General features: G+C 42.0%; 3 protein-coding genes across 6 annotated transcripts; 2 read left to right on the top strand and 1 right to left on the bottom strand.

The window, feature by feature from the left end:
• The first annotated feature begins 35,133 nt into the window (after positions 1-35,133).
• DCP1A (decapping mRNA 1A) lies at positions 35,134-70,949 on the top strand. Of its 2 annotated transcripts, none has more exons than XM_081898339.1 (10): positions 35,134-35,349; positions 39,234-39,274; positions 44,604-44,731; positions 48,626-48,692; positions 53,450-53,573; positions 57,169-57,279; positions 59,961-60,710; positions 61,692-61,748; positions 62,562-62,780; positions 66,302-70,949. In XM_081898339.1, exons 1-10 carry the CDS (start codon positions 35,215-35,217, stop codon positions 66,380-66,382), a joined length of 1,713 nt encoding a protein of 570 aa, XP_081754465.1. In that variant the 5' UTR covers positions 35,134-35,214; the 3' UTR covers positions 66,383-70,949. The 2 variants fall into 2 exon arrangements, with proteins under 2 accessions (XP_081754465.1, XP_081754464.1); XM_081898338.1 differs by having other exon boundaries at positions 35,136-35,349; positions 61,692-61,757.
• A 3,996-nt stretch (positions 70,950-74,945) lies between these two features.
• On the top strand, positions 74,946-110,477 carry TKT (transketolase). The gene is made up of 14 exons (XM_081898327.1): positions 74,946-75,155; positions 87,828-87,945; positions 89,019-89,132; positions 90,689-90,786; positions 95,842-96,033; positions 97,501-97,619; positions 100,816-101,009; positions 102,386-102,550; positions 103,742-103,898; positions 106,533-106,663; positions 107,310-107,393; positions 107,527-107,620; positions 108,917-109,039; positions 110,138-110,477. The coding sequence occupies exons 1-14, from the start codon at positions 75,049-75,051 to the stop codon at positions 110,323-110,325; spliced, it is 1,884 nt and encodes a 627-aa protein (XP_081754453.1). The 5' UTR covers positions 74,946-75,048; the 3' UTR covers positions 110,326-110,477.
• Positions 110,478-112,408: 1,931 nt separating this feature from the next.
• Positions 112,409-130,764, bottom strand: TMEM40 (transmembrane protein 40). 3 transcript variants are annotated; one of them, XM_081898365.1, is made up of 12 exons: positions 130,513-130,764; positions 128,536-128,599; positions 124,254-124,339; positions 120,521-120,577; positions 119,501-119,596; positions 118,861-118,896; positions 117,032-117,064; positions 116,006-116,074; positions 114,875-114,946; positions 114,717-114,791; positions 114,465-114,527; positions 112,409-114,021 (listed from the first exon to the last, which is right to left on the bottom strand). In XM_081898365.1, exons 4-12 carry the CDS (start codon positions 120,567-120,569, stop codon positions 114,002-114,004), a joined length of 513 nt encoding a protein of 170 aa, XP_081754491.1. In that variant the 5' UTR covers positions 120,570-120,577; positions 124,254-124,339; positions 128,536-128,599; positions 130,513-130,764; the 3' UTR covers positions 112,409-114,001. The 3 variants fall into 3 exon arrangements, with proteins under 3 accessions (XP_081754491.1, XP_081754490.1, XP_081754492.1); XM_081898364.1 differs by lacking the exon at positions 130,513-130,764 and having other exon boundaries at positions 128,536-128,694; XM_081898366.1 differs by lacking the exons at positions 124,254-124,339; positions 130,513-130,764 and having other exon boundaries at positions 128,536-128,683.
• Between the last annotated feature and the right edge of the window lie 654 nt (positions 130,765-131,418).

Genomic DNA, 131,418 nt, shown 5'->3' with positions numbered 1-131,418 from the left:
TTTTAGTTAAGACCACTGGAAAACAGAGATATTAATGATATACTGCTGTCAGCAGCAATATTTCTGCAAAATCCTTGACTTATGCATTCATATTTTCTTCTCTGACTTATGAAATGCACACCTACCTGAGACAGGTTCAAAATATGTCAAAAATTCTGCTTGATCATTGTTGATAACAGGTGTGCAGAATGTACAGCTTTCTATATTCCTAAGCTCTCTGTCCTCCCCCAAAATCGCCTGGTTAAAATGGTTTCCGCTTTAGAAAACATCACTTTAGAAATCTGATAGCTGGTACCATGGCTTAACTGAAGGGCAAATAATAAAGGCATCTGCCTATGTATATATGGGTAGGATATGCTCACACTTAAGTGTCTTTGCACTGGCACTATGTCACTAGATGTCATCTTGCTCGACCACAGCTCCAACCCCACAGCCTAAAACCTGCAGTGGAACAGTACTAGGCTGTACAGTTCAAGGCCTTGCATGCCCCCTAAGCAGATAGAGAGGAGTATGTGGAGAGAACTAAAAAATACCCCTGGCTGAGACCCTGGGCATCCGTTAGAAGAGACCTTATGCTGTCCAGAACATTTTTTTTGGTCTAAGGTCACTTCATATGCATATATATGTTCAGAGATGCACATTAGCTACAATAATTGGAAACCCAACTTGAATACCAATATAGTCTGCCTTGATTAGCACCTTATATCTGTGAAAGTTAGTAAACAGATAATAGCTTTCCCATAATTTGTGGACAAGCATGTGCCAGTATTTCTCAGCCAGGCCATTTTCTCTGCTGGAACTCACCAGGAAGTTGTTACAGTAAGTCGTTGGGCAACTCAAGGCAGCCCTGAACAGATGCCGGTTTGACAACAGCTGCATTCACACCACCCGCACAGGTGCTAAAATCTACAACAAACTGTCTCCCTAGCTCAGGGGTTGGCAAGGTTTACCTTGCCTGCGCCGGTTCACTCCCGTGGAGATCACTCTGTGGGCCAGATCGCGTCTGCGCATGTGCAGACACGACTTCTGGCGCCGCAGAAGCAAGTCTCTGCTCCGCACTGTGACACTTTAGTGCAGCGCGCGGGGACTCGCCTAGCGGGCAGCTCGGTTTGGGGGTAGCTCATGGGTCGTTTAAATGATTCCGTGGGCCACAGGTTGCTGACCCTTGCCCCAGCTGGTCGCCCCTGGTTCTGGTGCAAGTCAAATGTGCCTCCACCTCCCTTGTTCTCTTACATTCTGGCAGATGACTAGAGCAGCTTGGAAGGGCCTTCACACACACATGTGCAACGGTAGAGGTACGCAGCTAGGAGTGTAGTGACTAGGAGCTAGGTGGAGTTACAGATCTAAAAAACAGGCCACATGCTGGCCAGGTTCTGTTTTGATTTTAAATGTTCGTTTTGGGCTTCTCAGAAGTACGTGAAGACACAAAGTGGGCAGGTGGAGTGCTGGCCTGCAATGGAGTCCACCTGAGAGGTGCTGGAACTGCACTCTGGCACACTCTGGCTGAAAAAAAGGACTTTAAACGAAGTTTAAACAAAGCTGATATAAGCTTCCCTTGCTAAAATAATCTGTTTATAGTCCTGCTCCCCAAAATATAAACACTGATCCTGTAAAGTTGCCCTGAATTTTGCAGTTGACTAAGGGAATGGAAGCAAAAGTATCGATCGAACAATTACAACCTCCAGAACACAATAACAGGGACTCTACTTATGTGGAAGGAAATTCAAGCCTTGGGGCTGAATATTAGATATTGCACAGTAATTCATAACAACAATGTAGGAAAGAGCTGTGTTGGATTTCGTAAGCTAACAGAGAGTGCTCAATGACCTCTTCTCTATCACGAGAACATCTCTGATGTCCTGGAGTAGTGATAGATGAGATATTATAAAATGCTTGAAACTTATCCAGCGCAGTATCAAATTAACGCTTCTGAAATAACAAACAAATCATGGGCTATATGCCGACTTTCTACAAGTTGCCCTTGAACATAATGGAAACCCGTTGAAAACAACCACCTCTCAATATTCCAAGGCACTGAGCTGATAGATGAGCCAAATCATTACCATGAAATTATGGTTTGGAAGCAAGAGTGTAACATTATTTCCCAGAGACTAGGAAATTTACATCTCAATATAAGTTTCTAGTTTCCAGTAATTAAATAAGAATTATATATCCAAATGAATGGATGCTGGCAGGTACATCAACACAGTACAATAAGGTTTTTTTATTATTCATGCAAAGTAAAACAGGCTCAAGTGGACCATATCTTGGGACCCTTCCAGTTTGCTATTGTATATTGGTTCTTTAAAAGTACCTCTCGGAACAGAGACCTAGCTATGAAGAGTGCTAGGCATTAATATCGTCAGTCATTTAATCTGCACACTGTAGTTCTTTGCCCTGAGGTCATTTATTCCCATCAATTAAATGCATGGTTCTCCAGCAATGCTTCTTAGTCAACCTGGCAAGTATTGCTTGAAAAACCATTTCAACCTGAGAAAGGTTTGCATATTGGATAAGAGATCCAATGAAATTCCTGTTAAAATTGGCTACTAGCAAGAAAGATATGCTGGTGACAATTATTAGGGAGGAACAGTTTGAGTTTACTGTCCCATAGATAGATGATAGATAGATAGATAGATAGATAGATAGATAGATAGATAGATAGATAGATAGATAGATAGATGATAGATAGATAGATGATAGATAGATAGAGATAGATATTGTGGGATGATGAATACAAATTTATTTAATGTAGAATTGTGGTGATTTATTTGAATGGGTCTCTTCTATGTTTTCCCTCCTTAACTGAAAATGTACTTTGGCACTGGGGTCTGCTTTCCAGGTAATGTATTGTAAAGCTCGCTTACAGCAATCTTGTAATATTTATTCATAAGTAAGTCTCACTGTGTTCAATGGGGGTTACTCCTAAAATGCACTGGGATTACAGCCTTATGTAACAATTTATCTTGGAATAACAACACTTTGTTTATGGATAGGAAAAGTTGTGGGACACAGGACGTTGAGGTGCAAAGAGCAATGAACACTTTACATGCCACCTTTTCTAGGTAGCTTAAAGCATTTGGCTATGGAGCTGAGTTGAGAGCAGGAGGAAGATTTTCAGAAGCAGCCATAAGAAACTAGAATAAGAAGTGATTAAGTGGAATATAGTTGATAAAAGCTTATGCCATAACAAATTTGTTAGGTAAAAGGTGGTGACACCCATGATGTGGAACAACCTCCCTTTATAAATCCAGCACATTGTTCTCTCCTTGATGCTTTCAGCAAATGCTGAAAACCTTCCTGCCACACAAGCACCACCTGATTATTGATACTGATTGGTGCATTTGCTTGGTCGCTGTGGAAACTGAAAGCTATATTATAGTTTACTATTTTATTTTATTCTGTCTGTATTTATTTGTTTGTTAACTACTCATTGTATACTGAAATATTTTGTACATCATTCTCAAGTACAGTGGGACCTTGGGTTACAGACGCTTCAGGTTACAGACTCTTCAAGTTACAGATTCTGCTAACCCAGAAATAGTACCTCAGGTTAAGAACTTTGCTTCAGGATGAGAACAGAAATCGCACGGCGGTGGCGTGGCAGCAGCAAGAGGCCCCGTTAGCTAAAGTGGTACCCCAGGTTAAGAACAGTTTCAGGTTAAGAACGGACCTCCAGAACGAATTAAGTTCTTAACCTGAGGTACCACTGTATATTAAATAAAAATAAAACTTGTTTTTCTGCAACAAACTAACATGGCTACTACTACCCCTCTGGAAATTGGGAAGGAGGGAGTTAATATTTCACCCAGGGTCCATGTACTTCCGTCTCTGGCTAGATATGGACACCTAGAGTCCATATACTTCCCTCTCTAGCTTCCTTTCTTGAGTCTTGAGAGGGAAATCACGGGTGGCACTTCTATGTCAGAGAAACCAGCAGCTTTCTCAGCTGGAGCCATATAAATTCTCCATTTGCCTTGACTGTTAAAGTACGGCTTTTTCACCATCATCATAGGGTGCTTAACATCATAGCATGTATAACAGCAGGAGAATGAAGTGGGTGTAGTGAGAGTGAGTGACAAGTGGAAGTGAGTGACGGGTGAAATGAGAAGAGCAGATAGGAAAGTCAAGAAAGCAACCGGGTAAAAAGGCTAGTAGTTAAGACACCAGTTCAAAGGGGGTGTCAGCTTGGAAAGTCTATTAGGTAGAAACAATTATTCGTTATTCCTTACTGAATGACAGCACAGCTTCTAGCTGTGTTTCTAAAATACTGTAGCTGGCTGACATGGCATGCAGCAGTGGCTGGTGGGGGTGCAGGGTTGGGCAGCAGCATACACCTTGCCTCCCAGCACCAGTGTCACTGCAGCTTACTGGGAGGGAGAGGCAGTGGTGAGGTCAGCACAGTATGGATGGACTGGCAGAGTCAAAGCAGAATGCTGGTGCATTTGCAGAGTGCTGGCTTCCCTGCCACCTCACCCCTCTCTCTCCCAGCAAACCTCAGTGCTGAGCCACTAGACACCTAGCTGCTCTGGATTAGGAGAAGGGCTGAACTAGAGGTGTGGGCAGAGCACATGCTTTCGTGGGAAAGGTTCTAGGTTTAGTCCCCGGCATCTGCAGGCAGGGCTGGGAAAGGCTGTGTCTGAAACTCTGGGGAGCCGCTGTCAGGCTGTGTAGATAATACTGAACTAGATGAACTAATGGTCCAACTCAGTGTAGGGCAGCTTATTGCATTCCTTACACAGAGACTCCTGAACAGCATGCAACCACTTTTTCTGGTTATTTTAGCTCACTGAATGAACATCTGTTCAGTTGTTTCTGCACCGAGCTCACCTTGTTACCTCTTTTAAGATTTCATTCCAGTTTTCCCAATGGTCCAACATTTCTCTCTGGTTTTCTGATTATTGAAGACAAGCACTCATTTTAAAAATACGATGTGTTGTTTGGGTGAAGCTGAGGCAGAGAAAGTACAGGACTTAAGAGTCCTGTTCACCTAAAAACTCAGCAAAATAGCCCCTGTACCTGGCTATTTCAGAGAACAGGCCATTGCAACTGACTCTAGAGTATACATGTGTAGTTGGGCTTGTTTAACAAGTTCAAAGAAATCAAAGAGCAAAAAGTGAAGTGTATTTCAATGTATTTGTAAGGAGTTTGATATCTTTTATGTATGCCTTAAGAATTCATACAAGGAGGAGGAAATGCTTCACTACCCAAAAACAATCAGGAGGGTTTGGAGACCTACAACACTCCAGCCCTCTGACAGCAGGAAAGCATTCAGTGATGATAAAAGGTAAATGTACCCCTGACCGTTAGGTCCAGTCGCGGACGACTCTGGGGTTGCGGCGCTCATCTCGCTCTACAAGCCAAGGAGCTGGCGTTTGTCCACAGACAGCTTCTGGGTCATGTGGCCAGCATGACTAAGCCGCTTCTGGTTAACCAGAGCAGTGCACAGAAACACCGTTTACCTTCCCACTGGAGTGGTACCTATTTATCTACTTGCACTTGACATGCTTTCGAACTGCTAGGTGGGCAGGAGCTGGGTCACTGGGATTCGAACTGCCGACCTTCTGATCAGCAAGCCCTAGGCTCAGTGGTTTAGACCACAGCGCCACCTGCGTCCCCTCTCTGATGATATCTCTCTGGTGATTAAGGCTGGTATTTTCTACTAGCAATCTGAAGTGCCAAAGCAAAAGTTCAGAGTGAAATGTAAAAAGCACAGGCAACAGCAGCTGTTGATGTAAATTGTAAAACTTCTGATTTGCACATTAGGGCAATGCCATTATTAGGAAAAGCAAAATGTCACAAAATAGTGTGCGGGCAAGGGGAAAGGAGGGTGTTGCGGAAGGGAGAAGGGTTGGACTGGCAAAAGTAACATCTGGGAGAAAAGAATAAGAGCTGGAACACTTTTCCAGGAAGCCTTTGGATCACCCTTCTAGTCCCTGTAGCTTATTGAAACTAAACCAAAGTGTGTGTCATTTAAATAATAATGAATTTCCCTGCTTAGCCATACCTACATATCCAACCTTTGCAAAGCTCTTTGGGATAGGGACCACTCAGACCTGTTCTTTTTAAAAGCATCACTTACATAGATGGCTATATAGGGACCCTCCAGACATCCTTTTTAGCGAGCATTCATGACGATGCTCATGCTGGTATCCGGGTGGTTATACACAATCCCACTCAGTTATACACATTTCTACTCAGTGCATGTCCTATAACTTCTTGCTGAAACTCTGTAACTTTGTATACCACAAAATGTTTAATGGGGGTTGAGTTGCCCCATGTTTTTTGGGCTATAGTGCAAAGAGGGCCCAGTCAGAAGTAGGGTGCTGACAGTAGGGAAGCATCAAAAAACAAGTGTGGAATGATGTATGAATGATCCATTATCGCCCTATTATTGCATCAGTGGAATGCTGAAGAATCCGCCAACCAAAAAGTCTGGAGCAGCTCATAGCCAAAGTCCACCAAGTTGAAAAGACCACATGTTCTCCTACCTAAGCCATGCCTACATCCCCCACTTTATCTATTGTATCCCTATATCTAATTTAAGTTGAAAAGCCTTTTGACCAGTTACAGCTGCTCTTTGTAGAGCACCATGGACATAGATGGTGATGGTAGATGTATAGATATATAGTGATATAAAAGCTATGGATGTCTCTGTAAGGAAGGCTCCAGTATTTGACAACAACCTCAAAACAGACATTCATAAGAAGAACAGTGGAAGCTCCAGGTCTCCATCTCTCCTACCTCATCATCTCCACCCCTTCCCATCTCCTTGAAGAAGTCCTTTCTCCCTTCTGCACTCCTTTAAAATACATTTATCTATCTGCCTTTGAACCACTAATTGAAGCTAGTTTTGCTACAGCACATTCAGGCTTCAGCTTTAAGTGCAATGCACATTTCCGTACTGGAAAGCCACTCCCTGGATGCTTCTCAAGCAACATTCCACTCCAATCTTATAAAATGTCATCAGTGATGCTTGTAAATTGGGTTCTGAAAGCAAGATAACTGGTGGAGGATATAAACTCATTGGCATGCTGGGCTGTATTTGGCTGGCTTCAGTAGCAGTACAGAGAAGGAAGAAGTAGGCTGGAAGATTGTCCACTCATGTATTGCCAGCCATGGCCACCTGCTAGTGCCAGCAGCAATGCTCTGCAATGCTTATCCCCCCCAAAAAGTGCCATCCATGGCTGATTCTGATTAGGGCTGTCTCGTGTAGATATTGGCTATGCTTGCTTTCAGTTCAGCATCAATGCAAATGAACAGCAGACCATTCTCCTCCCTGTCTCAGAAGAGTGGCAGTCTTTCAGGGCCTGAAGAAGTGTCTGAGACAACAAATGTGATTATATATTTTTGTGATGCATAGCAGCCGAGGTTTTTTTAAATATATAAAATCAGTCCCAATGGCTGTGCAGCTGGTTTGTCAACATGTGCTTCAAAGGGGCGGCAAAAGACAGGGGTGTTTTGTTTCTCCCTTCCTCTCGTTTTATCTTTTGGGGATTCTAGCCTAAAACTACTGGTGCTGCTGGAGGTGCACTCTCGTTTCCGAGATCTCTCCCTCCTTGCATCATTGCTCAGACTATTGTTTTCTTTCCTAAGCATCAAAATCCCCCTCTCTTTGTTTGTGCCAGTAGCACCAGTGGTGCCCAAGTTCCACTATTGAAAGGAGCCAGCAGTGATGTGATGGCTTAAAGGCAAAGGCTGACTCAGAAGCACTGAAGCTAATCATTTATGCTTCCTCCACACAGAAAAGCAGCTCGCTATTATGGAGCGCAGTGCCCGCCTGTGTAGTACTTCTTGCAGCAGAGCCATAACAGATAAAGGAGAATAAATATGAAACCATGAGGCCAGGGGACAAGACAAAGGGGACATTGCATGAGAAAGGAAGATGCAAGTTAAAGGAGTGAAAGAAATTGGGAGCTATGTAAATCAAAAAGGAGAGGGGAGAGCTCCAAGGATGAGCTAAGGATGGCCTACTACAGGATTTCGAGGTTATAAGAGGCTGTGCAAATTTGCTCACATATGTTTATACAAAATCTCTGCTGCAGAGGTTGTATTCACGGCTTGAACTTTGGACCCCATTTACGCAATTCTGTCTGGCTGTGTACCAATCAAAGCATAAGCAATAAGAACAAAAATATTATTTAATAAGAGCACCACATACAGAGAAATCAAAAGAGTGTGAGGTAAAACTGAACGGGGACCACTATAGCATATTATTGCCTCCTTACGGCCCTTGAATTGCTCTGTTGTAGACGTATACTGTAATGGGCAGATTTAACCTTGGAAGGCATGTTTGTGGGTGAAGAGGGAATTGTAGTCCATTTCAGGGAACAGAAGTGTGTTAGAATGTGCACCTGGCAAGATAATGTTTGTGACACACATTGATTTATGGAAAACCACTTCTTGATGCTTGGGCATGTCTGCTTAAATCCAAGAGGGAGCAAAAGGCATGTGACATGGACCACATCATGTCTGGCCAATCCTGGGGACAAGTGGGCATTTAAAAATTGAGTTTGCTCTTGAAACCTGTTCTAATTGTCAGCATAGCAAATGTTGTTTTTCCCTTTAGAAATGCACTTCTACAAACCTGGGAATTCCTTCTCATGCATAGATTTTCCCATTTTCACTACATAACAGTCCACGCTCAAATAGTTGAGTTTGCCCTATCTAGCCATCCATCCTCAGTACTGCCCCCTCCTCAAATACACAATTGTTCCATGCATATCTATTTACACAAGCAGTCTGGGAATTAGGTAGAAAATCTGTTTGTACCTTATTTCACAAAACAAAACAACCTGCTGTACTAAATTAAAAATTATCCATTCCTATGTTGTCTTGGCTTTTGGACAGTGTGTTTATGCAAATAGGTTTGCATATTTATAACTTTAAAAAATTCACTAATTGATTTAAACATTTTTGCTTTATTTATTCATTTTCTATCCTACCTGTTTCAAAGCAGCTATCAAACAGTAATAAAAACAGAATAAAAGATTCCCCTAGAAAAACACATTATACATTCAAATTAATATGTCAACAGTCTCCATATAACAATTTACAGAATGAATAAAAGGTCTTTTGGAAAAGGCAGATTTCTTCCAACCACCTGCAGCAGTACACAGATGAGGCTTGATGGACTTTCCTCAGCAAGACATTCCATAGGAGAGGTGCTACAACAGAAAAGGCCCTACCCACTGCTGGCATCAGCTGAGGGATTTTGAACAGACCCAGATGACAATGAGGGAGTGGGGGGAAGAATAGACAGGAATAGGTGTTTCCTAGGGTACCCAGGTCCCAACTGAGCCTGGACATTAATTGCCAGTGTAAATGATCATAATAATAAATATTATTATTATTATTATTATTATTATTATTATTATTATTATTATTATTATTATTATTTTCATTTATACCCCACCCTCCCCAGTTCAGAAAACTGGGCTCAGGGCGGCTAACAGATTTAAAACACTTTATTGTAAAAGCAGCATAAAATACAGTATAAAAACATGAAAAACAATAAAATTCAAAGTTCAGAAATCAACTTGGGAAAAATCCATCTAATAAGCATTAGATTGTCACCAGGGCTAGCTGGCTGAATTAGTCCTACTTGGGCCAGCGAGGAGGCCAGGGAAGAATTAGCTGTGAGGTCTCAGAGCGGGTAATCTTCATAAAAGTGGAGTGGGAGGGAAGAGAAGGGAAATAAAAGATCAGGCTGAATTCAAATTAAAGACCAGGCGGAATAGCTCTGTCTTACATGCCTGACGGAAGGAGGTTAAATCCTGAAGGGACAGAGCATTCCACCAGGTTGGAGCCATCACTGAAAAGGCCCTGGTCCTGGTGGAGGATAGTCTGATTTCCTTAGGGCCTGGGACCTCTAAACTATGGTTATTCATGGGCCTTAAGGTCCTCTGTGGGGCATCCCAGGAGAGGTGGTCCCGTAAATACGAGGACCCGTAAATATAGAACTGAATTGCCTGGCTGTCATCAGCGTTCTGGCTGCAAGCATTTTGCACTAATTAAAACATGCACATGCCATATCATTTTACCAAACATCAAACTAAATACAAGCTGAAGTTACCGCAATGGTTTAGAGAGGCCATAAGGAAGCTGATGGCAAACATGCCCGATCTAACTAATTCTTATCATCGCTTGCAGTAACACCACATAAAAGCTACCTGGATAACGGTATCTCTTTGATCATTCCAAAGGTTCTCTTCTGCATCTATATTTTATACCCCAGTGCAACATCATCCATAAAGTCCCCTGCCACTTCCAAGTGATCTAAAACAAAGCTTGATCTCAAAAATGTCAAACACAGTGAAAAACAGAGAGCCAGTTACAGCTACCTCTGTAGTCCCCACCCTCAAAGGCTCTGCGGTTTTCTTTCAACTCTGTTAATTACAGCTGACTTGGAGGAACCAGCTACTGTTACCGCTGCTGCTGTTCCCAACCTGGTTGCTGGCGCGTGTTCCCTCAGAAGAATATGTCTCAGAGAATAAGTTTCCGCATAAGCTGCCAGTGTCCCAGTTTACCTTTATGAGTACAATGTAATTAGCACATGTTGTGACAGGCATTGGAAGGTGCAGGAAACTTGTGATTTTTCTTGGTATTGCAGTCAGAATTCTCCAAGAAGAGAGGCTCAAGCCTGACTCCAATTAAGTCTACGAGCTGGTTAGCTGACACCACAAAAATGTGCATGCATTCTTTTGAAAGGAGACTTACCTAGTGCGGGAGTTTGGCAACACAGGAGTGTTCCTCAGGGACATCTGGTGCCCATTGAGGACTGTTAAGGCAGGAAGACCAACAGTAGGTGGAACAAGAGTAAATGAATTGCAGGAGCCAATTCTATATTTCTCTCCTTCTCCCCATCTGAGTGGTACAAGGGCAACACAAGAGACTGAGGAGGAAGAAGAAGAGTGTCTCCTCCAAACTAGTTTTAAGTAAGAAGGTAGGCCCAGTGGGACTAGCTGAGGGCAGAATGAGGTTGGTGGGGCAAGGACACGTTCTCCTTAATGAACCAGCCTGCACTGTGAGTTGTTACTAGAAGTGAAAACAACATTTAGAGACTTTGGAATGCAGACAAAGGAAAGCATCAAACCATGAATTCTAGCAGGTGGGAGGCCACCAAAATTGTATAATTTGGCATCTCAGTGATTGGTATTATTAATTGTATTATAATTTGGAGTGTTATAATGAGGCTGTTATTGGATTGGATTGTGGTAATTGGAAACTAATAAAAAATATTATATAAAAAAAGAAAACAACATTTAGAAAGGATTAGTCCACAGATCCACCACAGAGAAAGAAATCTCTCCCCTGCCTGCGCCTGACCTGTCTTATCTACCTGCATTCTGATACTCTAAGGTATTTTCCCCAGCCAAGCTCCAAAACCTGAAATGGATCCTGCAGCTCTGGATAAGATGAGCATGTAAAATTAAAGGAAAAGCAAGACAGAATGGTTAAAAATAATGTGGGGAAGGAGGTGGGAGTTGCCTCACTGCTGTTTGCCTTCTGCCATCTTTCCCAGGGAATTGAAATGTGTTGGGGAGGGGGGCATTATTGGGGTTTTTTTGTTTTAGTTTTATATTGTGGTTTTATGTTGTAACCTCCCTGAGACCTGCTGGTATGGGGCAATATACAAAGAAAGGGTGAGGTGATGGAAATGCTTTGGAAATAAATTAAAAAATTGTCCAGCAGCACCTTAGAGACCAACTAAGTTTGTTCTGGGTATAAGCTTTCGTGTGCATGCTGAGTATAAGGTTTCGTGTGGTATCTGAAGACGTGTGCATGCACACGAAAGCTTATACCCAGAACAAACCTAGTTGGTCTCTAGGGTGCAACTGGACAATTTTTAATTTTTTCTATTTATTTTGACTGTGTCAGACCTACCTGAATCTAGTGCTTTGGAAAGTTAGTGAACAGGCAGTTAAAAACAAGTAAATTCTTCAGCATGTATGGAAAATGGTGCTGGGCTTGAGAAAGGAAAAGAATGCTGTTAGTCATTAGGTAAGCATGATAGTCACACAACTACATGTTTCATGCAGCACTCATAATACAATCCTTTGCATTTTCTAGTTATGGGCTGAAGTGCAATTTCCCAGCAACTTGATTGAGCAGTGTGATTTCTGCAGAATGGAAGTGCTTGCTAGAGGGGTATTGTGGGGAAATGAACAAGAAACAGCTGCCCAAGCCCTGTGCAGAATTCGTGTTGTCCACATCAGTTTCTGAGTTTCTTTTAGAAGTCCTCCTTAGGGAAAATTTCTCCAAATATACATATTTTGTATGCAACTTTGCCTAAAATACTCATTTTTGCAAACCACATTTCCCTAATATTTATCCCCCCAATATAATACATTTCTCTGTGTTATTTTCACTAATGTGTGCATTTTATGCACTCTTTATCCTAGTAGATGTATTTTTGTACATATTACTTGGCTGCAGAACTGCATTGCAAAATTCAGATTTCAAAACATAGCTGTGTTTCAGTCTATGTGTTGTTCTGGAAGGTATGGATTGGGTAAGTCTGCCTTTAAATGTGAGCAGAACTGAATTCCACCCAATTCCTACTCCAGACTGTATTTTGCAAGAACAATTGAGTTACATACTGAAAGTTTCAGTTTGCACTGGATTAAAGCAGTCCCCCCTTAGCTCAACACATCCACTTAAAAACATTAACAGGCTTTGGGAGGGCAGGGTTAGGAATGAGACAGCGAAACACATTGAAAAGTGTGGAATGAACGAAAGATTAACAACAAGGCATATAAACACCTTGCAAGCAAATCAGGATAAATGCTCTTTATCATATAAGCACGCCACAAAGAAATTGGAACACATGCCCAATAAAGACTGGATATCATCTAACTTCTGCATAAGCTTTCTGCAAGCAAATCAGGATGGATCTCAATAAATAGGTCATCCGAGGAAGCGGCATGATTTTGTTCATTGGTTTGAGAAAGCAAAGCCTGTGTAGCATTCGTGTTCACCTTGCCACGAGATGCTGGGTAATGAGGCAGAAGAGAAGCACCCTCCTTCGCTAAGACCAATGAAAATGTCAAGGCCAAAAGTGCAGGAAAGATGGCTGAACTGCCATACCCAGGAAAGGGATATGAGTAGGTGAGTGGGAGAATAATGAGCCCGGTTTCTGGACTCTTAACGCTGGGATTCTAGAGCAACACCTCCCACACTACCACCTCCAACTTCAGTTTATTATTTTCTAACAAAATAACTGCAGTTGTTCGTTGATTTTCTGTCTCTGCCATCTGGGAATGAAACTGCACTTAATTCTGCCAGGTGAAGGTTAAGTGCAACTGAGATCACCTCCTGTATTCCAGTTGCTGGGAAATTATATGCTCTTTGCTGAAGGTATGGATCAAATATACCGGACTACTTTACAGGCACTCTTGTCTGTTCCTTTCATACAAAATTATGATATTTGGGAGATGCAGTGATTTTAGTGCACCACTGCTGCTAATGTAACAGATGGCAAACGGCTGCATAATGGGGGGGGGGGGGGAGAAGCATAAGAGATTCTGGTTTTGCTGTGTCAGTATATGAGCTTTTAAGAGGTCAATTTTAAAATTACTGTGTGTGTGGTATTTTTTTGATAAATGTGCATAGTTGAACTATGGGCCGATCCACACTTGCCAGCAAAATCATGACTTTCATTGTTCAGTGTGTCCATACTTGTGTGCTTTCTCTTTTTGCCCTCTCCAGAAAACCCATGTTTCTTATTCGATTTTTTCTAAGTGTATCTGCCTTGTTCTGACCTCAGTGCTTGTCAGGCCTTAGAGTAGCAGAACACTCTAGGCTTCCAGGATTTGTTGCTCCTCCCTCCCTCCCTGTTGTGAAGAGGAGTTCCTAAGAGTGTTTTGGGCTTCTAAACTCATTGCTCCTTCTTTCCCTCTTGCTTCTCTGAAGGAGATGCTGGGTCATTTTGTGTTTTAGAGGACAGGTTTGGCAATTATGCAGAGATGTGGCACAATCAGAACAGAGGTATGAGGTTTTTGTTTTGTTTTTTTGCATAGCAGGGTCATTTGGAAAATGTGGAGGGAAATCTTGTGTCCCAGCAAGGCAGTAACTGGAAGTGAGCAGTTCAACAGGGAAACTGAAATGAAAACTTGACCATTAGGAGGCGAGTGTGGGGGAAAATGGAGAAGGTGAGAGTTAGTTTGGAGTACTGGGATGTATGGACCAATGGTAAAAGGCAATCCAATTTGGTATAAGGTAAGTTTGCAAATACAGTGGTACCTCGGGTTACATACGCTTCAGGTTACAGACTCCGCTAACCCAGAAATATTACCTCGGGTTAAGAACTTTGCTTCAGGTTGAGAACAGAAATCGCCCCATTTGCTAAAGTGGTGCTTCAGGTTAATAACAGTTTCAGGTTAAGAACGGACCTCCGGAACGAATTAAGTTCTTAACCCGAGGTACCCCTATATAGAGAGAGTCTACTTTTATCTATGGATTGCTATGATGACTCTACCCAAGAAAAAGAGAGGATGTGTCCTGGAAAAAGAGGGCACATGGCAAACCCAATATATATACCTTCTAATAGGGTATATTGTATTTCTATTTAAATTATAGCATTCATTTCTAAGTAGCCACCCTTGTTCATGTTCTTCTGAATTATCCCATGTGTCTCTGTTTTCCTGCACATGCTCTAGAGACCATTTGGTGCCCACCAAAGGAATGGTAAGAATATTCAGGCCTTTCAAGGCACTCTACCCTTTTGATATAAAGCACACAAGCAAATGCCCGGTGCATGTCCCTCTCTCTGCCAAGCAGTGGCCAGAGCTCATGGGGCCACAGGCACACACAGAGGGTTTGTGTCCCTTTGGAGAATGGAAGAAACGGCGGAGGCTGTCGTGCTTTAAGAAATAGGGTTTAATTGCCTATTTACACCTTCAGTCTGCATGAAGGGAGTCCAGATCTTACAGCATGGCCCACAGCATTGCAGGTAACCTTCCTTCTCTCCCACAAAGATAGACCTCAGCCTTACTTCCTCCTCCTTCTTCCACGGAATCCTTGCTTCAAAATTCCTTTTTCCTGCCCCCTTAAACACACAGGCAAGGATGTGGGTGGCGCTATCGTCTATACCACTGAGCCTTGGGCTTGCCGATCAGAAGGTTAGCAGTTCAAATCCCCTGTGATGGGCTGAGCTCCCGTTGCTCGATCCCTGCTCTTGCCAACCTAGCAGTTCGAAAGCACAAAGTGCAAGTAGATAAATAGGTACCGCTCCGGCGGGAAGGTAAATGGCATTTCAGTGCACTGCTCTGGTTTGCCAGAAGTGGCTTAGCCATGCTGGCTACATGACCCAGAAGCTGTACGCTGGCTCCTTTGGCCAATAAAGTGAGATGAGCACTGCAACCCCAGAGTCGTCTGCGACTGGACCTAATGGTTGGGGGTCCCTTTACCTTTAACTGACCAATTGCATCACAGATAACTCAGTTCTGTCCGCCCAACATAAATCATGCCCTCCTAAAATAAATCCTGGCCACGCCCATGCTAGCAATACAGACAAGAACCAAAAACCCAGTTCCTTGTTTCTCTTCCTGTGCATCTCAACCAACCTACTTTCTCCCCACACCCTAGCTTGAAGGAGGATGACCTCCCCACTTCTCTGTAAAGCTTCCCTGTTCGGAACATTCCCCAAATGCTCCTGAATCATCAAGAAGCAGTTGTCTATTTAATTCCCATGGCAACATATCAATTGTAGTTTGCCTAACAAAAGGATGCATCTGGCCACCTTAGAGCAGTCCTTCTGGTCCATTAACCCACAATCTTGCAACAATACTATGTGGTAAATATGTTTTTCACCCTAATGTACATTTTCACCAATTATGTAACTAGGCAGAGGCTGCTGCTAATTCTTGTTTGTTTATCCTGTGTTGCTTCCCTTCAATACACCTCCTGTTATTCCCTTATCCATATAGTAAATGTTGCTGCGTGTGTTTGGGCTGCAGCTAGTCAATCTAACCATATCCATCGTGAGGGAAAACATTATGTTAAAACAGTAAGGTTTAAAAAAATTAACAAAACAAAAGAAAACACTCAAACTGTTATGATCAATATACACTAACACACCTGTTTCAGAAGCCTGGGTGGGACAGGCTATTTCAGAGTAAATGAATCCAACACAGAGCAGATGGTGAAGAGTTGCCAGCAATGTGGAACAGTACTAGTGGGTGGTGAAATGTTACAAGAGTGTCCTTGTTTTCCCCTCTATGAAATGTTGGAGGGTTTGCACAAATTATTGTTGTTCCTTAAAGGATCAGGAATCAAATTTAGTTAAAAGGATCCGCGAAGATAGAGACAAGTGACAATCTAGCACATGGAAACCATGGAAACCAGCTTTTGTGTGTGTGTGTGTGCACGCACGGTGGGGTAGCTGTGTTTAAGTTTAGCTGAAGCACATCAAAGCGTGCATCAAGCTAACCAAAAGAAATTGAGATGAAAAAGCACTCCAATCAGCAATATAGAAAGCAATGGTTGCAGCGACAGCTCTTACTCAAACAGATTGCAACAGCAGCTGCTCTAAGAACTAACCGGAGACTATTTGGGCCATATCAAAAGCCAAGAGCAACTACATGACAGGAGGTCCCTTTATCTGTTTGGGAAGATATTAATTTCAGCATTCTACTATAGGGCAAAGAACAATAACCACAACCTTTAGCAAAGCAATAATAATGATTGCTGGTATTGCTTGCAAAATGCCTTGGTATACAGCTTGATTTTAGGGGAGGGATCAATGTTGTGACACTAAGAGCTATGCGATTCTTGGCCAATATGCACTTCAAAAGAGGGTCTTGTGCACCCAATCACAGAATTACCACATTAAACAAACAAATAATAATAATTGCTGCTAAGTTACCTGTTCCATCTGCACCCTAGTAAATCACTAATGGCATTTGTGTTTGAACAGATTTTTACAACCTTCTTATTTCTAAACCTATAGGTGATCCTCAAACAATTGGGTGTAATATCCCCATTTTAACACGTTGAGGCTCTTCTAGGAAAACTAGCAGCAGATCATAATTCCAGAATAGCTGCTGGCTGCATTCTGGCATAATGCTAAACCATGGATTGGTGTTTCAAAAATGAGCCCACCCATCCATGGGGTCAAACATTCTCCCTTCCCTCCAATTTGGCTGTGAGGAGGAGAATGGATGCTTCCAGTTCAGTTTTAGATTAAAAGCAGTTAAGGATGCCATCCAAAACTTAAATAGTAATGTCAACTATGGTTATTAAAAGGAGGCAGGTTCATAAGCGATGGTTTGAAGTTGGCTTGTTTCCACTGACCACGGTTTAAGCACAGTTCACCTGAGTTCAGAAAATATGGCAAGTGGTCACTATAAAACAGAAACAAAAGCTTCTCAACTCCTCCCTGATGAGAGGTAGGAAGCACATAATCACATATAATATGAATGGTCAGGGCTCTAGATTATGGAAAAGCATTTACAGTACAACTTTATGTACTAAGACCCTTCAAACATAAATGAGCAGAAAGAGTCAAGAGTGGGAACAGTAGGCGTGGTCCTCAGCCCACCTCCATGTGTTCACTGAACATCTGAAAAAGATTCATCTTTCTGATAAATTCCAATTACAAAAAAGCATTTTATTACACACATCCCTTAGACCAGTGTTTCCCAACCCTGGGTCTCCAGCTGTTTTCAGACTACAATTCCCATCATCCCTGACCACTGGTCCTGCTAGCTAGGGATGATGGGAGTTGTAGTCCAAAAACAGCTGGAGAACTAAGGTTGGGAAACACTGCCTTAGACTGCTATTTGGTTAAGCATTTTATAAATCTTTCTAAATAAAATAAATAAACTCCAAGGTTTAGCTTTTCCATTGTCTTATTCAGTTCTAGCTTGCCAAGCAGTGATTAGTTCCTGGTTACAAATGACAATGAATTATTTCTCACTGCATACTGAAATGCATTGCAAGAGGAATCACAGTGCAATTACAGTCCAGCACTTACTAAGACGATATTTTATCCATGACAAATTGTTGATGATGTTGAATCAGTGAGCGATCAGTATAAAGAAATTTGGGGCTGAGACCAATCACCACACACAGAGATATGCTTGAAAAGGGGGGTGGGGAGGATGAACTGAAAAGTTACTCATAGAGACAGAACAATTAATGTGCTGGAAGGGAATAAAACCACAGAGCTATTTCTTCCTACCCTCTAGAGGCAAAAAGAAAAATAGAGCTCTTCTCTCTCAAATTAACAATTGCTTTTGCTATGGGAAAAAGGGAGGGTGGGCGCTGGGCATTCTTTTTTGTCCCCAAGGTGTTTTCCGAAAAATGGCAGATGAGAATTTGCCATTTGACCCTACACCGCTATGGACTGCTGGCACACCTCAACTCTGGTACTCTGCAAAACATGTGGTAAATTTTATTAACGCAGCTAAACTGTGAGAACAAAGCATGGAGGAGTGTGGGGAGGGCCTCATTAGCATCTTGATGTAATCCCTAGCTCTGTTGTCGGTATGAGGTGCTGAATATATTATAGGAGGAATCGATTATATAATAGCTACAAGTTCTTCTCACTTACACCCACACAGTTCCAGTGACGTCAGCATCTCTGAGTGGAAAGCTAAGCCTTCCTTATTCACAATATGCACTGAAATACATCTATCTAGTTAGCTATCTGGGCTTTACTCTCTACCTAGCTACATGTGTGCGAGTAATGTGAAATAAGTGAAGGACCGGACAGAGGTTTCAGATTGTTTATGTTCTACTGTTCCACCCTTCACCAAAAATGGTCACAGGGTGGCCTACAAAAAAAGAAGACCATATAAAACATGATAAGAAGAACATAAAAATAATTTCTAAACATTCTGTAAGAACATAATTAGCAACATTACTCAGCCTCTGAAAGCCTGACCAAAAAAAGATGAGTCCTCTCCTGGTGTCTGAAAAAAATATAAAGTGGTGCTAAGGGGCACCTGTGTGGGGAGGACCCCACCCCCTCACACACACACACTGATCTTCAAACATGGGCTGGTGGATACAGAAGGAGGTGTCTTTAAATGTTTTGGCTTCAGTCTTTTTCAAAGGAACTCTGGGAGGTAAGATGACATCATCTCCTATGGCATTTTGCCTGTTGTGGCTCTTCCTGCACAGGCAGCCCCCCATTTATGCATGTTCAAGATGTGCACGGCCGTGTATATGCACATCACGCCAAACCCAGGAGTGACCTGGAAATGTCATAAAGATGTCATGGAAACATCACTAAAAGGGAAGAACAGGAACAGAACAGGGTGTTTGCAGGCTTTTCTAAAGGGTTTCCTTTATATTCAATTTCAGAACGTAACTCCCGCATAAACAGGAGGCTGCCTGTAGTCCCATCACTGCGTGTAGCTTGAGGCTTGGGACTGGTGATTGCAGAAGGCCCCTCCTCCAGAGACATTGGTGGTGCCAACATAACTTAGCTTCCAATGCCTCCTGAAAGCCTACCACTTCCTTTGGTGAGGGATTTGAGGGATGGGAGTTGATACATTGGGCCACCTGGCTCGAGCAGGTTTTTAGGGTATTTTACATGGCTTTAATTTTCAATGGGTTGATTTTATTGTGTGTATTTGTTTCATTACTATAAAAATCTGTTCTAAGATCACTTGCAACGAAGACCAGGATAAAGAACCCCAAAGATCAATTAAAAAGTTTTCACAAGAGTTTTATAAAAAGAACAAAGCAAAAACAAAAATGCTGGATAGAAAAATTAGGTGTTGTCATGAAGGTTGTGCAATATTTAGTGTGTTAAGCCTTTCATTTGAGTTTTCTTCCTTCTAGTATCCTAGGACTCGAGGGTTTCTCTGTAGGAAATACTTCCAAATCAAAGAGATTGTAGTCGTCAGAATTAAAATATTTTAAAAGCAGGCCACGTGACCTTTTTATGATTGCTGATTTTTGGTTTCTAAATTGCGTATGAAGGGCATAATGTTCCCTTTTGGCCAGACATTTTGTGTCCTGGGTCTGCGGGAGTGAACACTCTAATCAAATTTGGCCCAGGAGTTGGGGTACAGGAAATGATCCAGTTCCCCACCTCTGCTCTAATGCATGCAGAAGAATGGTAATGGATCATGGCAGCACAGCGGATGTGACAGAGGATCAGTGCAGAAACGGTAATTGTCTGCTTTCACAAGGCATGCTGAAAGCCTTTCGTGTTCCAGCCAACAACAGTAATAATTTGTCTCCTCACTAAGTACACTTTGTACAAATACTACCCACTACGAGAACATCAGGCCTCAGATCCTTCCAGCTGCAAAACATTTTGGGATTTATTTTGCCGTATAAATATGTATTCTATTTAGTTACCTTTCACAATATTAAGTTCTCCAGAAGCTTTGCAATACTTTTGGCAATAGGCACACTGTACATCCTTTGCCTTTGGGGCGACAGAGAGACTGTGGTGCTCATGGTATGATCTGACTAAGACAAGTTGAAGATGTAATAAAGGAGTGACAGTAAGAGAGCATCTTAGTCAATGCATACAGAATAAGTGGCATGAAGACAGCCATGAACTTTCTGGTCCACCTCAGGAATACAGGAAGCTGCCTTATACAGTGGTACCTTGGGTTAAGTACTTAATTCGGTCTGGAGGTCCGTTCTTAACCTGAAACTGTTCTTAACCTGAGGTACCACTTTAGCTAATGGGGCCTCCCGCTGCCGCCATGCGGCTGGAGCACGATTTCTGTTCTCATCCTGAAGCAAAGTTCTTAACCCGAGGTACTATTTCTGGGTTAGCGGAGTCTGTAACCTGAAGTGTCTGTAACCTGAAGTGTATGTAACCTGAAGTACCACTGTACCTGGGTTGAAGTAGCTTCAAGTTATATATTTTCGAGTTGCACTCTGCGGCGATCCGGAAGTAACGGAGCACGTTACTTCCGGGTTTTACCGCTCACGCATGCACAGATGCCCAAAATGACATCACGCGCATGCGCAGAAGTAGCGAAACACGACCCGTGCACACGCAGATGCGCAGTCATGTCTTACGTTTACTTCAGGATGTGAACAGGGCTCCGGAACGGATCCCGTTCGTATCCAGAGGTACCACTGTATATGCTATAAAGGTAAAAGTAAAGGATGGATAAGTCCAGTCAAAGGCGACTGTGGGATGCGGTGCTCATCTTGCTTTCAGGCCAAGGGAGGCGGTGTTTGTCCACAGACAGCTTTCTGGGTCATGTGGCCAGCATGACTTAACCGCTTCTGGAGCAACATAACACCATGATGGAAACCAGACTGCACAGAAACACCGTTTACCTTCCTGCCACAGCAGTACCTAATTATCTACTCGCACTGGTGTGCTTTCAAACTGCTAGGTTAGCAGGAGCTGGGACAGAGCAACGGGAGCTCACTCCATTGCAGGGATTTGAACCGCCGATGTTCTGATCGGCAAGCCCAAGAGACTCAGTGGTTTAGACCACAGTGCCACAAATCATAGAGGGGGAATAGGAAAGTGGAGAGAAAGTGGAGATTAAAAATAAATTTTGGTACTTTTTTGAGAAGACAAATGTATTGCAAAATTTGAGGAAGTGAAAAAGCAGTAAGGATAGCCAATGTGTATTAGTCTAGACTCTAGGACATGCCAGTCAGCTTGGTTTGCTTGAAAATGCAGGCCAAATGAAATCCTCAAGTATCCCTACCTTGTGGGCAGTAGTACAAGAGTTCAGTGCTAAAGGCTCTGTGGATGGTTACATAATAAATATAATAATAATAAATAATAAATATTTAGACCACAGGGCAGGCAGTGTGCTCAGAAGGCAACAGGAGGAGATTAAACCATGGCTTCCCATTACAGAGATACTTTTGTAAACAGGTAAACTACACCTGTTCCTTAGCCAGAAAACCCCAATCAATATGTATCACAGCATTCTTTTTGTGTAGGGCTTAGTGATACGCCTTTGATTCATTCTTTAAAATAGTGCCATGACATTGCCCTTCAATCATCTCCATGGCTGGCCAGTAGCCAGTGATCCACGCAGAGCATGTTGCATCAGTGTGACGATTAAGCAGAAGCTGATAAGTAATTTGAGATTCAAGTGACGGTGGATCCAAAAATTAAATTCAGAAAGAGGAAGACAAATCAAATCACCACTCAGATTATTGTAAGGAAGCATCCTAAATTGTTAGTTTAAAAGAAAAGTCAATTTAATCCTTCACAACATTGTTAGCAACTCGGCGCCCAGTGTGGGGGAACTGGGTGCCCTATACCTGGCTCTGCCTCATGCCTCCCAGTGTTTTCCAGAGGGTTGGGGTAATTCCTATAATAGATCTGGGGGGTTGGAGGGAAAGGTGGGGGGAGTTCTGTTGCAGAAGCAAAAATCCATGTACTAATGGAACTACTTACTTAGCACTAAGTTGAATCCAACCCATCTCAGCTGGAATTTTTTGACTGAATGCATTTTTTAAAAAAGGAAAGGGAAAATGGGGTATTTATAACCAGGGGTGGGTGGGTTCCAGCTTACAGGCAGGAACTAGATCAGACAACATGCTCTGAATTGTTTCTAAAGACCATTGGAAATTAGGCAGCATTTTTCTCATTAGTTTAAAGCTGAGTGCTCTGGTCTCTTTCTTTCGTGAAGGCAATGGCACAGCAAAAGGCTAAAGTAAACAAAAGAAAGCCAGGGCTTCAGCTTGATAGTGAAAGAATAAAACTCAACTATGTGTTAGCTGGGGCCAAAATAGTTGAACTCAACAGCCCTGTCTGACCTTGACGTTAATATTATGCAGGCTTCTATTTTCTCCTTGAAGTTAAAGAATCCGAAATATCTATCAGCAAAAGTAGATGTGGGGATAAGCAATACAGTGGTACCTCAGGTTACATATGCTTCAGGTTACATATGCTTCAGGTTACAGACTCCGCTAATCCAGAAATAGTACCTCGGGTTAAGAACTTTGCTTCAGGATGAGAACAGAAATTGTGCTCCGACGGCGTGGCGGCAGCAGGAGGCCCCATTAGCTAAAATGGTGCTTCTGGTTAAGAACAGTTTCAGGTTAAGAACAGACCTCCAGAACGAATTAAGTACTTAACCTAAGGTACCATTGTATCCGATGTATGGAAGTGAGAGCTGGACCATAAAAAGGCTGGTCGCCAAATAATTGATTCTTTTGAATTATGGTGCTGGAGGAGACTCTTGAGAGTCCCATGGACTGCAAGAAGGTCAAACCTATCCATTCTGAAGGAAATCAGCCCTGAGTGCTCACTGGAAGGACAGATTGTGAAGCTGAGGCTCCAATACTTTGGCCACCTCATGAGAAGAGAAGACTCCCTGGAAAAGACCATGATGTTGGGAAAGATGGAGAGCACAAAGAGAAGGGGACGACAGAGGACGAGATGGTTGGATAGTGTTCTCAAAGCTACCAGAATGAGTTTGACCAAACTGCAGGAGGCAGTGGAAGACAGAGCCTGACGTGCTGTGGTCCATTTGGACATAACTAAATGACTAAACAACAACAACAACACCACTGTATCCTGTTTTGACCCCTATGTACATGTGAAAAGGATCTAGGAGTCTTGGTTGACCACAAACATGACATGAGCCAACAGTGTGACGCGGCAGCTAAAAAAGCCAATGCAATTCTGGGCTGCATCAATAGGCGTATAGCATCTAGATCAAGGGAAGTAATAGTGCCACTGTATTCTGCTCTGGTCAGACCTCACCTGGAGTACTGTGTCCACTTCTGGGCACCACAGTTTGAGAAGGACACTGACAAACTGGAACGTGTCCAGAGGAGGGCAACCAAAATGGTCAAAGGCCTGGAAACGATGCCTTATGAGGAACGGCTAAGGGAGCTGGGCATGTTTAGCCTGGAGAAGAGGAGGTTAAGGGGTGATATGATGGCCATGTTCAAATATATAAAAGGATGTCACATAGAGGAGGGAGAAAGGTTGTTTTCTGCTGCTCCAGAGAAGCGGACACGGAGCAATGGATCCAAACTACAAGAAAGAAGATTCCATCTAAACATTAAGAAGAACTTCCTGACACTAAGAGCTGTTCGACAGTGGAATTTGCTGCCAAGGAGTGTGGTGGAGTCTCCTTCTTTGGAGGTCTTTAAGCAGAGGCTTGGCAACCATATGTCAGGAGTGCTCTGATGGGGTTTCCTGCTTGGCAGGGGGTTGGACTCGATGGCCCTTGTGGTCTCTTCCAATTCTATGATTCTATGATTCTATATCAGAAGAGGAGCTTGGATAAGATGTTGCTTATGAAAGTACAGTGGTGCCCCGCAAGACGAATGCCTCGCAAGACGAAAAACCCGCAAGACGAAAGGGTTTTTCGGTTTTTGCGACGCTTCGCTAGACGATTTTCCCTATGGGCTTGCTTCGCAAGACGAAAGCCCATAGGGAAATCTCCGGGGACCGCTTTTAAATGCTGGCGGTGGGGAGCAAAGCCTTTCCCCCCCCTCCGGACTTCAGAAGAGGTCCAGGAAGGCCGGCGGGGGCGAAAGGCTTTGCTCCCCACCGCCAGCATTTTAAAAGTGGTCCGGGATAGCAGGGAAGCGCTTCCCGCTATCCCGGACGGCTTTTGAAGGCAGGCGGGGGGGAGCAAAGACTTTTGCCCCCCGCCAGCCTTCAGAAGAGGTCCAGGACCTCTTCTGAAGGCAGGCGGGGGGGCAAAAGTCTTTGTCCCCCCTGCCTGCCTAACCGGGGGCTTTTAAATCGCCCCGGGACTGTCCGGGGCGATTTAAAAGCCCCCGGACGGCTTTTGAAGGCAGGCGGGGGGGGGAGCAAAGACTTTTGCCCCCCGCCAGCCTTCAGAAGAGGTCCAGGACCTCTTCCGAAGGCGGGCGGGGGGCAAAAGTCTTTGTCCCCCCTGCCTGCCTTTCCGGGAGAGCGGGAAGGCAGCGCTGCGTTTTCCGCTCTCCCGGGAAGGCAGGCAGGGGGGAGCAAAGACTTTTGCCCCCCTGCCGGCCTTCAGAAGAGGTCGGGGGACAGACTGTCCCCGGACCTGGTCTGAAGGCGGTTTCCATAGGAACGCATTAATTGATTTTTAATGCATTCCTATGGGAAACCGTGCTTCGCAAGACGAAAAACTCGCAAGACGAAAAGACTTGCGGAACGAATTAATTTCGTCTTGCGAGGCACCACTGTATGTGAGGTCCTTCTTAGGAATTACAGTTATATATCTAACTACAGCAGATGGGGAGGATTGCGGGGTCTAATTTCAGAAGCCTTTTGAAAATGATCACTTCAGAACTCTGGTGACAGCGATCTGTACCTTCTCCAGCAATGTGCTGGGCAAGGAGAAAGTGAGGAGAGAGAAGTGGGTGGCAGACAGAAAGACAGACAGAGAGGTGGCCTGCTTACTTTTGGACTGGCCTCACTCATTACTGACTTTAAACAAACCCACAGCTGCCATGCAGCCCCTGACAGACCTCTGACAGATTAATCCTGAATAAATGTGGCCCACTCCCAGCCTATAGAAATGGATAGTACATACAACTGTAATAAATATCCAGTACAAAATTTAAGCAAAAAGCTTACTAAAGCAATTTACATAACAGCAACAAATTGTGAACCTAACATGATGTGCACCATTTGGCAATATGTGCAATATTAATGCAACACATAATTAAAAAACAAATGCCATTACTTTATGCAAAGTCAGTATGGTTTCGTCAGGGGAAACATTCCTAATAATGAGTAACATTTGTATTTAAACCAATACAGAAAACAATACATTTGTATCATTCACTCTGAATAAGCAGAATGTGTCATACAAACATCATTTTTAAAACTGTACATGTTTAGACTCCTGAATTATAGTGGCACATGTTTCAGAATACTGAACAGGGAAGACCTAGAGGACTGAACCACCTCCTGGTCCATAGAGATACTGTAAATGACATTGTATTGTAATGCTCTTCTGGTTTTGATACCTAGGACTTGAAAAACCACAATATGTCGAATTCACTGGTCACAGAATATTACACCTTACTGATCCAGAGTGTATGTGTCTCTTAGTTCTTCCCTGGAGTCTAGCTGTTTGTCTCAAAATTGAAATATTATGTGCTTCAGATCGCTCTGGTGCATTTCAGAATATATATATTTTCCCCTTGTAAAGCTGAAGGAACAAAAGCCACATTCTTCTCTAACAAATGTATGCATAAATATCCCCCACCCCACACACTTTGTAGCCCAGTTGCCACAAAGGAAGAGTGTTCTTCAGAACAGTAAGACTGGCATTATCAACAGTCACTATGGCGTTTGCTGAGGCCTACATACCAGTAAAGGGCCAATTATTAATCAGAGCCTCATAAACCACTGCTGGATGCTGCCATCTTGCTGCAGCACTGCATGTGTGCTCTGACATGTTAAAGGATGCACCTCAATGGTATTAGCAGAGCGCTTTTAGAAGACATCTGAAGGCAGCCCTGTATAGGGAAGTTTTTAATGATTGATGTTATAAACACAGAGTTGCTGGAGAAACCCAGGCAGGTGGGCAGGGTACAAATAATAAGTTTTTGTTGTTGTTAGATGGATCAATGGTCCGATTCAGTATAAGGCAGCTTCGTTTGTTACTATCTTCCCTCTATGAGGGCTGATATGTTTTTGCTATTTTTAAGTATTCTTTTTGTGGAATACTTCTGCACCCAGAGAAAAGGCTTTCTTGGAGGTGGGGCTTTATTTATGCCTTTTCACCATTTCAATCCAATTTACAGGGGTCTCCCAGCTCTGGCTCCCAGCAGCACTAGTGGGAAATAGCTGACATGCAAATAAAGCCTTAATTTCTCTTCGGAGCTTATGTACCTCTGCAAAGCTACTCTTAAAATGGTACTTACTTCCAAAGACATATTCAGACAGAAAAAAATAGGATGTAGATTTGTATGCTGGCATAGCATAGCGGCTAAGAATCTGAATTTAGCTGCTTAGAAGCATCTTTTGACATGATGGAGCATATACTATTACAAAAAATAATCAGTTTTAATTTTGGCTCTGCTGTGTACAGTAAGCCTGCAGCTTGCTTAGGGGATGGCACCTAAAACCAAAACCACATATAGTCAAAACACAATGGGTTCAATGGTGGGTGGCATTGCCAAAGTCTTTTTCCCCAGATGCCTGCCCACTCTTCGCCCCCTTAAAATATTTCTTTTTGCCAAGCACGTAAAGCTGAATGCACACAAGTTAGATGTTAGTTTACTGTACTCATTTAGGCCAGCTGCTCTCCCTCAACTTCTCTTTTTCCATCCACAATATGGGAAATAATAATACTGACTTGCCTTACAGGGTTGTTGTAAGGACTTGGGCAGCTGAATACTAACTGTAGCCTTCATTTCTGTTGGGCACAGTGCCAGAGAGGCAGCCAAGCCTCTGCAGGCTTCCCCAGCATCTGCATATTATTTATATAGCCACTCTCAAAAATATGAAAGCATTGTGACATTATCTCTCCAAGATTATAAGATGTACAATTAAGCATAGATTGCAGTATATTAATTAAATGTGAAAATAAGCATTGGAAATCTATCATAAAGGTTTTGAGGGATCTATTCCAGCCTGTCATGCAAATTGGTACTGAGTCTTTAAATAGTTTATTCTATTATTATGACAGGCTCTCGGGCAAAGTCTAATAAGGCCACTGACCAGTGACCTAACAATAATATGTCAGGCCTGCAGAAGTTTCCTGGTTTTATTCTAACAGTGCATTAAGACATAGGAGCCAACTCCTGGGGGCCGAGGGGTCTTCACCCCCTGCAATAAAATATCTGAGGCTAGCCCGCCCCCAAGTAGATGGGCATTGCCATTCAAATGGTGTGTGTGCACTGTGTCATATGATCAGTTATGCAGCGTGGGGCTTACCTGCCCCCCCATATTTTATTCAAGTTGGCACCTCTGCGTTAAGATCATGTAGTGGTGGTCATACTGCTGAGATACGTTTACAATGCAGTTGGAAGACACCTTCCTCGTCACCATGGTTGCTGGTTCTCTTTTCTTTTCTACCACTCCAATTAACATTAGGCTATTAATAGGATTTACCATCTTCCCACTTTTAAGATGAAAGTAGGTGTGTGTATGCATTCTGATTCTGAACTTCGGAAGGAAAGTGCCCACCATTCTGTAGCCAGAACAGCAGCTCCATGCACAAGCCAGCCAGCTTGGCAGCATCATAAAATCTTTCAGGGGACGTGGGGGATCCTAAGGCAGAGAAAACTCTTCAACCAGCCTAATGGGGAGTGGAAGCTGGTCCATTAGAGTGAATGCAGTACTGCCTCAACAACGTTAATCTGCTCTCAGCCAGACCCACTTGCCTGCTTTCTTACAACCAGCCCTGTCAGCTTCCTTCCTCATTATGCCCTTGTAGAATGCAGCAGAGAGCAGGACAGTGACAAAACTAGAATGAGTAGGCTCCGCCTGCCTCTGGCTCTGCCTGTCATTGGCTCTGGCTCTGCCTGTTATTGGCCTCCCTGCCTTCCACCCCACCCAACCCCCAATGGGCATCAGCCCCCACTGCCAGTGAGGACTCAAGTATGTTAAGAGACTAAAGCCCCATTTGGTTGTTAGCTCCTGGGTAAATCAATGTGGGAGCAAGGAGCAGGGCTGCACTTGAGTACCAATCATGTTTGGCCTAATAAAGATACAGTGGTACCTCGGGTTACATACGCTTCAGGTTACAGACTCCGCTAACCCAGAAATAGTACCTCAGGTTAAGAACTTTGCTTCAGGATGAGAACAGAAATCGTGCTCCAGCGGTGTGGCGGCAGCAGGAGGCCCCATTAGCTAAAGTGGTGCTTCAGGTTAAGAACAGTTTCAGGTTAAGAACAGACCTCCGGAACGAATTAAGTACTTAACCCAAGGTACCACTGTACTAGTTTTCAAATTCTTATGTGCCAACATGGCTACTTTGACTTTTTGTTTGAGTTAAGGACTACTCCAACAGACATTCACCTCACCACTTTCCTTGCCCAAACAAACACTTTGGGAGGCCATGTTTTTTATCATCACCATCCCTACCACCAGGAGTCCTTGCATGCCTGTGTGTGTGTGTGTTGGTGGTGGTGTCTGGCTAGAGTATAAAATAATCTATGTGAATAGGAAATGAATTGTCTTAAAGGCAATGGCTGGCATCCAGAATTCTAAGGCAGTGGCTGGTATCTATAATCTTATGTATACAGTTTTGTACTGTATGACAAGGGAATAACTGATACTGGTTCCAGGGAATATCTCTCAAGTTTCAGTTCTCATCATAACTGAATGTAAGAGGCGTTAGCCAGATAGCATCACTTGCTACTTTCTAAACACCCAGATCCATCAGTTCAGGTTAAAATAATTAAGAGGGGCTGTTATGAAACACTAAAGCGTTTTTGCGTGACAAAGAATCAACAACACCGACTTAAAATCTGCGTAATTAAAATACTTAGCAAACAAGAACACCAGAATTATTCCACAAGGGGTACAACTTGATAAGTCTCTGTTTGCAAAGCAACTTATGTGAGTATACAACTCATTGCTAATTTTGAGACGTTGTACTCAGTGGAATCCTATTCAGCCTCATCTGAAGAATCTGCCTGTTTTCTAAACCGCGGAAGAAAGTTGATGCAATGACAGACAGAGAGCTTTGAATGCTGGAGCTTGATTTGCCACACCAAATTTAGAAAAAAGTTGCCTTTTTAAAGTGTAATCATATTTACAAGTATCTTTCAATTGCAGAAGTCTGTTACACAAGGGATTCCCAAATCTTAGGTTAGAATTCGTAGGTGTTTGTTGGAGACTTTGTGGGCAGAAGCATGATGATGGCAGTAGTGCAGTGCCATGCAACCATAGACTGTGTAAGCAAGGATAGGGAATCTGTGGCCCTCCCAATGTTTTCAGATTCCAACTCCCCTCTGCCCCAGCCAGCAGGGACAAAGGTCAGGAATGTTGGGAGATTGTAGCCCAGCAATATCTGCAGGTTTCCCATCCTTTTCGTTGAGCTTATGGCTTCAGTCAGGGAGTTGAGGGCTAAAGTGCACATTATGTTAATCACACCTTTTCAAATGTCTACTTAATGCTGCCACTTAAGATTTGTAGGCAAAGCAACTGCAGGATCTCAAGGTATACTGTGCTACCATTCAGGACCCAGACTCTTCTCTCTCTCTCTCTCTCTCTCTCTCACACACACACCCACCCACCCACCCACACCCACACACCCACACCCCTGTTGCTATATACCACTGCAGGCATAGTTTTCATTAAAAAGTTTGGACCTAATCAAAGACAGACAGTCCAAGACTACTGATGAGATTGTCTCAGAAGTGCTTGCGATTGATTTCAGTGAGACTTGCTTTTAGGTAAGAATGCATAAGATTGCCTTTCTCTTTTTTTGCATGGTGGGGAGGCAGGTGAGTCCTACTCCAAGGGGTTCAGGAGCTGTTTCCCCCATTAGTCAACCACAGTTGTTTTCTATGGCATTTGCTCACCTTCTAATGACAAAAATGGCTGACCTTCCACTATTTTACAAAGGAATGACATTCGCTGTTTATGTTTGTTACAGCTGCAGATTTAAGCTGTTTACTGCAGATCTACAGTAGTCCTGTTGAAATTATATTACCTGTGACTGAATATTGCTCAAAATGTTAACATTTAGGAAAAGAGAAGAACAAATATTTGTATACTGTAAGGGAACAAGAGAGTTCCCATTGCATTGGTAGAGACTTTCATCACTTTGCAAAGTGCATGCAAGTTTGCTAAATGTGCCAAAGAAATCAGCAGCTTTCTTGACTCTTACACAAAAAGAAGCAGAACAGAAATGCAAATTGCATCTGTGGTGGGCTAGCAGCGTTAATGACAAGGGAGGATGACTTATTTTACCACAAGCTGCCTTAAGAAAACAGATCCTCTTAAGAATAATAATAAAAAACGGGTTGCAAGTTGTGAGCGGCACATTTACAGCTCCAGCTTTACCTGTGTCATTAGAACCACTTACCGCCCTCAGACGGAAGATGTCATATTCATGAAGCAAATTCCTGCAATTTGTATGTCTCCAGCTGGCAGGCCGATGCTGCCTTTCCAGAAAAGTTGCCGCCTTTGCACAATCCCCTGATGAAATGGCATCCCATGTCAGAAGGATGCAGGAGATTGGATTACCTGTCTGCACCAGATCATTGTTTCTAGGAGATAATCCATAAATTATTAATCCTTCTAATGTTCTTGAGCAATGTAAGGAGGGCTGCCTGTGACCTATTTCAACCTTTCCTACTGCTGTGGTGAGAACAGCCTTGGTATAGAAATGAAACTGGCTGCTCATCGGCAGCTGTTCTTATTGGATCATCAGGGTGGTTTATAGCCCTTTTTCTTCAGCAATGGCCATTTCACATCTGTTAGCTGGAACAGCCACTAGTTATGGTTAGTTAATTCCACAACCATAGGGGAGCACACAGAAGCATAAATTGTTCTTCTATGCTGTTATACTTGTACTCTATTAAATTACATGGTTTCAATTATTCACCATTTCTTTAATGTTTCCTACTCTACATTTATTTCCTAAAGGATTTCACTGGCTTCACAGGAAAGAGCAAGCAGTGTGTATTGATTCACATTAGCCTCCCCACACTTTATCCTTTCCTGGAGGCCTGGGGGTGTGTAAACTTAAGGATCAAATGCAAAAATCAGAAGGCTCCTAAAACAAGTCTACATAAATAAAAATAATTATTCTATGTTGCAAACACTTGGGGGCAATTGTACATTACAGTTTATTTACTGTGATTGATTGAGATTAGCCCTGAGCAAAACAAACAAATAAAAGCTTCTACAAATATCAGGATGGAAATTTCAACCGAAAGGCGGGGGATTTTGGTGCATATATTATTATTTTATCAATGCTCTTTATGATACTTTATGAAGGCAGTAATGTAGCATGGTTTTGGTGCTTTATTTATCGCATTTTCTCTAAGGTGTGTACAGAGTTCTGCCTCCTTTATTTTATCATTACAACAATCCTGTGAACGTGTAATGGATGTCATGGTCAGATTCCAAGGAGGAGCTATGGGAGTTGGGATTGAAGACCCTGGAAAAGGTGCTAGCAGGATGGGCCAGGTTAAATCAATAAGTACCAGAGGCCAGGAAGGAGGCCAGTTGTTCAGGGGACAGAGCGCTGGATCCTGAGGAGGTTGAAAGAGGAGTGTTCCACCCCTGTGAAAACTGATACACCCCTAGTCAGACACCTCCTGCTGTTGAGCTGGCATCTCCTCTTTTCAGTGATGAGCCTCCTCCTTTGGGAGATATGACTGAGAGTCAATCAGATGCTGAGCTGGTGCCAACCCTGTCTCTGCCTCCAAGGTCATGGAGACACCAGGGCACACAAACCTCACAAACCCAAAGGAACACATGCATGCACTTCCAGAATGCAACCTCGCACTTCTATCAGCAGGCATGGAAGGAGCCAATACACTGGTTAATGGGAACAGAGGGAATTGGCAGGTAGCATTGCTATTGAAGCTTAGGCACACTGTCTTTTCCTTATGAGCTTGGTGGCTGGCAATGCACAGAAAACATTACGGCAGCCCAATATGACATGTTGGCACCAATGTATTACTTTGCCAAGGGGCCAAACTCCCAGCTTCTATAGTCCATTTTGAAACACCATGGTTGCTATTTGTGTCTTTTAATGCATCTATTAAAAAGTGACTAATGTAAAACCAAATAGAAGTTTATAAATTATGCACGGCATGGAGAAAGTGGATGAATGTCTCTCATACTCTGTCATGATGCTCAAACTCATGAACAGTCAATGAAACTGAACGTTGGAAGATTCAGGACACATAAAAGAGAGCACTTCTTCACGCAGTGCATGGTTGCACAGGAACTTGCACAGGAGGCAGTGATGTTCACAAACCTAGATGACATTAGATAAAGTCATGGGGGATGGGGCTATCAATGGCTTCTAGCCATGATAGGTACATTCTAACTCCCCTGTCAGAGGCATTATGCCTCTGTATACCAGACGTTGAGAATTGTAGGTGGGCAGAGTGCTGTTGTGCCCATGTCCTGCTTGCAGGCTTCCCACAAGCGTCTGGTTGGTCACTGTGAGAACAGGATGCTGGACTAGATGGGCCATTGGCCTGATCCTGCGGGCTCCTATTATTTTCTCACATTCTTATGTTAATGAAAATAGCATCTAAGAAGAAATCCACCAGAAGTGGTGTTAGAGAACTAAGAAAATAATCTATTATCAGAAGCTGTTATGTATCAGCCTGCTTCATATTGCACTTTCACAGGGACTTAAGCACTTGAGAAGTTGAAAGCTGCCTTCACTGAGAATTTCTCTTTACATTTGCTACAGCCCCTTTATACTCTGGGAGGGCGAATTTAATTCTGAGTTTCTACTGAAGCTCAGTTAACTAACAGCAAAGGTGTGAACCCAGGGTCATAAGATGAGCCAGGTTGAATCAGACCAAAGGTCCATGTAGTCTAGTATCTGCCTCCCACAGTGGCCAATCAGATTCCTATGAAAAGTCCACAAGCAGACTTGAATAGCCCTTTCCTGCTGTTGCTCCTGCAATAGGCAAAATGAGTACATTCATTTGGAATATGTGAGGATTTTTTTGAAGCTCTCCCTGTACCTCTGGAGAGGTCAAGTTGGTGAATCGTGCCCTCCTATACTGCTCCTTTTACTGAGGTCTTTGAAAAATTTTCATCAAACCCAGGACAATCAGATGCATTTTACATTCTTTTACGCACCTCAGATCAAAACACATCACTCTCAGTGGCCAAATACTCAGCTGCAGCAAGCAAACCCCATCAGGAACTTGTTAAGTTGTGGGAGAACATATCAGAAGACATAGCGATTCTTCAGACAGCTCTTGTTTATTCACTGAACTGAACTGAACTGAATGGAAGGGTTCAGCCAACCTGCTTATATAGAGCTCAACTACAAAGCAACAGTAACAACTTTCTGTAACTATCCAATCACTGAATGTCACTTTCAATTCCTTATTTGCATATGCGGACCTGAGTGAAAACTATCTACAGTATCCCCCTGCTGGCCCAGGGTGAGAACTTCAGTACATAACAGAACTGACTCCAGACATCTTGAAATTTTCTTCTTTGGAGATCATTACGTGACCATAACTTTATTTTTTTATGTTCATTTTATTTTATTCTCTTTTACTTTTATTTATTATATCCAACTATGCACATCTGGACAAACATCTATGTTCTTCTTAATTTGATTGTTTAATGGTAGTCATTGACCATAACAATAAAGATTTGATTTGAAAGCTCCTCCCATGCTTTACTGTAGCCTTTGCCAACCTGGTGTCCTCCAGCTGTTTCGGCCTACAACCCTTATCAGTCCCAGCCAGCACAGCCATGCATGTTGGGCCAGATGGTAACAAAACAACTGGAAAAGTCTGCTTTATTTCATGTATATGCCACTTTTCCTCCACAGAGCTCAGAGCCACATTCCATCCTCACAAACATTCCAGGAGGTAAGTCAGGTTGAGAAATAGCAACTTAAGGTAGATCTGCATACTTGTAAAATTACATTTGCATAATCTAAAATTACCCTTGCCGTACATTGAGCATGGCTATCAGTTTTGGAAGTAAAACAAAAACTAATAGTTATGTTCCTGTTTGAACCTAAGGTTATAACATGGCTATACTTGGTAGATTATTCATTGTTATCATATGTGTTTTTATAAATGAAGCGTTCTTCACGTTCTTCATTTGGCAGAGTGGAATGCAGAACAAAGCAAAACAAAAATATCCTAACTTCCAATGATCCCAGAATGCTAAGAGATTTAGAAAGCAGTGCTGCTTTTCACAAAGCTATTTACATGAAGTCAATGTTTTCTTTATATAAAAAAAATTAGGTGCCTGTACCCAAATCTGGATAAACCGTAAAACCCCTCCCTTCCCCTCTTGCTACACACCTTCTGATGTGTTCCTGAGCTCCTGGCATTTCTGCAGGAGCTGGTTTGGTTATATAGCCGGGTTTTATTACTGGGTGAGTGGGGGGGGGGCGACGCATTTCGATTGTGAAACTGGCCAAGCCTGGGCGTGTGGAGAAACGAGGACAAGACAGAGCGACCAGAGGCTAAGCATCCTCAGGAACCCTTGTAGGACTCCCGGGACCCGACGCGCTGCAGCGACGGAACCGAAGGCGCAGGGTAGCGGTTTCCGGCCGGCGGATGAGGAAGCGCTGCGCACAGGGCTCCTCCGCGCGGCTGGCTGGCTGGGCTGGCTGTTTCCTTCCTTCCTTCCTCCCCCTTCGCCGCGGCTGAGATCCCGGGTCCAAGATGGAGTCTCTGAGCAAAGCGGGGCAGGACATGAGCCTGGCGGCCTTAAAGCAGAACGACCCCTACATCACCAGCATCGCCGACGTGACCGGCCAGGTGGCCCTTTACCGCTTCAGCCCCAAGGCCAACGAGTGGGTGAGTGGGGCGCTGAGCGGGGGACCGGGGGGGCCAGGCGGCCGGGGGCGCCCCCCTCGCAGCCCCGGCTGTTAACCCTTTTCTCTCTGCCTCTCCACCCCACCCGCCCTCGTCCAAAGTCTCCTCGCGGGGTCCAAAGACTCACAGAGAAGGAAGGTCCTGATGGAAGAGGCGCACAAAAGCGCCTTCGCTTGGCGCCTGCCCCCCGCAAGGAAAGAGGGTGGGTTGGGGGCGGGCGCGCACGTGCGGCTTTCCCTCCCCACCCCTCCTATATATCCGCTACTGTCCGCAGAGGAATGTTTTTTGTGGGGGAGAAGAGAGGAGGCTGCCCGGTCCGGTTGGCGCAGCTCTTGGGGAACACGCCCACCTCCCTTGGTTTTCCGTGGTTCACCTCCTCCTCGTGCTCTTCTCCTCCTCCTGCCACTAACTCGCTGGGCTCAAAATTCAGGGCGGATTAGTTAGCGCCTAACACACCATTTCAAATTAGCCGGCCTCAGTTGTGGGTGGTTTAAAAACTGCTGGTAGGAACTAGTACTATAGTGAACTTTTCTTTCCGTCGGTGCTTTTTCTGAGTCCTAGGAGGCCCTTGTGGCTGGCTGCTGGTCCACAGATTCTGAAGACTGAATATGCCTGAAATGCTGCTTTTAGCCATGCCCACATCCTAGAATGGCTCTTACTGGATCTTGCTGTCCTCTCCTCTCCAAAATATGAAATAGCATCCCTGGCCAGCCTTCAGATTTGCATTAGTTGTTGAAATTATGGATCCAGAGAATGATGGCTTATGTACTGTTGGTGTGTGTATACTGTCAGGGCTCATATCTGTTGGTGTGAGTGTATATTTGTGAGAGAGCAAGGTTTTAGTGACAGGTTCTAATTATATAGTGCAGGATTATGAAAGCTGGAACTGAACTTCATCTGAACCAAGTAGGATTCCAGCTTGACTTGTGTACATTTCTCCTCCTTTCCTTCATAGGTCAGAGCCAGCCCAAGTTCAAGGCTTTCTTTTAGATTATCTGATTATCACTATGATTCAGACTAGGATGAGGGAAACGCAGGTTCAAATCCCCACTCAGCCACAAAGCTTGAGGATTGTTTGAAGGTGGATTTCAACCCATCACCATTTTGCAGTCTAACCTACATGATAGGGCTGATGTTAGGAAAAAAACATGTGGTTGTGGAAAGACCTCTGAGTTACTTGGGGGAAGGTAGGCTAAATAAATAACAGAGCTCCCACCTACACTGTTTCCTACTTAACCATATATTTTAGAGCAGGTGTGTGGAACCTGTGCACCTCCAGATGCTATTAGACTCCCAACTTCCATCAGTCCCAGCTGGCATGTTCAGTAGTCAGGGCTGATGGGAGTTGTAACCCACCCAACTGCTGGAAAGTCACAAGGTCCCCATCTTTGTTTTAAAGAGGGCATTACTGAACTGGTGAATACTCTGCAGTTGCACTTCTTACTTAGACATGAAAGAGACCACAAGGTGGAAAGTACTCGTCCTTTCTAGGGACTGTTTATAAATTTTTGATTGCACACAACTGTACCCAAACAGGATTTTAGGTCATTGTCATCCAGAATTCATGACTTTTTCCATGCGGATTGACAAGGCTTGGACCCTTCTTAGGACCAAATCAGAAGTTGATGTACATCTTTTTTCAGTGAGCAATGTGGCATATGCCATCTCTGTTCTTACTGTATAGGAAGCTGCTTTATAATGAGTCAGATACAGGTCAGTATAGTTTACACTGACTGGCAGTGGCTCTCCAGGATCTCAGACAGGAGTCTTTCCTAGCCCTGCCTGGAGATGATATTGAACCCCTGGGCCTTCTGTATTCAACACATATATTCTACAACTGAGCTATGGTATAGCTTGCAATAATTTTACTGCTCCCCATCTGCCCTTGCAGGACATTTCTGCATGGTGGTTAGTGGTGCAAACATATGGGTTGCAATAACAAACAAACAGCTGTTACCCTCTCCCCTATTTCAACAAGTCACGCAAACTTAGGAATAACATGTATATGTGGGGAAAAAAATAGTGTATGAAATATTCCTTTGCATTCACTGAACTATCTGCACAGTAAGTCTTGGGATTCATTAGAAGCACTGCATTATATTTACCAAGAGAGCCTCGCTGACAGAGGTAGCAGAAACTTCTTTTCCTAAATGGGTTGGTATCAGCCATTTAAAGGCCACCTCCTCTCATCTGAACTTGCCCACTCCTCCTGCCTTCAGATATTAGGATGGAGAATATGTGGGTAAGAGCCTTTTCTGCTGTTGTGCGCAGTCTTTAAAGCAATCTTTTCCACACACTCTTGATCTTTTTTGCTCTTTAGTGAGCCTACGTTACCAGTTACGTTGCAAAGGAATGGTAACATAGTGGTAACATGTTACCAAGGAATGGGTTACCGCTCTTTCCTTTGATCTTCTACTGCAGAACTTCCCAAATGTTGGTGAGACACTTTTAGACATCATTTCACAACACAGTAATTCAGTTTTACTAGCAAACTGGAGGTTAAACTAACCCCTTTCCAGCCCTGGAAGGTGCGCAGGGAGTGTTCGCAATACACACCTACACATTGCAGCCAACACTAACATGTGGCAGCACACAGTTTGCAAAGCTCTGTTCTACTGAGTTGTTCTGATTTGCCTCCAGTGATCTCATATTTTGATTTGATTTTGTTTGTACTTTTTCTTATTGCAAGCATATTTTGAAACTTGCATGCCACTTCATCTCTCCCATGCAAGTTGTCTCTGCAATGAGTAATGCTTGAGAGACTACTGTGGTCAGTCATCCATTAACTTAAAAAACCTTAGTTTTGCAAACATATACACCATTTTAATATTCAGTATATATTACAGTTTATAGCTTTTAATAGAGGTCACCAGCCTTTTTGGGTCCATGGGCACATTTGCTCACCAGATAAATTGTTGTGGGCACAACACACATACATACACACATAGCACAACCTAGTCTATTGGCTACAATTATTCTTTCAAGACTAATTTCATCAGAGGCTGGGGACCCTATATATGTCTGTGGGCATCATACTGGCAACCCCTGACTCAGAAACAGAATAGTAATGTGGAAAACTTCATGTGCTTAAAAAAAAATTGCAGACTGCAATTCTGCAGTGACTTTGACTGTCTTATTTATCTTATTTGCCCATTGTGTGGCGTAGTTGATGCTATTTAATAGCTTACTTTATCTCTCCCTAGTTGCCCACAGAATTAATGGAAAAACAAATAATTAAACTTCAGTTTTTTAATACGAATTTAGCATGACTATTACAGATCAAATGTAGAAGTACATGCAATTTAACACCTTATTTATTTATCATTACCTTTTGAACCATGCCAATGAATCAACCATAGATTTTTTTTTAAAGTTCTAAATATTGAATGGAGTGCTGTGCCTTCCTGCTTGCAGTCACCTTACGTCATATATAGCAATATTAAATGCCACCATGTATAAACAGTTGTATTGATGTATTTTTCTAGACCTCTAGCATAATTTCAGGGTTTGTTTTCATTAGGTTGGAGCAGATGTTAGTATGTACAACTCAACCACCTTCTTGACAGCACAGCAAGTCTTAGAATTCAGCCATAACAGTTGTATTATTAACCATGAAAATAAATAGCACCCATTAAGTGCTATAGTTATAATTTTATGTTAAATGTAAAGCTCAGGGGATGAGCTGAAGGCATTTGAGCTGAAAACAAGCAGTTCTGGTCAGTGATTGTTTAGAAACCACAAATTCACCACCTTGGGTTCCATGATGGAAAAAAGATGAGATAAATGTAAGAAAATAAATAAAGCAGGGGCTGTAATGCTCAAATTAATTTATTGCTACAATAAATTATTCTTATTGTTTGTTATAGGAGAAGACTGACATTGAAGGTACTTTATTTGTATATAAAAGGTAAGTGTATATCAATCTTATTCTAGAGTCAGTTTTGCTTTCAACACTATGAATTGCAAAACTATTTGCTGTTCAAATAGAGCATGCCTATTTATCCCTACCTGCAGTTCTAAGAAAACAAATTTGGGCTTTCTTTTGAGAAACAAGGTTTTCAGGAAAGCTTGCATGCTACTGTGTTGTGCTGGTGTTAGCAACCCTGTATATGATATTATTTAAAAATTTGCCATATCTTTTAGGTAAACAAATATGCTTCAAATTCTGGTGTTTGTAAGGAAGAACCTCCCTGTTCCTTGGTCACATTAAATGGTATTTCTGTACCTGTCCCAATTCTTGGATATCCTTCTTAAGAAGGGGTAACTAGTACTGTACACATTTGAAATGGCTATAGTATGCTTAAATAAAGAAAGAAAATACTTCCCTAGTAACTGTTTTCACACTCAATTTTCCTCTTTCAAGTTTCACTGATTTCTGCCCCTGTGAACCAGATAAATCTTTCCTGGATAATCACAGCCAGTTTAGCCAAATTCTCACAGGACATGGCTTGTGGCATATGCCTTCAGTGTGGAAACCTTTATAACTCAATAAAGCTTTCCATTGGCTTCATTTCAGCATCTGCCACAAAATTCTTGCTATTTTTTACTCTTTGTGGAACATCCTTTCTTTTTACCCTTGTTTTCCATTATATACATGCCTGTGACTTTTTGTTCTTCAAAAGTTATCCCTTCAGCCCTCCCACAAGTTTCATTCTATATATTCCTTGCTGGTGCCCAGAGCACTGTCTCCCTTCAAATCCTTCATCATGATGCGCCTTTCCTGTGAAGTCTTTGGCTTAACTTGTTTAGTCCTTATCCCTAAGTAAAAGGCAACCTTAATATGTACTTGGTTTTTTGAGCCCCTACGTTTCTTGCTTCTGCTTTCCCTCTCTACCATTTGTTTCCCCCACAGTCAAAATTCTTCTTATTTATTAATCTTGTTAGTTACATAATACAGGCGCTCCTGTAGAATGTACAATAATAATTAGATTGTAAGTTCCACGAGGAAGGACATAATCTGGATATGATGTGTATTGTGCACTGTAAATTACAGGCATGCAGGAGGTAGATTGGGATCTTCTGGTACAGTCATATCTCATGTTGTGTCCTCTTCAGGTTGCATGTTTTTGTCTTGCATCCCGCAGCAACCTGGAAGTACCGGAATGGGTTGCTTCCGGGTTTTGCCACTCACGCATGCGCAGAAGTGCTAAATTGCGCGCCTGCATCAGTTCCGTGTTATGGATGGGCCTCCGGAACGGATCCCGTCCGTTACACGAGGTTCCACTGTACACCTCTTGACAATTTGAAGTAGATTGGCAAGGATTTCTGACTCCCCAGCTGATTAACAGTGACAGCAACAAAACAGCTCTCCCACTAACTTATACTGTCAAGATGAACAAAAGTGAGAATACTCAGGAGAGGGATTTTGTGTGGAAGCCTTATGAGTTCAGCTCATAGAATTGTAGAGTTTGAGGGGATTCCTGAGGGTCATCTTGTCCAGTCCAGTTCTGCTACTCATAACAAATTCCTGGACTCAGAATGTTAACTGTATGCCTTTTGCACTAGGCTCCTAGTTAAAAAAATGAAATGGCTCCCTCAAGTCTGCGCACTCCTTCTGTAAATAGTGGCAAAACAGACAATAACATAAGTTTTTGTTATTGTGGTTGTTGTAAGACAACGATTTAGTGATATGTGGTTAAGATTTGGTCTTCATATTTAATAGGGTGGGGTAGGATTTTAATGTTGCTGCAAGATGAGCATTTCTGGTTTATTAAGATTCTCTTTTATGTATTTTGTATTATATATGCTTTTATAACTGCTAGCTGCTTAGAGACATGTTTGTAGTTAGTAACAAATAAATATAAATAATAATGATTTAATATTTTTAATTACATCAAAAATGCTCAGCTACTCTTTCCATGGATATTAGTGGTTGAGCCCTAGTGGTTCCCGTGCAGAATTGGGCCCAAGGGGAGGTAACCTAGTTTATTTCAGGTTCTGCTTTTGCACTTCTCATATAGGCATCTGGTTGGCCACTGTAAAAACAGGATGCTGGACTAGATGGGCCATTTTATGTTCTTAGCTGCCTCTTCAGGTGGCAGTCTCTGCCAGTGGTAATGTACCTTTCCCCCTGACTTTTTCAGTAAGCATTGAATTTGCAATGAAGAGGGGAAGTGTATAACTGTGAGAGTTTCCCATAGTATCTTCAGATCTATGGTAGAGGGGATGTAGAGGATTGGTATTAACAGTAAGTAACAGGTGACACTTATGTAATATTCTCCCCTTCCTTCCTTCCTTTCTATTTTGACTTACTTAACTAAAGTGGCTTGAAAGAGTGGCCATAGAAATGCTGTTAAGCAAAAGAATAGTAGTTGCAGTGTATCATCATTATACGAAATAATTTAATGTGACACTAGAGTTTGAGGTTAAAGGGAGTATGTTAAATATATGGTAAATAGAGGGTATAATCTTGAAATAGAGCTGTAGGAGTTTTTTGTGGGAGGAGGCCAACTTTAACTGTTGGAAATATTTAGAGGATGAGTTGGTGCTTGAAGGTGGCACGGAGAATCCCTTTACAAGGTAGTGGACACTTGTGGTCAGCAGAGTGTTGTAATCTGTGGGTGTTGAGATTAGGAAATGTCTTCATCACCAAAGCAATTTAATCTTTGGGCTTACTTAGGCCTGTAACATAGATATGCTGTGTGCTTCATTCTAATGGTTGAGTGTTGCAGATGGAGTATAAGGTTACAACTGAATATGCATGCTTTTTAACTACTCTGTCTGTTGGCTGAGGGTCTTTAACTCTCTGCTTCCATTCTTGGAACTTGCCACTCTCATCCCTCTTATCATGCATACTGGACATCTCTAAGGACCCTAGTTGGGATTGTCCTTACATATAACTTGGAGGGTGCAGAACATGAGAGTCCTTTTCTGACCTGCTCAGTTATCTGTAGAAGATGAGATGGGTGCTTTGTGGTCTGTACAGTTTAATGTAGGCTTCCGGGCCTATTTCCTGGTACTTAAGGCAGCAGTCCTAACCCTACTAACCTGGAAGTAATCCACATTAAATTCAAAAGGACTTACTTCTGAGGAGACATGGTTAGTATTGTGCTGTTCTGATTTCCTTCTGCTTGTGTACATGTATGCAGTTAAGGATTCAGAAATAACTCTTTAATAACAGTCTTCTCAGTAATGCTTTAATGCTAGCAGTGCTTTTAAAACTGTTCTTGTGAACCATTTATTTTATTTTGGACAGCAAGAAATATATCAATATGATCAGTTTTCTCCCAAAACCTTTTTAGAGATCTAGAGAAAATAAGTCAAAACCAAAAATGTCACTCTTCTTGTTTATACTGTTGTAATGCCTTTGGGCTTTCTACACATGCTATTTCCAGACCTTTACTGCTGTAATCATGACTTCAGTTGAATTTTAATTATTTTTGACATGCTAACTCAGGCTGTTAGTCCATCTGTTATAATAGATGTAGAAAATAAAGAAGAAAGCATGTATTAAAGTGACCTCTTATGATTCTCAGACACAGCCCAATGACACTTTAGGCCTGTTAACTTTATGGGATAACATGCTTAGCAGTGTGCTAGAATGCAGTCTGTGTCGTTTTTCTCTTGCATTCCCAAGAAATACCTTGAGTGTTATTTAATTTGGTGTCTATAACACAGCTGTTTTTAATACACAGATATACTTTTTAAGTACACAATAAAGGGTATGTTTGCAATAACGTGTTCGGTTCCTAGGAAATAGCTCATCATTAAAAATACATACTTTATAGCTATTTTTGGTATGTTTGATACTTTTGATCCTGAAGTGTTTTCTGAAGTGTATTTCGGGGGGGGGGGGACTGTAAAGCTGCACTGTTCTGTTTTTTGCATGAATTAGCATTTATGAGAAGTTTGAGAATTGGATTTAAGTGTGCCTCTACAAGTTATGTTTCCCACTCCCTCTCTCTGAATTGCTATTGATAACCTGAAATGTTTGTTTACTATTCTGCTCTAAAAGTTTTGCATACAAGGTTGTAAGTATACCAAAATATCCTTCGGTGTTTTTTCATGGCATGTGAAACTTGCTATATAATTTTAAATGAAGGAGAAGAATGAATTTATTCCTCTTGAATGAATTTATTCCTCTTGAAAATCAGTTTTCTTTTCTTTGTTTCTTTTTTAAAAAAGATTGTGCATCTCTTCCTCCCCTCCACTGGGAGCCAGTGTGGTGTAGTGGTTAAGAGCGGTAGACTCATAATCTGGTGAACTGGGTTCACTTCCCTGCTCCTCCACATGCAGCTGCTGGGTGACCTTGGGCCAGTCACACTTCTCTGAAGTCTCTCAGCCCCACTCACCTCACAGAGTGTTTGTTGTGGGGGAGGAAGGGAAAGGAGAATGTTAGCCGCTTTGAGACTCCTTAAAGGGAGTGAAAGGCGGGATATCAAATCCAAACTCCTCCTCCTCCTCCTCCTCTTCTTCTTCTTCTTCGTCGTTTTAGTTACAATATTACTAAGTAGACTAATCATTGCTATGTTTTTGATATTCAGATAAAGAACAACAATTCATCTGGTTAGATCCAAAGGTGCCAATCTGTGAGCTTGGCCTCTTCCACAAGCACATGTGTGCTGTCTGATTTAGGAGGAGTGTTATTCTTCTTGCATGAACTTTTGTCTTATATCTTGAATAATATATTCCATTAGCCATTGGAACAATAGTTCACAGAACAGTACCACTCCCAGAATTCCTTATGCTTGTGAAACACCTTGTGTTTCAAATAGCAAGCTTGCATGGCTTTTTGATTTTACTAAAGTCATTTGGGTATTCCCAAAGGAGTAATTGCTGATGGAAAAGCTTCTGTCAACAGAACCAGGAGGGAAGCAATTTGGTGATTCTACCTGCCCACTGGAGCCCCCTTTCTGCAAAAATTTTTTCTTGTAAATTAAAAAAAAAAGTTCTCCAAAGAGCTGACCCCCCCATTCTGCTTCACCATCATTTGAGTGATAGTGTTGGATACATTTCATCACCATCATTGCTATTGATTATTTTCCTGAAAGCAGGTTGTTTATTCATATAATGCATTTGTTTAATAGTTTTTCCCTCTGGATATCCATGTTATGCATTTACACCAGTGGTGTCCAAAATTGGCCCTCCAGCTGTTTTTGGACTACAACTCCCATCATCCCTAGCTAACGGGAGCAGTGGTCAGGGATGATGGGAATTGTAGTCCCAAAACAGCTGGAGGCCCAAGGTTGGCCACCACTGATTTACACAGTTGTTTTGTTATTTTCTTGAAATAACAGGTCTGCATCACCTTACCATGGCTTCACAATTGTGAATCGACTGAATATGCACAACTTGGTTGAGCCTGTAAACAAAGACTTGGAGTTTCAACTACACGAGCCCTTTCTTCTGTACAGAAATGCTAACTGTGAGTATAAACTTGGAATAATGTTGTGATTTAGGAGACCCCACTTTTTGAACTGCCCTGGACCACTTCTGCCATTAAAGTAATATACGTGTGACATGGCAGTAGCTAGTTAGACACTAAACACCAGTTCAGTTTCTGGGGTGCCACTCTTCCAGCTGTGTTCCATCCATAAACAGTCTTAATTCAGTGTGTTATATAGTCTTCTGTCTTTCTGTTTCGACACCTCTCTGGTCTTTTTGTGTCCTCGAACACCTGTCTCCATAATTCCAATTGATTGACTAGTAGCAAATAATGGTTCTTAACTGATGTGTTGAGGTAGGGAATATCAAAGGCTAGCAGAGATGGGCAGATGCTTGGTTAGGGGAGAGGCAGGGGGTCTTAGGAAGCAGCATGCAGTGGGTAGGCCATGCTAGATTTGAGGATGCATTGTGGCCCTTCTCCAAGTCATCACTGCTCAGAGCTAATTAGGGCTGGCACCCCAGCCAGCTGGAGTCAAATTGTGTCAAACATGATGGGCCTTATTCAGCACAGCATGTATTTGCTATTTTCAGCATTTCTGTCCTACCTTTCATTAAAACTATATTCCAGATAGGAAATGGGCACAAGCAAATTATCCCCAAAGATCATAATTTAATTAGTTTAGTTTGGCACAACCCTATTTCCTCTCATTCAAGGCTTTGCTATGAGATCAAACACATGTCACATAACCATTCTCTTGCCACCAGAGGTAATGTTTGCAAGGACCTGAGAAATTCAAAAAGCAGGATATTGTGAATCAGTTTGGCAAGTCTGCTGTATCACTGTCCTCTCTTGACCACAGTATCTTTAGCTGAGGGAGCAAGGCATGCAGATCTCCAGCTGTTTGTTTTAGGAAAAATTGTGTTTTTCCTGATAACAGTAACAGCTGGATTATTCTTTAAATCTTTTTTAAAAGCTAGCATCACATATGCTAATTATTCAGTATGTCACCAAAGACCTATTTTAATCTGTATTGAGAAAGTCACTAAGTTAACTTCAGAAGCTCTAGAGAAGACCGTTATGGAATTCCCATCTTTTATTCATAATATATTAAATATGTTTGTAACATCAGTGATATGCTGTAGTTACCAAACTGCATAACGGGAAGCAATATAAAGCACTCAGTGACAAAAAGAATATGACTGCAAGTAAAAACATTTCTAGTATCCTACAGGGTTGGTGATTGTACCTTTCTCCATAAAAGGCTTAAAATCTAAGCATTAACCACTTAATAAATTCATAGATACAAATGTGATCAAAAATTTCAGAACCTTGGGTTTGTTTGGTTTTTAAATCAACAATTTTGAACTTACCTCTAAAGGTCTTAAAGAAGTATGCTTCCAAATCAGTTTCACTCACAATTCTTCCTTTGTATCTAATGTCACTGTCTTGATGTAGAGAACGAAATTCCATGCTAATATTAAAAGATAGGTGGTGGTATACAACTCTGAATTCTCAAATGAAGATATTGCCTGCACTTGTTCCTTTTCTTCTTTTTTGAGCTCTGTATGTCCTTTTTCCAGTTGAAATGCAGCAGCAGAGATATAATTCCAGAAGGATGTACTTGAAACTCTGTTACCTTGGTGGTAACAACAGATTGCTCCCTAAATATACTTTTGTAGCCAGGCAGTCTTATTTCGTTGCTGTGAAAATATCAAAGTGGGTCCAGAAAGTTGAAGACCAGCCACATGTGGATATCAGCAGTGTTGTCAGAGTGACATGTGCTTGATCAGGGAAGGGGAATGGATCTTTAGTAACTGCTTTAACTCTGCCTTCTCAAGAAAGATAAGGAGTGGGACTGCTGTTGCTATTTCTGTAGAGAGAAATGGTAAAATTGCATTTAGGGTGTTTATAATGGAGTTTAAGTTGAGGGCAGCCAAACATGTAGAATAGTGTGGCGCAATGAGCTAATGTGTTAAACAGCAGTCACTTTCTTGTTCTGTGTTCTGTTGCAAAGCAGTTATCTCTTTTCTGTCTTCGATAGCTAGCTTTGTTCAAGACAAATCCATTAGTACTTGGCTTTGATATCCTCTTAGACATATGTTTTGTTTCACCGTGCTAATAACTCCAGATTAAATCAAAGACTCTTCTCTCCTTTCCTCTCCTTTCCCTTTCCCTTTCCCAGTTGGACCAGGATCAGTGTAATATGCTCAAACTGTCTTGCCCCAGTGAGCAACCTGGCCATTGAACTCTGCAGCAGCTGAACTTTCCAAACTGTCTTGAAAGACAGACTTACATATATAATTGTGTTGCAGTAATCTAACCTAGAGGTTACCAGAGCCTAGATGACATAAGTTGGGCATATCCAGATAGGGGTGCAGATAGGTCTACCAGCCAAAGCTGATAGAAGGCACTCTGTCCCAATGAGGCCTCCTGAACCTAAAGCGACAGCAGTGGGTTCAGAAGTACTTTCTAACTGAGTATTATTATTTTTTGTTGTTTAGGACATAGCTATGAACCAGTTTTCTTAAAAGATCGTTTTGCATTGCAATAGTCACCTGCTTTCAAAGATTTAATATTTCAGAATGCTTAATGGAATCACATCTCCCCATTTTTATTTAAGAATCTGTTTGTTACTGAATCCCAGTTTTTGTTAACTATGGTTTAGTGTTTTGTGTGAATACAAGGCCACAAGTTTCCTGTTCCCTGGAATTATGGGCCTGCTAGCTTGATCCAGTTCCCTGAACCTGTTCTATTATATAAATTATCTGTAGTATATTATATCTTTTTTAGAGTCCACAGTTATTTCAAATCAGATTACTAAACTGGGCATCACTCATCCTGCATCTTCATTTTGTCTCTACCCAAGTAGCAGAGCTACTCTTCTTCCGTTCCCATGCGATGGTTTTCTTAAGAGTGCCTTTGTTTATTCTGCTTCATATCCTTTGCTTCCTTTACCCATCCTCTCTTGGGACTCTGTTATTTAGCCCGTTACTCACTTTGTCTCTCTTCCTCTGGCTGCCTTGCCTCCTGACCTTGAGTTTCCTTCTTGCTAGATCCTTTTTACTACTTTGCAAGAATAGAATGAAGGTTTATAGCCAGGAAGGTGACACAGAAAGGACTCTGTATATGTGTGTCAGATGAAAGACTAGAAGTACAGAGTGAAGGAAAAGGAAAGACTCATGCAGTCTGACAGATTTCTGGTTCCTTCAGTTTAGACCTTTTCTTTTTCACTCCCAGGGCAGAAAGTGAAATAAACATTTTTAAATGTATTTAACGCTTACACAGAATTGTCTTTTGAGTTAATGTTGTTAACTTCATATCATTCTAATGGTACAAGCGCACACGTACCTACTCAGAAGTAAGTCCCACTGAACTAAATGGGACTTACTGGTACATCCAGTTAACTGTATAACATTAAATCCAAAGTCTAATTTAAGCTGCTACTGACTTCTAAGTGAATGGTTCATAATTATCAAACACATATAACTGGACTGAATGTTATGTTGATTTGCACTGCACTTTGGGTTCTGCACTAGTCTTAAATGCTCATTTTATCTGACCTGCCTGTAATTTAACCTGTCAGATCAGGAGCTTTTTACATGTAACCTTTTTTTGGCCTAAGATTAAAGCTTTTGCCTGGGAACAAGATGTTTGTTTTCAATATGGTTGTACATATTAAATTGTTCACTAGCAAGTGTAATACCATAACCTAACATCTGTTTTATTATTTGCTGCCCCTGTTTCCATGAATATTTGAAATTACCCAGTAGTACTGCTTATATGTGCATAAATCATTTTAAGTACAGAATTTGTAATCTATGCATCCTGCTGTTTTCTATTTGAAGATGCTCTGTAATCAAAATGATATAATAATAATAATAATGATTAATAATATAATATACTAACTGTCTTTTTTTAAATACCTTCCTCAAGTGTCAATTTACAGTATCTGGTTCTATGACAAGAATGACTGTCACCGAATAGCAAAACTCATGGCAAAGTAAGTATCTCATTTTTTAAAACAACTTTGTGTTATTTCTAGTTTGCATTTTATAGCATTTCCTATAAAACCATGTATCTTTGCCAATATTTGTGCCGTCAGTAAAAATTCATGTTAACTTAGTTTGTAATGTACTGCTTAATTTTGTGCTTAGAATAAAGGCCATTTACCTTCCCTGTTTGCATGCAATTCTAAGCCAAACTATGTCTTAGCACCCAGGCAATGTGATATGAGCTCTCTTATAGTGCATGCAAAGTTTATACATGAGTGGAACAGAAGTCAAAATATCTCAAGGATAATGCTATATCAGATAGCCTTGGTACCTCCAGTATCAGACACTACATGCCTCTGAATACTAGCTTATTTGATGGGTGGATTAATTTGTTTAATTAACTTCCCCTCCCCCATTTCTTCCGAAAGAAGCCCAGTATGGCAAACAGCAAGTGAATAAAACAATTCAATACAGATTCAGACTAGACAAATCATATTGCTGGGGATCACAGACAAGAGAGCACTGTTGCCCCTGTGTCCTGCTTGTGGGCTTTCTGTAGACACCTGGTTAGCCACTGTGAAAACAGAATACTGAACTTGATAGGCCCTGGGCCAGGTCCAGCAGGACAATTCTTTGGTCAAGAATTTATCATAAACTGGCTCATTTTTATAATTGTAAAGTAACAGAATTATTGAATGGGTGCGATCAAAATGACGTAACACTACTGATTCTGCAACCCAATGCTGGGTTCGATTTCTGGTCAAACCAATGGATAAGAGTGGGGATTAGATTTGTGCTGGAGAGAGAGGGATTTATACCAAGTAGCACACGATCCCATGGCTACCACTTTTTTAACCGTGGTTACAATGTTAGGAGCATTACATTTGCATTCATCCAGTGATACAGAATCCAAATTCTCAGATCTGAATCATGCAAATTAAGATCGTCTGTGCCAATTAGCGAAGGTTTGCCTCTCTTCTTGTTGTGTAATTTGGTGGCTTTATCGCAGCCTGTGCCCAGCATGCCCTCTATATTACCTATAGTAATGTCATGTCTTGGAGGACAAACCACACTTATTTGGCATCAAATAGCTGCATCAGCAAATACTTTAGAGCTCAGAGAACTGACCACTCTCAACCTTCTCCAGGGAATTTAATGGTATTTATGATCTTCTGTTTCTGTGAGTTTTTCATTCTAGACTGGGGAAACATTAATGTAATGATGGAGTAAGCTATTGGGAGTTAACTTGCCCTAGCATCCTTTCATGAAGAAAAGATATGACGTGATTGACATATTCTGTGATTGTTGTGATATCACCTTTTGGCTTTCCCATCAGCTGCCTGTAATATAGCCTGATGCTTTTGACATGGCATTTCCTGTTCTTAATAATCAAATCTACTCTCACTGCAGGAGACTAGATTAAAAAAAAATAAATCACAACTCCATCTCATTGAAGGTTACTGTGTGTTAATTCAGGCGGCTTTGATCTTACCTGTTTCAGGAAAGTGGACCATTAAGTTTTTAGCAGGCTACCAAGTAGGGACCAAGCACTGGCTATTCTGTGCCAGAGCCTAGATCTCCTGCCCCTTTCCCTCCCATTTTAAAAGCTTTGTTGAAGGAAGCTTTTTTTATAGGGTGACTGGATGCCCTCTGAAGCAGAGTGGTGTTGATACCCAGCCACCCATCATCTTAAGCCACATCTGCGTTATACATTTTTAAAGCATTATCATACCAATTTAAATAGCCATGAGTTCCCTCAAGAATCCTGAGGACTGTAGTTAAGGGTGTAGAGATTTGTTAGGTAAAGGTAAAGGTACCCCTGCCTGTAAGGGCCAGTCTTGACAGACTCTAGGGTTGTGCGCCCATCTCACTCAAGAGGCCGGGGGCCAGCGCTGTCCGGAGACACTTCCGGGTCACGTGGCCAGCGTGACATCGCTGCTCTGGCGAGCCAGAGCCGCACACGGAACGCTGTTTACCTTCCCGCCAGTAAGCGGTCCCTATTTATCTACTTGCACCCGGAGGTGCTTTCGAACTGCTAGGTTGGCAGGCGCTGGGACCAAACAACGGGAGCGCACCCCGCCGCGGGGATTCGAACCGCCGACCTTTCGATCGGCAAGCCCTAGGCGCGGAGGCTTTTACCCACAGCGCCACCCGTGTCCCTAGAGATTTGTTAGAAGACCTCTATTTTCCATTACTCAGCTACAATTCCCAAAGTTCCCTGGAAAGTGGGAGTGATTGCTACACTGCTATGGTTCCCAGGATCCTTTGGGGGGAAGCCATGGCTATGTGGTATGATACTATATTAAATGTATAGTGCAGTTTTGGGCTCAACTTCTGAGAGGCATCTACGTTTGTAAATTAGCAACTCCAAATATTATGCATCAGGGGTGTCATCTCGTCCTTGGGATTGAGGGTGCCTGCCGCTGCAACACGGGCGTGCGGCGTCACACACACTACATGCAGGCATGTGTGTGTGACATCACATGTCCATGTTGCGGTGGCGGTGGCTTCTCTTATTCCTCCTCTCTGCAGCTAGCGGTGCACTGTTTTCTGTGGGGAGAGGCTCAGACTCGGAGGCAGAGATACTCTGCCTCCACGTCCGAGCCCCATGCCCTGGAAAAGGATGCCTCGCTCCCTGACTGCAAGGACGGAGCTGAACTGCTTCTCTCCCTCCGAGGCAGCACCACTGCTGCCTGCTGGCTTTTCTCATTGACTTTGAGGTGGCTCAGCCTCCACAAGTCGTTACTGTGGGAGCCCACCGCCCCCTGGAGATGGCTCCTATGTAATGCATATTTGGGTCATGGGCTTGTGCCCTGATCCTTTAAATTTCTAGCAATGTTCCTGCTCTGGACCAGTGAGAGAGGTTATGGTAAAATAATAGTCTCCTTTTAAAAAAAACCACACACACAAAATTGATATCCCATCTTTCTATGCATATGTAGACTGAAAGTTACATTTAAAACAATATAAATATGACAATATAATCCACTTGCACAGTATATTGCAAAACAGAAGCAAAACAAACCTTTAAAAGGCTCTGACTAAAAATGCAAGTTGAAATAAAATAGTCTGTAAGTGTGCACTTAAAAATAGGCCATGAAGGGATCAGACATACCTCTCAGTGACTAGACTATATCATTTGTATTTCTTTCCCTCTAATCTTATTCTTTCTTATACAGAATTTTGCACACAAACACGCCATCCAGCTGATGAGAATCAGGCTATTCCCATAATGCACTTAGAGCTTCCTGTGATAATTTGTGCCAAAAAATGTCATTATAAACTGGGCTCTATTGTTTGGCAATAAAACATTTTTGGAGTAGTGGCTAATAAAGGATTTTATAGAGGAATCTCCTGGTGTTGTTTTTTTTGATGGGCTGCTTCTGTATTTTGCACTGTATATATTGTACGTGTCTACAAAAGTGGGAAATGTTCACATGAAAAGTGAACTGGGGAGTCTTGGTGACTGAGCACATTTACAAGTAGCCCAAATTCAAAATTCCTTCAAGTGCGCGAAAGCTTTCTGTTTGTGTAAGTGATCTGCTTTTTTTTTAGAAAGTACATTTACTCCTTCTACTACCTTGAAAATGGCCTAACTTGGTCATAATCAGTGGAATCATAGGTGTTGGTTTACAGTACAGTGGTGCCTCGCAAGACGAAATTAATTCGTTCCGCAAGTCTTTTCGTCTTGCGAGTTTTTCGTCTTGCGAAGCACGGTTTCCCATAGGAATGCATTAAAAATCAATTAATGCGTTCCTATAGAAACCGCCTTCAGACCAGGTCCGGGGACAGTCTGTCCCCCGACCTCTTCTGAAGGCTGGCGGGGGCGAAAGTCTTTGCTTCCCCCCGCCTGCCTTCCCGGGACAGCGGAGACTTCTCCGCTGTCCCGGGGCGATCTTAAAATGCTGGCGGGCGGCAGCGAATGCTTCGCTGCCGTCCCCCAGCATTTTAAAAGCCCCCAGGACAGCGGAGACTTCTCCGCTGTCCCGGGGCGATTTTAGAATGCTGGCGGGCGGCAGCGAAGCGTTTCTCTGCTCTCCCGGGAAGGCAGGCAGGGGGGAGCAAAGACTTTTGCCCCCCGCCAGCCTTCAGAAGAGGTCCAGGACCTCTTCTGAAGGTGGGCGGGGGGCAAAAGTCTTTGCTCCCCCCCCGCCTGCCTTCAAAAGCCCTCCGGGATAGTGAGAAGCGCTTCCCTGCTATCCCGGACTGCTTTTAAAATGCTGGCGGTGGGGAGCAAAGCCTTTCGCCCCCCGCCGGCCTTCCTGGACCTCTTCTGAAGGCCGGAGGGGGGGGAAAGGCTTTGCTCCCCACCGCTAGCATTTAAAAGAGGTCCCTGGAGATTTCCCTATGGGCTTTCTTCTTGCGAAGCAAGCCCATAGGGAAATTCGTTTTGCGAAGCGCCTCCAAAACGGAAAACCCTTTCATCTAGCGGGTTTTTCGTCTTGCGAGGCGTTCGTCTTGCGGGGCACCACTGTATTACTTGCTCCCATTTACATGGCTTTACTGTTAGGTTATCTAAATGCTATACATAACCACTGTACAAAACCCTGCCAGTTTTGGGAAGTAGAAACCAGCAATGAATTGAAATTCTAAAATTCAGGTTTAGAGCGTATAGCTCTGTTGGGGTTAAGATGTGCACAGAATTCATGCAGCATGTATCCAGTTCAAAATATGAAACAAACTGCTTCTATAGTGAATGGTGTGTTTTGCTGTACATTTTTAATAAAATCTAATCATATGCTGTTTTCCCCCTCCTCTATCATAGAGTAGTGCAAGAAGAAGCTCAGAGGTCCCAGCTGCTGTTCCAGGACAGAAGAAGTGTCAGCAGGATTAATGGATGCACCGATATCCTAGAGATGCTTAGCAAAGCTAAGGTTGAATATGAACAGGTAAGGGAAGTATCTGTATTAGAAATCAGAGGTCAGGCTTGCATTACATATTTTAGTGGGAGCCAAAATAAACTTGGTGTACCTTTGCTGTTGGATGATTATCCCTCAAGGATTTCCATTCATTCATTCTCTTTTCTTTTTCTAATAGTAAGCACTGGCAAAATGGGGCTGTCCTGCCTTGTTTTTCTGGATTTCCATTGATGTAATTTTTGTGTGTCACTGTAAATAATTAGGCTTTTGAAATTTAATTTCAGTCTCAAATGGCTGCTTTTCTGGAAGCTGAGATAAATGTCAATGGAGGTATTGCATACTTTTACTCAAGGTTCATGTTCCTTCTGTGCAAACTTGATTATATTTCTAAAAGTCCTGGAAAACTGGGCAACAACAAAGTTGCCTGTATTTTAGTATCCCCCTAGCACAACTTCACACTCTAGAAACTTTCCTTACAGTTTTCAGTACTATAATACAGTCTGTTTTCTTTCTCCTTACCCAAACTTGCTGAAGGAGAAAGAGTGAGCAGTGAATCATCATAGGCAGTGCATGGCAATATTACAATGCCTCAGGGCATGTTGAATCATGAAGCAAATGGCTAAGGGCTTTCATCTATCCTGGAATACCAATTTTAGACACATTGGTGTTTATCCAAGCTAGAATAAGTTGCTGTACCTTTTAAAAACGAAAACAGTAGCCTGTCATGGTTTATAAAATAATGGTGACATAATCTGTCTTGGCTCTGACAGTATTGACTGAAAACTTATAAGGAGAAACAATGAGAGAGAGAGAAAGATTTTTTCCTCAAGCTTCTATTTTATTTGGGAGAAGGGGCATAGTTATGTGAGTTAAACATGCAAATATGGTTTTGCCTTAGTATTTTACATCTGATCAGTTTAAATTTCTTCGTTCTAAGTTTAATGCCTTCCCAAACTTCACCTTCGGTAGTAATCTATCTATATAATGTAGAGTTGTCTAGCTCACCCTGTGCCTTCTTAATTGCATTGCAACCACACATCCATTACTGCCTAGGTTCTATTAACTATGGCAGTCTCCCCACCATCCCTCCAACTCGCCTGTGGTGGGGTGCCCAGTCCTTCAGAATGTGTGCACCGTGTACGTCTTATCTACTTCCAGTCCCCACCCATCTTGTTCCCTCCCTACTCAAGGAGAGATGTTAAATGAATAGGGTAGGACTAGAGGTAATAAGAGACGAGAGAATTAGCAAGTACTCATTGATTTTTTTAAGGTGGTGGAGTAGAATAAATTAAGAAAAGGAGCAGTTTCAATGAGTTGGGTCCAGAGTATCTCCTTCCATTTTTTGAAAGAGGCTTGGATCCACCAGGAGTTCCCATTCATGGATGAGAAGATGACTTATGGCAATTTTCCCATGAAGCCTTATTCACCACCTGCCACACTTTTCTGAAGGGTCCCCTAGTGCTAGAGTACACTTTTCAGGGAGTGACGGGAGGAAGGAGAGGTCATTGAAAATACTCCCGCCTCCCCCTCTTCATGTGTGGAATGTTTTGTGGCCACAACGCTGTTCATGGGATTTCTCAACACAATTCAACAACATTGAGACATTAACATTGTTATTACTGTATCAACATAATGGAATAAAGAAAACCTTCACCTCCTAATTTTCTGCTTTCCATGCTGTTAAAGACAAAGGAGAAGCCCAGAAATAATTTGGCAATCTTAATCATGTGAACCATTCTGGAAAATATGTCTACTTGTCTGTCTTGTAAATGTCATTGTAAGCTAACTTTCTGTCTAAATCTGCATGCCCTCTTTTCTCTTGGGGTCTAATATGAATAGCTTGGACAGCCTGAATTGAATCACTTGATTAAATGTATACACCATTCTGTACACCCAGGGCAGGTTGAATTCATTATAACGCTGCCTCTTCCATCTGTAGGAGGCAGGGACTCTGACTCCACATTCTTGCACATACTTTGCATAACTCCTCCAGCTATTGAAATGTGCCCTAAACCACAGCTATCCAATTTGGTTTTCAGAGGTGATGCTTCTAAATATGCAGATCTGTAAAGTACCTGTTTAATGAAAGAAATGAGAGGGAAGCTTTATAAATAAACTCCTGGTATAAATTGAATTAGTGTTTTGTGTTGTTTAGTTGTGGGTTCTTTCTGTTGCTGTGTCATGTGTCTTACACATTATTGCTCCTGATTCTTTTAATTGCATGCTTTTTCAAGCATGTGTATGTTTTTATGTCATTCCTCTTACTAATTCCTTGCCAATTATCTTGAGTCTATAATAATTATAGATGAATTTGCATTTTATAGAAAAATCTGCCTAGTACAGTCCAGATGGATCATAAAATAATCCTGCTGTGCAGCCCACATGTGATGGGCAGAGAGTCGGCATGAGAATGGGTAGCCAGGAGTGAGAAAAGAGCTTTGTAACTGCCTGATTTAATACAGGATTCTAAACCAGCTTAATCTTTCATGTACTCTCTGCATCCAGTCCGTATGTGAAAATGAATGAGTTTGGTTAGTGGGTGGATTCTTTTTTTTAAATAGCTAACTTTCCCCCTCCCTCTTCAGAAAGATTATAACACTTTTTGTAACCTGGCCTTAAACAAGCAACAATACTTTGGGATCGCGTTTATAAACAATGAAATTGGGCTTAAATTCCTTACCAAAATGTTAGCCACACTAAAAGTGCAGGAAATTGGGGGGGGGGAGGCAGAGACACGGCAGACGGGGTATTGTCAATCTATTTTATGAATTTTAAATCTGTAAGATAAAGTAAATCTTCACATATTTATGCAAAGTTGTAGTGATGTGGCAGGTTTCCATTGCTGGCCATGTTTGCAGCTTGCTACAGTCGGCTTAACTTCCTTGTGTTGATGGTCAGCTCATGAAGCTTGAAGCTTATACTTGGGGAAAAACTTTGCGTAAGGTAATATATCGACTGAATTTTTTCTCCAACAGCAGCAAAGACTGTCAACTTCAGCTCTGTTGACTGCATCATAAATGGCACACTCAAAAGATTTAAACTGGCAGGTCTCTTGAACCATGAAGCTGAATCATCACTTTATTTTAGTGCTGTTAGTACATTTGCCTAATGCCTGGAAACATGCTGGACTCATGACTGTTCTAGCTAATTTTATAATTGTTCTGTGTACACCTTGGTGTGTATTTTCACAAGTGTAAGCACATCTACCCTTTTAGAGGACGTGCACCCGGTTGTAAAGCTGTAAGAGATGTTTAAAAACTCTGTTGCGTAGACATTCTGTATCTTCTCCATTCATTTGGGTGACCCAAATGGCCTGAGTCATGCATTCGTGTCTAGCTGACAACAGCTGGGAGAACTGTTTGAGTTGAAGCTGGGTGATGCTGGCCATGATGTTTAATCAGCTTCTGATCAAGTTGTGCCTTTAGCATGACACTGGCAGAACTATCACAGGATTGTGCAATGCGATAACCACAATATTGAATAGATAGTATGTTGTGAAAAGCATAAAGTTCAGAGAGAAAAAGAGCAGGCGAGGAAAAGATCTTCCTGGGAGGTTTATAGAGGGGTGCGGAAAATGAACACGTCTGAGTGGGAATTAAAAACAATAATTCATTTTATTTTCTAGAATCAGAAGAGTGACCTCATTAGTTGGACACAACCAAGTGTAAATCCCACAAAGACGGAAAATACAGAGATTTCAGAGCATGGATCATCAATGTTACAAATGCAAGACCATGTATGTTCATTTTAAAGCACTGTGACACTACTGTACTGTTTTGTTACCTTTATAATAAATGGATCATGGGGCTGCATCCAGTGCTTTTTTCCTGGGGGGGCGCATACCGCTAAACATTTTGTGAATCTTTGCCCTTTTATCCATTTACTATATTTATTCTTCCGAATTTTAACTATAAAATGGTGTTTTTCTTGAGTCAAAATGAGAGTACTCCTTAACATTTTTAAAGGAAAAAAGCACTGGTTGTATCCAATGGTAGTATTGAGAGCCAAGGCACCCCATTTTCACCAATTCCCCCCAACAATTGATGCCCTCTGTGCTATATCCCATAGTGTTTCAGAGGGTCCTCTTTTGAGGGGCATAGGGGACTTGTCCTGGGTAGGAGGGATCAGTAAAATTGGGAGCCATGTTTTGTGCAAGCGGAAGTGCTTAACGGCAGTGCACAGCCACCAGTTAGAAACAACCATTATGAGTTTATAGGTCCTTCTAACCAGAACATGGTGTTGTGTAGATTGCATTCAGTGCTGTTCATAGGCAGCTGTTTGGATCCAGCAGAGGCTTCTATAAACAGAAGGGGGTGGGAAATAATTTTCACTGATTTCCCCCTTCCCTCTGGAGACCCTCCAGAACAACATGGAAAATCACTTGCCAAAAACAAAACAAACAGAAACCCCCAACCCCCTCCCTCTTCTGCTGGATCAAAGAGCCTTTTGTGTACAGAAGGGGCAGCATTGGAAACAACCCCTGGGTCTTCATTTTAAAGGTATAGATGACCTCTGTGTTGAAGTACACCTGCTGAATAATCACATATTATATTTGTTGGGGCCGCCTCAGGTGGCGTGATCTCAAGCTTCCCCTGCTGCTTTAAAAACAACAAGAGTTCCTAACACAAGAGAAACAGGCTAGACTAGAACTTTTCTTTTCCATGGTGCTTTAAGCTTAGAAAGAAGAATGTGAGAACCGTGAGTGCAGCATTCATGACTCTGTTGTATGTCTAAACATGGGGCAGCGCCCATTGGATTCTGCCCCTTCTGTAGGTTGCTTTGACAGCAACAGTAGGGAAGTCTGACCACCCAGGCCAGCTTTTGGCCCTCATCGGACATCGTAAGGCTTATTAGTCAACTAAACAGGAGCTTTGGCTAAGAAGTGAGACAGATAGCCAAGAAAGATACTGTATACTAATACAGAAAATTGGTTGCAAGAAATAAGATGAGCAGATCTTGTAGGTCTTGTGCCTGCTAATAGTGCCATCTAATGGAGGAAAAGGAGTGGTGCACAATTTAATCTTGGAGAGTCTCCTCCTAGAAATGGGGTTTTAGGGCCATTTTGTCTTACTGAAGCCACTGAGGGTTTTTCACAGATCTACAAGGAGGATGTTGGATGTTTCGATTTTTAAATTGATGCAGTTGATCAGAAGTAGTCTTATCTGCCTTTTTGGCTCTTAATGGGGTTTGGGGTGCATAGTCCCAATTATTAGTATGGAATTGAAGATTAAAGTGAACCAGTACTGTAAGATTCTAAAATGTTACTCTTCTAGATCACAGGAGTTTTTCCCATCCTTTTTATTTCTCTTTCTCCACCACCTTTTTTCCGTTTATTATTCTCTTCTCTCCCTCCCTCCCTTCCTTTTTGGTGTCTTCTATTCTGGGCCATTATTGGGATTATACAAACATGGAAGGTAATGGGTGGCTGGTGAAGGACCCTGTGTGAGAGGCAGGGAAGAAAAGAAAGGGAATCTCTCAGGAGATAACTGGAAGGGTCAACCCCATTCTCTGTGAGACAAGGGCTAAGATCTATTTGAGAGAGGACGTTGCTATTTCTTTTTCTTTTCATTTAGATTCGTTTGTCTTCTATTATATTGTATTATGAAACGGCTTCCCAAAAAATTATGATATAAATGAGTTATCAGTTCTGAAAGTGGCAGGGAGCTAATTTTCTCACCATGAATATTTGCTTCTGTGCAAAGGGAGCAAATAAATCCTTGCAGTAATAACACACAACCCCATTTCTCCTCCATGCTGGAGCCCTGCCTTGTGTACAGTAACACACCATGCCATGCAAAGTAACCCAATACCCTTTTGTTGGCCTTCTAGCAGCTCATTCCTTCCTATGCCCATGTGCAGAGCTTACTTCTACTTTAAACTCCTTTTTTGCACTTATCTATTATAGTTTGCAATGTTTACAAATAAGAACTACCAGTACTTATTTGTGAGGCGAAACTGATAATTCTTTGAAGTATCATTTGGACTGCCGTGAGATAGGATGGCAATATCTGTGCAGAATGGGTGAAGGAGTATGAAAATAAGTAGCTTCTTGGGGCAAGTCTGCTTACGGCTCCATCATTTTTTTAAGTCTCCTGATAAATATTCTCTCCTTAAAGGTATTTGCAGATTAAAATGCTTTGCAATTTTAAAGACAATGAAAAGCAGTAGGAAAACAAACTCTTACAATTGGGATTCCAAGAATTGGTTGTTAGCGTATATTGTTTCATCGTGATATTCAAGCATATTGTGCCACATAAGTATAAAAATATTGTTGATAAAACCTATGGCCCGTAATGTGTTTTTTGCATGGCTTTACAACTTAGCAAGCTGTTCTCTTTTAAATTCTACACACTACCACTAATTTACTGGAGACTTTTAAGCTGAGCTTCTGGTTGTTCTTTTTCTCTCTATTTCTAGCCGTGCTCATCCATACCAAAACACCTAACAGTGGAAGAGTTATTTGGAACGTCATTTCCAAAGGAACACAGTACAGTTTCCTACTCTAATCCAGAGAGAACCAAGAAGCCTGACTCCTCATGCAGAGAGCACAATTTGCTCCTTCCTTTTTCATTTGAGCAGTCGACAGTGATCCATCAGCCTCTGGGGAAACTGGACGGCTCCAGCTTCAAAAGTAATTCTTGTACCTTATTGCCACAGGAGTGTATGCCGCCCTTACTGATTGCCTCACCTTCTGCCCCACAACCTGAAGTGAATAAAGCTTCAAACTATGCCGTACAGCTAAGCCCTAACCTTAATTCCACTCTGGCCACAGAAGCTCCCTGTGTGCAAATGCTTCAGAGCGGCAGCACAAACAATAACATGCTGCAAGTTATGCAGCAGGCTGCCAAGCAAATGTCTCCGCTTGTGAATCAGCAGCCGTCTGATATGAACCACGGTCCGCAGAACATCACTCCCAGTCAGAACCAATTCTTAACATCTTTGGCTGCAACCAGTACAGAAAGCGCTTCGAACATGCCGCTTGCAAATACGGATCTCCTTCAAAAACTCAGGTTGACCCCACAACATGATGTTATGCAGCAGTCGGCAAATAAAGCACCAGTAGCGTCTAACTCTTCTTCTGCCGCTAGCCAGCTGGCGACCCCAGATCGTTTCAAAGAATCCCACACCAAACAAGCCCTGACTGGTAAAGCAATTCCACCTGTTCAGGTCAGTTCTCCTAGTGTATAATAAAATGGTTAGAATGTTATCACACTGCTGTTCACAATGGAGAAGCAGGCCCAGGTATGGAGGCAAGTGGGTGGAGGGAGTGCAGCCCAGGTGAGCTGCAGAAGACCAGCTTCCCATCAGCTGTCCTGCTCTGCTGCCACTGCACGCCTCTCATGGCTTTTGCTATTCCAGCCTCATCAGCATGGAAGGCCACGGAGGGAAGTGGCAGCAGAGCGGGACAGCTGATGGGAAGCTGCCCCAGCTTGTCCTGCCTGTTCCTCTGTGGCTTGCTGGGGAGATGCCTTGGGGAGCTGTGAGGGGGGGGGGGACAGAGGTGCATGGCTTGGGCGAGCAAAATGAGCAGGGGGTGCTGCTCCTAGTAAATTAATATATGTAGATTTCTTTAGCAATAAGGTTGATTGTAAAAACATTGGTAGGTTAGTGCTGTTAGCAGCGGTTCTCATGTTATTAGCCAATGTTATTTGAGTCTGAAAGTGCCAACACAATTTCTTTCTTGCCAATGGGTGAATTGGACGTTTGTATTGGATACTAGTCTTGTAAGGGGTGCTTTATAACGTTGTTCTGGCTAGGCTGTTAGTTATTTTTTAACAAGGTTGGGTTTTCAGTGCTTTTCTTTAAAAGTGATGTATTGATCAGAACACTTTGGTCCAATACAGATGAAATTCTGTATCCGGCCAAAACAGTATTTGTTGATTATGTCAGTAGAGACTAGATGGTCAGAGAACTGTGCTTGAATCTGGAAGACCAAGTCTCACCTTTCCAAGCAACCATGCGGTGAGGAGTAGTACAGCATGTAACTGACAATTTTGGTTCTGAACTCTTATAATAGGTTACCTTAGGTATCTTATTTAACAAATGTAGCAATAGCATGTCTATGTGTATGCATTTTTTTAAAGGGGGAAATGTAAGAAGAATGCTGGATTGTTCAGATACTACGTATTTCTTTCTTTAAAATTGTAGGTTGCACAGCAAAGCAAGGAGCTTGAAACATTTTCACACCCCAAAGCTTTGTCAAAGGCAAGCCAAGTATGTATTTAAATCCTTGCATCACCAGAGTGTCTTTCCCTGTCTGGATTTGTGCAAAGGCCAATTCTCAACAAAACCTGGTTCCATCCAGGCTGACAACCCAATGTGTCTTGAATCCTGATCCCTATCCATTAATTAGGATGACCTAGTTCTCCTTTACTACTATACTCCTTCTGGAGACCTCCAGGTCTTGCAAGAATTGAAATATGCCTAGTCAACAATCCTTTCTCTTGTAGCTCATAAAACAATAATGCAATTGGCTGCTCTCTATAAAAGTGCCCAATTTTTCCAGAGCACATTTTAGTAATCTCTCATTTCTTTGTAAGATCGAGTTTATATGCTGGTACAAAGAGTCCAAGAAGGCATCAACAATTGTACTGCTATCCATATTATTGTAAATTGCTACAGAGATCTCTTTGAGCTACCACATCAGTATGCCAGAATAAAAATTTGGGTTTATAAATTGTTTCCTGAACGGCGTTGTGATCCAGGTTGGTCACACTGGTTACTGTTAGCATCCATAGCTTTTGTGAGGCCCTTTCAACTTAAGCTGCTTCATTTCTGCATGCAAGTCCCTGCAGCTTGTATAATGTTGGAAGCGCCCAGGTCACATAAGAGCCAGTGAAGCAGCCGCTTCTTTTGCTGGTGTGCCAAGGAGCTACATCACTGGTTCCCGCTATTTTAACTGGGACTTCAAACAGTACCAGAAAGGTAATATCAGAAGAGTCTTTAATATATTTAGATAGTTCTTTAAAAATGAGGGGGGAAATCATCCCCATCTCATTTGATTTCTTGTTTTTGCAGGTTGCTTCCCCACAGTTTGCTGCAGCTACAACCACAATGGCACCTTCAGTCCTCTTGTCACCTAGTGTGTTCCAACAGTCAGCTATGAAGTCCTCCGACATCGAAAACAAAGTTGGTTCCTCTTCTCCTCTCACTCTTGGAGCAGTAGATGTTCCAACATTACCTCCGACAGTTCTTACTAGATCTCAGCTTCAAGAAACCTTAATATATCTAATAAAGGTACAGTCAGTGACTCATTTGGACTCTTGATTCAGAATAAAGTGCTGATTATAAGTGGGTACCATAAAGAAGGTTAGGAGGAATAACACTGATAGGTGTATTAGATCATTTAGCAATAAAAGCAGCAACTAGAGAACTGTTAGCAGTACTTTAAGCGGTAATGATATTGATAACCTTAAAAACATGAGAATTGTTAATTCAGTTAAATGACACAATTTATTATTAAATATGCTAACGTAAGTGTCATCTACCAAGGACAACTCTCCAAGTACACTCGTTCTGAGTCCTCCCCGTTTAGGGTCCATTTCGTCGAACATCCATGGCAAACCCAGAAGTACCAGAACGGGTTGCTTCCGGGTTTGCTGCTCACACACGTGCAGAAGCACTAAATCACACTTCTGCACATGCGCAGAGTGGCACTTTGTCGAGGGTCTCTTTCGTTGAACAGATCCAGGACGCAAAAGGAGGTATGACTGTATCTCTCTATGTAAGGATTTTGAGGCAAGAGGTATGCACTTCAGGACTGATTCAGAAATATTTGGAGTTCATATTTCTAAGCCAAATGATAACAGCTGAAGGGGGAAAGTGGATAATCAGGACCTCCCAAGTGGCAAATTTTGTTTTAAAAGTCTGCTCTGGCCATGGCACCTGAAATGTGTTGGGCACGTAGAGGGTTCTGATTTTTGAACTGTCCAAATTGTTCACAATCAGAGGAAGAAATACGTGCTGTCTGCATTTTAAAGAACTGCTCAACCTTCCCTTAGTTCACTTCTTTTGAGTGAATCTAATCTGTAAGTTCAGAAGGATGGGAAGAATAAAGATGGAAGATGTTTGACTTTATACATGAAAACCTTTAGCAAAATAGGTCACAAAGGTGTAGTTGGAGATCACAAATCAACCTGCTTTACCACAGGGGTTTGTTCATTAGAAGTTCCAAGTGGCTTGGCCATTCTCAGTTTATTCTGTTATGAAATATTTGATAATTCATTGACGCTCGTATTTAGTCAGCAAAAGCACACTGGCTGACTTGAAAAATTGTTTCTTTAGTTACGTATTGGCTTCAGCTGCAAGGCTGCTTTGCAAATGTGCCAATAAATCCAGTGAATCACAAAGAGAGATCTTGCACCTAGGACAGGCTTACATTAAGAGGATTGTTTTGCCCTTTTTGTCATCACCAGGGTCACAAACCTTTGTGCTACATCAGGGCTCTCTAGTTCTTTCTATACTGATATCAGTAAGTCTTGCATACAGAGTACAGATCTAAAAATAACAGGACACAGAAATTAGTGTTTTGGTAATAGAATTGTTAGGAATAAAATGGGCCTGTACTCGGGTCACATAATCAGCTTTGTGGCCTCTGTTTTGTTTCTTTGTAGTTTTTTTTCTGCACAACCTGCTGTTTCTTTTCCCCTGTCAGAACCGCAAGTGAAACAAAGAGACTTGCTGACTGTGAATGGAGGGGAGAAGAGCCCCTTTGAACAGAGGTCAACTGTCAGCAATTTTACTTTGTAATTAAAATCATGCCGCACTTTCAGTGATCTTGAGAATGTGCTTTGTGTTGTCTTAAACCTTCACAAATGCTGTTTCTGACCTTTAGTCAGCTCTCTGCTTTGTGTATGTCCGACCTGGTTGATAATACTATTATTAAACTCTGCTTCCCTTCAGTGGAGGAGTATTAAAAAATAGTGCTACAATGTTCCATAAGCTATGTGTAGATCCAAAATGCATAGCTCATCTGATTGTTACATTTATTATAACTAGAGTTCTTTAAGTGATGAATGAATAAAACAATTTAAAACACCAGTTCAAATAAAACACCAGTCAAATGACAGCACAGAACCCCTGTAAAACAAAACAGCTGGAGCAGAGGCTAAAAGTCAAGTAATAAAACAGTAATGGAGAGCCACTACACATCCTCACTAAAACCACGTTCCAAGTTACCATTAAATGTAGATATAAATGAATTAATACTGTATTTTTGGTTTTTATGGAAGCCGCCTAGAGTGGCTGGGGAGGCCCAGCCAGATGGGCGGGGTATAAATAAATTATTATTATTATTATTATTATTATTATTATTATTATTATTATTATTATTAATATAGCTGATTCTTAAGAGAATAAGAGAGGATTTTTTTTTACTATGGAAAGATATTAAAATAGGTGAGAGGCGAGCCTTTTCTGGGAGGTGATTCCTCTATTGGGGCATTACAAGAAGGCCCTCACCCTTCTAAATGGCACTTTAGGTTCACATTCTCATTAGTATAAGGCCATAAAATACCAAATGGTCACATCTTTTATGTTTGGCTAATTTTTATGAATTTATTGGCTTAGAATTGCCCACCTAGTACACAAAGGTATCTTTTTTCAATGAAGAACCAGAAATATGAATAACTGGCAGGATGTTTGTTGTTGATGATGTTTAGTTTGAGATGCAAATTCACCTGATGGGAACACTGAAAGTCCCAGGCCATGCGTATAGGTAGATTTGTAGAGGCATGGGCAATGATGATGATGATACCAGCTCAGCTGGTCCATGGAGGTCAGATAGTGAAAATGCCCTGCCTAACTCACCCCAGGCTATACCCAAAATGCAGAAAGAGACTAAATGGAAATGTATAGTGATCCAAACCTCAAGACAGGTAAAATCCTACATATGCAGATGCTGACTTTTTATTTCATTCCTGTCTGGTTCTTAGTTATCATCCAAAACAAATGAGCCTTCTTGTCTTTAAGAGTGTGCTTGCTGTACTAATTCAGATTCTTCTTGTACAGTTGCATTCACTTATGCAGGTTTCCCTCATTAGCTTTCACTTTGAGACTTAACATGGATTTTTTAGTTCATAATACTCCCCTGTCACTAGTTTTCATCACTTCTCTTTGTTTCTCTGTACTTCTGCATTCACTTTACCTTTTCTTATCTTAGTTGCTTTGCAAGCACCCTTCTAAAAGGTTTCAAGTAGTGTACCCTTGTAAATAAGATTGATTCGGCTTTAATGTAGAAAGAATTCATTTTTAAATCCATACTGCTTCCTCAGGTTGAAAACAATCTAAACAGCCCAAATGAATTTTGATAGTGTTACCAAGTTACACTGGAATAGCCTTGAGCACTGAATTGGGCAGTTACATTTATCCCATAAGGTCAGGACAGAGATACCACTGTATATGCTCAGTGATATTTCTGAACTATATATCATTGATAGTACAGTGGTACCTTGGGTTAAGTACTTAATTTGTTCCGGAGGTCTATTCTTAACCTGAAACTGTTCTTAACCTGAAGCACCACTTTAGCTAATGGGGCCGCCGCACCGCCGGAGCATGATTTCTGTTCTCATCCTGAAGCAAAGTTCTTAACCCGAGGTACCACTGTATAGCTTTATTAAACTTCCTCCTTCATGCCTCCTACCCAACTCCTAAACTTACAGGTTTTGTTAATAGGTGTAGAATAATGAATTGGGTAGGAAAAAGTAATGAATTATTTCTGTCGTTGGTTTAATTATGGTTTCCCCCTCTCTTTCCTTCAGAACGATGCGAATTTTCTTAGTACGCTTCATGAAGTTTATTTACAAGTCTTGACCAAGAATACGGACAGCATCAAACTATAACTGAAGTAAATACAGTTCAACTTACCACCTAATTGTTTCAGAAACAATTATGCCTCTTCTGTGAAACTGTTAATATTTTTAAAGGTTGTTTTTAGTTGAAGTTTTAAGTTTTGTTAAAGTAAGGAGACCTTGTCCCTTAAAAATGCATAACTAATGTTCTCAGAAGTGATCTAGGTTTCACTGTGACCAATCACCAGCAGGCTTTTATTTATGTATGCGGAAAATGGTCTTCATGTTTAACAGCACATTATTTTTGAGTGGGTTTAGAGTAATATGAAAAACTGTTTTGATTTTTCTTCATCTGGTACATACATCTAAATAATTAGGGTGAATGTGGCCTAAGCCATCTTTGGCAGTTGAGTAAAGATAACAAGTTGTGAAGCTAACTTCTGATTTAAAGAGCCATGGATGGAATGCAGAATGTAATTTTAGGGTTTGGAAGGAAACAGTGGAAAGCACTGTAAAAATGCTGGGGGGTTTTTAGCCTTAGAGCTGGATGGACTCAGCATGGTATTGACCATCCCTTAATATGCAGCGCTGGCTTATGCATCCCTAAGTTTTACTAAGGCAAAATGAAGGTGGATTATGAAATACCCCTTTAACATTACTTGCAGTGTTCTTATATTTTGTTAATGATACTATTTTCAAGCAAATAATTTTTAAACAGAAATGGATGGAACATCATTGTGGTCCCCTTATTGTCCTTTCCAGGCTTAATGCAAATTTTGGAGGTTTGCCTGTAGCACAGATGGGAAGAAACCCAGAGAAGTGTGTATAATTTCGTTTTTGGTGTTTAAAAATGGGCACATAAACAACAAATGCAGTCTGCTCTTCTCCCCATATTTCCCCTCCATTTGCAGGTTTTTGTGAGTTCTCATAGAAGGTTAAGATTTCATTACCACTGTAAAGATCAAACTTCTTCCCAAAGGAAGTTGCTCTGATCTCCTTGTTGTTTTATATGCTGCTATCGGTCTGTCCTTGACTTGTATTTATTTCATTATGGCATGTGATAGTACCTAGCAATACTCTAGTGTAACATAAATCTCAATATGTTCAAGCAATACTAATATTAAAGGATGGGGTGGTTTTTGTTTTTTAGTAGAAGGTCTTTGTTTTATATTGTGAAAGGTAATTTTGTAATCCTTTTAACCGATCAACACACACTGCTTATTTGTCAAAGCATTGCTGGAATGGAGGATCCATGTGTTACAATCAGTTTCCTGTGCAAGCCATTGAAATGAGTAGGGCTTCATAAAAAGCACAGCCAGGATCTTATAAAGGCCCCCTTCTTTTGGTAGAGTTTGCAATGGAAAAGGTCCTGAATTAGAATGTACCTGTTGCTCTTAAAATTTAAATGTAAGGATGATTCCTTCAAGGTGCAGATACTATCTGTAATTCATCTACCAAGCTTTAATTATGATTCCACCACAAATCAGTGTTTTGATATATAGCGTGTTGGATTTTTAAAAAATCAAAATATGTACTTCATTTTGAGTGATTTTAAGTAGGTGTTTTTATGTTTAGCAAAATCTGCCTTTTGAGAGAACCTCTTCGGCCTTTGAACTCAGTGTTTCTAGTTGCAAACATAGTATTTTATATCAGATATATGTGCAGAATTCAGGGAAATATGTTAGTAGTGATATGCATATTTGACTAATGTTTTGGCTTTAATGGTAAAACTCAAATGCTCCTTTTCAGGCTTTCTAGACCTTTTTTTTTTTTTTTAAGGAAACATGAGAGCTCTACTTAAATGCTGGACCTTTGATAGCACACCCATGTATGTGCACCAAGAAAAACATGCTTGCTTATTTAAACAGAATTATTCTGTATGAAGCTTTTTCCGGGGGGCGGGGCAGAAATCAAGCCACTGCAGTACTCTTCAGTTTATTTTAAGTGGCTGTATTAACCATACCCCCTGAACCAAATTTATATAATGCTGTGCTTGTAGATAATAAAGACTCAAGAACAGTCCTTAATTATTGTGTATGGAAAGAAGAAAACCTTCTTAGCCATAAGCATAATATTGGAGGAATAACGATATTGAGCTGAACTTAGTCACAATGGTCAAAGTAAGCATTGTATCCAAATATCTGCGGAAATGAAACAGAAGTAGCCAGTGTGGTTCTCTCCAGATGTTGAGCTGCAACTCCCTGACCACTGACCATACTGGGTAGGGCTGAGGGGAATAGTAATCCAACATCTGGGGGACACGTTGGCTACCCCTGCTATAAAGGGTTCCCTTATATTGAATGTACCATTACGGTTTTGTGACTTCAAGGGGTTAGTGAGAAAGAGTTTTGCTTCAGACAGCATCACTGTATTTGTCCCAGTACACTTCGTCCTCCTGTTTACTATTTTGCATTATAATTCCCTAGAAACCTCATCTGGTAGCTTGGCAGGTCAGAGTTCTCAACTGATAGAAGTATGTGCAGCATCAATAAATAGTTCTCTGCTTCCAAGAGAATTCCCTTAGCTAGAAGAAAGTTGAATATTTTTTTTTGTCAGTAGATTTGCATTAACCTAGGATCTTACACACGTCGTTAACATTTGTGTATGTAGCAGGCTGAAGCTGGGAGGTCACAGGCAAGCTAGGCAATGCAAAGCAGCATTCTGCTTTTATTGCTTATTGCAGCGTGAGAAGTTAACAAACGAAACAAAACCAAACATTTTAAGAATTGCTTTGAAAAACAAAACTCTGCTGCAAGGTAAAAATCACAGATGCTTACAAAATGCAGAAATCACTGGACAGCTTTAGCCTGATTACATACGATCATATCCAACAGTAATCATACTCAGAGTAAACCTATTGAAATTAATGGAATTAAGTTCCTTAAGTTGAATGATTACAATAGTTCTGTTCTCAGTGCGATTTGGTCTTTTAATCTCTTGTAGAAGTTTAGAGCTATAATGAAACATTTTATTCTTACCTGCATGTAACAGTAACAAGTACATAGCTAACCGACTTGGGCCATTCTTTTCAAGCTTATATTTTAGCAAGGTATTATTTCCCACAAGCAAATGTATGATTTTAGACTGTCCTAAAATCAATATTCAGTATCTTAAGCATGTATTTTTTTCGTTGCCTATATGCAGCATTTTATTAAAAATTGCTTAATATTTGTCCATCCAAAAGTGACTTTAAAACAAGCAGCTTACTCAATAAGAACTCAGTGCTGTTTTGTTCTGTTGCATTAACAATGTTTTGTTAAAAATGTGCCTAGCAATTCTATATTTGTGACACACCCAGCAAAATGTAAACAGTCTGCTAAGAGCTAAGGCACAATATGACAGTATGACAAGTAAAAGCATGTCTTATTCTGACATGGGGTTGGATTCAACATTTCTTCTATGAACAGAAAAGCTCATTCTGTGGAAGAGACAAATGTTGCTGAAGGAAAGGGGGAAGGTGATCTTGCAGATCCCCACTTCCTCCTTGCCTCCCCCCATGCCGCTTCAGTTTTCTGGAAGGTTCCTCAGCCCTCCAGAGTAGTTTTGGTAGAAAGGAAGAGTTTCCATCTTCTGAGAGTGACATTTCACTCCCTGGAACTTTGGATCTAAGCCAGAGAGTATAATCATGTTTCAGGCATACTAAATGGTATCTCCCCACCCCACCCCCCGTAGTTCTCTTTTGCTTGAATTTAGGACATTCCACCAACGCCATGTTTAGGCACGGGTATAATTAGTGTGGAACTATCCAGGAAATATATTTAATGTGGAGTGGTCTGACACAAAAACCCAGCCACCTCTTGTTGGCTTACATGAGTTGCTTCTTAAGCATATCTTTAAAAAGAGGAATGTGTGCAATATATATTTCACCTCAGTTTTGGACATCTTTCGTGAACATGTTAAAGGTGCAATATCTTCACTTTAAGTGGGAAACATTTGCAATAATATTCCCCCTGTGGTTTGTTTTTGTACCAATTTAACATTGTGGGCACATGGTGATTCTCTGTTAAAAATGCACACTACACTCAGTGTTTGGGTTTAGCGCTTTAATTTGCACTCGCATGCATATCAAGAGTTTGAGGTGCTTCCGATCTTTTGGATTTTAAGTGATTACTTTAGGAAAACAAAGGGCATGGTCCTGTTCCACAGGCACAGCATTCACACCTGAATGATTCCCAGAGGATCAATAGAGCCCTGTTTCCCCCATTTTTTGTGGGCACATAGGAAGTACAAGAGACCGATAGGAAGAGGAATGGAACTTTTGTACGCGCGTCTCATTCATATTCGTAGTCCTTGACTGCTTGGTTGAAGTTATTCATCCTTCTACGCACATATATAGGTGGGGGTATTGGGAGCTGATATATATTGAACTTGTTGGAATCCTCTACATATTGGCGCTGCACCTGTGGTGGCCTGGATTGTGCCCACTAGCATTTGAGCAACTTTTAAAACTGTCACCATAATGCTTCATTAACATTTCAGTATATGGGTATGTAATTTGTGCCATCTTATTATACTGGCAAATATTAAGTTATTGCATAAATGTTTAAGAATAAGCATTTTTCATTGAAAATTTTGTATGTTTGCAGATATATTTTTGTAATAAAACTTCAAAGACAAATGTTCTGGTCTGTCCTGATATCTTCTTGGTGGCAGTTCACCTTTTGAAAAGGGAGTCCAGCTTAGGAGAGCTGTTGAAAGCTTTTATGAAGGTTTGATAATTGGGTACCGTCTTCAAAAACCAGACGTATCTGTACTTTAACACAAAAATGTGACTCTTGGGATTGTAGCCAACTAACATTGAGTAGACCCATTTAAATTAATGGATCTGAGTTAGTCGTGCCCATTAACTTCAATGGGGAGGTACTGTATGTGGACTAACATTGAATGCAACCCTAGATTCTTGCATCTGTGTTCCTTTTCGTTTGCTTTAACACTTTAATATAAACCTTTAACATATGCTATACGAACATCTGATGCCACACTTACCCAGGGAATATACAATTATGAAATTGGGGGAAGAAGCTAAGGAGAACACATCATTGGAGATGGTGTAAGACATTCACCTGACAGGCTCAGCATCTTTAAAAAGCCAGGATGTCTTCTGAAATTAACTGTTTCATTCAAGTTGATAATAATAATAATAATAATAATAATTTATTATTTGTACCCCGCCCATCTGGCTGGGTTTCCCCAGCCACTCTGGGCGGCTTCCATAAAAACCAGAAATACACTAAAATATCACAGATTAAAAACTTCCCTGAACAGGGCTGCCTTAAGATGTCTTCTGAATGTAAGGTAGTTATTTATCACTTTGACATCTGATTGGAGGGCGTTCCACAAGGCGGGTGCCACTACCGAGAAGGCCCTCTGCCTGGTTCCCTGTAGCTTTGCTTCTCGTAATGAGGGAACCGCCAGAAGGCCCTCGGCGCTGGACCTCAGCGTCCGGGCAGAACGATGGGGGTGGAGACGCTCCTTCAGGTATACTGGGCCGAGGCCGTTTAGGGCTTTAAAGGTCAACACCAGCACTTTGAATTGTGCTCGGAAACGTACTGGGAGCCAATGTAGGTCTTTCAAGACCGGTGTTATGTGGTCTCGGCGGCTGCCCCCAGTCACCAGTCTAGCTGCCGCATTCTGGATTAGTTGTAGTTTCCGAGTCACCTTCAAAGGTAGCCCCACGTAGAGCGCATTGCAGTAGTCCAAGCGGGAGATAACTAGAGCATGCACCACTCTGGCGAGACAGTCCGCGGGCAGGTAGGGTCTCAGCCTGCGTACCAGGTGGAGTTGGTAGACAGCTGCCCTGGATACAGAATTGACCTGCGCCTCCATGGACAGCTGTGAGTCCAAAATGACTCCCAGGCTGCACACCTGGTCCTTCAGGGGCACAGTTACCCCATTCAGGACCAGGGAGTCCCCCACACCAGCCCGCCCCCTGTCCCCCAAAAACAGTACTTCTGTCTTGTCAGGATTCAACCTCAATCCATTAGCCGCCATCCATCCTCCAACCGCCTCCAGGCACTCACACAGGACCTTCACCGCCTTCACTGGTTCTGATTTGAAAGAGAGGTAGAGCTGGGTATCATCTGCATATTGATGGACACCCAGTCCAAACCCCCTGATGATCTCTCCCAGTGGCTTCATATAGATGTTAAAAAGCATGGGGGAGAGGACGGAACCCTGAGGCACCCCACAAGTGAGGGCCCAGGGGTCTGAACACTCATCCCCCACCACCACTTTCTGAACACGGCCCAGGAGGAAGGAGCGAAACCACTGTATAACAGTGCCCCCAGCTCCCAGCCCCCCTAGACGGTCCAGAAGGATGTTATGGTCGATTGTATCAAAGGCCGCTGAGAGATCCAGCAGAACTAGGAAACAACTCTCACCTTTGTCCCTAGCTCGCCGGAGATCATCAACCAGCGCGACCAAGGCAGTTTCAGTCCCATGATGAGGCCTGAATCCCGATTGGAAGGGATCCAAATGATGAAAATGTAACCTGAATACAAGCATCCCCCTACTTACATGTGTTATACTTGTACATGACCGCACATATGCACAGTGCTGAGAAATAGCATATTGGCCTGAATATAAAGCCACACCTTTAAAATTGGAGGGGGGGGAGGAAAAATACCCGAACATAAGCTGCTCCATTCCTCGCTGCTCCTGGGTGCATGCTGGGGGGGGGTGGGAGCCATGTTGTGTTGCCGGTGGCCCTTCCCCTTCCTCACTCTCTCCCTTCCTGACCTTGGGGGAGAGGACGGGGGACTACGCACGGGGCGGGCGCTGTTTTGCCACGCTCCTGGTGCTGTTTGCCCCACGCTCCTGGCTGCATACCATAAGGTCACGGATATAAGCCACACTTTAACTTTTCATGGTCAGAATTTGGGGGGAAAGAGGGTTATATTCAGGCCAATATGGTAAGTAAATGGAACTATACCATCTCTGGAGCCTAAAGAGGATGTCAGTGAGGGCAGAAGAAGTCCCAAAGTGGCTTAGTGTGGCTTTGTTTAAGCCGCTCAGGATCTCCACCGAACAGCTGATGCACGGGGTAGCACAGCAGCAGCAGCTGCCGCTTTTCCACGGGGCCTCCAGGCAGCCCCAGAGCTTCAACTCCAAACTCTTAATTTGGTCTGGAGTGGAGAGAGAGCGTGAGATAGAACTGAAGAGCAGGGGGAAATAGGCATATAGAGGGTGCTCTCCACTTTATGCGATTCCACTTATGTGCACGGGGTCCCGGAACAATCCCTACGTAATGCTCCTGGACTCAGCCCTGAGCATGGATGCCCATGTCTCTACGGTGGCTAGGAGTGCATTTGCACAGTTAAGGCTAGTGCACCAGCTGCATTCGTTCCTTGAGATGTATTTGGCCAGTGTGACACACGCAGCTTAGCTACATCCCATTTGGATCACTATAACATGCTCTACATGGGGCTGCCTTTGAAAAGTGCTCAGAAACTTCAACTGGTCCAAAGACCTGCAGCCAGATTGTTGACCGGGTCTGGTTATAGGGAGCATTAACAGCTCCACTGGACTGTTTCAGGGCATAAGTCAAAGTGCTAGTTATAATGCTCTGTGGCTCCAAGCTATCTGAAAGACCATATTCCTTCTATTTTTTTTTCTTTTTCTTTTTTCTTTTTTTTTAAGCCCCGCCCTTCCCCCCCCCCACCATATTCCTTCTATGTTCTGAGATCTTCAGAGGAGGCCCTTTTCTCAGTCCTGCCACCCTCACAGGCACGCTTGGTAGGGACACAAGAATGGGCATTCTCAGCGACTTCTCCCAACTTTGGAACCCCCAAGCAGGATTCCAGGGGTTTCCAGGGGCTCACCCAGTGTTTCCATTGGGAAAACTGAGGCACAGTGGAGGCTAATGTATTTAAGAAATATGGTTCATTTTACACCTAAAGTCTTCAGTGGAGGAGGTGCAGAACATTCTTCCCAGCGCCTTTTCACTCGGAAAAGTGGATCTCATTGCCATTCTAAGAGAACTTGGGAGGCGTTCCTGGTGACTTCCAGCGCCTCTTTTTCAAGAAAAATAGCACAGTGTCTCTCAATTTTTGAGCGTCCCCCCCCCCCAAACCGACTAGTTTGCTCCGCTTTAAAGCCAAGAAACACCGCAAGCACAGAATGCCATTACAAGGCGGGGCTGGGGGAAACCTGCGGGGCCGCCAGGTGTTCTTGGACTCCAATTCCCAGCATCCCTCACCATTGGCCGTGCTGGCTGAGGGTGATGGGAGCCGGAGTCCAACAGCACCTGGAGGGCCAGTTAGAAAGGAAGCCCTGCGCCCTACGCGGGCTGAGTTGCACCCTGGGCTTTTCCCCTTCCCTTCGCCGCTGCGCAAATGGCGCTGAGCCGCGCCCTGCTCCCGTTACGCGCGGAGCGAGAGGGAAGAGGACGCGGCTGTTTTCTGCGCCTCAGCCGCGCCTCTCTTCCTCAGGAGGGGAGCGGCTGACCTTCGCAGGCGGGCGGGAGAGCTCAGACCGCAGGCAGCGCGCTGCTGGGGAGGCGGGGGCTTTTCGCCCAGGCAGGCAGGCAGGCAGGACTCCGCCCGCGCGCCGCTGGCAGAGGTGGCCCCGGCGCCTGGCCCCTCCTCGCCCGGCCGAGCAGCTCCGCCTCTCCTGCCTCAGTCGCCGAGCCCGGGCCTGTCCAGCGCCACACGCTCCAGCTCCTGCCGCCGCCGCCGCCTGCAACCCGAGCCCGCCGCCGGCCACGTTCCTGCTTCGCCATGGAGGATTATCACAAGCCCGACCAGCAGACGCTGCAGGCCCTGAAGGACACGGCCAATCGGCTGCGCATCAACTCCATCAAGGCCACCACCGCGGCTGGCTCCGGGTGAGCCAAGGGGGAGAGGGAGGGAGGGAGGGAGCCGGGCTCGACTCAGGCAGAAGTGCCGGGGCTCACACGCCTGCCGGCCAGTCACGCCTTCTCTCTTGGAAGGCCCCGGATCTCGCAGATGAGGGATCAAGGCAGCCTAGCACGACGAAGGAAAACTGCCTCACGCCGTCCGACCTTTGGTCCTAGCTTAGTGTTGCGCGACTCGGACTGGCAGTCGCACTCGGGGTTTCCAGGCAGAGAGGTTCTCCCAGCCCTACAGTGGAGATGCTAAAGGTTGAACCGAGCACCGTTTGCATGCCTTTCCCCTGTAATACACGCCGCTTCCGGAGTGCAGACCTGTTTCTCCAGAGCTGAGCGTTGGCTGAAATGAACTCACGGAGGGATGGCGGCAGTCTGCCTGACATATTCAGCACTGTCTGCCCGCCTTTGATCTTGCCCCAGGTTTCCCACCCACAGTGTGGGGTGGGGGCAGAAAGTTGCTCTATTGGTGCCTTCCATAAATGTCTCATGCCACCTTTATCCCAGGGTAGATCTTACTTGGGTACTGGCTATCCTCCTGAGAACAGACCCTTACCATTTTCTGAGCAAGGTGGGGTCAACTCTCTTAGCATTTATTTTTTGCTCCCACCTACAACATATCAAAGCATTATCCAACTGCCTGAAGGTAGGAAAATGCACTTGCTATCTCCTTAAGCAGATGGTACCTTTAGCGGCATTTCACCCCCATAAGATGGATAAGTTCTCGTCTCCTCCCTTCACTCTTAATAATCCTAGTTAGCAGAAGGTAGCCCCTACTTAAGTGTCTCTTTAGTACTGTGTAGCCCAAGAAGATAGTTGTGCTTTCCTTCCCTGGTCCTGCTACAAATGATTCTAGAGCCAAGGCTACTAATGTGTCAAACAACCTTGACACTACCAGCTGTTTGTGTGGACTTCTGTGCCTCTGGATGAAATCTGGTCCAAATCTTGCTTCTTACTGTTGCATGTGTGTACAGTTCAGGGGATTTCTGCAGAGATCTGACTGTTGAAATCCATTGAGTTATCCATTGGTCATCAAGCCACAATGTGCGTACACTGTTAACCTAAACACTGTATTTGAGTTCAGTAGGGTGTTTCTCTTGGAGCAATAATTTATTTCACAGCTTTGCCCAAATGGGCTAGTGATATCTTAAACATTATTTGCATACCACCTGTTTTTCCCCTCTTTTCTTAAAAAGCAGTAATGATAAATAAAATATAGAGCTGAAGATCTTTGTTCTTACTGGGAAACCTTGAATTTTGAGTTGCAAAATGGGTTCAGAGCTTCCATTAGGTTTTGAAATGCAGGTTTAAAGCAATCTTTAGGTGTCAGTTATGTTTCACAACTCATGTAATAAGCAAACCTGGTTTGGCAACCTAAAGCTTTCAACAGCCATACAATTTAATGGAGGATTTTCTTTGGATAGAAAATGTAGCCATTACAAATCACTTTAGAAGGTTGCAGAAATAGCAAAGGTGCAAATAGAATTAGATAGCTGATTTGCTTCATCTGTAGCTGGATTGAATTTGGGATTTGTGTAAGTTCCAAGGAGCTGAACAAACCCATTTTCAGCCAGTGCCTGCAGCCCTATACACATTTATCTGGGAGTAAGTCCCATTAAACTCAATGGGGCAAGTTTTGAATAGACCAATGTTAGAATTGTGCTGAATGTAATAATTGTCCCTGGACGATACAGATCAGAATTATATACATATCCAGCAGTTATCTGCAAATATACTTGGGTGTGAAAATTACTACCTCACCTGTGGCTATGGAAAATTAATAAGGATGATAAAACATTGAACACTGGATGTTTGTGTTGATGAAATATTTTGTCTTTTATATGTTTTGATAAAGGGCTCATTGCATAACAACCCTTTTTACATCATATGAATTGGTTCAAAAGCTTATTTTTTTAGAAAGAGAACAGAGTTAATTGCTCTTAAATACTGTATAGGGGCTTTTCTGATTATACTCCTACACAGTTTGTTTATGCATGTAGTGTGTGTGTGTCCAAATGTTTGGCTCAGTGTGGATAGCGTGCAGAATGAGTTGCCCTTCTACCATAATGCTGTCTGCTTTAATCATGTGCAGCTAAAATGGGCAGCTAAAATGAGAGCCTCCAGAAAGCGTGAGAGTATAATATTGACAGTGTATTTTTGACACAGATGAATTGGGATATAAGGTTCTTCATGCATATGATATGACAGAAAGGGAACTCAGGAATGCTCTCTTGACACACAGTTGGAAGAAAAACAATTTATGCTTTCAGCCAAATTATTTCTTTTGTACCCAACAGTCATAACTAATTATCGGCAAAAATTTCAAGTTCGCCAAAGTGGGATTATTTTTCAAATGCCTGAAGTCTCATATGGGCAGTTTATTCAGGCTTTAGAATAGAGGTTATTTTAGGCTCTGTCTGCAGATTCCAGAGTTAGTCTAGTTTTGCTTGTACTCTGCGATGGGAAAAATCCATTGTCTTTTGATGTGAAAATCAAGCTATTTCCCCACATTAAACAGGTTTATTTAATGTTCCTTTGACAAACATTGATTTTCTAAAATCTCTTTACAATATATTTACTTTGTTTCAGCTAAGGGTTGTATTTTTTTCATTTTCTGTTGATTGTGTGTGCTATATTATTTAAGGTTCACATTGTCACATTTTAAAATTTAATTTTTAGAAGCAAAAGTTTTCTGTAAGGTTGAAACATCTGCCCACGTTTTAAATTCCTTTTGTCTGTAGTGATCTCACTGAATTTTGTAAGGTGCATGAAAATGCCATCGTTGGAGGCATTCCTGCACTGAATCTCATTTAAATGGAATGCTAAATTCTGACAACCACACATTCTGTTCTGAGGTCCATCTGAAGGACTAGGGATCATAATACATATATATATAAATGTAAACCCTTCCACCTTGTGTTGGGCAACAAAGTTACAACAAAAGAAAAGTGATGGACCCATTTTGAATTTGAATTAATTCAAACCATCGCACCATAGTTCAACCTTAACGTTGGTTCAATGTTACATCAGACCTGAGAAACCATGATTTGTAATGGAACTGAAAATTACAACCAGGAACATGATATGAAGTGACTTTGCTTGTACTAGCTGTAATTCCATGATTGTCTGAATTGACACACCATAGGTATGGCTGATGCCTTGGTGCACCATTAAGGCAGAAAAGCTGGGGGAAATGAAAGTGCACATGTGACTTCAGTTGTAGCATCTTCATGGGTGCTCCATTCTGCTCATAGGATAGATCTCCTTTTTCATAGCCTAACTCTTACTAGACGCTTCCTCTGTAGCTGTGTTCAGGGCAGCTCACAGTATTAGAGGAGTTCGGAACAAACAGTGAATAGCCTTATAACGAGTCCCTTTGTAAGAGAAGTAACAACAGCAAAAATTTAAATGCAAGTGTATTTTAAAACTGATATTAGTTCTAATCACTGTTCCTGATTTGCCTTGAATGGAGCATGTTCTGCTTGATCCTAAAGTTCACCATGTCATGTAGAAGGTGGCAAAAACCTTATTCTCCCAGATGGAGCTCAAAATGACTTTATATTGGCTGTGGGTGATGTTAGTGACTCGGCGTGTGGCTTCACCATCCTCCTGCAGCCACGCTGTTCCGTGGGCAGTTGCTCCACCCTCCTGGCTGCCGCAGCGCCAGATGGGTTCCCGCCAAACCCAGATTCAAATTCCGGCCTATCCGCGACGGCATGGGGGTGGGGCAAGAGCAGCGGTTCGAGTTGGAGCATGCTTCAGTCTCGTCCACTCCAGAATCATAAAAAGGGGCCAGAGCTGACGTTGGCAGCGCAGTCGGCCCCAGAGCATCACCCACCTTTAATCTTGTTTGTTCTTACAGGCTAACCTTTCTCCTTTCTAGGTTCTCTGGCGTTGATATGGTCGTACAATGGTTGCTGTTTTCTCACAGCTGGGAAGGAATTTCCCCTACTCTACAGGTTTTGCCTACCCCATAGCAGTTGTCACAACTTTTGCGATTTTAGGCATTGGGCAGAATCCTTTAGTCTTAACAACTGAAAAAGGGGTAAAGTGGTGACTTACCCCTTCTGCGGCAGTGACACCAGGGTACCCCGTTAGAGAGGTCTTGAGGGGAATCTCTGTCCACAAGGGCACAACAAGTGGGCCATAGAACTCCCCCCCCCAGCGATGTGGGAGAGAGCCAGTTGCGTAAACACACATTTTGCAGTGGCCCCATATTCCCATACAACCGTGACTTGCTTCATATCCCCAGCAGGGGGGCTGAGAGGGATACACACCCAGTGCCTATGCCAAAGTTTCCAACATGTGAAATACAAAAAAGTTGTGGCCATTTTTTAAAAAATAATTTTTATTCATTTTCCAAACAATTTTATACAGTCAACACATTATTTAACACTCATTCTTCAGTTTTCGACCTCCCTCAGTTTCTCTGTCACTCTTTCGTAAAATTTCTATTTGTTAACACATTTCTAAACATAATATTGCCTTTTAGAACTCCTTTTCCTCTTACTCTCTTTTTTGCAATATTTCTTACTATCTCACAGAGTCTCTTCAAAACCAACAAGCGTTGTCTGTACATCACTTTTGTTTTTTAGATATTCTGTAAATCTCCCCCAGTCCTCGATAAACTTTTGGTCTTTGTGATATCGAATCTTCCCAGTCAATTTATCCAATTCTGCATATTCAGTCAATTTCCTTCTCCATTCTTCCATTGTTGGAATTTCTTCCTGCTTCCATCTTTGGGCCAGAAGTGTCCTTGCAGCAGTCACTGCGTATTGAAACAGTTTACAGTCTCTCTTATTAATTTCGTTTCCTACCATTCCTAATAGGAAGGCCTCTGGTTTTTTCACAAACGTATATTTTAACATCTTTTTCAATTCATTGTATATCATTTCCCAGAAGCCTTTCACCCTTTTACACTCCCACCACATATGATAGAAAGTACCTTCTTTTTCATTACATTTCCAACACTTATTGCATGTTTTGTACATTTTAGCCAGTTTAACTGGCGTTATATACCATCTGTAAACCATTTTCATTATATTTTCTTTCAACTCAGTATATGCCGTAAATTTTAACCTTTCATTCCATAATTTCATCCAGTCGTCATATTGTATATTATAACCAAAATCTCTTGCCCAATGTATCATTACTGATTTTACCTCTTCATCTTTTGTATGCCACTCCAGCAACATTTTATACATTTTGGACAGATTTTTATACTCATTATTCAATACCTCCGCTTGAAATTTTGATTCTTTGCCTTCATACCCACACATTTTACAATCTTTTTTAAACATTTCATTAATCTGATAGTAATGTAACCAGTCATAAACAGATTATTTCACCTCTTCATAAGTTTTCATTTTCCATTCCCCCCCCTCTCTTATTACCAATTCTCCATATGTTATCCACCTCCCCCTCATATTGATTTTTTTCACACTCATCACTTCTAATGGCGAAATCCAGTGGGGGAGTCTAGGTTCCAAGTTGTGGCCATTTTAATCCCTAAAGATGTTGTCGTGTCTCCTGCTTGATCCTGAGGTCTGGCTCCCGGTGGGATGGGGACTTTGCCTGGGCATGCAAAAATCATCTATAACTAGCTACCATTGCCAGCTGAGCTTCAAGCAGCAAATCTGGATCCAGAGCAGCAAATTGATTCTGTCAATGCCATGACTCTCCAGAGCAGGCAATGCAGCCTCATTCTGCAATCTCTATTTCTTTTTAATTCAGCTTCATACTTCCCAAATATATATCATGCATTCTTTAGCAATCAACTTAAGAGCTTGCAAATGGATAGAGAGGCAGTTTGGATTCACCAGACTTTGAGGGTGTCTCTAGTTGAGGGCAAATAGCATTCCTCAGCCTTGGTCACAGTTCTTCTGTACTTTAAAGGCTATGCTAATTTTTATGCGCATTAAAATGTGACTCTGTCACAAATTGCTACATCTCTTGTAATAAAGTAATTTGTTAAGGCGAAACCATTTCTGAGGAAGGATATGGAATGAGTGGGGGGGAAACGAAGCAGGTTCTGGGGGCAGGGGAAGAAAGTACCTAACCATAAAGCAGAACCCTTAGAAGGAAGTTGCCTTTCTTATTCTCGGTGTGGTGTTGCAATAGCTATATTTACCGTTTTACAACATCAAGGTGGTTCCTGTTTTATTTTTTGAGGTCAGTTGGAGTTCTGTCTGAAGGAGACTGTGGGGATGCAAAGCCTAGTGACTGGGAAATTAAGAGATCGGAACAATGTGATTGTACAGTACATTCAAATACAGGATCAATATTTATTTGAACAGTCTCTTTAGTAAATAGCAGGGAGCAGAGACTCAGTACTGAGTTCGGCAAGATCTAATTCCTCCTTTGTTATCCCTGGGGCCTGATACTAGAATGAATAGATGTAGAATGAATAGATGGATATCTGTTCTTGCCACTCCTTGGGAGCAGAAAATGGACAGAAGTAAATGCATGAGCATGCCTATGATGAATCATGTTATGGGGCTCTGCAAGTCTCCATTTGATATGCCCTACCCACTTCTTTGTTTGCACTAACAGAAAAGTGCCTGAGGACGCTTGGGTAGTCTTTTAGTCCTCTTTCCCTATTGTGTCCAGACTGAGCCATCTAGTAGAGTCTTAAAAGGGTCTCATGGCCACCAGGGGGCGGGTAACATGCCAGTTGTGGGAGGAGCCAGAGGTAGAGGTAGGTGATGGTGACAAACAATCCAGAGCTAGAAGAAGGAGTCAGCCTTTGTCCATGAAGACACTTATCTTCCTTGAGTGGCAATGATGGATGAGTGCATGCTCAGACTATGTAACTGCCTTTTCAAGGGGACTGTGACTGCACCCAGAACAGGCTGTCTACCTAATTCCAGAGAAAGCAATCTACTAATCTACAGGACCTCCCTCTTGTCTGGATTCAGTATCTACTTACTGGTCCTCATAGAATTATAGAGTTAGAAGTGATCCCAAGGGTCTTCTAGTCCTACCCCCTGCAATGCAGAAATCCCAACTATATATACATGACAGATGGCCACCCAACCTCCAACGAAGGAGAGCCCACAACCTCCCAAGGGAAACCATTCCACTGTCAAACAGCTCTTACTGAGTCTCTCATTCTTTGTTTTTTGTAACTTCGATTCATTGGTTCAAGTCCTATTCTCCAGAGCAGGAGAAAACAAGCTTGCTCCATCTTCTATGTCACAGCTCTTTAGATATTTGAAGATGGCTATCATATCTCCTCTCAGTTTCCTTTTCTCCAGGTTAAACATACCCAGCTCCTTAATCCGTTCCTCATAACACTTGGTTTCCAGACCCTTGATTATCTTGGTTGCCTTCCTCTGCACATGTTCCAGCTTGTCAACATCCTTCTTAAAATGTGGTGCCCAGAACTGGACACGAGTCCAGGTGTGGTTTGACCAAGATAGAATAGAGTGGGACTATTACTTCCCTTGATCGGAACACTGTACTTAAATTGATGCAGCCTAGAATAGTATTAGCTTTTTTTGCTGCTGCATCACACGGTTAACTCCTGACCTTATTTTTAACTTCTCTTGCAAGTCTGAGTTCATTCTGAGATTTGGCCCACCTGACCTTTTCCCTGAAACTGCTGGTTACTCATGTATATTCTTCCTTTGGGATTTCCCATTTCTTCCATTTCTTATTCATTCCCTTCTTACATCTCAGCTCATCTGTAAGTTCCTTATGTTGCCACACTGGTTTCATTAGATGCCTCCCATTTTTCAATCTTGATGGAAATGTCTGCCTTTGTGCCTTAAATATTTCACCTTTAAGAAACTCACATTCATCTTGGATGCCCTTCTCTTTGATTGTTTTGGACCATGGGACCATCCAACCCATCCCTGCATCTGGGCACTGGTCAAGGATTCAGATGACAAGGAGAAATAGAGCTAGATGGCGTCTGCGCCATGTTGCATAGTGATAGCAACTTCCTGAAGCATCCCTGCCTTTAGCACAAGCCCTGAGTTCACAGATCTGGTAACTGGTGGCTGTAGGCTGCTGGCTGTCCTACCCAGCTGGCACTGCATGCTCAACCTGAGCAATCACATTGGTTTTTGCAGGTCCTTTTCAGTGCAGCAAGTCAAGGGAGTCTCTTGACTACTGCCTCCTTTGCCAACATCTGGAATAAGTGACTTTCTTAAGATGGGTTCACAGCCTCCATCAAGATTGTGGTGTGTGTTTCCAAATGTCTCTTCTTGGTAAAAGCTGAAATTGGTTGTTTTATGCTTTCATGTTGTTACGCCTTTCTACTCCTTTTGGTCATATTTGCCTTTGCATAATTCCACCCCGCCCGCTGGCACTTGGTGCGTTTTTGCTTAATCAACTGTCCATGCTGAGTAGGCATCTTTTGTATTGCAGCTCTGTTTGTTTTGTGTTAATCCAAGCAGTTTGACCAGAACTAATAGAATTTGACGATTGAAAGAAGAGAGGTTTGATTTTCTTTTTCTTTTTTTCAAAGGGGGAAAGAACAAATAGTTATTGTAGTTTCAGAGGAATATTTTATTTTTTAAGAAATTGCAAGAAGGAAGTTACGTATGAATGAATTTCCATAGAATTCACTGTGTTTGCATTCCTTTTCCAAAACATGTTGTCCGTATTGGGAGTGCTGTTTGCAGATGTATAGGGAACAAGTTATTTTGCACATTGGCCAATAGTTGAAAATCTCTAGTTTCAACAGCAATTGTTTTTTACATGGAATGTGTTGAATTTCAGATATTGGAGCGTAGCTCGGCTTGTAAACTGAATTCCAGTTACTGATGGAAGCTGAAAGGTAGAGGGTGTGCTCTACTACGTCTTCTGCAACACCTTAGTTCATTTTGAAATCTGCTTGAAGCCTTTTGCAGAAGTCTTATGAAAATTAGTGGTACTTGCAGAACACTATTGCTTAGTGTGTGCTTTTTTGCAATATCAGTATTTTGCAATCTAATCCTAAAGCTGCTGTCATACTCCCACATACCTGTAAGTAAGCCCTGTTGAATTCAGTAAGACTTACCGGTACTTTTGAGTAAATGTGGCTAGAACTGTGTTGTCCATCTTGCCAAGTTTAATCGGACTTGCTTCCTGGTAACCAAGGTTGCAATCCTAAGGACATTTAACATCTCCCCCTCCAGTGGATAGGTAGCTCAATTTTCAGTTTTTATATTTTATTAATATAATTTTAAATCTGCTTTAAAATGTTTTTAAAATGCTAACAATTATTGAAGTCCCCTACCATAAATATATCTATATTTCTATATCTATATATTTATATCTGTATCTATATCTGAGTGCCCAGAGGGGTAGTTGTGTTAGTCTGCTGCAGCAAAACAGCAAGAGGTCTTGTCTAATGAAATGGACTCTTGTCCACTGCAACATATGCTGTAATAAATTAGCTGGCATTTAAGGTGCCTCAAGATTCTTTGTTGGAATTAGAATTGTTGTGGTAAAATGTTTTTAATTGGTTGCTTTAATTTTTTAAAAATGTTTGTTTTCATTCCCCGTTTAATTTTTCTTCTTCTACATGTTCACCAATAGGTTTATTTAAAAACTTTACCCCCAGAGCAGCAGTTCTTTAGAGAGATGGTTAAGTATAACATTTATAAGATTTAAGGAATGAAAGCCTTTTAAGTAAGCATGTAAGGTTTACTGATTAACAGCCATGTGTAAATATTTACTAATACATGTTTTTGAGTCGTGACTTAAATCTAATTATTTTAATTCCTAGCGTGCAAGTACTTAACAAGGGATGAGCACTAACCTTTACTCCTGTTTTTTTAAAAAAGCATTTGCATGTGTTTCAAGAAATTGTTAACGAGAGTGCTGTTCCCAAAGGGGTTTGGATTAGGAAGCAATATTTAATTGGCAGCTTGATAATTAGCACATTATATAGCCTTAAATCCTGTGGATGTCATACAACTGTTGTATCATGTGTTTGGATTTATGATTTTAAAATGCTAACATGCATGGATAATGTAGTCAAAGGGAAAATGCCTTGTGACAGCCAAACTAGTAGATCATTACTCTATGATCAGGATTTCTGGCTGTTAACTATTATAGCTGCCCTATAGCATGTCAGCTAGTACAACTGGCAATTCATTCCACTGGATCATTACAAGCTACTGATGCTTTTAGACTAGTAATGTTTAAAATTGAGCGTGATCCTGGGTCACAGATTTCAGCCATAAATTTATGAACAGTTTTACTCCAATTCTGCAGTCCATAATACACTTATACTAGGGAGTAAGCCTCATTGGGATGCGGGTGGCACTGTGGGTTAAACCACTGAGTCTTGGGCTTGCCGATCAGAAGGTCGGCGGTTCGAATCCCTGTGGCAGGTTGAGCTCCCATTGCTCGGTCCCTCCTCCTGCCAGCCTAGCAGTTCGAAAGCACGTCAAAGTGCAAGTAGATAAATAGTTGGGAAGGTAAACGGCGTTTCTGTGCGCTGCTCTGGTTCGCCAGAAGCGGCTTAGTTATGCTGGCCACATGACCTGGAAGCTGTATGCCGGCTCCCTCAGCCAGTAAAGCTGGATGAGCGCCACAACCCCAGAGTCATCCACAACTGGACCAAACTGTCAGGGGTCCCTTTACCTTTAACTTTTAAGCCTCATTGAACCCAATAGGACAGGAGTGAGGAACCTCCAGCCCAGGGGGCCAATTTTGGCCTGCCAACCTTCCCCATTTGGACTAAAGCCATTTTGGGAAAGCCATGCTCACCTGTCCTATACCTGAGGGTCATACAGATAAGGGTGGGGGGCCCTTGAAATGCTGCACAAAACTGGTACCCAGCACTAAGCAGGATTGCCCTCCTGGTACATTGGCTGATGCAAAGAAAGGGTGATCCTACAGGAAACTCCCTCACACACCCAAATCTGCTCAGTTTGGCTGCACTTTCAGAGCACTCAGCAGGTAGCAAAGCACTGCTAAAAGAAAGCTTTTTCTTCATTTCAGCAGCTGTTTCACTGTAAACCCCTTCACTGTAAGCCCCTAACAGATGTTAGCAGTGACTTCCTGCTTGCTACAAACTTTGAAGTCCTGACTTTGGGATTTCAAAGGGCAAAAAACCTTGTTTGTGACATTCTGTTTGTGACAGAATGTGGGTTTTGACAGGTAGGCATCCTCACTCACTTGTTAAATTTGGCCCATGGATCTGGCCTGTGGAGCCAAAAGGTTTCTCCGCACTTGAAGCAGGGCTAAGTAATCATACATAGGGTTGAGCTGTAAAATTCTGTTAAATATATTAAAATAAATGATATATTATTGATAAGTCCAAATTCTGAAATCCAGATGCCTTGCTTATGGAATGCTGTTATACTATCTATAATTAACTGTATGCATTCTTATAAATTCTGTCTTTTAGAGACAAAACAAATCACCTCAGGGTAGTGCTTGCTTTCTCAGTTTCTCCAATCCCTAGAAATGTTAATTTTTAGTTTCCCTGTGATAATTGTTCAGGGTAGGCAATATCTTAAAAGGGTATGACAAATGTTCACAAATGAAAAATGAAGTGGGGGGAAGAATTCCTATTCCATCATTCAAAAGCCAGATCTATTGAGGTTTTTCTTTTTCTTTTCGAGGCAAGTCGGGGCTTTTAGAAACCTCTTAAAGAAATTAGTTTAACAACTGTGGAGAATCTCTCTTGCTGCCTGAACATGATGCTCAGGTGTGGTACTACAAGAATTGTTTGCTGTTGATCCTTAAGATCACATTGGGATATATAGGAGGAGGAAGCAAGCCACTTCAAGTTTATACTAGGTTAAACAGAATTGTACTTGTTTCTTGTCCTGAAAAAGCCTAATAATCTGCAGTGCTAGAAAGTGCATCTCTCCTGTTCATCTTCCTTTTAGTAATGTACTGACATGATTATTTGGCAAACCAACTGAAACCCTTCCCTGAAGCTCAGGAGAAAATCATAGATGACATGCTCCTTCACAAGGTCATTGAAATCCCTGCTGCAAATCTCCTTCAACTTGTGCTCTCGAAAGGGAGAAAACATATCCAATGTCATAATGCACCAATTTGTTTTCTGAAGCTTAACTTTCCTTTATAAGTGCTCATTAAAACTTAACATCTAGTCAGATAAGTGCTCTTTCAAAGTGGCTAACTTGTGTCCTTTCAGATATTGCTGGACTACACTCCCATCATCCTGGCTGGGGCTGGTGAGAAGTAGAGTCCAGCAGCATCTAGGCGGCAAATACCCTTTAGCCACGTATAATAAACCATAGGTGAGGTGCCATTTTTCCAAAATACCTAAGTATTGTCAGGGCTTCCTTCAGGTCAAGGAGATCTCCTTGGGCCTTTCACAGGAAATGAAGCTTTTCTCTAAAAGTAGGTGAATGTGTAACTTCATGAACACAATAGCTGCTGATTCTGATTCTTTTTCTTGATCTTAGTGGAGAGAAAGTAGCTCAAGGTGTCCTGTCACTGAAGCTTACATTTCGGCATCCATTTTGGGGAAGATAACACGACATCCTCTTCTCTTAACTGATCAGAGCTAATGGACACTAGGATGATAGTAGATGGAAGGAGTTCTCACAGGCACTTCTAATGGCACATTTCTCTGTGGAAGCCTGGAAGGATGAGCATGTTGGTGTTTCAGTGACAGGAATGCGACCTGACAAGAGGCTGCAGTTGTAACGCTCCGTGTGCTTTGATTTGCAGCCACCCAACGTCATGTTGCAGTGCTGCAGAAATCATGTCTGTGCTGTTTTTCCATACCATGAGGTACAAGCCGCAGGATCCCAGAAATCCTAACAATGACCGGTTTGTTCTTTCCAAGGTAAGAGCTAGATCTTTTTCATTACTCTCCTGAAGGCTAGCTCTGATTGAATACTCTGTTTCCTAATGGCTCTTTGCAACAGGGGGAAAAACATCCTCAACAGTGTTCTTATACAACAATGCAAAAAATCCAAGAATTTCTTTGCCATCCTTCACAATTTCTACGCTGACCCTTGGATTCATGCACTTGTTTCAAACTCCTTGGGGTTTTGAGACATTGGCTCAAATGCCAATCAAGTTAGTTACACCTAAGTCCTATTGGAATCAGTAGGACAAGTAACCAACAGGACATTAATTTCGGTGGAATTTGAAATTCAGCCAGCTGTCTTTTGCTTTGGGCTGTTACTCCTTCTCTACCTCTTTGTACACCCTGAGATGGGGAGTGGGGCTCAAACTCACTTATGAAGAGAAGCAAACCATTAACCAGGAGGCCCCATATATTGCAGGATCCTTGGGATTTTGGTTTCTCACCTCTCACTTTGGGCATTTGCTTCTCTCTACAATGACCAGAACAGAGTAGAGACTGGGAGAAAGTATTTGCAGCCTTCTGGTCTTTGACTTCAATTTTCCCCCCTTTGCACATGTAGACATACTTATTTTTAAAAAGTTTCCCTTATTCCTGTTCTAACTGCTTGTCTGCTCCCACTCTTTTCCATTACTTCCTACTCCTGTTTTTGCCATGTTTGCCATGCTGTTTCCTGTTCTAGAACAGCCGTCCCCATTTTCTGTTGAGCCCCTTTCCCCCTTCTACTAGTTCACTGTCCCTTTTTGCCTCATTTAAACTCTCGGATTTGAATAAGACCCTTCAGCAGGGACCATGTCACTAGTATGATATCTAATGGTTTTTCTCCTCAATAGTTAATTTAAAAAACAAACAAACACAAGAGCTTTGCTGCATCAAGCAACAATCCCATCTACTCTAGCGTCCTGTTCTTGCAGTAGACAACTAGATGCCTGCAAGCAGAATATGAGGGCAACATGTTGACACGAGCATTTCCATATCCTTGCATGCTATTTTCCTCTCTTCTTAAGATAGTCTGCAATTGTTGATTTTGTTTCTTCCCCTTCGTCTAGGGTCATGCAGCCCCAATCTTGTATGCTGCCTGGGCTGAAGCAGGCTTCCTCCATGAATCAGAGTTATTAAACCTGAGGAAAATTGATTCCATTTTGGAAGGCCACCCTGTGCCAGTGAGTATTTCGGGAAAACGCAGAGAGATTGCCTTAGGAATCAAAATGTTTGTGTATCTTTTACACTACTGTCGACATCTGGTTCATAGTGATAGTTTAGCAATGGTTTAGGTAACAGAAATAAACCCATGGGTTGACAACAAATGTAGTATAGTTAAAGCCCCCCCCCCCGAGAAAGCAACCAAAGATGATTACTTTTACATTTTAGAACAGCACTCAATGCCTTTACTTTCATGCATGTCAATATTAGCTATGGTATTAAAACAGGCTCTTGCCCACCTAGCAGTTCAAAAGCACAAAGTGCAAGTAGATAAATAGGTGCCGCTCCAGCAGGAAGGTAAATTGCATTTCCGTGCGCTGCTCTGGTTCACCAGAAGCAGCTTAGTCATGCTGGCCACAGTTGTACGCTGGCTCCCTCGGCCAGTAAAGCAAGATGAGTGCCGCAACCCCAGAGTCATCTGCAACTGGACCTAATGGTCAGGGGTCCCTTTACCTTTACCTTTATTAAAACAGGCTACTTTTTATGATGCTCTGACACATCTCTCATACCTCTGAGAATGGATGGATGCTTCACCACAAATCCCCTCCACACACTGCCACTGCCTGCCCTAGATGCAGAAGCCCATGGAAGTGGCTGTAGAGTTTGATCTCTCACCCTCTGCTCTTGAACATGGTAGAATGGCAGATCCACGGACAGTTGCCTAGTCTCATTCTGCTTTGTCTCTGGACTGATGTTAAGAGGGAGCGTTGCCAGGCACAGGTTCACCTAATGAGCAGCTGTTTTTGAAATGTACAGCTGATCAAGATGATTAGTTCAGCATGCTTTCTTTGTTTTTTAGAATCTATTTAACATGACCATTGCAACAGCTGCCAGCTAAGAGCAGAAAATGGGGCTTTAAATATTTGGGGCAGGTGCAGCTTTTGCATCTCAGACCTTCAGAGATAGGTTATGACTGCAGAGTAATACTTAACTCCTGACACACCTGTATTGCATTAATTTACTCATGTAGGGTTGCATCCGGGGCTGCTGATCTGCTCACACAACATACTACCTCTTGCACATGGGAATGTCTGCTTCCTCTTCCCCGCAGCCCCTTGTGCACCAGAGCACCCAAAAGTCACACAGAAGACGTAGTCTTGTTGCATGAATGGAACTCCAGTTGAATTGGATGCAGCCCATAGGCTCTTCTCGTGACTTCCTGAAGTGCTCAGAGGGAGTGCTTGATCTGGCAGCTAAGGCTGACTAAGGGCCAGATTTCAAGGGCAGGGTGGGGTATGGTACTTAGATAATCTAGAGGGCTAAAAAGATGAGTATTGGTGGTGAAAAGGTGAGCTTCACAAAGTAGTCTTCAGAGAGTTACGGTGGTATCTTTCCCTGCTTCACTAGATGTACCTGTGGGAACTTTGGGTCAGGGTTGAACATGCAGCCTGATCTGTGAATGCTTACTTGGAAGTAACCCCAACTGGGCTCAATGCTGGTGTGCCTAGGATTGAAAGCTTTAGGGTTTATGAAGCAGGTATTCTTTTGATTACATGCTATTGCTTCTTCTTTTTAGAAACAAGCATTCACTGATGTCGCTACTGGATCACTCGGTCAAGGATTGGGTGCTGCATGCGGTATGGCCTACACCGGGAAGTACTTTGACAAAGCCAGGTATCTTGAAAATATTTCACCCTCTTTGCTTGCATGGAGGTATATGGATGGATAAGGAAATGAAGCAAAACTGCCCATGATGCTGTTACACAATCAAGTTTCCAGTCTCAAGTTTGAGAATGCAGACCCTGTTAAATTAACAAGATTCATCTGTTGTTAAATTGGGCACAGAGCAAAAAAATCCCAAATCTGGTCCACAACCTTTTGAAATGCAATTATAGCTTGTTTGGTGTCCATGTATGTATGAGAGAAAGAGCAAGAATCTCCATACCTCTGTAGAAATAATGCTAGTGACAATGGAATAGAAAGGTGACTTTATATGAAAGTAGTATTTAGCTTGAGCGAAAGCGAATTTTGTTCAAAGATTGTTATGGCAACACAGCATTGTCCAACAAAGGTGTTAGAGGATATTATGCAGAAGAACCCTGTTGTGCAACTCGTAGTGAGTTCAAGGGCAATAGTCCTGTTAGAACTGGTATGAAAATCTTCATGTGGTGTTAAAGAAAGAAAAGTAGATATCCAAAGGCATTTGTCTGTGTGTGTGTTGGGGAAGTTGATGTATTTTATGTGACAGTATTAGAGCATGAAAATCTGGGTTGCTGAGTAAATGCAATTTTACATTGCACACTTCACTTGCTTGAAAGCATTTCTGTGTACACTGATGTGCTGATCTTAATGCAGCCTGGCAGGTGGTATTCATAGAAAGACTTTATCTCTGCCTACGGTTGGTGCTCACTGGCTCTTTGCACGTCATGCTGGGGCATAGCCAGGGTTTTGTAAAATCGTAATTTAGCTAGGTGACTAATAAGGTTTGCAGATACGTGCTCTAACACAAATGATATTTACTGTAGATGATAGCATGAACTGCTCTCATCAGTATTTATTCATTTTTATTCCTGCCTTGCTGTATTATTGCCAGCTTGCTATATTCACACACCCCACCTCACCTCTCACACAAATACATTTAATTTGCACACTGATGTTTCGGCAAACAGACAAATCAGCCCAGAAATTATACAGTCATCTATGAAGTATTTGAGGAAGTAGGAAATGCAGAAAAGCTAAACTGGGAGGGGGGGGGGACCCTGTCACTTGGAGTTGAGTTTGATTCACAAAATCTTAAGGCTGAGAGAGGGATGTTACGTCCATCTAGGATTGTCAACTTAGTTCCATCAGCCTCCTGGGACTTTTAACAGCTGCATATTAGGTTTAAATGCTGCCGCCGGTGCATTCCCCATCATGAGATACTGGGATGGGTAGCAAATCACCCCATTAAATGTCAACCTGTCTGCCAGAAAAAAATGGCATCAAATTGCACAATGCAGCAGTTACTTCACAGTGGCTCTTTCTATCCCTTGCTGTCCCTACCAGGATGCACCACAATCCATATTGGCCTTTGCTCATTTGAAAAAATCCTAAAGTAGAACTGTCACCTGATTAAAGAAATGCTAGTTTCTTGATCATATGGGTTTTAGTTGACTATAACTATGTAAATTTGCATCAGAATAAACAACAATGCAAGACAACACCTGCCATCTGCAACTTTTTCTAAGAACGTTTTTAAAATCAGTTCTTTTGCTGTGCTTTTTAAAACTCACAGACCTTGTAAATAAGCCCATAGAAGTTATTAGCCTGCAGAAATGTTTACAAGCTTGCTGGCGGCTAGCAAAGGATGGATGGAGAGCTCTGTTCCTTTTGCAACAAGCTGTGGCATTTGTGTGCTGGAAGTAAATGGGAAAGGGTTTCCATCCTCCGGCAACTCCCTTAGTCTCTCTGATGGTTGCTTAGCAGGGACAGACTCCTCTATCCCTCTGTTAACACCACTCGCCTGCTTAGAATATCATCATGCACTCAACCTGCAAGCAGTTCCTAATCACTTGTGACTACCAGGCTAGTGCTTAAATGCAAGGCTGAGTCTTGGGCACCTTTTTAATAAATGAAAAGATTTCTAATCTATATTAATATAATCAGCCATACCAAGAAGGAACATTGCTGTGCAAGACTGTTGCTCCCAGTGCTTTTACTTGTGGCAGATGCTAATGACACGAAAGAAGTGGGGATAAACCCAGTATAATGGAAGTGGAGCTGAACCTTTTATTTAACTGCAGTAGGCCACAACTGAGGGCCAGATTAAACATGACTCTAAATGCTTTTGGAAGTAGCATTTGTATGTTTGGTTGGTTTTTTTTACAGCTAATAGTGATATGTGGGTGGGAAATTCTATCCTCTGCTAAATATGCCTCATGCTGTCACTTCAACCCAGAAAGGGAGTTTCCATTGGTGCTGGTTGGAGCTATGAACTGTAAAACAAGCAAACAAAACTTCAAGCATTTTAGTGTCCCAACTTGTTTTCCCTTGAGGTATAGCAGTTCTTACAGGTTAAGAATTTAGACTCAAATATACATATTGAATAATGTGCAAATCCTTGCCTCTGGCTGGATAGATTATAAACAGCACATGTAAAGTAATAGCTGAGCTTTCCCAAGGATTTTGCTGAGTCACAGTGATGGTGTGTTTAGCAGGCACGCATTCATTCCAGCTTTACAGTAAGAGTCATTGTTAGAGCACCTTTCCCCCCTCAAGGTTACATTCTCGTTCTACAATAATTGGCACTAATGACTCACAGCTTCCCTCTGGTTACTCATTTTGATTACCTTTAGGTGAGGTTTTGACTTAGGCAGAAAAACCAAAAGTAGAGAATAATGTGTGTTTCAGATTATTCTTGCTGCTCATTACGAGCTTCTTAAATACTTTCTAGGGCACACGGGCACACATTATTAGGCCTCTTAACAACCGCAGCAGCCTACAGGAACAAAGGAAGTTAGTTCAGTGAACTACACTAGGAGGGCTTGAATTTTGGTCTTAAAAACCTGCATTAAGGAGCTGAATAATGCTTGTCTGCAGCCCTGTTTCTCATGGTGTGCGACTATGAACAAAAGCTGTCCTCTCAGGGCACGTTTATGTTAGAATCCTAAAACCAATATTAATCTGTAGTGCTTAAGGTTCCAGTAATGTCAGACATAGCTTCTAAATGACTGTAATTTTGCATGGGTGCTGATAAAACTATTACAGAGGCCTGTTGTCATCAGGACAGAATCCTGCTGCATCAGAGCAAAGACCTATCTAGTCTAGCCGGTTAGATGCCCCATGGCAGCCCTCAAGCAGAATATGAAGACATTTCTCACTAATAATAATAATGATAATAATAATAATAAATTTTATTTATATCCCGCCCTCCCTAGCCGAAGCCGGGCTCAGGGCGGCTAACAACAATAAAATAGTACAACTATTGTTTCCAGCAACCGTATTTCAGTGGCATCTTGTCTAAATCTGGAGGTAGCATATAGCCATCATAACTAGTGGAAGCTAATAGCCTTTTATATTCTATGAATTTGTCTAATCTGCTTTTAAAGCCATCTAGGCTAGTGGCTGCTACCATATCCTGCATCAGCTCATTCCATAGGCTCATTCCACAAAGGGAGGGAGAGGGCTTTCTAATAAGATCAATACTTCCCATGATTCTTGGGGAAGGGGAGAAGCTATGACATTTAAGGCAGGCTTATGTCTATAGTGCAAGCCTGATCATAGAACAGGACATCGGAGAGCATCCACAAGCCTTGTGTGACCTGTCAAACCAAATCCCCAAATGCAGGCATAAATCTTGTGTCCATACCCCTGCAGATGGCAGCCATAAGAAATATAGCATAGCTAGCATAAAGCTTTAATCTGCACATGTGTAAGTTTTCTGTGATTACTTTGACACAGCCCTAAAAAATTGTGTTTTCTTCTTCCTGTCTTCAAAACTGACTTGTTATTTTAAATTCGGTTCTAAAATTATGTTTTGGTGCCTATTTTCCGGAACACATTTGCTGGATTGCTGGTGGAAACAGAAAGCTGGACTAGATGAGCCTTTGTCTGATTAACCTTTTAGGCTCATAAACTTTATTTTATGCCGCATCCAGTACCATAAATCACTTAAGCTTTTTCAGTATAAATGAGTCACAAACCAACACAAACAAGACATTTGGATCGACCCATCTAATGAGGATTGTATACTTTCTCTCTGATTAAAGGAATAAATCAAAATAAACTGGCCGCCAGAACAGAAATAACCCAAAACATCTTAATGCCTTTAGTATCCAGAGAGCATGCTTTGGAAACATTATAGCAACCTTTTGCAAACTTGGGTCCCCGGATGTTGTTGGACTACAACTCCCATCATTCCTAGCTACCAGGACCAGTGGTCAAGGATGATGGAAGTTGTGGTCCAACAACATCTGGGGACCCAAGTTTGAGAAGGCCGTGTAATAGTATGCCAAGCGCACTCATTCTGGTTGTAGCAAAGTCAGCGGTGGGAAACTTAAGACCGTTCAGATGTTGCTGGACTAGAAATTTCTGTCCAGGGTGGCCATTGCTCAGAGATAGTGGGCACTATAGTCCAAGGGCATATGGGCAGTCACAGGTTTCCTGCCCCTGTCCTAATGGTGAAACCGAATGTAACGGCAGCAGGATTTCTGTGTTGAAATCCAGTTCTTCCCCAGCCACACAGGAAGCTGGTGATGGTGGCAGGGTCTGAATTTCAGAATAAAAGGAAGTGATATAAAGGACTTTCCATGGCTGTCACTTGAAGTTGTTTTGATACCAAAAGTCTGTCAAGCTAGGAAGCATGTGCCTGGCATGATGGGCTTTAGAGATGTAAGTCACGGAGGTGTCCTGTGCCCCTGCCTGCCTTTTGCTCCTAAGACCCAGGCCTATTTTCTCCAGATACACAGATATGCTGCTGTAACACCTAACTAGGTTATGTAATAATGATGCAACAAAAAATGGTAAAAAGAAAGGAAAGTATTCAGAAGCAAAATTCCTCAGAGAGCTGAAGCATGTTATAGGCTTTGAAGAAGGGCAACAAAATCTATTTAGGAAGAGTGTCATTTAAAGGCAAAATGTTTCATTGGGGCTACCGTTGTATTGTCCATACTGTGTAGGCTTATCTGAAAAAAGTGCTTTTCCTTCTTTGTCAGCTTACGATACTGAATATTTTTGTTGTTCAATACGCAGCTACCGTGTTTATTGTGTCCTTGGTGATGGAGAATTGTCTGAAGGTTCAGTTTGGGAGGCGATGGCCTTTGCTGGGTTCTACAAGCTGGATAATTTGGTTGCTATTCTTGACATTAACCGACTTGGACAAAGTGACCCTGCGCCTCTGCAGCATCATGTTGAAATCTACCAAAAACGTTGTGAAGCCTTTGGGTATGTATGTATGTATGTATGTATGTATGTATGTATGTATGTATTTGAGAAATATATGATGTCTTCAACTTCGGTTGCTCTGTGCTCTTTTCAATTTGTGGATTGAGTTCGGAGTAACATTAAATGCAGAATCAAAATCTCTAGGGGCAGCAGTCTTTCCACAGGGCTCTCCCGCTGAAGGAAGAGGGCATTTCCCCCCTGATTCCTCCCCCAAAATTCCTGTGTTCTCTGAAAAGCTGCTCCAGAGTGTCAGGATACAGAGCACATGGGGCTACACGGAGAAGACAGATTTGGTGAAAATCACCTTGCCTTCTTCATGCACTGGGAGCCTCTACTGAATCTCAATCCCTTCCACAAACAGAGACGTCTGCATCCAACTTGGAGCCATGATAGTCAATATAGAGGGATCATAAATACAGAAAAGTAAAGGCCGATACAGGTTGTTAACTTTTGTCCAGGAGTCAGTCTGTTCTTTCATTTGAAGAGCACAAAATGGCAAGGAAGCTTTTTTTAAATTTGTCTAGCCGTTGACAGTCATGCTTTCATAGTGTTTATTTCTGGCTCTGTTGAAATTTGTCACATTTGAGGAAACTGGCTATTTCCTCACTCCTTAAAACGCTTAAAGGCCCCATTGAACTATTTGAGTCTTTAGGTGTTGTCTCTATTTCAGAAAGGGTTTATTGTTATAGATTCTTGTGTCCTTAACAAGTATTCTAGACCTTGCTTTAGTTTATAGTTATTTTAATAAAGTGGTTAAACAGGCTGAAGGTAGCTTATAGCCTTTGAGCCCACAAAGAGAATGCGATAGTAAGTGGAAAAAGTAAAAACTTATTATTCAGAGAGATAATTCTTGGTTTTTGCAAAGGTCCTTTATGCTTATGAATACTTGGAAGATATTTATCTTTTAGTCCATGATACATTCTTGCCTAATATTCTTAGCTACTGGTTCTTTTATTATTCATTTATAAAGGGTAGGGTGAATATGCTAGGACTAAAATTTGCTACTGTTCAGTGTGCCATAAGTCAGAGACAAAAATGAATAAGCTAAGGCTACAAGCCCAAGTGCAACATTTTCTGATTTTGACATGTTGCTGGGATCCAGAGAACCATTCCTAAGCATCCAGGAGAGCCTGGTCTTAATTTCTTTCAAACTGCAGCTCCCCAGGCCACATGGTAAACTACTGAGGAGTTTGATAAAGCGAACTGTGATACAGCTTGGGCTTGGCTGTTCAAAAAACAAAGCAAAACTTCTCATTGGGCGTGCCAAGCCCTTTGGTACACTTAAGCTATTCTTTGGATCATAGCTGCATCTTGCAACAAAAAAATGCCATAGTGTAGCTTATTAATAATATATAACTATATGTACCGGTTTAGTGCTTGCTTTTGCTTATTCGGCACGGAGCTCTTATAAAAAGCGTTGCCTCTGCAAATCCTTTTAAAAGCTAATCTGTTTGTTTGCATTCCTAGCTGGCATGCTATCGTCGTCGATGGGCACAGTGTGGAGGAACTGTGCAAAGCCTTTGGCCAGGCCAAACATCAGCCAACTGCAATTATTGCCAAGACTTATAAAGGCAAAGGAATAACAGGTGATGCCAGGCGGCAGACTTTTCAGCTGAGCAGCAGCTACCACTATAATTTGCTTGTTAATAGTATTTCTAGCCACTTTTTTTTTATTAAGGATAAGGAGGATGATAAGGAATTACATAGTGCTTTCATAACACTTATATTGTTATGTAATACTTACAGCAACCCTGCATTAACATGAACGCTGTTTTGCTGAAAGGGGTCTGAGACTGAAAGAGTGGTTTGCCTATGGCCACCTAGTAAGTTCAAGGCAGATGTGAGATTCAAAAGCAGGGGTTTCCTGACTACAAGTTCAGTCTTTTCACCACTATGCTACACCAACTACTGTATCACATTTATTTCTCATACACACACACACACACACACACACACACTCACACACACTCATATATACGAATGAGAGAGAAATAAATGTGATAGTTGGTATAGCATAGTGGTGAAAAGACTGAGCTACAAGTCAATATATATACTGCTTGATTTCAGAAAACCTCAGATTATATGACAGTGTCATTAATGATCTCATTAGAAAATGTTTATGCCACATCACTAAGTGTGAAAGGCTTGATTTCCCCCAGTAAGACTTCAGTATGAACCAGTTATTTGAAATCAGTTCCTCACTCAAGCCGAAACACCTGCTAAACATTTCTGCATTTGCAGGTGACTAAAATGGCAAGATGGCTGACACCTTATTACAGGGTGGCATGTCACCTTCCAGACATAGCAGGAGTACAGCTCCCTCTATCCCTGAGCGTTGGTCAGTGGCATAGCTAACTGCTTGAGTGCCTGGGGCAGCGCAAATGCCCTGCACTCAGGGACGCTGCAAGCTGCTGCTGCGCGGAACCTCCACAGAATCCGCAAGCCCCACATTGCTGTTTCAGGCAGCGTGGAGTCTGCAGGTGTCCAATCCACCACATCACTCCCCAGGAGAGATGTGTGGCTCGGGCGTGCTGCAGGTCAGGCCCCGCGATCACTCCCTCAGTGATGAAACCTGGGGTGGCCTGCATTCACCACACCCCCTTCCTACATCACCGGCGTTGGTCATGTTGGCTGGGGTTAAAGGACATCATGTTGTCTATCCCTGCCTATAAGGTAACACAGTATGTGCCATAGTGGGAAACACTAGATCTGAACTCTAAGCCTTTTCTTTTCACACCAAGCTTCAGCTGTAAATTATTCTGTATATAATCATAACCCTTTGCTATATCTGATATTTAGCCAGATTTATATACACCACGAAATCAAAAGCAAATCAAAGCACTAAACAAACCTGATTAGCATACCTAAAGACTTGAATAATAGTCTTCCACACAAATTACATAAAATGTGATCAATCTGGGATATTAAGCAGAAATATTTTTTAAAGCCCTGTTCTTAAGGGAGCATAATTCATTGATTATTGTAAAGGAAAAGCTTTTTGTGCAGTAAACATGCTACAAAAGTGTCAAGCATGGTGCTGAGATGTAAAGCTAAATAAAATAGAAGTTTAGGCTCAATTCAAGGGGGATGAGGGAAGAAGAGTGGACTAGCTTAAAGGAGAATGCCTGTATATGTACTTCCATATTCCTGAGAATGGTTATAGTCCAAAAATTAAGCAATCAGGAAAAGTGGAGTGTGCAGTATTCAAACCATAAATCAAGAGAATCACATGGACATTTTTTAAAAAATTCAGTAGTTGTTAAATATGAATGAGATGCTCACTCATATCATATATTTATATCAAATGAAGTTTGAGTTAGCCTTAAAAATATCTCTTGTGCTTTTCCTCCTGCTTCACGTTAAGTAATCTGCCACTTTTTGGTAAATAGTAGGCAGGAATCGTCTTCTGCTTGGCTCTCCAGTATGAATTGTGAGCTGTCACAAGTGGCAGGACACATCAAATGTTTCATTAGCCGTGCAGCAGAGATCTTTGTGCTCCTCCTGCCTGCTTGGCAGTCTGTGCCCATTAAAAATTAAATAAAGCCCAGGCACATCTGCTGAATTTGGATACGTGCAAGGATGTGAATTCCATTCTGCTCTGGTAGAGAACCAGCTGAAATCACAATGAATAATGAATCTCTTTGCGCTAGGCAACTGGGGGTTTGTGCCACTATGCATTTATCATGTATTCCCCCCTCCTCCCCATTATGTTACATTTTTAATCTTGTGCATCCATCAGCTGGCTTAAGCCATTTCAAAAATAGCTAAATAAACTTAGGATATTTGTCATTTTTCAGGAACAAATGCTGCCATTCTGTGAGACTTCTGTATGGCGAAAAGAATCCAGTATTTAGCTCCTGTTACTGTGAGAGCTCAGTCTGTCTGATGCTCTTTCCCGAAGCAAAGAGACGTTTCGTGCTTGCACAGAGTGCCTGCTTATTCAGGTCCTTAATTACAGAATACCTAGCATGTCATTATTGCAGTCAAGGTTATTGATTTGCTGGCTTGATTTTATTCATTTACTTGAACACATAGTGCAACCTGCTCCAAGTATTTAGCTAGCAGGATTGCAGAAGCAAAATTGTGATGATACGTGTTGCAGAGGCTCTTGATCTAAAGAGGACTAAGAGAGGCCAAAAAGGGATAATAGCAATATGCATTTATGTTGTAATTGAACTGATGCAGATGTGTGTGTTATATGGTCATTCTAGTGGGCCCAAGCACCAAAGGAGATTACTCTAGAAAGGAGGTGACAAGAAGATGAAGGGAGGAATTACTAGGACTATATTTTTATTAACTGATTGCTAGGTCCTTGGAGAAGCTCAGGAATCTCCTTCCCCTGCTTCTCAATTTTAAACTCAAAGCAGTTCTGTGAAGTAAGTCAGGCTGAATGATAGTGACATTGGATGAGTGGGGGGAGGGTGAGTGGGGATTTTAACCCAGGTCTTTCCAGTCTTAGTATGACACTCTCAGCATCAGCATCTTTGAATAATGGAACCGGGAGTATAATGGGGAGGGAGAAGGAATTCAGCTGTAGGAACACCAGGGAAGAGTGTGTCAGGAGACTTTCTGCAGGATCAAAGGAATACAGTACTGTAACAGGAATGAGGCAGGCTAAGGCATTGCTAGCTTAAACCTCATGGGAAGATGTTTGCATTTGCAAATAACCTTATTAGCTTACTTGGGCCTAACTCAGAAGAAGCTGCTGATCTTGGCACTTTGAGAAAGTGTATTGTATTTAACTTAATTCCTTTTTTTAATTATGTGTATGGTAATCCGCAGGTGTTGAGGATAAGGAAAACTGGCATGGCAAACCTCTTCCCAGAAACATGGCCGAGCAAGTCATTTCAGAGATTGATGATAGAATCCAGAACAAGAAAAAGCTTTCGCCAGCCCTTCCGCAAGAAGACGCACCAGTTGTCAGCATCAGAAATGTCAAGATGCCTTCACCACCAAATTACAAGTTAGGAGAGAAGGTATGATGGCCTTTCTCTGTTTTCCTCAAGCAATTCTAGCTTAGGTTTATATTTGCGATTGGAAAGGTGCTTTTGCTCACTATTCTGGGAACTGAGTTTTTTATGAAGTTGATTAATAAGAATAAACAACTTTCAGTCCAGAATTCTGTAAAATATTCCAGATGACATTCAGCCGCCTACTCAGTGGAGTTCCAATTGTAACTAATTCATCATAGTAGCAAAATGCCCATTCAAAATGTCACACCTTTTGGGAGAAGAGTAAATGCTATGTCAAACTATTGAAGATGAGCCAAACTTGATCTTGTACATGTGAGTCTCAAAGCAAATGTTTTACTTCATGCCTGTTTAAAAGGCTAGGCCATAATTCTAGTGAGTCACTTCTAAGGTAACTGCTAAGAATGGGACTTGTGGAGCCATCACACATGAGATGTCTTGCACATTCAGGATAGCTGCAAGTGAAGGCTGCAGGTCCCTACTTCAGACTGGAAGGGATACATCCTGATCAAATTTGGTTGACATTTCTAGACCCAGGTAGACTTTTTGTTTCTTTAAGAATGAACCAGGTAGAGAGTTTGCCTGTCCCTCTTGTCTAGTAGTGGCAAAGTCACATGACTGGCCAGTTGTCTCCTTCACCTGCTGTGATGCAGAGCAAGTTATAGCTGTCAGGCAGCTGAACTGATGCAGCAAATGGGAAAAGAAAAGGAAGACTTACCAGTCTCTCTCCCTGTCCTCAGATTTGAAGAGCATGGAAATCTTACCTGAGCCTGCAGAGAAAAACCTTATGGAAACTCTTAGATGCCAAAGTAAACAGAGACAGAAGGAGAAACTCATGCAAGGGTGGTTTGGGGTTTCCACTTCTCTAGGGAAGCGCTGGTTGTGTTCCCATGGCTAGCTTTTAGTCAAGTAAAGGACAACACTGCACTTGGTGTGACCGTATGAGGACAACCTGGCTTCTCTCAGCACAGTTTCCCCTGAGGCCTTTTCCTAGGTCTTTCTACTTCAGCTGTGATGTGTTTGATGACTAGAGGCATAAAGACCCTTGTACTACTAGCACAACACCAGAAAGCTTGAAGTTAACCAGGATTGCAAGGACATATTATAGATGCTTCAGTTAGCTATGACAATCTTTATGCTTAGGATCAGAATGGTAAACATTGAAAATGTTGGCTGTAAGTATAAGGTATTGATGTGACATACTATAACATACAGGGGAGCATTAGAGATTCTTTGAAACTCTTCAGTGTAATATTGGTCATGCAGAGTTTTGTCTTGGACTCATTTTCGAAGGTTTTTATTTATGAGATTTGCAGTTGCAGCATAACAGAATAATTGAACATAATGAAAACGGGGCATCTATGTCCTTTTCCTCTCCGCAGTTTGCTACTCGCAAAGCTTATGGCTTGGCCCTTGCCAAACTGGGCCATGCCTGTGACCGTGTGGTTGCTTTGGATGGGGATACCAAAAATTCCACTTTCTCTGAGCTTTTCAAAAAAGAGCACCCCAGCCGTTTCATTGAATGCTACATCGCTGAACAAAACATGGTAAGGTGGTTTCTTTGGGTGTTTCTTCGTTTGTTTCTTCCTTCAAACTAAGCAGGGGTTTTTTGGATAAATTCTCACTCTCATAATTATACCATTGCCATTACCCTACCTTTATAAATAAGGTTTCGTATTCAACTAAGTCATCCTTGAAGCAGACCCTTTGAAATCAATAGACTCAAGTTAGTGCTGTCCTTTGATTTGGGTGCTCTGAAGATGACTTGGTTAGATACAATGTCCTAAAGAGCTTTGAGCAGTGGTTCCCAACCTTTGGGGGGGGGCATGACCCACCTAAACATCTCTAAAATCCTGATCCTCCCCAGTGACATATAATTCTTATTACTGTATTCAAAAATGGAACTCCTGTTCACATGGAGGAAGCTAAAAGGTCATGAACTTGGTCTAACTCATTCTCGAATTACCCCCCCCTTAAAAATCAAATTGCCCCCTGTGGGGCATGTGCCCCATGTTGGGAACCAGGGGCTTAGGGTTTCTAGGTGCACTGCAACATGCAACGGCCAGGTTGATTCAAGGGCACATTTCATAGTGCACCAGCCCCATAGTTCTCCTCCTCTTTCAGCCCCATAGTTAACCACCTTTCCCTCCCACCTCTTTCAGAGCATCTCCTGCCCTGTTTCTCCTTTCCCTCAGGCCTTGGACAGCTTGCTGCTGCTCTCCCTATATCCAGCCTACCATTGTCAGAGAGCTTCTGCTTCAGAGCTCTGCAGATCAGGCTGCTGCAACCAGAGCCATTACTTCCAGTTTCTTGAGGAGCTTAAGCACATTTCGTGCACCACAAACATGTGCACGAGAGCAGGTTGCACTGCTATGATCATTCTGTCGGCACATGTAACTCTTATTTCCTTTCCCACTCCTCTATGCACTCCAGCTCTATTAGTCAAGTAGTGACGTAGCAATTGGACCAAGAGCATGGAGACCAAGTTCATTCATCCACTAAACTTACCAGCTGATCTTGAGTCACTCCCATCTTTCTCTACCTTGTTGTAAGGATAACAAAGGGAGAATGGAAGAGCTTTGTATACTGCCCTGAATTTCTCCCCGGAGGAAGAATATAAATATATAAAACGTATATCGTTTATATAGGCATAAAACATTTAGCTAACTCAGCATGTAGCACTCAAATTTTGCTGGAACTGGTTAATCTGCTCTTCCCCTCCCCCCCCCCCATTACAGGTGAGCGTTGGCGTTGGTTGTGCAACCCGGGACAGAAACATTGTGTTTGCCAGCACCTTTGCCACATTTTACACCAGGGCATATGATCAGATCCGTATGGCAGCAATTTCCGAGAGCAACATCAACCTCTGTGGATCTCACTGTGGTGTATCCATTGGTAAGCATCTTTAAATTTATTCAGCAGATTGCCTTAGTCTCCCAGATGCAGGCACACAGACAGCTCATAAAACTAAGGGGCATGGTTAAAGTTTGAACTCCATATGAGTTTGAAACAAATATTCAAATCTAAACTTTGCTTTACCGGTGAAGTGGAAGTAATTTCAAAATACTGTTTTGAATCTCTCCACCCTACCTTATTATCGTAGTCTACAAATTTTATTCTCTGCTTTTTATATGATATCACTTGTTGCATCATAGAGGAAATGAGGCTTGTAAAACTGATGGTCTGCTAAGTCCTTTGACCAAGTGTACTTTTCAAACCTCACATAGTTGATCTGCCTACAATAGACATTCCATGTATACATTAGAGACAAATAAAGTGAGTTTTGGATGTATCAGAGATTGTTCCAACATATGCTAGAAAATGCTGTGTATTCTCATTTAGTTCCAAATGACCATTACACTTTACCATTGTGTCAACGTGCAGGACGCTCTGGCTATACCCAACAAAATTAAAACAGCAAAGCAAGCTTTTCCCCCAAGCTTTTATTCTATTATTGCTATATGGATAATGACCTTGTTTGTACATAATACTAAACCAGACTATGACTTAGCAAGAATAAGCAAGCATGTGGGTGCCCAGCATGAAAACTGATGCACTTTGTTGTTCCCCTGGTTCTGCTGCCCTGCCATGAGCCAAATACAGGATTTAATTTAGCATTTTTTGTAAACATATGCTTGTGGTTAGTCTCCCTCCCAAGAAACCAGAGTTTATACCAAGCAAAAACCTTGGTTATTTGGGGGAGACAAGCCTCAAGTCTGTCTTCAAATGTAACCCCAAGCCAAACCCTGGTTTAGCTACAAACAGTGAAATAGCATGACCAGAGATAAGCAAAGTAGCCATAATTTTCACTCTGGGTACCTGCATGCTTGCTCATTCTGGCCAAGAAATAATTTGCCTTAGGGGTGTGTGCAAATTGGGTTATTATGAACAGCATTTTGTCTGATAGATGTGAGTATAAATCACCTTTGCCAGCAGCTGCCAGATCTTTGGGAGCAATATTGTTCCTTCATAGCTCATTGACAAAGTGTATGGTTCAGTAATGATACCATACTAAAAGCTGATTAGAACTGCAAGTGGCTTATCACAAATTTCTTCTTAAATCTGAGCTTTGGAAAGCACAGTGGAAGTTTCCTTATTGGCTTTAAGTATTGCTCATGCTGCACTCAGAGTTTGCACTGGAAATGTAAGCAGTGAAGCCTGAACAGCTTGGCAGTGGTTCAGGAATTTTCAGCTTGGGCTTTGCTATACTTGTCTCTCAGTGCTGTCGCATGTTCAGGTTGCTCGCTTTAGCCATTAATTAGCCTCAGATTCTTTCTAACACCACTTGCCACTTGTGCTTCTCTTCAAAGAATTTCCAGTTGCTTCTTCGACAGTACAGTGAAGCCCTCTTTTAAGTACAGGTGCCGGTGTATATTTCAGTGCACACATTCTATTACTGTTTGTAGGGTGGGACATGTGCTTTTGTTTTTTGCACATGCCAAGATCTTATTTCAGTAGAACTCTCACAGCCATCAGGATAAAAGCTTCGCCTACTTCTGAAGTGTGTGTTTGTATGTAGGAGGCTGCAGGTTCAATCCTTGCCCTTATCAGGAATGGGATCTTAAGTTCCAATGATGAGAGAAACCTCTATCCCCTCAAGTTTATTAAAATGCAGAGATGCACAACCGACTGGGGCTTTTTGGGGTCCTTGACTAAATAGGTATATATATAAAGGATGTGGTAGTGCCATTTCCGTAACTCTTACTGCATCCTGCAAACACTATTCCACATTTTTAAAAAATGACTTTGGAGTGGCCCTCTGGCTGCTTTTTAAGGCAGACAGTGTTCACAAGTCAGTTCAACCAAGTAGAAGTTGGAAAAAATGCACTCAGTTCTTCTAACTGGTTTCCTGTAAATACTTTTCTACCAGAAGGGCACAAGTGCATCCACAGCTTTTCCTACTGCTGGCCCTGGAGGAATTAGAACTGTGCCATTCACTGCTCTACACACCCACACCCACATATATCCCTAATTATAATGCATCTCTCTGTGGGTTTCATTAAGCCAATCTTCGCTGAAAAGTAAGCTTCTTATGAGCTTCAAGTGCCCCCTCCCAGGATGGGACATTCTGATAGAACCATGAATTCTTCTGTGTTCCACCAATAATTGAGACATGCCTGCTGTCACCTTGTACATTTTTCTTTTGCCAGTTGGCTAAAATCGTGTATTTATTTCCTTTCATTTCTGTACTCATGTACGTAGCCCTATATCCCTTTTCCTTCTCCTTTTGCCTCTGTGGGTTGTGGTGATTTAGTTTCTGCTTTATTGTTTTAGTTACCATTTACGTCTGCATTTTTCCATGATTTTTCTTTATAACCCTAGTTTTCTTTCTTTTTAGTTTCCTTCTATCTTCTTTCTTTGCTATTTCCAAGTTTAAGCAGAAGAGGGTAGGTACCCTTCCAGGTCCTGTGAGTGCCTTATATTTATTTTGGATGCCTTTTGTTTTAAGAAGTATGCAGAGAAGTTTGTTCGCTTTTCGACACTGATATTTTTCTTTCACCCCCCGCCCCTAAACCATCTCTTTTCTAGGTGAAGATGGACCTTCACAGATGGGGCTGGAAGATCTGTGCATGTTCCGTGCCATTCCTAATTCAACTGTATTTTACCCTAGTGATGCTGTGTCCACTGAAAAGGCAGTGGAATTGGCTGCAAATACAAAGGTCTGCAACTCTTCCGCAGGGTGCTTGCTTGGGAGTTTTAGATCAAGGGTGGGGAACCTGCTGGCCCTCCCCATTTGGCCTGCAAGTTCATTTCAGGCAAGCCTTACACCTGACATCATATATGACATCAGATGGAGGATAGGTAGCATTGGGACTCCTCATTGTGCAGCTCTTCCCAAGTGCAGTGGGCATTAGGAAGGAAATGTGCAAGAGACTTTTGGCAGGTGTCAATCGCCTGGCATCCTCATGACCTCAGATGATTGACAGTTGCTGCATAGGGATGGGGGAAAGATAAGGATCTGGCCCATTACTGCCTCCAAATCTGAAGTTTGCTCACTTCTGTTGCAGAGGCATATAGGGAAGGGTGCCCATTGCTGTGAATTTGTTAGAGTTTCATTGTTGGTTGGCTGTTTATTTCATTCCATTTATACCTCGCTTTTCTTCTGTCATGGAACCCAAGGTGTCATGCTTATAATACCTGGGTGGTCACCCATCCAGAACTAGACACACTTTAAAAAGAACTAGACACACTTTAAAAAGACTAATTTTGGTGTTTGGACTTTTAAATGCTTTTTTCCGTTTTGAAGTTTAATTCCATGGGATATTGTGGGTGTTACAATCTCTCCTGTGTTCATTTTGAAAACAGGGCATCTGTTTCATACGAACCAGTCGTCCAGAAAATGCCGTGATCTACGGCAGCAATGAGGATTTCCATGTTGGACAAGCCAAGGTGAGCGCCATTTTGAAAGTTGCTAAAAGACTTGAACTACAAGAACGTAGTCATTGAACATTGTGATTTTTACTAGCTTTTTTCCAGTAAATCTAGAACTTTCTCTAATTCTTTGTTTTACTGTTGTTATCAGGTGGTATTCAAGAGCAAAGATGACCAGGTCACGGTTATTGGAGCAGGAGTAACTCTGCATGAGGCACTGGCTGCAGCTGAGCAACTGAAGAGAGGTGATTACACCAAACTCTTTTGAGAAATGCACACCAGCCATCTTGTAGGGAAGAACATGAGGGCTATAAAGGGGGGGGGGATAGGAAATTCTTTAGAAGTGTAATCTAATTACTATACCTTTCCTTGGAGCCTTAAGTCTATTTTAAAAAAACGCAAGAAAAAAGTTAGTTTAATATATAAAATCAAACCCAAACATGTACCTTATCTGTAGCAACGTAGCCCTGGTACGAACAATAGAGACTGGAAATGTGATGTGGATTTGCATGGCCTCTCTTCCTTGTGAATTTCCATGGTTTGTTTAACAATGGTGTAACATTACACCACTAACATCACTGTTAAGAATAGCTAACTAGATTCCCTTTTGACAGGGTCTGGTGAATCTGATGCAAACTGGTTCTAAACACTTGAGGTCACCCTGGTTCGGAGTAACTATAATCAGCCTCAATGCAGTGCATGTACAAGACGAACCATGGATGAAAGGGAAGGAGGGAAAGGAGAAGTCAGTGAGCATGTGGTATATTGATTAGGAATATTGCATCTGCACAAGATCTTACTAGATGGATAGTCCTGGATAAGTAAACCATGGTTTGCTTCACAGTAGATGAAATGTCACCTTTCCTGAACATACAGGTTGCACCATACCTGAACACCTTCAGTTACAGGCTACCTAACTAGCAGTAGTTCACATATTCCCATCCTCATTTTGCTCCTTGAAACACATGTGTTGCTACTCATTTCACTCCAGATATCATCATTTTAGTATCGGAAGTGTACTGGGCCATGATTATCCAAGACTATTGGCATTCTCCAACATAACCTTTGGTGGAATAAAGGAAATCTCACTATTAAGAAGTCCACAAGATGATAGTACTAATAAGTTAATGCAATTATAGCCATTGGATAAATGAGCAGGCAGCTGTGCTTTAAGAAGACTGAAGCTGAATGATGACCTTGTGCTATCTAGTTCTTTAGATATTCCATAAGATAGCTTCTGGGTGTCTTAATTCTTCTGGGGATAAGTTATCATAGTAAAGGTCCTTGAAAGTGGGTCATGAGTATCCTCATTCTAGGGAATGACAAAACGAGAAAGTAAGGCTTACATTTAGTTATCAGTCAGCTTGTTTTTGACCGTATTCTGGCCATTCTTAGAACCCAAATACTTAGTGGTTTCAAAGACTCCGTTGGGATGCTTTAATAAATGTGTATGAAACGTTAAACATTAGTGAGTCCCCTGTCCTCTGTTTTGTTGAGCCACATGCTCTGGTGCATAATTCTGTTCCCATTCTTTTTCTCAGAAAAAGTTTCCGTCAGAGTGATTGACCCTTTCACTATAAAACCTCTGGATAAGAAAACTATACTTGAAAATGCAAGAGCAACCAAAGGCAGAATTATCACTGTGGAAGACCATTACTATGAAGGTAGGTCAACACACATGATAACAAAGGGAAAAAATTCAGTACTGTATATACGTCTCTGCCGTGGGTGTCCATTTTTTGTTTGTTTTTAAATTCCTCTTCCGTGTTGTTTCCTAACTTTGGAGGGTTTTTTATATTTTGTATATTGCATTGGACATACATGGAAGGTGGTTAATAACAATGATGAGAAATACATGGACACTGATTATTGTCTAGTTCCTGTGCTTCAGCTCTACCTATACATGGTACATATTTCTCTCATGACAATCCTAGCTTGGGTGTGCTCTTGCAACAGTTAAACATTGTTGTGTTGGAGTTGCATTTCCTGCTGTTGTAGTGGAGCTGCTGGCTCTCCAGATATTACTCTGTTATCCCTGACCATTAGTTGGTTGGGGCTGATGGGGTTGGTTGGGGTTGATGGGGGTCCAACATCATCTAATAAGCTACATATCTAAGACATTGTTTCCTCTATTTCAGATATTCAGGGTATGAGCGCCATTAGTTATATAGCCAAAATGGCACCATCCCCGCAGAATGGGGAGGTATCAGCAGGCTTGGGGTGAACCCCAACATTCCTAGAAAAAAATTATTTGGGGGGGGAAATAGCTAAGGAACCTCAAAGATGTCCATTGAGGAATGAACAAGCTCATTGTGCTCAGAATGCTAACTGTTTGCTGTGGAGGGGCAGGGGAATGATATAGTGGAATGGAATTTTGTGGAGGAAAGCATAGCTAACTGGCTGGCTGGAACACTAAAAAGGAGCACTCCACACTGCAACGTTTTACCACAGGTCCTCCTTTAGACATTTATAAAATAGCATTTTTGTATCTGCTGTGTCTTCATGATCCAACTACTCTACTTGGATGGCTTGTGTGGACTCTTGGAGATCAGCTGTCTTGATTGGGCATCAAAGCACTAATCTTCTTAGAAGAAAAACTGTTTAGGCAAAAGCCTCTCATGGGACAAACAACTTTGCAACCTTTCCAATCCCTCTGAACTATCCAATTGTTTTCTTTTTAAATAGCTGGATTAAGCTGCTTACAAAGAAATAAAGCTTGTTAGCCTTGACTTATCATCCATTTGTATATTATCTTTCCCTAGGTGGCATTGGAGAAGCCGTCGCTGCGGCTGTGGTTGGGGAGCCAGGGATCACAGTCACTCGCTTGGCTGTGTCCCACATACCAAGAAGTGGAAAATCAGCTGAGCTGCTTAGGATGTTTGGCATCGATAAGGATGGCATCATCCAGGCTGTTAAGGTGGCAGTGTCCAAATCAAGGAATGCAGAGTAGTTTGTGTTGTATACCCATTGTGTTCTGAGGCAGTGTTTTGGGATAAGGATGGTTAAAAAAAACACCAAACACTGTAGCTTTCAAACAGGGTTGAAATTATATGCAGAGTTTTAATGGAAGAATTCTAATAAAAGTAAGTTTTGGGAGAAAAATCATGTTTGCTGTTTTGAACTGTTAGGATTTCTGGAAACCTAAATGCTGATAAGGCAATAGCACATAACGTAAAACAGAAAGATCCAAGTAAACTGCTGTAATTTAATGTACCAAAATGATTTATGATGCTTCTCTCTTCTCCAAACACTTGTGGGATTGTGAATTTTATGGCTGACCATAGGGCTTTGAATGTAGCACTGTGACATCTCAGTCCCTTCTTCTGTTTCCATTGTACTACTAGCCCTGAGAAACATTTCTCTCTCACATAACTGCCAGCTTGTCCAGAAATACTTCCCATTTGGCACAGTAGTGAAATACGATATACAGAAGCAAACATTTCACTTCAACTACCTGCTTCCTATGTTCAGGTGAAACATTTCCATGCACTGTATTTTCAACCAAGAGTAGTGGGGCTGTTATTTCTTCCATCCTCCTCTTCCTCTATCGCCAGCTGATTCTGCTCATATTTTCTGGTGTCCCTTTCCTACTTGCTGTCAGCCTCTCTCTCTGCAAACTGGCTGGAGACTCATGGGACTTGGTTACTCATCCCTGTCTTAAATACTGACCAAACACACTTCTTGTGCATGTGCTGAGAGAAGAAAACGACATCTCCCATCGGTTTAGGAAGGCCAAGAGCCCGATTTTCTGTCCCTCGGTACTGTCTGCTTGAGATCAGTGCTGACTGAGCTGGAATATCTGGACTGAGTCTCTGGCTCACCCATCACTGATTTAAAACAAACAAGTAACCACAGACAGCATGTCCTTGGGCTTCTCTGAGGTTTATGATCTATTATTAGCCTGTTCAACCATCTGCGCTTGGAGCAAGGTGGAGCATGCCATCTCGAGTGTATGGGGAAATCAAACAGAGGTTAAGAGAGTAGAGGAGGAAACAGCAGCTTCTTATTATTTATTCATTATTTGTATCCTGTTCTTCAGCTGCAGAGTTCAGAGAAGCTTGCAGATTGCTCCCAGATGGTCTCCCATCTTGGGGCAGACCTACTTAGCTGCAGCATGTTTGTGCCTGTAAGTGTGTACATGGCTCCCAGTGCAGTTCACCAAAGCGGTGTTCCTGAACCAGCATGGTAAACTCCCTTGTTAGGGAATCAGATCATTGGTCCATTTAACTCAGGGGACAGCAAACTTTTTCAGCAGAAGGCCGGTCCACTGTCCCTCAGACCTTGTGGGGGGCTGGCCTATATTTTTGGGGGGAAATTAAACGAATTCCTATGCCCCACAAATAACCCAGAGATGCATTTTAAATAAAAGGGCACATTCTACTCATGTAAAAACACGATTCCTGGACTGTCTGCGGGCCAGATTTAGAAGGCGATTGGGCCAGATCCAGCCCCCAGGCCTTAGTTTGCCTACCCATGGTTTAGCTTAACTTTGGCTACACCAGCTTCCCAGGACACCAGGCAGATCATTCTCAGCCTTGCCTGGTGATGCCAGGGATGATAATGAGGTCTTCTGCATAAAAGCAACTACTCTGCCTCTAAGCTACATCCCTTCCCAGGCATGTGTCCGTTTGGTAGCAAGATTTGGCTTGCCTTTGGAAGCCAAAGGACGTATGCAACTATTTTACATTGAAATATTATTCTGCTGTCTTCTACAAATGACATTTCAGGGCCTCGCATGAAAGTGTGGTGCCCAATCTGACTAGATGTGTGTCGCCATCAAGTGCATTTGGATACACTGACCTTCTGCATCTACAGCAATCCTTGCTTCTCAACTGGACTTGTGATTCTAAATTAAGTTATGATACAGAGGTAGGACCACGCACAAATAACAAAATGGAAAATCTGTAGCTTGTCAACATCAACAGTAGCCTTTCATATGTATCAATGTAACGACACAGCATCAATGCATTTTTTAAAGGACACAACTCAGACATCATTCAGGCCAGCATGAAATGAAGCAAAGGTGACATAAATTCCAGTCATTTAAGCCATTGTTCTTTTGACAGATATTTTTAGTTAAGCATAAATTGTTATTAGTGAAATAGCTGGATTACATTAATACAGTTAAGAAGAATGTTAGGAACTTCCTCCCACCTCCTAATTTTAAAAATACTTGCTCTTCTCCTATGCTTTTGATACAGGGCATTTCAAAATATTTCCCCAGATTTAGTAGGAATATTTCAAAACAATGGGCTTATGAGTTTCAGCTACATTTTGTGTGGGTTTTTTTACAAACTGGAAGTACCAATATTACCAGATCTTCCAAGTTTACTTTACCATTTGAGCTTGTATTCACTTTTCAGAAAATTCCTTGCCACAGTTCCTCCCCACCCCCCAAAAGCAAGTTTTTTAAAATTTGAAGTTTCCAAGATTGAAGAATGGAAGAGGTATTGAAGCTGAATTCTTGGTCAAATGGCCAAGAGAGAAAATAAGACCTGCCCAAAGGTATTAAACATTAATGAACTAAAGCAAATCAGGTATGTTCACATCAGAGTTCTTACTACTTTCATCAAACAATAAAGACTTTGTTCCCTACTGTACATTTACACTGCCCAGCCTTTTTGTTACCTTATCTTACCATGCCTTACCAAAACAAACAGTATCCTGATAAAGGTACAGTAAAATTTCTCACCTGAATGTAATGCATAGCATTGTGCTTGATGATGCCCCATGAGCCAGATAAAGGCAGGAGCAACACAGAAGGCTGCTCTTTGAAGAGATGGAGAAATACTGCATGCAAAATTACATCTTTGAAATAATGCTCAAGATACGGGCATTAGGATTGCCCATTGCTTGCATTATGTAGCATAACTTTTTTCTAAAGCGTATCCCATGTGTTAGTGAGAAATGGGGTATCGTTCCTGGGACAATGGCAAGCCTTGCAGTGTTGCTGCATAAGCAAATAGATGACAGGACAACAAAGAGCAAGAACCAGCCAAGGACATCTGTAGAAGTTTCCACCACAATGAATAGAAGCTGTCCCACAGTAATTGCTCATGGCTGCCACATGGAGGCCACTTCCAAGTTGTTCCACAGGCCAGCTGTGGTCATGCACAGTGATTACCATGTGAACTAGCTTTTCCCACACAATCACAAATGACTTGAGAAACGTGTCTTGAAGCTATTTCACATACTACTCATCATATGAGCTGGCTCACGGAATATGTAAAGAACTTTCCATGACGTAGCCATGGGCTATCTATACACAGTCCTCTGTCCTGAAGGCGATTTCAGCCATAGATAAGAGCAGCAATGTTCAGTGTTGGTGAGACTTGGTGCATGGTAGAATACAAGACAGAGTGGAAATAGCTGATATTCCTTCACAAAGTGGGGTTGCAGCATACAGCCACAGACCCAATGAATACGAAAAGGCTGGGAATAGATCTCTCATGTGGCACAACATACACCAAGGAAGCAAAGGATTCACTGTAAGCATGATTCTTTTCTCCAACTGTGGAAATTTCACATTTGTATAGTTAACATGTTATTTTACATTGGCCGTAATAGCCCTGTAAACATCTTGTCAATATTAACAGGATCCACCCAGCTCTGTTGACACCTCCGATTTAGTTAATCTTTTTCAAACCTACACAATGACAAAGGGAGAGAGAGAAACTCGTCAGTATGATTATTTCAAAATACCGCACATTGATCTGTGGGTCAGAAAAGATAGCACTTCGATGTCACTTTCATGAGCATTTAATTTAGAAGTTTGAAAGAAGCAGGGATTTTAGAGAGAGGCAGTCCCAATAGGCACAAGCCTGCTGGTTAAAAGCACGAAGAAGTCTGTGCTTTTAGTACTCTGTCTCTAAGGACCCTCAGGGAAATTTACATGGGTCTCCCCTCAAAACCTGGAACCATGACAATCTTTGGAGCTGACACACAATCTCTTAATCCTGAGCCCCTTTTCCTGGGATGAATAGAGTTTTTCTGTTAAAAATGGCAAAACTACAACTATTATCTATGTGCTGTACCCAAATGATTCCACGGGGGTATATAAAGACACAACAAGAGGGCAGTAGGTATTACCAGGTGTCCTGACGCTCTGAAGCAGGGGGATAAAACTTTCCAGGATACTTCTAATGCGGTGCACTATTAGGGAAATGAAAGACAAATGGTTATATGCAAAGCAAAGAAAACTGGACAAGCTAATAGCTCCACTACAACTCAAACTGTAATATAAACATCAAATGAATGTTGGTATACTTTAAAGTTTATACCTAGGTATAAATACGAACCAGCTTATTTCGCTGTCTCAAGTGGTACATGCGAAACACTTACCTAGACCGAAATATATTCCAGTTGTTTCTAAGCCTGCGAAGGTCATCAAACCAATACCGAGGGAAACTGTCCAGTCTAAAAATATACATATATATGTTTGTATTACATTATGTTCTGTGTTACCCAAATGAAAGCAGTGCATTCCAGTTTTGATGTACCTTTATATCTGTAATAGCAAACCAACAAGGTTCCAATGGCAAAACAAAGAATGACAAAATGGAAGAATTCATCTGAAATGAGAGAGAAGAGACAGTTCTTAAAGGATATCACAAAATCCAACTCAATGCCCCTATTGGCTGCAATTTGAAATTTTTTTCTACTAGTGAAGGTTGTGTCCTTTTGGAACACATATGTTTGTGGAGGGGGGTAAGGTGATGATTACTCACATACTTTAGACCAACAGCCAGTACTTTCACTAACTGCACTGTACATATATATAATTTATGTATACTTTCCAGAGGCATCAACTCAAGTGAAGAACTTAAGTCAGCAACCCTCTTAGCCATATACATTATTTAAAATATGGAACTATGCTTTATTCCCACACAGCTAAAAACGCCAAGAATCAGCAATTAAGTTTACTGATTAATTACTAGGAACTTTATATATGGAAGTCCAAGACGTGAAGTCTATGATTATGCAATGTTGTGGAAAAGGCACTCTGTCCTTCATGTGCTCACATGCAGTATTTATTTACTTATATACTATTTAATGACAAAATGGTCTTTGAAGCTGTTTGCAAGTGTGTAAACCAATTACACAAGTATTAGAATCTAAACATCCATAATTAAACCACCACTACACTGTTTATTCACAATTCTAGGAATGAATTCTAGCATTTTTATCAGGTACCTGCACATGCGAGAACTTCTGGTTCACACTGAGCAGTTTTGCAATTAAGGGAATGTGCATGTTAATGGCTTGAAAACACAGAGAGGCTTTTCCCTTTGTGCATTTCAAGTTGCATTCTAAAGTGCTGTACGTGCTATGACCTGATTTGTTTCTCTGTGCCTGCAACCTTGCTGCCAAGTCCTATTCAACAGAGTTGTGCATGCACAATGGATGTCTGAAACATACACGTCTCAGCTTAACCATGGCTTACATTTTCAAATAGGATGGAAACACATGTCTGAGGGAAAACACATGAAACAGCAGCATTACTCAAGAAACCACAACATACATATGGATTCTGACTAATGTCATGTGTACTCAGGGGCAGGAGTGCATTGGAGCCAGAGTAAATGGTAATGTGCCCACAGCCTGAGTCTGAGGGTCAGTAAAACTCTTACCATCTTTTCGTATGCCTGGTAGCCACCATCTTGGCTGGTGAGGTGGGTGGCAGGGAACATTTTCATATGCTATGGGAAATGAAATTATAGTTAAAGTAAAAGTCAATCCCAGGTACACAAACTGAAGCTGAGCCACATCATATTAGCCACTGAATTCTATTCTTTATTATTATTGTTGCTATTTCTCTACTTGGTGCATTGGTCAATGGACCTCAGGGCATTTTACAATACCTAAGGACAAAATAAGACCCATCCAATCCAACACTCTGCTCTCACACTGACCAGCCAGATGTCTTAAGGGAGGCTTGCAAGCACACCTGAGCATAAAAGCAACCTCCCCACCTGTGATTCCCAGCAATTCAGTTTCACTGCCTCCGACAGTGGAGGTAGTCATCAAAGGCAGCATTTCTTAAAAGGCTATCCCTGGGAGCAGGGAATAGGATCAACTGTTGCAGGCCCTGTGGCCTGGGGGTCTTCCGCCTGGCCAGTTCTGCCTGTTTCCTGCCCACCCAGCATAGGCACCAACTCCTATGGGCTGAGCCCTCTATATTGTTTAACAGGGGGCTCAGCCCCCACAATATTGAGGGGGGGGCGTAGGAAGCCAAACAACGAGCTGCACCTGTGGTCACAAGCAAGGACTAGTTTGAAAACTGGATCAATATGCTCTGTTTTTTGTTTTTGTTTTTGTTTTGTTTTAGGAAATCTGCCATCGAGTGGCCCAAAACGCTTTAAAATATAAATCTATTTCACAAAATATCGTAGAACACTTTGTAAGTAAAAGCAAACATTCTCCTTCCTTGGAGGTTTTTAAGCAGAGGTTGGATGGTCATCTGTCATGGGTGTTTTCAGTTGAGATTCCTTCATTGCAGGGGGTTGGACCATTCTATGGTTATAAGTTTGTATGATATGGCAGATCATGCAATGTTGAGGCTTTCATAGCCCAGGCAGATAACATAGTACTTGAATGAGACTTAAAAGGCATGAATTATATAGAAAAGAACAACATCATCTGCAGTTTATAATTACCAGTTGAAGGTTCCCCGTCTCTGCACACAACTTCTGAAAAACAACACAGACTGATATAAATGGTGCTTTCAGACTTTCATCATTTTGAGGTGGGATTCAGTCACATAGTGACAAATTTAGGGTGTGCAATTAAAGTTAATCTGGCAATCTTGTGCAACAAGCCTGCCTCTTCCTCCTCCTCCTCCCCACCCAAAAATGGAAATTGTTTTGCTAGAATTAAAGTGATGGGGAAATGCACTGGAAAACATGGGATAATTACTTAATACAGTGATGTATAAATCTCCCTGCAAACAAATCAGAGCGAATGCTCAACAAACAGCTGACATTACCTAATCTATCTTTGTGGAAACAAATCAGAATGAATGTTCAATAAATAGGTTGTCTGGAGGGGACCAAAGCAAACAAGCATCTCCTTTTGCAAAACAAACTAGAAACAAACCACATTACAATACTAGGAAGTGGATATATATGAAGATTCTTCCTACCTGGCCAAAAATAAACCTCTATGTATTGTAACAGCTCCTTGCCTTGCTCACCATGCTTTTCTGACTGCAACTCATCAACCCAAATAACAGTATTGTTTTATTTATATTTACTTATTTTATTAAATTTGTATGCCACCCTTCATCCTAAGGACAGGTGGTTCACAACAATAAAACCCATGCACAGAAGCCGTTGAGTGAAGCTACCACTAGAGGGAGCAATGAAGACTTGTCTTGAAACATCCCAAAGCTAGAAAATTCTAGCTGCTTTGTTCAAGCTCGATATAACCCATTTCTTTCCATGTGGAGCCTTTTGTTTAAGGAAGAATTCATACATTTTGTGGCATCAAATAGGGTTTACCGATACATGTGTCTCTCCCAGGAGAGAGAGGCATGTCAATTTGGCCCAGAAGAGAAGCAAAGAAAGAGAAGAAAAGGTCCAGGGCCATCTTTAGCATATACAGCACCTTGGTGCAAAGATCCGCCCAGCACCCCCAAATTTAGTTTTTTTAGGGGGGCTCCCCAAAGTTGTTAAGCTTTTTTAGGGGGCTTTTTCTAGGGGGGCTTTTTTTTTTTAGTGAGCTTTTTCTAGGGGGCCTCTGCGCTTTTTTAAAGGAGGGGCAGATCGGTAATAAATGACAAATAATACCTTCGCTGGAACTAGCACGCAGCACCAAAAACAGCTTTTGTCAGCCAAAGCGCCGAAAAAAATACAGAACAACAACAAAAGCTGTTACAACCAATCAGTAACAGCCACTGATGCAGCCAGTTGAAAAAGGACCAATCACAATAGACAATCTCCAGCTGACAGGAATAAACAACGCCCGTTTCCAGATTAAAGCAGTGAAGCACACACACACACAGTGGCAAGGGGGGTGGAGAGGTTACAAGGCAGGACTTCAGGGCAGATTTCGGGGCTGTTGCTGCAAGATCATTGAGCCTTGAGCCTAAATTACAAAACTGTACCACTGTAAGTTCTCACACAGCTCTTTGAGGCGGCTTCTTCCACGCCTTCTCCCTGCCCCCCCACCTCACTCTTTGTACCTGGTGCTGCAGAGCAGAACAGGGTCGAAGTGCCTCTGAAGGGGGCTATAAGCGTGCAGGCAACAAGCCCCAGCTCCGCCTTGCTTACCTCCCCGCTCTCCCCTCCCTGGACTCTCTGCCAGGCTTGGCGCCCTGGTTGCCGCGCCACTATGCCCAATGGTAAAGACGTCCCTGGTGAAGTCAACAGCCGCAGCAACATGAAAGAGGAGGCAGTTGGTCTACTCACAGATGCAGAGTGTGGGGTATTACCCAAGGGCCTCTCAAACCTAAAAACTGTGCTGCTCAGGATTTTAGTCAACTTACCTGATTCAGCATATGGAACAACTTCTCTGGGTGAATCTAAAATAGTGCACAAATATAGAACAGATAAAAGTATGGTTAAGGTAAAACTTTCCAGCTTATGTTGCTGTCAAAATATAGAAACTCCTGTTATAGTTTGTTTTTGTGGTTTAATTTTTCTTTTTGTGCCCTTTTCAGTTGAAAGGCAGGTTATCATTTCTTTAATAATTTGACACAGCATCTACAAACAAATACTAACATAGTGAAAGGCAACAACAAAACTTGACAAGGCATTACAAAGTCCTGTGCATTTATTATTACTGATTTATTGAATTCATATCCCACCCGTTCTCTCTCTCTCTCAAAAAAAAAAACAAAAAAAAAAACCCCAGGGCGGAAATAGATGAAATACTGTAGATGGGTCTACAGCTGATGCCAAAAGTTCCTCAGTGGCAGCCATATCTCAGAGGGGGCATTCTGCAGGTTTAGTGCAGAATGAGTGGGTGAGAGAAAGGTTTGCGAAGGTCCACCCTGTTTCAGCTCAGCACTAGTCTGAACTTGGCTGCTGGGTTTATCTGAATATTGATTTGCAAGTGCTAGCTCCCAAGTGAAGATCTGTTCTCCCTGCACACAGACAAAGCATCATACCATCATTTGGACTTACCTTGTGATGGACTCTCTGTTCTAAGCTCCTCAGAAGAACTTTCACCCTCACTTTCTTTTTGCGGTTTTAATTTCTTGCCTCGTTTTGGTTTCCCACCTGTTCAAAGTATACGAGGAAAAACATCGAAGATTTTCTTGATGTACTACTGATGGTAAAGCCATCAGTATTATTTACATGTATTATTTACATATCTAAACATGTATTAGATTATTTACATATCTATTCATGTATTATTTACATATCTAAACAGAGTTAGCCTTACATACTGTAGTAGTAGTAATAATAATAATAATAATAATATGTTTATTTATTTATTTGTTTGTTTATACATATGCCGCCCATCTGGCTGGGTTTCCCTAGCCACTCTGGGCAGCTCCCAACAAAATAATAATAATAATAATAATAATAATAATAATAATGTGATAAAACATCAAACATTAAAAACTTCCCTAAACAGGGATGCCTTCAGGTGTCTTCTGAAAGTCAGATAGTTGTTTATTTCCTTGACATCTGATGGGAGGACATTCCACAGTGCGGGTGCCACTACCAAGAAGGCCCTCGGTGTTAGTACTGACAGCCATAGCTACCCATTTTAAAATGAGTGTTCAGTATAAGCAGATAGTGTTTTTATTGTACATTGCCTTGAGACAATTCTATAGAAGGTGAATACTAATAATTAGAATAAGAATAATCTAATCAGAGAGTAATTTCCATAAAAATAAAATTTACCTTAATCAGGAAAGGCTAAATTACAGACAGTGGTACTGTTAAAACTGAAAGAGATATCCCATTCCAAGCCCAAAATCAGGATGTGAACATGCAGACTTTGGTATCCAACTATTTTATGCGTTTGACTCAAAATATTACAGAATAATAAGCTGAAACAAAACACATGGATGTCTGCCTTCTGAAAAATGTTGCTTTAGTACAGCCACACACAAAAATATTATACTTGGTTGCCCAGTTGTCTTTTAAGCCAATAATGTGCTCCCAGGCTTAGTCTCCCCATCTTTTCATTACCTTGTTTTCCTCCTGTATGAACTAAATCAGCAGAATTTGAGTTACTCATTGTTGTGTCTGTTTAAAAGAGATGGAGAAAGAGATTGTAAATCTGGTAAAGTCCTTCAGATCTTTCATAATCCATTTCAAATCTGTACAGGCAGAAAGTGTTAACAACCGTTAAAAAATAAGGTGGGGAAAGCAAATAAGAAAACCTGAGAGTTCCTTGAGAAAGAACTGCTTCACGCATGAGTCATGTGACATGACATTTTATTTACTGCAGTAAGGCTGCAATTCTAAGCATGCTTAACAGGGAGTAAGCCCAGTTAACACATAGTAGGGTTGCCATATTTCAAAAAGTAAAAAATAGGACACCCTGAAAGTTGTTATGGTTTTCCAACTGGCTTGCCTAAAATCCAGGACACAGCACAACCTTTTGGAAACACACACACACACAACCGGTACCAATTCCGCCTTTGAAATCCTGGTAGCACATTGAGACATTTATGAGTACCTAAGATTGCACTGAATGATACAAGAGAAACACATGAAGCAGTCACATGACTTGTAATGAGAGCATATTTCTGAGGAACAGGTTTTATTGTCAGCTATAGCAATGCAAAGTCACAAAACAGGATGTTATAGTGGCATTCTGGTCACATGACTTATCCTGGAGCTTTCAGTGGCACTCTTTGCCATTGACCATGGTGTTCATCTACATTATCTATGTTGGTATTTGGGGACATCATGCTGTGGCATTTCTGTCCCTACCCGACTGATTGGTTTCAGAAGATAATGCTGGATAATGTTTCCTCTTCCTCACAGCTTTAGGGCCAGGAGGTCCCATAGAGCTCTATGCTGCATCTCATGCTACATGCAACTACTCAGAAAGGTCGCTCAGGGATTTGGCATGTGATGCCATCAATATGGGATGCCATCATCAGGTGAGGTAGAAGAAGTGCTGAAGAACCTGCAATGAGCTGAAGACTACTCAGAAACTTCATTTCAACATATGGTAGCCACCAGAAAATTAGCCAAAACCAACTGGTCAGAACACTTCACCGGTATTAAAATAGCTTCACTCCCTTCCAGTTTGTGTCTGGGGGCAATTGGGGATACTGGTTTTGGCCTATTGAGCCCTATAGAGCTTGGAACCAGGGTATCTGAAGGACTGCTTATTCCTTTATAAATCTGCCCACGAGTTGAGATAATTCTCAGATGCTCTGCTCCAGCTCCCACCACTCCCAGAAATGGTGCAGGTAGTGACTAAAGTCAGGGCTTCTTTTTGTGATCATGGTCAAGTTTCAGAATGATCTCCCTAATCTGCTAGCATTTAGGCACCGGCTAAATAAAACATTTTGCTCTCATGCTTTTAATAGGTGGGGATCCTATGGGATTTCAGATGCTGTTGCGCTACAACTTCCCTCATCCCTGTCTTCTGGTCAGTAGGGCTGATAGGAGTTGGAGTCCAACAATTGACCCCCCCCCCAATTTAATTAATTATGAACTACCTCTTCCTTCACTATTTTTACTTTTAGTTTTCTAGCATAGCATTGTATGGTTTTCTTTCAATAGTTTATCATGCATTGTTTCAATATTTTACTCTGTTCCATATTTTGCCATTCTTCTTGTTATCTGCCTTGAAAAATTTATTCTGAATGATGGAGACAGAAATGTATTCAGCAGACAAACAAATGGCTAGAGGCTGGTTCCCTATTGTCAATCCTTAGAATTGGTGCGGCAGTGACTTTAGAAGCGGTCAACAAGCAGGGTAACAACACAAATCATCAAAACCGTGTAATGACGACAAGCTTACAAACTGTCCTCAAATGTAATGTACCATTTCAGTGATGCTGGAACCACCTGGAAATTCACATCATTCAGTTTGTTCAGATAATTTTGGGGTTATTTTCCCTCACTGGAACACAGCCTGACTGTTGGCCCTAGAGTGATCAACTGTCTCACATTTGAAGGGATATTTCTTATTCTACAGGACTGTCCTGCATTTCCTTCATTTCTGAGCCTCACAGCTCTTTACTGAAGTAATGAAAATAGACTCCAGACGAGCCTCTTTATATATATATTAAAAAATAGCTTGATCTGACAAGTGGCCTGCAGTGAAGAAGAGGAGCCAATGAAATGGCTTTATGCTTGGATGAGTTGCTGTGAATTGTGCTGAGCTTCAGAAATGGAATTCATTTTAATCATTATGCTTTTCCTAAGCCACTGGAATCTACTTGCTTGTTTCCAACCCAGTGAAACAAAGAAGGCCCAAATAGCTGTGAGAACTATATATACCTACAACATCAGTTCTCTGCACTTGTATTTTATAATATTTCTTGATTTCACATAGGAATCCTACAGGTTTGAAAGAATGCTGCTATAGGCAACATACCATGAGAAAGGGCGGCGGGGGTGAGAAGCCTGGGTGTGCCTTGGCTTCTCTGATACATACATTGCTAACAAGACACAATTAAGCTTGAAATGCATGAATAGTAATTATAATATATTTGTCTAACAAATACATCATCAATGAAGTTGATGCACAGCAGATCAAGTCGTTAGGTGATATCGGTTGAAGCAGCGTATCAAGTATTGCAATTCCACCGAGAAAGGGACAGGGAATTGCATTATCTTATTTACATGAAAAGTAAGTAGCTCAGTGGTAGAGTCACAGTTTTATACACAGAAGGTGCCAGTTTCAATCCTTGGCATCTCCAAGAAGGGCTGGAAATCCTGGGAAGTCACTGCCAGTCACTGTAGACCAGGCTTCCTCAAACTCCGCCCTCCAGATGTTTTTGGCCTACAACTCCCATGATTTGAGGAAGCCTGCTGTAGACAGTACTGATCCAGTGGAACCAATGGTCTGACTCAGAATATGTCAGCTTCCTGTGTTCCTAGTAATTAGTTGTAATATCTAAGCATTATAATTAATTTAGTTAGCGATAATAGCTTAATTAAAAATAGTTTGAAGTTAATAATAGTTAATTTAGGCTTATAGCTCTTACAGAAGTAGAGAGTGAAAAATAATCTCTGCCTACACTGCATTATTTTAAAAACAGAACTCCAGAAAGAGGACACTGCTTATCATTGAAGCAACATGTGTATTGCTAACCTTTCATAGCCAAAAGCCTATTTCATCAAAGGCACAAAGTGGACAATAAAAAACCATATTGAATTATATTAAAGACCCAGACCAGCCTCTGCCAACCTGGTGCTCTCCAGATATTGTTGCCTACAAATCCCATCAGGCTGTGCTGGCTGGGGCTGATGGGAGTTATAGTCCAACACCATCTGGAAGGCTCCAGGTTGGTAAAGTCTGACTTAGAACATTTTGAATAATTTCTTTCTACATTTCTCTTTGTTCAAACTTCTGGTGCCTTATCAATTTGATAGTAGGCAGATTCAGACTTTATTTTTTACTGGCTTTTGACTATAGATTGGGAATCAAATGGCCACAGACTGAAGAGGCCCAGTGCATTAAGGTTTCTGTGGTTTGTTAGACATGCTAGGCTACAGTTTCTTCAGCAAGTGTTGACTGTGAATCCAACATACACCTGCTTCACACAACATACTGCCATTCAATCCCCACTCTATGGTGCCCGAAAAAATGTTATTGTCGGAAGCTATTTATCTGAATCCAATCAATGAGCCTTAAATTCCACACATGGAAGTAAAATAACAGCCATGTACTTATAGTAAAACCACTACCAAAAGAAAACAGCATAGGCATAGAAAAAAATAACCAACTGACCTGTGATGTTACTATGTATAATTGTCTCTTTGGTCACTCTAAGTAAGTGCTATTCGGTTGGACTTGCTATTTCAGAGATGAACTTCCTGAAAGAAAAGAGAGAACTGTGAATGGCCAAGGAATGATTCTTTGCTAGAGCAGGGATAACTGGGTGTGTATCTCATGCAGGATGTCACTGTGCATCCTGAGTTGGGTGTGTGACAAATCATAACTCTGTGTCAAGTAATCTGAGATCAGCTGCTGTAGGCAACCACCTGACTCACAGCAGCTGGTGCAGTTTCAGTTCAGCATGATCTGAGTGGGCAAGACTGTTGTGATTTTGCTATCATTGGGAGCATAGGGAATGAGAGCAGGGGGTGGGGTGGGGGAGAGAGACTGAAGCTATCTAGCAACTGCTGCTGGCCTGGCTCTGAGTGCTCTCCACTGCCATCCCTGTTGCTTTCAGTGGCAATCTAAAACTGGCTCATGGGAACCAGCAGTTACAGTGCTTGAGGCTGATTGTATGCAAATAACTGGCTAGGTGTTGCCAGTCACAAGGAAAAGTTGGTAAGTGTCCTTGCCTTTCCAGAAAGCCATTTTCAATGGGAATTGTTTGGGGAAAATGTGTTCTTTTTTCCGGTGCTATGGGCGTGGAGTCACACCACAGTGACGCAGACTCCAAACAAGAAAAAAAAAAAAATTCCAGTAGCACCTTAAAGACCAACTAAGTTAGTTCTTGGTATGAGCTTTCGTGTGCATGCACACTTCTTCAGATACCTTTCGCGTGCATGCACACTTCTTCAGATACTTTCGCGTGCATGCACACGAAAGCTCATACCAAGAACTAACTTAGTTGGTCTTTAAGGTGCTACTGGAAGGAAAAATTTTTGTTTTGACTATGGCAGACCAACACGGCTACCTATCTGTAATCCAAACAAGAAGACAGACAACGGAAAGTGAACCCTGATAGAGGAGAGAAGGAGTGGGCTCAGGCTCTGCAAGATTGGCCACAGTCTGCCAGTGGTCATGGAGCACTGACCATTTTCTTCCTAAGGACAAGTCCCCACTGCTATTTAGTGCCCAAGACTCTTGAGGTCTGAGCCTCAGGAGACAAGTCAGCTGACAATATCAGGAGTATCGATTCAAATTTAAGTGAAGAAAATCTCATTACAATACGGAACCGCTGAGATAGCAACTCTAGGAACTCCCAGACATTGGATTAGCATTAATGCACACCACTTCATGTACAGCCAGCCTATAATAGCTTTATAGCCCTTCTCAGACACAAAAGCTCTTAGGAGATATCAAAGAAGAAAACGCAAATGGGGTGGCAGGAGATTGTGGTTTTGTTTGTATCTAGTCTTCCTAACATGCCGAATGTTGAGAACTGGATAAAATGACACATAAGGGCAGCACGTTATTGCATGTCTCTTTTACAGTGAAAGGCTGGGAGGTACCTAGTTATTAGCTCTTACAATGATACTGAGTTTATTTCCTGTTTTCAGTGCCTTAGGAGATGGCATGCAAATATATCTTCTGACTCTACTGCTACCACATATTCATGTCCAGATCATATGGGGAAATTGGGAAGAGTGGTTATCAGAGATGTGCTCCCAAGAGAAAGTAGAGTGGGCCATGCTATTTTTCCAGAGAAAGAGGTGCCAGAAGTCACCATGAACACCATCCTTGTTCTCTTAGAATAGCAATGGTGCCTACCTGAGAGGTGCCAGAACTGAGTTCCAGCGAGTTTTGTCTGGGGAAAAGCCCTGATAATGGGCCTAGAGAGGAAGAAGCTTTGTGTGCTTCAGCAGTTTCATGCGTTCAAATTCAAATGGGCCAACTTTTAAACTGAAATTTCTAAACCAATTCTCAAAAAAAAAAGAAAAAAAAAGAAAACACCACAAACACTAGGCCCATTATCAGGGCTTTTTCCCAGCCAGAACTTGCTGGAACTCAGCAGTGAAACAAATGGAAAACAACTTAAAAGAAAAACTCTGGTCCACAGCATTCATCTAAAGCACATGACTTCCTCAAAAAACTCATGAGAACTGTAGCTTAAGCCTAAGCTTTCACAGGTGGGATATGCAGAGAAGAGATATGAATGCAGATCTTAACATCCAGGAGACTGGTTTGTGGGTCCTTTGAGTCCCAGGCCCCAGGCTGTGATTGGCTTTAAATATTATAATCAGCTCTTTGAATTATGTCCAGAAACAGAAAGCCAGTAAAGCTGAGGAGGCATGTTTTGACTGGCCAGTTCCAGTCACTACTCCTGTAAGGTAAGGTAAAGGACCCGTGGATGGTTAAGTCCAGTCAAAGGCGACTAAGGGATGTGGTGTTCATCTTGCTGTCCACAGACAGTCATGTGGTCAGCATGACTAAACCGCTTCTGGTGCAATTAAACACTGTGGTGGAAGACAGAGTGCATGGAAACACTGTTTACTACTTGTGTGGCTGTATTCTGGCACCAATTGCCATGAAGTCTTCAAAAAGACAGACCCATTTACAACATGGGTTCCATTGAACATTTCTTTTTAAAAATGGTTTGCTTTATGTGGGAGTGTCATTTTGACTTCCCTCTCCCAAATTGTGAGGGCTAGGGGATGAATTTGGGACTTTTTTTGGAGGGGATCTGGCATTTACCATGTAGTGGCAGCTGCCTCTAATTTTGCTGCTTCCTCCTTTAAGCCAGGAGCAGTGTACCTGTAGCCCAGGCTTCCTCAACCTTGGCCCTCCAGATGTTTTGAGACTACAATTCCCATCATCCCTGACCACTCGTCCTGCTAGCTAGGGATCAAGGGAGTTGTAGGCCAAAAACATCTGTAGGGCCGAGTTTGAGGAAGCCTGCTGTAGCCTTTCCAATGTTGCTAGATTCCAACTCCCAGGGGAAACTAGGAGTCCAACAACTTCCAGAGCAACAGGGGTCACCCATCCTTGTTTTAAACTGTTTAAAAGTTGCTCTCTCTGTTGGTGACTTAAGGAATAGGAGGAGGAGGGATTCTCACTGCTGTAACCATGTGTGCCCTGCGAACAATGCTAGCTCTTCATGCCACAGAAACCACCTGGACTTCCCAGGTAATGGAGAGATCCAACAGTCCTTCCCAATTGCAAACTTGATTTTTAAGAGGAAATACAACACTGTCCAGAAGAGGAAACCCCACCTCATTGATCAGCAATACAGGAAGTTGTCTTAGACTATTTGTTCATCTGTCTGGCCTGACTGGGGAAGCTGTGCCCCTCGCTGATGTTGATGAACTCCCATCAGCTCCAGCCAACATGGCCAAAGGCAAGGATTTGTGGGAGATGTACTTGAGCAACACACCTCATCCTTTTAACTAGAGATGCTAGGAACTGAGCCTAAGACCTTCTGCCTGTGCTTTGTCATGAGCTATAGTCACTCCCATAGGGCCAACTAACAACAATACCCCTGCCTAGCCATCTAATAAATTGAGCTTCAGTTTATGAGCCCTAATCCAGTCCCTGGCACCAGACATCTCTTTAGCACATTTACCACTTGAACTGAATTAGATTAAAAGGAGAGAGACAGCTGGATGTCTTCATTATACAGAGGATGATGGAGACACACCCCTTTACCCTGGCTTTCAATACCTGAGGTGTATATTTTTAGGAGCCACCTTATTTGTTTTAATGTTAGTTGGGATGGGGGGCCCTTTGTAATTGTGTTTATACACTGAAAATCAATAAAACTTCTTATAATAATGTTGTAACTCCCATTGGCACCTTAAGGTGTAGGGCAGGCAAGAGCTGAAGGAAGAGCAGAGGAAGAGGAAGAAGAGAAGATTTGTAAAAATTCTCAGAGATACCAAGAAATGTGTCATGGTAAGTGTGGAATCAGACCGTATGGTGTCAGATGCAGAGGTAACCTGGACGAAACTTCTCATCTTTTCCTTTGAAGTACTCATTGAACTGTTGATTTATGGTAAATCTACATTACATGTTTAAACTAGCTGAAAGAGGTTTAGTTGTAGGTAGTAGAGTGCTAAAGATCATTCCCCTATTTCTCCCAGAACTACAATCCCCATAGTCTCTTGCTTGAGAGCATTTAGCATTAAACAGATTTAAAATTCAGTTAAATGTGAACTGCTACCTTATAGTGGTTGTGAACTATCCATTAATTAGAAACCAGAACAGATGGATTTGAAACCTTTCTTAACCACACAATGAGAAATCACATTTCATATATAATACAAAAATCACCAGCCAAGTAAGGTTTACTACATACAGCCAGACAGTAAAATTCTAAAACTTTGATCAGGTTAGACAGAACACCAAACAAATCACTTACCAGCAAAATATTCTTGGTTTCAAGCAGTGTGTTCTCAGCTAACCACAGCAAAATTAGCACTTTGCTGAAATAGTAACAAAGAAGGATAACAAAATTCATGGAAGACAACACCTCTCTGTATTCTCAGGAACAAGACTTTCTAGTTAGTTTAGCTACGCTCCTCCCTCCTGCTACAAAACATCCTATAAGGTTTGATTGTTACTCATTGGGTTCATTACTAATTGCAAAAGCTATACGCTAATGGCTCATGCTAATTGTATTTAAACCTTGAGGTTTCATAATGTGTTGACACATTGCAACAACCCGTTCCTGCTCGCATTCAGAGTGATCTTGCACAAGAAAATGTGACTTCCTCCAAAAAATTGTACTCAGAAGCTAAAGGCCACATCTGAGACATTTTTAAATGAACTGAACTGGAGTTTAGGGGTTTGTGCAAGGCTAATTCTGATCCTTCTGTTGTCTGGAAATGCAGACACTAGAAGATATTTCCCATCTGTCTAAAATCAATCTCAGATCAGATATTTACATAATTGTTTAAAAGTTTGTTTGAGAATGCTTTTCTTTGCAGCTGGTAGAGAAGATTGTATTTAGAGCACAACCTGTTTTCCTCCTGAAGCCAGGAGGAAGTTGGGAGCCTTTTGAGGCTGCATTTCATATCAGGCAACATTAATAAGAGTCCTTCCTTGTCTCTCCCTCAGCATCAGCAGAATATTCAGGACCAGGGCCAGCCTGAGACATTTTAGCACCTAAGGAGAACCGCAAAATGACACACACCTACACACCCTGCCAGGGAAGGAGTGAGATCTACATTTTGATCTGCTGCCCCTGTGGATCTTGCTGCCTGAGGCAGTTGCCTCATCTTGCCTCATAGGTGGGCCAGCCCAGGACAATTTGATGTCAGAATTGGGTACTGCATTCTAGTCCAGCATATTGCTCCATGCTGAGTCTCATTCTCTGTGACAAACACAATTACTTCAAAGGCTTCAGTGTTTGCAACATTCCGTGGTTTGCAACTTCAAAATAGCAGGTAGCAACTCTGGCCAATTATCTATCATGTGTGTCAAGTTTATGCAATGTGCCCTTAATTGGGAGACGCCTTTCAACAAAATAGTCAGGGTTACAGATAGCAGACATCTTTACCACAAGGGCATTTATCCACAACTTTGGGGTTTTTTGCTCCATACCAGTATTTACTTGCAAAATTTCTACCCTGCCCTCCCTCCAGAAGGAACCCAGGCTGGATCTAGACATATCAAAGATGTTAAACAGGGTGTATACTTTGTATGAGAAATTGGGTTGGCAAAAACAGAACTCCACAGTGCCATCTGGTATCACTGTGTTATAATGCATATACACCACATATAAAGTGCTTTTTCTTTACCAGTGTAGCTGAGTTCCCAGTCAAATTACAGGGAATTTGTCCATTTTACTTTCTTTACCTAAAATATTTATAAACCACCTTTCATTGTACAATCATTGCAATAAAACAATCAGATATTTAGAACAGAAAAAACCACTGATACCTAGGAATACCAATAGAGCTGGTCCAAAAAATCTGCTTGGGAAAATCCTCACAAATACTTGTATCTTCATCAACACGTGGGAAGCCATCACCACAAGTGCCCACCATATCTCTAGGGCAGTCTTTGCCAGACTGATGCCCCCCAGAAGCTTAGACTACAACACCCATTAGGACACTAGGTTGGCAAAGGCTGCCCTACCTTTTGACCTCTGTTCATTTCTATGGTTCTATAGTGTGCTTAGCACTTGATTTGCACTCTTTTGGCACATGACTAGAGTGGGCGTGTTTTGCTTATCTCACATTGAGACAGGTGGAAGAATCCTGCCTGGTTTTGTATGAGTGTCAACAGAGGAATAGGCAGATGAGACCTCAAAAACACAGCTACACACATACGCACCAAGCATGGGGGCTGGAAGAAGGGGAGATGGGGGGGACATTTGTTATCAGCTACTTACCATTCTGCTTTTCTTTTGATCCTTGGCTTGTAAAACTCAAAAACCTACATACACCACAGCCTCTTAGACTCAGCTGCTTCTACCAGAGGCCTGATGTTAGTCAGTAGCTCTCTCTGCTCTTCCTCTTCCTGCCAGCTTCCTCTCTCACTCTTACCTCCCTTCTGCTGCCGCCCATATACGGCTGACATACCATGGGTAAACACTCAGTGGCTTGTAAATACACGGGGTGGCTTGAAGACAGCATAGATACACCTGGAAGAGAGAAATTAAATACTTCATTTAATGTTAATATTAAATGACCTTTTCAACCTCTCTTTAATATTCAATCATTCCATCACCGAAATACTCTCTATTTTATTCTGCAAGGTGTTCAGTGCAGCAGTGCAAGCATTCTATACAGCCTTCAACCTTTAGTGATGTGATTACCAAAAACTCTATGCCTAAGTTTTTAACAATATATCGTATGAATGCCTGACACATTAAGGAAAACCAGTTGGATAGCAAATTTGCATAATTTAGCAGTTCTGTAGTCTGGAAAATTGGAGAAAATCTCACCTTTATTTCTTCCATTTTTCCATAGTTTTGTTCTATGTTTTTTCTCTTTTTTATGTTATATTTTATATCTTTGCATGAAGTTACTCATTAAAAATACTTTAAAGATAAGAAGGTTATACTGTATTTTCTGTGTATAACACGCCCCATGAATAAGACCCCTCTTTTGGGGGATCCCAAATTAAGAAAATGGGGGGGGGGGAGATGAGAGTTGTTGAGCCCAGAGTTGTTGAGCTTTTTTGGGGGGGGGGATTGCCAACAATCTCTCACCCACCTGATGACCGCCACTGCTAATCGCACACCTCGCCTAAGTCAATGATCGTCTGCCCAGCCAATAGCACATGCAATTGCTGC

The sequence above is a fragment of the Podarcis melisellensis genome (genome assembly GCF_964234715.1).
Source record: "Podarcis melisellensis genome assembly, chromosome: 2".
Taxonomy (NCBI): Eukaryota; Metazoa; Chordata; class Lepidosauria; order Squamata; family Lacertidae; genus Podarcis; species Podarcis melisellensis.
The sequence above is the reverse complement of the archived record's forward strand: the minus strand, read 5'-3'. Positions and strand labels throughout refer to the sequence as shown.

Coding starts and splice junctions, on each gene's coding strand:
- TMEM40 (XM_081898365.1), bottom strand. CDS start 120,569: ATGAGTAACTCAAATTCTGCTGATTTAGTTCATACAGGAGGAAAACAA. Junction 119,597..120,520: donor TCATACAGGAGGAAAACAAG/GTAATGAAAAGA, acceptor TACTTTGAACAG/GTGGGAAACCAAAACGAGGC. Junction 114,792..114,874: donor TTGCTATTACAGATATAAAG/GTACATCAAAAC, acceptor GTATATTTTTAG/ACTGGACAGTTTCCCTCGGT.
- DCP1A (XM_081898338.1), top strand. CDS start 35,215: ATGGAGTCTCTGAGCAAAGCGGGGCAGGACATGAGCCTGGCGGCCTTA. Junction 39,275..44,603: donor ACTTTATTTGTATATAAAAG/GTAAGTGTATAT, acceptor TTGAAATAACAG/GTCTGCATCACCTTACCATG. Junction 61,758..62,561: donor CTTTGTCAAAGGCAAGCCAA/GTATGTATTTAA, acceptor TTGTTTTTGCAG/GTTGCTTCCCCACAGTTTGC.
- TKT (XM_081898327.1), top strand. CDS start 75,049: ATGGAGGATTATCACAAGCCCGACCAGCAGACGCTGCAGGCCCTGAAG. Junction 75,156..87,827: donor ACCACCGCGGCTGGCTCCGG/GTGAGCCAAGGG, acceptor TTTGATTTGCAG/CCACCCAACGTCATGTTGCA. Junction 109,040..110,137: donor GGAAGACCATTACTATGAAG/GTAGGTCAACAC, acceptor ATCTTTCCCTAG/GTGGCATTGGAGAAGCCGTC.